Source organism: Aulonocara sp. 'chitande type north' Nkhata Bay, linkage group LG7 (genome assembly GCF_057382095.1).
Source record: "Aulonocara sp. 'chitande type north' Nkhata Bay isolate Kocher_YH1m ecotype deep benthic linkage group LG7, A_spYH_male_GT1.1, whole genome shotgun sequence".
Taxonomy (NCBI): domain Eukaryota; kingdom Metazoa; phylum Chordata; class Actinopteri; order Cichliformes; family Cichlidae; genus Aulonocara; species Aulonocara sp. 'chitande type north' Nkhata Bay.
In genome coordinates this window covers 65,988,330-66,100,720 of record NC_141350.1, presented here as the reverse complement: position 1 = coordinate 66,100,720, position 112,391 = coordinate 65,988,330, and the positions used below count along the sequence as shown (strand labels likewise).

The window sequence follows — 112,391 nt, the reverse complement described above, 5'->3', positions numbered from 1 at the left end:
TACAGTTTGATAGTAAACTGAAAGATTCAATTCAATTTATTTATACAGCACCAAATCACAACATAAGTCACCTCAAGGTGAGAAAACCCCAACAATCAAATGACCCCCTATGAGCAGCACTTTGGTGACAGTGGGAAGGAAAAACTCCCTTTTAACAGGAAGAAACCTCCAGCAGAACCAGGCTCAAGGAGGGGCGGGGCCATCTGCTGTAGGAGAAGGAAGACAGGATGAAGACATGCTGTGGAAGAGAGACAGAGGTTAATAACAAGTATGATTCAATGCAGAGAGAGGTCTGTTAACACATAGTGGGTGAAAAGAAATACTCAATGCATTATGGGAATCCCCCAGCAGCCTACGTCTATTGCAGCATAACGAAGGGAGGATTCAGGGACTAATAAATGTAACATCACCCATTTTTCAACATCAGCGTTTTGGCTGACATCATGTTTTGTGTTTTGGAAACCAGAAGTCACTATTTTAACCTCCAGATGATATCCACATAAAAAGATGTTCCAGAGGTTCCAGGGGCTCCAATTAGCTGAGGTGACGCCTTGCAGTTAGCAGCTGGGTCACCATCCACATGTCAATCAAAGAGGCCACACCCCTAATAATGCAAACTAAGCTGTTTTTTGTAGCCAGGTTAAAGATGGTTAATGGGAGTCGAGGGGAACAACCCACTGCTGGAGCTTCAAGTGGAAATTAGGGGAACTGCAGTTTTTGCTTCTTCCAATGTTCTTCTGAATTAATGTTTCAAGCCATAATCCATCTCAGAGTTCAATGTCTTTAAATTCCTAACAGGATGATATTTATCTAAGAAAAGAATAAATAGGAGATTTAACTCTAATGTGTTGATGAAATCAAAGCCTGCTTCTGTTTCAGCAGCCCTGCTGGCCCAACCCAGCAGTCGCCATCTAACTCATCTTTAATTACAAAATACATTAAATGGTTTCATTTTAATTAAAGCTGTCCTTTCCAATTAAGATATGATGATGAGGAGAGCAGGGCTGTCTCCTGGGCTGCTTTATTTATCTTGGAGTCAGCCTCATGTCAGCAGCTGGCTAACGGCCTCCCCACATGCATTTCAATGAGCAATTACCCATCAGACCACAAGAGGTGTGGGATAACACACAAGAAAGGCTAATTTTATGGACTAATTTGAAAAATCAAATGTGTTTGTCTGTAGAGAAGCTGCAGATTTTAAAAAAATCTGTTGGATTGATGCTCAGCTGGAGCAGTTTTATTCATTTTGTAGCTGTGATTCTTGGCCGGAATGGGATGAAGCCCCACTATAGGTTAGAGATGAGTTGCTGTCCCAAGTGGAGGAGTTCAAGTAGCTCAAGGTCGAAGGTTGGCGGAGTAAAAACTCATTCTACCTTCCTACACTCAGCTTTAGACAGAAACTCTGGGCAGTGAATGAAGGAACGAGACATTTTCAGAAACAAGCAGCGGAGCTCGCTCTGAAGGGTGGCCAGGCTCGGGGTGAGGAGCTCAGTCAATGAGGACCTCTGAGTGGAGGTGCTCCTACACTGAAAGGATTCAGTTCAGCTGCTTCTTCATCTGACTAGAATGTCTTCCAGGTGAGGTGTTTCAGGTATGAAAGTAAATCAGGGGCAGAACCAGGCAGATGATGTCTCTCAGCTGGCTTTGGAAAACCTCAGTGTTCTGCCAGAAGAGCCGGAGGAGGCAGCCAGGAAAGCCAGAGCTGGGCATTTCTTAGAAACTGCTGCTCCATTGGATAAGCAGCAGAAAATGGATGCATGAATAGATGTGTAAAATTTTCCATCCATCCATCCATCCATCCATCCTGGGCGCACCAGTCTCAATGGATGGATGGATGGATGGATGGGCAAGCCAAAAGACATAATCTTTCCAGCATTTCTGGAACTGCCTCATGGTCTTCCTTCCAGTAGGAAATACCTGGAACACTTCAATTTAAGTTTTTGTTTTCATTTCATTTAAAGTTTCATTTAATATTTTGCTGTCTAATAACGGCATTTATTGCAGTTAATAGCATGAACAGAACAACATCAACACAGGAGTTAAACCCTCAGCACTGCTGCAATGACAATTCAAGTAACTGCTCTATGATGAAGGTCTAATTAATTTTTTTTTTTTTTACTCGAGCCAGAGATGCAGTCCATTTTAATCCACCTGTCACTCTACCTGCTGCTAATCTCTCTGCTGAGTGGAGCCAAATAGAAAATATGCAAAATCACACCTGCAAAGCTTTTCTCTCTCTCTCTCTCTCTCACACACACACACACACACACACACACACACACACACACACACACACACACACACACAAGCTGTTAGCTTGCGGCCATATTATCTACCTCGGGAGTTCAGTCATGTGATCTGTGTGTGTGTTTACATCCCTCCGAGGGCCGACGCAACAGCTGCCTGTGAGAAAATACACACAGTCACAGCAAGACTTCAGACACAAAACCCCGAGGCTTTCATTATTATATCTGGAGACTTTAACCATGCCACACTGGATTCTACTCTGGCTGCTTTTCACCAGTTTGTGAATTGTCCCACAAGGAGCAACAGGACAATTGACCTACTGTATGCTAATGTGAGAGATGCATACAGAGCCACCCCCCTCCCCCCACTAGGGAAGTCAGACCACAACCTGGTTTACCTACAGCCACAATACACACCCCTCGTCCAAAGGCAGCCTGTCACAACGCGCTCCATCCGGAGATGGACCCCAGAAAAGGAGGATGCTCTGAGAGACTGCTATGACACCACAGACTGGGATGTGCTCCTGAGCCCACATGGTGAGGACATAGAGGGGGCGACACACTGTCTTACAGACTACCTCAACTTTTGTGTGGACACAGTCGCCCCTGCTAAGACGGTACGGTGTTATCCTAATAACAAACCGTGGGTAACACAGGAAGTCAAAGCTGTCCTCAACATGAAGAAGAAGGCTTTCAGGAGCAAAGTGAAGGAGGAGATGAAAGCAGCACAGCGGGAGGTGAAACGCTGCCTGAGGGAAGCAAAGGACACCTACAGGAGGAAGGTGGAGCAGAAGTTGGAGAGGAACAACATGAGGGAGGTCTGGAATGGTGTGAAAACCATCACAGGCCACAACACCAAGAAAAGCACAGTGGGGGGGACTGTGGAGAAGGCAAACGAACTCAACAACTTCTTCAACAGGTTTGACCAGCCCACAACCCCCCCACCCTCACCCTCACCTTCACTACAGAGTCCTCTCCCCACTCTCCTGCCTCCCTCGCTTCCCCCCCTTCCTGACACCATGACACCCCCCTCCTCCAATCCCTCTCTCAGCAGCAAGACATCTCCCCCCCTCCCCTCCTCCCAAACATCTCCCAGTGTCACAGTGGATCAGGTCAGGAGGCAACTGAGGAAGCTTCGCCCCAGAAAGGCAGCAGGCCCAGACAAGGTGTGTCCTAGGATGCTAAAGGCGTGTGCTGCTGAACTTGGGGAGCCGCTGCAACGAGTCTTCAACCTCAGTCTGCGACTGGGGAGAGTGCCCGCCCTATGGAAGACATCCTGCATCGTCCCGGTCCCCAAAAAGAACCGGCCCAATGAGCTGAATGACTTCCGACCGGTGGCACTGACGTCACATCTTATGAAGACTCTAGAGCGGCTCTTCCTCAACCTCCTCCGACCACAGGTACAACATGCCCAGGACCCACTACAGTTTGCATACAAGGTGGGTGTCGGAGTGGAGGATGCCATCCTGTACCTCCTACACAGAGCCCACTCACACCTGGATGGGGGAAAAGGCACGGTCAGGATACTGTTTCTTGACTTTTCCAGCGCCTTTAATACCATCCGGCCCTGTATGCTTCAAGAAAAACTGAACAGGATGGAGGTGGACCCCTGCCTGGTGGCTTGGATCTCCGACTACCTCACCGACAGACCACAGTACGTCAGGCTGAAGGACATCACGTCTGACACAGTGGTCAGCAGCACAGGAGCACCACAGGGAACTGTGCTGTCCCCTCTTCTCTTCACCCTGTACACCTCTGACTTCTGCTACAACTCTGAATTATGCCATATTCAGAAGTTTGCAGATGACACGGCCATCATGGGGTGTATCTGGGATGATCAGGAAGAGGAGTACAGAAGTCTGGTGAGGAACTTTGTCGCATGGAGTCACACAAACCACCTGCAACTCAACACCTCAAAGACTAAGGAACTGGTTGTGGACTTCGGGAGGTCCAGAGAAGGTCCACTGCCAGTTCAGATAGAGGGGGAGGAGGTGGAGGTGGTCAACAAGTACAAGTACCTCGGGCTGTGGATGGACAATAAACTGGACTGGTCATGCAACACAGAGCACCTGTATAAAAAAGCCCAAAGCCGACTGTACTTCCTCAGGAGGCTGAGGTCTTTTAACATCTGCAGGAAGCTCCTGAGGATGTTTTACCAGTCAGTGGTTGCTGGAGTACTTTTCTATGCTGTGGTGTGCTGGGGGAGCAGCACAGCAAAGAGGGACTCATCCAGGCTGGAGAAACTGATCAGGAGGGCTAGCTCTGTGGTCGGCATGAAGCTGGACACTGGTGACAGTGGCAGAGAAAAGGACATTAAAGAAACTGATGGACATTATGGACAATGCTGGGCATCCTCTGCACACGGCCATAAACAACCAGAAGAGTCTGTTCAGTGACAGGTTGCTTCTCCCCAAGACAAGAACTAACAGACTTAAAAACTCCTTTGTCCCACACGCCATCAGACTGTTTAACTCCTCTCTGGAGGGGAGAGGGAGGGGAAACAGGAGGACAAAGGAGGGGGGAACAACTAAGCTGTAGTGCCTCTTCACCTCACTGTGCAATACCTTGTGCAATACTTTTTGTAAATAGTCAACAGTGCAATAGACTCAATACTTGAAATGTGCAATTCACTTGTATTTTTATTTTTTATTCCTATTTATTCTATTTATCCCCTTTGTATATTTTATTTATATTTGTCTCTGTATTTATATATGTGTGTGTGTGTGTGTGTGTGTATATATATATATATAACAGTTCTGTAACTGTAACTTTGGTCGTTGCTGTGCTTTTTTTGGAAGTCGAATTTCCCAGAGGAACCCACCCGAGGGATTAATAAAGTTCTATCTTATCTTATCTTATCTTACACACACACACAGTCAGCATGCAGGAGGGAATCTGCAACAAAAGATAAAGTATCCAAACAAAACCCTAAATCCATAAATTATTTGATTCTACTTACAGAGTTTAGAAATGTTTTTAGAAATCTGAAATGTAACAGAAATAAACCAAAATGTACAGAGAGATCATAACATGTTTTCATCTGTGAAGGGTTACACTTCACAGGTATCAATGATGGGATAGTGTTAGTTTAATTAAAATTAACACAAACTATTGTAAGAAATTCCACCGTAAGTCCCCAGCCATTAACATCTCTCGAATCATTAGCAACCCATCTATTTAAGGTTTGTTTAGTTTAAGTTCAATCCTTTTTAAAGAAGTTTTGCTTGTTTGGAGCCCCAGTAATGGAAAAACTGTCATCTTAATTGAATCAATGAAAAGCCATTTGCGAGCTAATATTATCCAGTTTTTGAAAATGTACCTATTTAGGCTTGTGGCAAACAAAAGCCATTACCAACCTCTGGTAGATTGATGGGGACCTGGTAGATGTCCAACAAACTTACTCCACCATTCATGTAAAAATTAAAAAAGAAATGTTGGTGGGGCTGGTTTGTTTCTTTTCATGGCACAATGTTTTATGAGTTGGCATTTAACTACAAAAATGGCAAAAAGAAACTATGTGTTTGGATTCCTTGATTAGTGCATGTATTCTGGGCTGCATTCCCCACTGATTTATCTGAAGGCCACTGTGACAGTCATCGTGTGGGTCAACACTTCTGGAGTTTAATCACCACTTTGGCACTGTTGGGTGAACCGGATCTTATGTCTTGAAACTTAAATAAGGAGCCTAGAAGCTGAATTTTAATTTACAGTCCCAACTTTAGGGGGTAAAAACAGAACTGAGCAAGAGTTGGTTTTTAGGGTTTTTATCGTTAACTTGGTTGCCCTGGGTCTTTTACCGTGTTGTAGTTGTGTGTCTTACTTTGAAAGAAATATTTACGCGTTACTATAGTGACCAGAGAGCATTAAGGGGCAGAGAGGAGGATGTTACTCTCAATATTGTTGGCGCATTTCAGGTGGATGCTGCTAATAAAGTTGCACAATTACACAGTGAATTCATGTTTATTATTGTACTTACAAAATACCACAGTTTTTGTCTTGGTCGTATCATTTTATTTTGTTGCATTTATCCGCGACACCTTAAAGGCCGGTCCGTGGAAATATTGTCTGACATTAAACCGGTCCGTGGAGCGACAAAGTTGGGGACCGCTGGCCTAATGCCATCAATTTCTTTTGACCTTTTTGAGGAGGAACTTCCAAAATCCCAGTGCACTTCAGACCCAGCAACAACTCAGACAAAAACCCAAGGATGAAACATCCAAGCACAAGCTGAACAATGTAGTGCAGTAAGTAATACTAAAACATTTGCAAAGGAGAAACCAAACAACCACTCCACAAGCACGCGGCACAACACAGGAGAACCACCTCAGCAGGATAAGACCCAGCTCCACATCTGCACCTATCCTGACCCATGTGACCTCAACAGTGTTGGTCAAGTTACTTGAAAAAAGTAATCAGTAACTAATTACTGATTACTTCCCCCCAAAAGTAATCCTGTTACTTTACTGATTACTTATTTTCAAAAGTAATTAATTACTTAGTTGCTTAGTTACTTTTTAAAAACATGATTTACAACCTGAGTAGGTGATAAAGCGATAGATCTTTCAGCCCAATTCTACTTTTTCTACATAATCCATCATACAAAATGTAATCAAATGGAAAAGTCTCTTTTTTTTTTAACTTGTGTAGCGCCTCTACTCAGGACCAGTACACTCTCACTTCAAATAGAGACCCTAGACATCTTACTAGGTTCAGGAGGAGGTTTTGTTTTGGGGACTCACAAAAGGAGTTGGCTTGGAAGTGAATAACTGGGACCTTTATTGCCTCAGTACCATTTATATACATATACAACACAATAACCCAAATTGCACACTAATAGTGCATTTTAAAGGTGAATACATGTAAAACAAAACAAAATAAAGACATTTAAATGGAAGATTTATACTGAACAGTATCAGAGCTCTTGGGAATGAATGAAACAGATTAAAGTGTTCCTGTTGTGAAGTTTGAATTGTCCAGTCTGAATTGTCCTTTAAAGTCGTTGAAAACCCAAACAGGTGTACTGTAGGGGGAATTGTCAGTGTGCAAACCCTATTATCCGGGTAGGAAAAGTAGTGCATAGGGCTTATCTGTAATCCAGGGTTGCTTGAATCAGTTTCTCAGGCAAATCCCACAATCCGATCGCATGGCTGGCCACACCATTTCACGATCATCCAGGATCTCATTTGGGCTGTTCTCGCCGTCAGTGGTTCTCCAGAATTCTTCTAGTAGTTCAAAAAAAACCAATCTACACAAACAGTGCAGAACAATCAATTTCTTTTCCCACTTTGTGTTCTTAACATGAGCTCATTAACTTCTTTTCCAAATGTATTAATCACAAATGGCATTCCCTTTAGCTTTACCAAGTTACAAGAGTTACAGTAACTTGTTTGTACCAGTATCAACAATTTTATCAAAATTACATCACAACAAAGAACATCAGCAGCTTAAACTGTAATGTAAACAGTCATAGCAATGAAAGCGACATTCATCCTTAAGGCTTACAAGCAAATGTAACTTAATTCAGTGCAAATACTATTAAACTTGAAATATGCTCATATCTATTAAGACATAACCATTCTAATATAAACAGAGCTATTGCTTCTACTTGAATACCTCCCCGATCGGAATATGGCTTCAGCGGGGTGGGGTGGCTAACAGCTATTAGCAGCTAGCATCGCATCTAGCATCGGCATCGTTTAGCTCAAAGCATTCAACACTTATAACACACTGTAAAGAACAACAGGAGAAGTGAAACAACACGCCAGATTCTCATAGCTCCCGATTGGTTTTTGTTCAAAGGTTTCTGAGCTGAATCGGCTAGTGAAATACATTATCTAACTTAACAGGTAGCTAACGAAAGCACGTGACTCACCGGGATTTTCAGACACAAATAACGTGACAGACGTTATTCCCTTTGTGGTCAGAGTTCGGGGCCTAATAAAAGAGTACCTTATTAGCATTTATACGTAAAACAATCTGGTCTCATTAACCGGGTTGCAGTATTGCACACCAAGATACTTTTTCCATGCGCTCCGACACGTACTTGACCGCCATCAGAGGGAAGATCTCACAGGAAGAGAGAGGTAATACTTCCTGTGCACTAGACACAAGGTCGTCAGAACACAAGACTGCATCACAGCGCCCCCTTGTGACAATAACAGGCTATAGCCTTAGATTACAAAAAGGGATTTTGCAGCCCTGTATTTCACATGGGTTACACCCTCCCCCTTTGACCCAGCATGAGCCCCTTCATGCGTCACGCTGTGGTCTACAGATGAACTCTCATAGTCACCTATTGTATAAAGTGCTTGGTTAAAGCTCTCTATGAGGCTCTGCGCAAAGGAAATTAAGGGATTTCCCAACTCAGGATAATGGAAGCGCCTTGGTGGTCGACGTGTCCTTTCTGACTTACGAACATGGTCATTTTTTTCTCCACTGTCAACAGTTTCCTTATGCTCCAGAACTACCTCAGGGGTTTGTGGGTTCAGATCAATGGTTTCCATAGCTATAGGAGCCTCTACATCAATGGACGGTACATCAATGCTGTCTTCGGCCACAGCTGATTTTTGATTAGTCATAGTTGGTAAAGTTACATCGTCTTCAGTAGGGTGTTGCTCAGCCACAACATCTGGCTCCTCTCCTTCAGCTACTTCAGGAGGTACCCCTACAGGCTCTGCAGGCAGCAAAGGGGAGCTGCCTCTGCAAGGCCCATCCTGAGGCTGAGGGTTTACACAGTCTGCTGGCATAGCTGGTATACAACTACCCTCCGGTACTGTTTTTCCTGTTTGCTGTCGTCTCTTCGGGATTTCAAACACCTGAACCAACTTTCCAGGAATGACAGAAGACTGCCTAGGATAGACAGGTGAGTCGTCTTCAGATTCTGATTGCTCCTCCAGTAACAGAGGCTGACTGCGCCTCGTTCTTGGCCTGCAACTCTTTGGCTTGACCTGGTCAACTTCCTCAGCTTCAGATAAGTCACCACAAGGGAGTAAGAGATCCCTGTGAAGAGTTCGAATAGGACCATCTCCATTCATAGGCTGTACAACATACACAGGTAGGTCTACCATCTTTTCCACCACTCTGTACATGGTTGACTCCCACTTATCTGCAAGTTTGTGTTTATTCCGAAGTCGCAGGTTCCGCACTAGCACTTGATCACCTTTCTCCAAAGTTGACTCCCTGACAGTTTTGTCAAAACGGCGTTTATTCCGTTCAGCAACCTTCTGAGAGTTTTTGGCAGCGATCTGATAGCTCTCTTGAAGGCGAGCCTTCAGAGCTCTCACATACTGAGAGTGAGATGTAGGAGAGCCATCTTTAACTGGCAGGCAGAATGCAATATCCACGGGAAGCCTCGGCTGGCGACCAAACATTAACTCGTATGGGCTAAACCCAGTGGTCTCGTTCTTGGTGCAATTATAGGCGTGAGTTAGTGGTTTCACATAATCGCGCCAATGAGTTTTCTCTTTGTCTTGTAGAGTTCCTAACATGCCAAGAAGAGTTCGGTTGAACCGTTCAACTGGGTTTCCCCGTGGATGATAAGGACTGGTGCGCACCTTCGTGATACCAGCTAGGGCACAGAGCTCTTTAATGAGTTGTGACTCAAAATCCCTGCCCTGATCACTAAGCAGGCGCTCAGGAAAACCATAATGCACCAGAAACTGCTCCCAAAGACACTTCGCAACTGTTGTAGCCTTTTGGTCTTTTGTTGGCATAGCAACAGCATATTTGGTGAAATGATCAGTTATGACCAGAATGTCTTTGGTGTTGTGACTGTCAGGCTCCAAGGATAAATAGTCCATGCATACGAGTTCCATGGGACGGGTTGTTTGGATACTCACAAGAGGTGCTGCTCTTTCAGGAAGGGTCTTTCTTCTAACACAACGTCCGCAAGACTTAATCTTTCTCTCTACATCAGTTGCCATTTTAGGCCAATAAAATCTTGACCTAACCAAGTCGAGGGTTCTTTCCAAACCCATATGCCCCATGTCGTCATGAAGGCAAGTGAGAATGGTGGACCTTAAAGACTCAGGGACGACAAGCTGAAAGGTGACATTTTCACCTGATTTGCGGGTTCTGTAGAGGAGACCATTTTTCAGTTCCAAACGTTTCCACTCTTTGAGCATTAGTTTAAGCTCTAAGGATGCAGAGTTCGGATTGGAATTTGCTTCACCTCCATTTTCTAACATGTTGACCACATACCCAATAATTGGGTCAGACCTCTGATGCTGTTGGAGTTCTACCTCACTATAGGTAGGTATGACAGAACAACCTAATGTTCCATCATCTGCGTAGACGTCTGGCACCGCATCGGTATGTAGAGCAAGGGACTCTACCAAAGTGATAGAAGGTAGGCTATTGTCAGATTCACCTAAGAGATGACGGTGGCACAAGACACTGAATGTGTCAGCTGTCACATCTTGTCTGTTGGGAGATGAAGAGAGATGATGGGAAGCAAATTGTTTCATTCGCTCTTTTTCTTCAAGAGAAGCATAGTCATCATCCACAGTATCATGTGGCCGCCTAGAGAGGCCATCTGCATCTTGATTGCTCTTACCAGCACGATACTTAATATTAAAGTCGAAGGTGGAGAGAGCGGCCAACCAGCGGTAGCTGGCAGCATCGAGCTTGGCTGACTTCAAAACATAGGTCAATGGGTTGTTGTCCGTTAAAACCGTGAATGTGTTCCCGTAGAGATAATCTTGGAACTTCTCTACAATGGACCACTTTAATGCAAGAAATTCCAGTTTATGAGCTGGATACCGCTTTTCACTGGGTGAAAGTCCTCTACTTGCGTAGGCAATAACCCTCACTTCACCATCCTGTTCTTGATACAAGGCTGCCCCTAACCCAGAGGTGCTCGCATCAGTATGGAGGACGTATGGTAATTTTGGGTTAGCATATCCAAGCACTGGAGCTGATGTCAGTTTCTCTATGATTACCTCAAAAGCTTCCTGACAAGCAGGTGTCCAACGGCTGGAAAGAGGCTCTTTAGGGTTCAAGTATCCGCTAGGACCGGGTGTCACCTTTCTGCCCTTCCTGTATGGTGGGTAGCCTTTGGTAAGATCATTCAGGGGTTTGACAATTTTTGAATAGTCCTTCACAAACCGTCGATAGTACCCTGCAAAGCCTAGGAAAGACTTGAGGTCACTGAGCGTCTGGGGTCTTGGCCAGGTTTTGAGAGCTCTGACCTTCTCAGGATCGGTCTCTACACCTTTGGTAGACACGATGTGTCCTAGGTATCGCACAGAACTTTGGAAGAAGGAGCATTTTTTGGGAGAAAGTTTCAACCCATATTCTCTCAGTTGCTGAAGGACACGTAGAAGCCTGGTTTCATGTTCCTCCAAAGTGCTGGAGAACACGATGATGTCATCTATGAACACCAGAACTTCTTTCAGATTGAGGCTGCCCATACACCGTTCCATTAAGCGCTGGAAGGTGCTGGGAGCGTTGGTGATCCCCTGGGGCATACGGTTAAACTCGTAAAATCCCAAGGGGCACACAAAAGCTGTCTTGGGCTTATCACATTCCTCCATCTCAATCTGGTAATAACCAGACTTGAGATCCATTACTGAAAACCATTTGGATCCAGCAAGGGCTGAGAAAGCCTCTTCAAGGTTTGGAAGTGCGTACGCATCTCGTATTGTTAACGCATTGAGCTTACGATAATCAATACAAAGACGGACCTCTCCATTCTTCTTTTTAACCACCACAATCGGTGAAGCATAAGGGGACTCTGATTCACGGATTACTCCTGCATCAAGGAGTGCTTGCAAGTGCTTCCTCACAGCTTCATAATCATTTGGGTGGATTGGCCTGGACTTTTGCTTAAAGGGTGCTTCGTCCTTTAAGTTTATGTGATGTTTGACTTTAGATACATGTCCAAGATCCAAATCATGCTGGGCAAAAACATCAGCATAGGCACTTAGACGCTGGGTAACCCTCTCTTTCCACTCCTGCGGGAGGGGAGAATTGCCAAAGTCAAATGTCAAATCTGGGTGAGCAGGTTCATCAACTGGCTGTGCAGTAACATTACAACATTTCACAGTGTCATCATTTTTGGTTGAAATGGGTGATTCATCATATATCTTTGCAGGACTATGGAGCTCTGCAATGACACATCTAGAAGGCAGTGTTACGTCATGCTCAGTTTCATTTCTCACCCATATAGGTAACCTATGAGGATGCTTCTTGGGCAAAGTGACAAGACAGCACTCCACAAAAATTCCCCCTGGTAAGGTGGATGTCGTTGGCTGTTCAACAATGGCACATTCACCAGCACTGCTGGATCTGACACAGCCTTCAAGGAGGACCCTCCCTTGAGCTGGTACTACGTGTTGCACCTTGCCCTTAAGAGTTACAAAGCCATCGTTTCCGGCTAGGTTTATCTCTCTCCTGACCTTGAGTGTACGGAGGATCTGCCTGTAGCCATAGACCGACGACAAATCATTGGGATCTTTACCTTGACAATATTCGTCGTACAGAACATCAAGTGCATTTGTCCCAATCAGCACAGGCAAGTCACAGTTAGAGCGTAAGTCAGGTACTACTAAAGCAAGGCTAGAAACCTCAGGCTCAGTTTCAATAAAGCTTTTTGGAAACTTAAGGCTGATGGGTATGTATCCCAAGTAAGGAACATTTTGGCCACTAGCAGCCTCAACATCCAGGCCACTGATAGGCTGAATGGGATGTTCTGAAAGATTGGTGTTGTAAAATGAAGCGGACACTGTGGTCACTTGAGACCCAGTGTCAAGGAGACAACTGCAATTGACTCCCGACACGGTAACATTTGCTGTACATTTCTGTCCTACAAGTCCCTTGGGTAACCTAATCTGGGGTCGTGCTGCACGAGAGAGAGAAGATACTTTGCTCTGAGGTTCCGGTTTGGGACGTTCATGATTACTTTCAGTTCCTGGTAGTCCCTCCCCAGAAACTGATTTTAGTTTAAAGCTGACATATTCTGTTCCTCCCAGACTTGTAGTTTTTGGTTGAACTCCTTACGTTTCATTTCAACTAGTTCAGGGTTTGGTTCATTGCTGCAAGAGGGAGCAATATGACCATCCTCGCCGCACCTGAAGCAGTACCATGGGCGTGGCTTCTTAGTGGGCTTAGTCTCACTTGGGTCAGATTTCTCTTTAGGAAGAATCTTGAACTTAGGTTTGGTTTTCTTATTTGGCTTGTCAGAGTTCTGGCTTGAACTGTCAATAGCTGATGCTTTCAGTGAAGCCACTTGGGCTTGTAGCTTTGCAAGTTTCCTTTCTAACTTATGTGCATCAAAAGGCACTAGCCTATCATTAACAGCTGATACGTCTGTATCATCAGTGACATACTCTCCTACTTCAAGGGAGTTCAAATGTGCCTTAGGTTTAGAAATGCCTAAGTGCTGTTTCATTCGGCTGGACTTTGCTGCTTGCCGGTCCTCCTCAGTACGTAGCATGAGGAGCAACTCTGGAAATGAAGGTGGCTTGTCCTTCTTCTGCTCAAGCTGCAAGGTTGTGATCAAGCTGTTGTTCCAGCAACCTCTACAAAACTGTTTAAGCAGTTGGCGATCTGAATCATTTGTAGTGATGCCACCTCTTTTAATGACTTTACTCAGGGTTATCTGCAACCGCTGTAAATAGGCAGAAGGCTTTTCACCTGAGTTCTGGTTTGTGCTCAGGAATTTGGCAAAAAGCTCATCCCCATCATCAACAGTACCATACGCTGAGTCAAGAAGGCTGAGATAGTCATGGGGAGAAGCGTTAGGACCAAGGTGCTTTACAATGTTAGCAGCTGGTGGAAGAAGGCTCTCAACTATTTTCCTTACCATATGTTTGTCAGATATGGTACAATCTATGAGGTGGAATTCAACATTGTTGCGCCACGTATCATAATCAGCTTCGAAAGTAGAGCAAGGGGTTTTCCCCGAGAAGGGCCTGAGCTTTGCATGACCTTGAGAAGGCATTTCATTGTTCTTAATGACATGCTCAACTACTACTCTCTGTACTTCAGGTGTAGTGAGCTGTTCAGGTGGTAAGTAGATAGTGGTTTTTCTGTGCGAGGGAGTCACTTCTACACTTGGAGAGGATGAGTGAGAGTCATGCTCAGGCAAGTGGGTTAAATCACTGCCCAGTTTAAGAGGACTTTGATGCTCTATGATGGCTGGTTCATCTTGGTCTGTGTCACTAGTGAGCTGCAGATTCTGATTAGGCACTGTTACATTTGGCCCAACTGCGGGATCACTCTCAGTGGACTTCTTCATTCTGGCCAGCTCATCTAGTAAAACCTTCTCAAAATCTGCACCACTCAGTTTAGCAAGCCCTTTCAGTTCAGTTAGGTAAGAATGGGTTAAACATGAACCCCTGTCTGCAGCATACAGCGCAGACAGAAGCTGGATATGATGGACAACACTTGGGTTACGGCTTTGTCTTTTGCAAGGCAAGCTATCCTTAAGGAACTGGACTGGTTCACCTGATTGGAACTCCACAATGGCTGTGTTTTTAAACTGTGCCTCTGTGCTAGTTACTTTGATTACTCTTCCAATAGAACCAAACTGCCCTAAGTAATCAATAACCTCATTGTCAACCTCATCGCCTGTTAACCCTCCTACTAGGACAGAGTTAGGTACTTTGACACCTTCACTTTGGATTACATCCATGTTGTCTTATTGCTCCAACCCAGAATGTCATAGACAATTGTAATGATTTGACCCAAAAGGCATGAAAGCACCAGTTGCTCAACTTCCAAAATAAAAGGAATTAAACCTCCTGGCTGGCTCGCCACGTTTTGTGTAGCGCCTCTACTCAGGACCAGTACACTCTCACTTCAAATAGAGACCCTAGACATCTTACTAGGTTCAGGAGGAGGTTTTGTTTTGGGGACTCACAAAAGGAGTTGGCTTGGAAGTGAATAACTGGGACCTTTATTGCCTCAGTACCATTTATATACATATACAACACAATAACCCAAATTGCACACTAATAGTGCATTTTAAAGGTGAATACATGTAAAACAAAACAAAATAAAGACATTTAAATGGAAGATTTATACTGAACAGTATCAGAGCTCTTGGGAATGAATGAAACAGATTAAAGTGTTCCTGTTGTGAAGTTTGAATTGTCCAGTCTGAATTGTCCTTTAAAGTCGTTGAAAACCCAAACAGGTGTACTGTAGGGGGAATTGTCAGTGTGCAAACCCTATTATCCGGGTAGGAAAAGTAGTGCATAGGGCTTATCTGTAATCCAGGGTTGCTTGAATCAGTTTCTCAGGCAAATCCCACAATCCGATCGCATGGCTGGCCACACCATTTCACGATCATCCAGGATCTCATTTGGGCTGTTCTCGCCGTCAGTGGTTCTCCAGAATTCTTCTAGTAGTTCAAAAAAAACCAATCTACACAAACAGTGCAGAACAATCAATTTCTTTTCCCACTTTGTGTTCTTAACATGAGCTCATTAACTTCTTTTCCAAATGTATTAATCACAAATGGCATTCCCTTTAGCTTTACCAAGTTACAAGAGTTACAGTAACTTGTTTGTACCAGTATCAACAATTTTATCAAAATTACATCACAACAAAGAACATCAGCAGCTTAAACTGTAATGTAAACAGTCATAGCAATGAAAGCGACATTCATCCTTAAGGCTTACAAGCAAATGTAACTTAATTCAGTGCAAATACTATTAAACTTGAAATATGCTCATATCTATTAAGACATAACCATTCTAATATAAACAGAGCTATTGCTTCTACTTGAATACCTCCCCGATCGGAATATGGCTTCAGCGGGGTGGGGTGGCTAACAGCTATTAGCAGCTAGCATCGCATCTAGCATCGGCATCGTTTAGCTCAAAGCATTCAACACTTATAACACACTGTAAAGAACAACAGGAGAAGTGAAACAACACGCCAGATTCTCATAGCTCCCGATTGGTTTTTGTTCAAAGGTTTCTGAGCTGAATCGGCTAGTGAAATACATTATCTAACTTAACAGGTAGCTAACGAAAGCACGTGACTCACCGGGATTTTCAGACACAAATAACGTGACAGACGTTATTCCCTTTGTGGTCAGAGTTCGGGGCCTAATAAAAGAGTACCTTATTAGCATTTATACGTAAAACAATCTGGTCTCATTAACCGGGTTGCAGTATTGCACACCAAGATACTTTTTCCATGCGCTCCGACACGTACTTGACCGCCATCAGAGGGAAGATCTCACAGGAAGAGAGAGGTAATACTTCCTGTGCACTAGACACAAGGTCGTCAGAACACAAGACTGCATCACAGCGCCCCCTTGTGACAATAACAGGCTATAGCCTTAGATTACAAAAAGGGATTTTGCAGCCCTGTATTTCACATGGGTTACACCTGTTTTACCAGTTTTAATCTTTTAACTTTATGCATCAAGCAAAAATAAAATTATATGCAACATTCTCTGACTTGAAGAAATTTGTTTAACATTTAAACCTATTTTCTGCACATTCCAGCACATAAAATAAAATATTTTTTGTGTTTATCCACGAGTTTCTCTGTGAGTTTCCCATTACGTCGCAGCTACTCGGTGCTTGCTTGGAAGTTTAGGGGGGTTTTTTGCTGTAAAAAGAAGTTTTCTTCCCACGCACAACAGACCCTGATGTTTTTGTCACTTTTTATGGAATCAAACTCAAAGTAAGGTCAGTACTTCCACGCTTTAAACGCTGCACGCTCATACTCTCTCCCACAATCGATATGTGATCCATTGTTGATCTGCACACAGCTGTTGTCACGAACGTCGCACTCGCTTACGTCACTGTCATGAGACATTCTCGCAAAAAAATCACGGTTTTAGTAACGCAGTAACGCAGCGTTCCTACAGGAAAGTAACGGTAATCTAATTACCGTTTTTGCAATAGTAATCCCTTACTTTACTCGTTACTTGAAAAAAGTAATCAGATTACAGTAACGCGTTACAAGTAACGCGTTACTGTAACGCCCATCTCTGGACCTCAATAACTCACATGATGTCAGGGTAAAGAGATGTCTCGCAAATATTTAACGTCTTGGCTCATGATGTGACCCTTAATGACTCACATCATTACAGTGTGGATCAAGACCCTCAGGACCACCTCCAAAGGCACAGCCCAGCCTAGAAGTTTTTAAAATGGAACAAGATTCAGGTCTAGGTACCAGGTAGCTTCAAACACATAAAAACAATCTGTAGCCTCAAATCAAAAACAATTCTCAATTACATTCCCTCATTTGAAGTGTTTTTTTTATCTTACTCTTTTAGTCATCCACATTTGTAAACTCATTACGTGTGAATTTCTGTTCATATAATTCACCACTGTTTCCTGTCTTGGGCAGGACACACTTGGAAAGCAGATGTCATAACTCATATAATCCTGGTTAAACACAATTTATTTCCACTGAGTCCCTGCAAGCTGTATTAAAAAATTACAGGCCAGAAACTGACTGATTGCAAAATGTATCCAGAACCAATAAGGAAACAACAGCAAAAACCTCAAACAAACATCAGAAACACAGAAAACCATCCGTCAGTTTGCTTCTGCCTGAAAAGACAAACGTGAGTAAATCATCTTTGTTTTCAGAACTCTCAGTTCTCATGTGGTTTGGATCAAAGCATCAAACTATAATCAGCAACTTTGCCAAAGTAAATTATCATTTTCCAAAGTGCGGTGGTGCCACATGTTTGTGAAGAGACCTGAATTCTTTGGTTTTCTGAAAAGACTCAAGCTCCACCTGGTGGACACCAACCAACATCCATAATTTGTCAAGCCAGACTGTTTCTTCCTCTTGTTTTAGCTGTTCCAGTTAAGGATTACCACATTGGATCATCTGCCTCCATCTCACTCCATCTGTACCATCATCCTCTGTCACACCAACCCTCTGTATATCATCATCATCATCATCATCAACTTTATTTATAAAGCACTTTAAAACAACCACAGCTGACACAAAGTGCTGTACATTGGAACTGTAAAATAAAATTACATGAGATATAAATAAAAAACAAAAAAAGAAGAGTGAAATCATTAATTAAATAACTACTGCATTAAAAAAAGAAACTAAGTCTCACTGAGGTTAAAAGCCAAGGAATAAAAGTGGGTTTTAAGACGTGATTTAAAAGTGGACAGTGAAGGGGCCTCTCTAACATGCATGGGCAAATTATTCCATAATTTTGGAGCCACAATAGAGAAGGCCCTGTCCCCTCTGAGCTTCCTCCTGGATCTCGGTACCTCCAGGAGCAGCTGGTCAGCTGACCTGAGAGACCGACAGGGTATGTGGGGATGAAGAAGCTCAGAGAGGTAAGGCGGGGCAAGACTGTGTAGGCATTTAAAAACAAACATAAGAATTTTAAAATTAACTCTAAAAGACACAGGCAGCCAGTGCAGAGAGGCCAGCACAGGGGTTATATGCTCTCTTTTTCGAGTTCCTGTTAGGAGTCGTGCAGCCGCATTTTGAACCAGCTGCAGACGTGAGAGCAACGACTGACTGACCCCCACATAAAGTGAGTTACAGTAGTCCAGGCGGGAAGAAATAAAAGCATGGATCACTGTTTCAAGGTGCTGCCTCGAAAGAAAAGATTTTAGTCTTGCCAGTCGCCTTAAATGATAAAAACTGGACTTCACCACTGCTCTGATTTGGTTGTCCAATTTAAAATCACTGTCCAACTTAAAACCAAGGTCAGTAACAACAGATTTAAAATAGACTTCCAGGGATCCTAAAACAACAGAGGAGGACTCACAGGGACCACTGGGTCCAAACACCAACACTTCTGTTTTCTTTTTATTAAAATTTAAAAAGTTTCGAGCCAACCAAGCTTTAATGTCATCTAGACATGTCAAGAGAGGTTTTATGGAGATGGCATCCTTGCGTTTTAGTGTCAAATAAATTTGGCAGTCATCGGCATAACAGTGAAATGAGATCCCATGCCTTCTAAGGATAGAACCCAGAGGCAGTAGATACAGAGAAAAGAGCAGTGGCCCTAAAATTGAGCCCTGTGGGACACCACATGACAGAGGAGCAGAAGACGGTTCGTAACCGAGAAGGCTGACAGAGAAAGTTCTATCTGACAAATAAGACCTAAACCAATTGAGTGCAGTGCCACCAATACCCACTACATCATGTAATCGAGAAATTAAAATATTGTGGTCTACTGTGTCAAAGGCAGCAGTTAGGTCAAGCAAGACAAGAACAACATGGTTACCAGAATCACATGCCAGAAGGATGTCATTAAAAACCCTTAGTAATGCAGATTCTGTGCTGTGAAGGGTTTTAAAACCTGACTGAAAAACCTCAAAGATTCCATTTTCATCTAGAAAATCTTTCAGTTGACTAAAAACAATTTTCTCTAAAACCTTGGAGACTAAAGGCAGCTTGGAAATAGGCCTATAGTTCGCTAAAACTGTGTGATCAAGGCCAGGTTTCTTAAGCAGTGGCTGTACTACTGCATGTTTGAAATTTGCAGGAACCACACCAGAAGACAGACTGCTGTTAATAATGTCAAGGACATACTGTTGTATACTAGGAAAAATTTCTTTAAAGAATTGTGGAGGGACAGGATCCCGTGGGGAACCTGTGGGCTTAATATGGCGAACCACATCCTCTAAAGAGGAGAGCGTCACAAGCTCAAACTGAGTGAAAACAGCAGCGCAAGGGACAGAGACAGAGGGGTCAGAGTCAGGAGCTGTGATAAGAGCCCTGATGGTGACAACCTTTTCAATAAAAAAGTTCAGAAAATCATTGCAAATCTCAGGAGAAACTTCCAAACAGACATTCAAAGGAGTGTTGCAGGAATTGCTGTCTTGTGTGTGACTGGGTGCAGTAAGGAGTGTATGTAATGTGTGTGTGAGCATGCGCGTGAAGGAAACGCGGGGAGCGAAAGAGGAAAAAGAGAGTGAGAGAGTGTGTCATGGGTAGAGGGCGACCGGGAGCAGCGTTCTAACGGGCTACAGGCTATGCAGTGTGTTTCCAAAGTGTGCAGTACTGTTATTAAAGCCTCATCTCTTCAGTACTCTCCGGTGCCTCGGCTGATTTCTGTCTGCCTCACTACTCCACAAAAGTGAAGGGAGTTAACCCCGAAGGAGGACAAACTTCGGCCCTGGAGGAAGCATCTCCCCTCGTGTCTCCCGACCACGGTCAAGGGACTGACGGCGAGGAATGGTTAACACTGGCGACCACGAAGGGACCCTCTCACGTTGTTAAAGAAGTGGTGAGCACAGAGAAAAACCGACAGGCTAAAGCGGCTAACGATAAAGCCGAGTGACTGTAATTACAAGTGTATTAGCCCGCAGCTAAGCTAACTCGCGATGGCCGCTGCTCGCCATTCTCGTGAAAAGTACGGACTTGAGACCAATTACTCCAACCCGTTCATATCGCTGACCAGTGTCTCCGAGGGTGCCGCGAGCATTAGGGAAGCTAACAGAGACAGAGCTGTGACTAAATGTGAACATATGAACCCATTCCTGTGTGCCAAAAGTTGTGCTAACACACACGCTAATGGAGAGTGTGTATTCGCGCCGCCCGATGGTCCTGCCCGGCCGCAGTTTTCCCGCACGAATCCCTTCGTTGATGCTGAATGCCGCAGCTACGGCCGTGAGAGAAACACAGGCAGCAGCATGAACTATTATCCAGCTCCTACTCCCCAAATGAAAATCCACTATCCAGACTCAAACCCATTTTCCTCCGCTCACATGGACAGTTTTGTACACAGCACACCGGCTCAGTTTAACGCAATGTTAAATACACCCATGCAATGTATGCCTTCCAGTAGGGCTGGGCCATATTATACCGTTCACGGTAATACCGGTATAATGTTAGGCAACGATAGGAAAATGAAATATCGCGATAGAATGGGAGTAAAACGCGCATGCGCAGTGCCTTTGTTTTCATACGCACATGGCCGATTGTTGAGTGAAACAGATGAACCAGAATTGGTTTGTAAAAATGGTGCAACTTCCGTGATGTGGAACTGGTTTGGTGTTTGTCCGTCAGATACACAACAAAGCACATTTTTTTGCAGAACATGCAAGCGGCCGTTGTTATTGTCATATTTGTCGGACTAAGATGCTCTTAAATCTGGGAGTAATCTGGGTCCTAAACTCCGTATACTTCAGGTCAAACAACACTGCAGCATCACTTAGAGTTAAAAACTGTCTAAATTCTTTCATCTTTAATAAAACGATCAGCATTGCTGCTTTACCAGGTGTAACTATAAAGTTTAACTTCCAGGCATCCATGAAAACAAAAGTTATTACATTTAACGGAGTTAGAAGTTAGCAGGAAGCTAGCGGAAGTTAGCTCGCTAGTTTCGCTAGTTACCTAAGCATGATATTGCATGTTCTGACTGAGAGATTTCTGAAAAAAATCAAACGTACAGCTCTGCTATCACTTCCAACATAAATGAAGACAGGAAACTAAACAGCAGTGACGTTTGTAGGGTTACTGAAGTTGGGCTAGCTGGTATATAATGATGTGCTACGTGATCGCTAGCGACACAGCTATGTTAGCATAACATAAACAGTGAAGCTGGAGGACGAACACTAACACTTTTCCACTTATAAAAGTTAACGTGAAGGTTCTTCATGGTTAGAAACAAATGCAATCGCATGGCAGGATGCTGTAAACGGACCAAACTTCAGTCAGGAGAACAACTGAGATAATCCATCCACAATACGAGGTTAGTCATTAATATACTGCAACAACATGGGAATAGAGCAGCTGCAGAGAATTCAACATTAATGAATCAAGGGTACAGAAGTGGAGGAAGCAAGAAGAATGAGTTTAATAAAGTTTGATTTATCTGACTGCTTTGTTTCGCTTAATGTGCCTTATAATCCCGTGCACCTTATGGTCCGAAAAATGCGTACTGCACACTGCAGTTTAATGTTGCAAAGCACCTCTTTTTAACCATATAACCATATTATACGTGGTTATGCTCAGGATATGTCAGCCCATTTCTACTGGAAATGCCTTTTGGTTAAACTTTCAGCAAGGAATTTGCATTTGCACTGTTACATTTTTATAAAGCTTTAATGTACATAAAAACCAGCTTCTTGTTTAAGTGAAAATAAATGGAAGGTTGTCTTTTTGCGCTAGTAATGTTGTGGAGTTGTATTTTGTCTCGCATCAATTATATCGTCGGTTATATCGTTATCGCAAATTTTCAAATATATATCGTGATAAATATTTTTGGCCATATCACCCTGCTCTACCTTCCAGTAGCCTTAATGAAGCCATTAGCTATGGGGAAATCACTGCACAGCATAAACCCCGCTCGAAACCAGGCAAGACCCGCTGTGTGCCCCGTCAGCCCCTATCTGACAGTGAAGAGGACGGTGACACTAGAGAGAGAGTCCCCACCCTACGTCCGGGCCAATATGACGGCACCACACCGTGGAAGGAATTTCTGCACAGGTTTGAGAGCTGCGCTGAAGCCAACTATTGGTCAGAAAAAACAATGACAACTCAGCTTAAATTCTGCCTAGTTGGAGCAGCAGGGGCCATTATCCACAGAAATCCCCGCTCATCCAAATGGGATTACCGCCGCCTGGTGGACGAACTGGAAACTGCATATGGCCCTTCTTCTGACCATGCAGCTGCTGTTGCTGTAGAACTGAGGCAGCGAGTGCGTAAACCTGGTGAGGCCCTGCATGTTTTCAGAGATGACATTTATGGGAAAGTGGCTGTTGCATATGGTAATAGAGCAGAGATTGAACAAGACTCTATAGCTGTTGAAGTTTTCACCAATGGGCTGGGTGATGCAGAAATAGTACAGAAGTTGCTAGAGAGGCACCCAGCCACACTTGCCTGCGCATACGAAATAGCCCACCGACACGAAACCACTAAAAGGGCTGCATCTTATGTAACCAGTGCCATGCAGCAAGGAGCCCGTAACGCAGCTGAACGCCGGCCCCGAGCTGCCGTCGTCAGAGAAAAAGACAGAGATGAGACTGTTGCTGAGCATGCACCTGCAGCTAGCCCCTCACCGAATCGTTTTGTCCCACACACACCCTCGACAACACCGAACAATCACAGAAATTTTAAAAGGAGTGGGGTTCGCTGCCATAACTGTCAAGGTTGGGGCCATGTCCAAAAGCAGTGCCCTTCCCCTCACAAAACCACCAAGGCCTTAACATTGAACAGTAGCCCTTGGGACAGCCCAAAACCCACTGTGCTCCACCTTAAGTGCCAAAGCCAAGAAATGAGTATCCCCATGCGCCTCTACGAAGTGGAGGTATGTGCTGTTTTGGACAGTGGAGCCCGGAGGAGCGTGCTGCCGCTGCCCTACTACAACTCCATCCACCCAGACGTGAGACCACCACTACAGCCCTCAGTTGTTGAGACCTTGCTTGGTGTGGGACCTGGAGACGTGCCGGTGCTAGGTGAAGCCCAGATACCTGTCAATATCAACAATCGACAGGTGGATGTTGATTTCTTGGTGGCAGATATAGCAGGAAATGAGGTGCTGCTTGGGCATCCCTTCCTCACTCAAGCTGAAGCACGTCTTGATTTTGGCAAACGCCGCATCATCCTTTTCGGTGAAGAGGTGCTCTACTACCAAACCGAAGCCAGTACAAAGTCACACGCAGTGAGAATAGCTAGAACTGTGGTGGTGGAACCGGGGCAAGAGTATATGGTGAAAGGCAACGTGCATCCTGGTGCAGCAGCTCGAGGTGACATGATGCTTAGTCCCACCAAAGGTTTTGTTGAGAAGCACAAAGTACTTATCGCCAGAGTCCTAGTCAACGCACAGCCTTCTAAAGCTGTCCCACTTCGCCTTTTTAACCTTGGCAATAAAGCAGTAACAATTAAGGCGGGATCCATTGCCGGGCTCCTCCAGCCAGCTGAGGCCGTGGAACCCTCCATGGTCTCCCCAGCTGCAGACTCTCTGACCAGCCCTCCTGTGGTTCCTCTGCACCTGCAGGAGCTCTATGCCCAGAGCTCCACAGACCTCAATGACTATGAACAGCTCCAACTGAAATGCTTGCTTTGCACTTATGGACATGTGTTTTCTACAGGGCCTGCTGACCTGGGCCGAACCAGCCTTGTGCAGCATGACATCATAACCCGTCCTGGTGCCCCAGTCAAACAAAATCCACGAAGAATGGCAGGGGAAAAGCAGCAAAATGCTGATCAGCAGATCTACGACAGTCTACAGAGCGGTCTCGCCCAACGCAGCTGCAGCAGCTGGGCCTCGCCCATCGTTATGGTGCGTAAGAAAGATGGGACATACCGTCTCTGCATTGACTACAGGGCTCTCAACGACCGCACCATAACAGACGCCTACCCGCTGCCCCGCATCCAGGACACGCTGGACACACTCTCAACTGCCAGATGGTTCAGCACATTAGACCTCGCATCTGGCTACTGGCAGGTTGAGCTGACGCCTAGAGCACGCAGGGCCGCCGCTTTCTGCACTAGGACAGGCCTCTTTGAGTGGAACGTCATGCCATTTGGACTATGCAATGCCCCGGCAACGTTCCAGCGGCTGATGGACCGCGTCCTGGCTGGCATGCAGTGGGAGACCTGCCTGGTCTACTTGGACGACATCATCGTGCTGGCTAAGGACGTGTCGGGGATGCTGCAACGGCTTGGCCAGGTATTCTATAGACTTCAACAAGCTAACTTGAAACTGAAACCTGCCAAATGCTGCCTCTTTCGCCGCGAAGTTGCTTATCTTGGCCATGTGGTATCCGAGCATGGTGTGGCTACCGACCCCAGCAAAGTTCAAAAGGTTCAGATGTGGCCCACACCTACGTCCATCCAGGAGGTCAGACGCTTCATCGGCCTGGCCTCATATTACCGCCGGTTTGTGAAAGATTTTGCCTCTATAGCCTAACCCCTGCACAACCTGACCAAGAAGAATGCACATTTTCAGTGGCATGCTGAGCACCAAGCAGCTTTCGACAAGCTGAAGTGTCGACTCACCTCTGCCCCTGTTCTTGGCTATCCACTTGACCATGGAGAAATGACACTAGACACTGATGCCAGCGACACTGGCATCGGCGCGGTGCTGTCACAGATGCAACAGGGCGTGGAACGTGTGCTGGCATATGGCAGTCGTAAGCTATCAAGAACTGAACAAAACTACTGCACCACATGACGTGAACTACTAGCCGTCGTGGATTTCACGTCCCACTTTCGCCAGTATCTCCTTGGACGGCCTTTCAAAGTGCGCACAGACCACAGCAGTCTACGGTGGCTAACAAAAATGAAAGAGCCAGAGGGACAATTAGCTCGATGGCTCGAGAAGCTTGCCGAGTACAACTTTGAGATCATCCACCGTCCAGGTCGAGTGCACACCAATGCTGATAGCCTCTCCAGAAGACCCTGTCGCCAGTCTTGTCCATGCAGAGTGCAGGACCCCCCCAAGCATCTCGGGGGGACCAGTCATCAGGCAGTTCAATGCGAGTTGGACTCTGACACCAGCTCCCTGTTGCTGAGTCCGGTGAGGGTGGAGGGACAACCGGCTACTACAGCGGTGTGTCTAGTGGGGGTAAGTCATAACACCACCACACCAGAAACAAAGACTTTAGACCAAACTGCTCTTACAAAGTCAGACATTTTATGTCAAAACACTTCTATCAACACAGACATCTCAGAACAGACAATTCACACTAGAACAGACATATCACACCAGAACATGTCCACTAATACACACACTGTAAAGCTGACTGAGAAAGTATATGTGGCTAAAACCCTTGATACTGCTTCTCTGTTTCATGGTTGGACCATGGGGGAGCTGAGCCAAGCCCAGGACGCTGATGCAGACATTGCACCCATACGCGCCTGGATGGAGGCCAGCAGTGAGCGCCCCCCATGGACTATTGTTTCACCATGCAGCCCAGCAACTAAGACATACTGGGCTCAATGGAAACGGCTCTACTTCAGAGATGGAGTTCTGGTCCGTCGCTTCTACTGCCTTGACGAGACCCAGTTCTATCCCCAAATCGTACTGCCACGTAAGCTACAACCAGAAGTGATGGGCCAGATGCACGAAGGGCCAGTGGGTGGACATTTTGGTGTCGAGAGGACTGTGGCCAGACTACGAACCCGATTCTATTGGTATCACATGAGGGAAGACGTCGCTCTTTGGTGCCGTACTTGTACCAGCTGTGCATCCAGGGCCCGACCCCAGAAGACACCGCAAGCTCCGATGGGAACTGTCCGGGTAGGAGCCCCAATGGAGCGCGTTGCGCTGGACATTATGGGACCACTGAATGAGACAGAGCGCAGAAACCGATATGTGCTTGTGATACAAGACTACTTTACAAAGTGGACTGAAGCCTTTCCTATCCCAGATGAACGGGCTGCAACCGTTGCCGAGGTCGTTGCGTCTGAGTGGGTGTGCCGCTACGGGATACCTCAAGCACTACACAGTGATCAGGGACGCAATTTTGAATCTGATGTGTTCCAAGGGGTGTGCAGTTTGTTTGGCATAGATAAGACTCATACAACGCCATTCCGACCCCAGTCAGATGGCCAGGTTGAACGTTTCAATGCCACTCTCCAGAAGATCCTGGCCTCCACAGCAGAGCGTTGTCATTGGGACTGGGACCTGATGATCCCGTACGCTGTTATGGCCTACAGGGCGACCAAACACAGTGCTACAGGTTTCACCCCGAACTTCATGATGTTTGGCCGAGAACTGAGTGAGCCAGTGGACCTTGTCGCAGGTCTACCTCCTGATCCAGGCAACCAACCCTCAGTTCCAGAGTATGTGCAGCAAATGCGTGAGCGGCTGGAGCTGGCCCACCTCATCGCCAGGGAAGCCCTGGGTGAGTCAGTCAAGCGCGCAAAAAGGCAATATGACAAGAACTGTTGCCACACACAGTATAAGACTGGAGATCCTGTGTGGTATCTCATCAAAGGAACACGTCACGTCAAGAACAAGGTCAGAAAGTTCCTCCCATCGTATGAAGGACCATTCTTTGTCCTGGGACAATTGGATGACCTAGTTTATCGGATCCAGAAGAACCCAAGGTCCACCATGACCAGCTAAAGCATTATCGCTGCCGCGAGCCACTGGACAATACCTGGGTCCTTGATCAGGCTCATCAGTGGTCCCCTACAGAGGTCCCACCACCAGCTTTAGAAGATGACCCAGCAGACCGTGATCTGGGTCTGCACAGTCTGTTCTCTACTGCAACTGGCAATGGCCCCAGCTCCTCTCAGCCTTCTGTCTCAGTTGCAGCTGATCCCGCTCTGGTTGTGGTTGTCCCATCGTCCCCTTCCCATGTAGACCATGAGAATGGTGGGGGTGTGGTGGGTGAGCCAGACCACCTGGGCCAGCAGTTTCAGCGACCAACTCGTCGGCGCAGAGCTCCAGACCGGTATGGAGTGTGGATCACTTAACTTGGTTTACCTACCATGGACAGTTCCAAGTAGGACTGAAGATTCGGTTCAAGTTTAAATCGTTTCAGCCTCCTATACTGTTAACTCTTTTAAACCATTGTAGCTATTTTTTTTTTCATTGTTCCAGTGTTTACATTTTTTTTTAAAAAGTATCTGAAGGACCTACGGGGTTATCTACATGCACTTATCCATTTGTATTTGTGCCTTCCTAGATGCTAGGATAAGTTGGTTATTCCCGGTCGCCATGTAATAGTTACAATTGTGTAATTTCTTTTCTACTTAACAGCACTTGAAATGCTTTATTTTGCACATGTATGTACACCTTACTTGAGCCAACCTCTTTGTCACTGAAGTGCACTCGTTGATACTATACCTCACCTTATATGCGGTAAAGGCTAACACTTTTATCTCCTGTGGGCTCCAAGTGGTAAAGGGGATTGTGTACCAGTTTTATGCATTACAATGCTGGAGTGGAATTATTGTTTAATTGCCATCCAGAGTGGATGCAGGAATTGCTGTCTTGTGTGTGACTGGGTGCAGTAAGGAGTGTATGTAATGTGTGTGTGAGCATGCGCGTGAAGGAAACGCGGGGAGCGAAAGAGGAAAAAGAGAGTGAGAGAGTGTGTCATGGGTAGAGGGCGACCGGGAGCAGCGTTCTAACGGGCTACAGGCTATGCAGTGTGTTTCCAAAGTGTGCAGTACTGTTATTAAAGCCTCATCTCTTCAGTACTCTCCGGTGCCTCGGCTGATTTCTGTCTGCCTCACTACTCCACAAAAGTGAAGGGAGTTAACCCCGAAGGAGGACAAACTTCGGCCCTGGAGGAAGCATCTCCCCTCGTGTCTCCCGACCACGGTCAGGGGACTGACGGCGAGGAATGGTTAACAGGAGTATTAAGAACAGTGTCAATGGTCCTAAATAACACACGTGGGTTATGACAGTTGGAAGAAATAATATTTGCAAAATATTCCCTTTTTGCCTCTTTAACAGTGTTCTGGTAGCGATGCCAGCAGTCTTTGAGAATTTGAAATGATACATGCAGTTTATCCTTTTTCCACCTCCGTTCTGCTCGACGACATTCCCTCTTAACAGCACGACTGCTCTCATTAAACCAAGGCTCAGGTTTAGCCTTAAGCTGCCTGGTTTTTAAAGGAGCCACAGGGTCCATGATTTTTTGACAGCAAGAATTAAACCAGGAATGTAGGTCTTCTGTGTCAGAGGAAACAAAGTCAGAAGGCCCGCCGAGCTGATTAAAAGCAGCAGAAAACTGCGCAGCAGTGGCGGGGTTAATAACCCGACAGCACCGAGTAGCAGCGCCAGGTTTAACTGCGGTATATGTCAAACCAACGTTGAATAACACAGGCATATGATCTGAGAGTGCACAGTCACAAATCTCCAAGTCAGTGACAGGCAGACCATATGACAGAACAAGGTCCAGTGTGTGTCCGTGCTCATGTGTAGGGCCACGTACGGACTGTACCAGGCTAAAAGAGTCAATAAGGCTTAAAAAGTCCTTTACCAGTGGCTTATCAGGACAGCATACATGTATATTAAAATCTCCAACAATAAGAACACTATCATAGTTGGGCATAATCCCAGCTAAAAAATCAGAAAAGTCGTTTATGAAGTTCTTATTGTATTTCGGGGGGCGATAGATGACAGCGCAGAAAATCGGGTTTGTACGACTCACCTCAAATGAGGTAAGTTCAAAGCTGGAGAACGAAGGCTGTAGAAAACACTGCTTACATTTAAAATCCTTTTTGTAAACAGTCACTGTGCCTCCACCTCTGCCTGACGTCCGTGGCGAGTTAAAATAGCAACAATCCACAGGTAAAAGTTCAGATAGAACACTGGACTCACCAACACTCAGCCACGTCTCAGTCACACACAGAAAATCCAGATCACGGGAACTGAAGAAGTCCCGAAGAATAAAAGTTTTGTTTAAAAGTGATCTGGCGTTCACCAGGCCAATCCTAGCGGGAGCTGGAGTTGGCGCTTGGGGTTCAGGAGGTCCAGAAACCCGCCGCAGCGATCTCAGATTCCGATAATGTTGACAGCGGAGGTTTAGCCTGGGAGGGCATGGGCAGCGAGGCCGAGGAGCATCATCATCAAAGCCGACCACAGGCACCAAACAGGCATCAACAGGATCCAGAAAACGCCGAGACGCAAACAGCCTTGGCAAGAATCCATGTACTGGTCGGAAAACAGCAGAATAATTCTTTAGGTAAACCTTTAGCTTCACCAGGCGACCGCTTCATTTACCCCGGCGACGAGGACGCTTTCGCCGGGAAGGTAGCGTGGGAACCCGGTACAGGTAACCCGGGGTTTCCGATGCAAATGGGGGCAGGGGTTGCTGCCCACCAGCTCCAAAGGACACAATATTTTGGACCACAGGTTTGAGGTCCAATAGTGTCTGGCGATCATACCTCAGCAGAGACTTTGTTTCATGGATGACACAAATTAAAAATAACATAAACAGGAACAAACTTGGCAGTGACAGACGAGCAGCCACACACACCGGCGCCATCTTGCCACGTGTGAACACAAAGTTCAAATGTACAAATGCATCAAAACATGCATCAATCTTCTCTGTGGTCTTCTTCTCTTCCTTCTGCACGGCAGATTGTCCTCCACCTGCCACTCCCGACTTCCTGATGCAGCACCACATCTTTCTTAGCACCTAATAATACGTATGCAAACATGCCATCTGTAGCGCTCTTCTCAGCATGAAGCCATACTACTGCTCACTGATCATCACTTTCACTTTACTTTCACTTTCACTTTATTTCTAAAGCACTTTAAAAACAACATAACAGCTGACCGCAGTGCTGTCCTTTCTTATTTGTCTGAAGCAGATCAAACAAATAAGAAAGGGCAAGACCATTAAGACACTTAAAAACAAATAAAAGGATTTTAAAATGGATCACATCTCTTCTTAACCTAACCTCAACAACTCTTTTCCTTCCACATGCCATGGCTCATCAGCTTTATCCCTCTGTAGTTACTACAGCTCTGCACATCACGCTTGTCTCTGAAAATCAGTACGAGTACACTTCTACATTCCTCAGACATCCTCTCGTACTCCAAGGTTGTTTTAAACAATCAGGTCAAAAAGATGATTCCCCTCTCTCCTAGATTTCTCCACCACTCCACAGGTATGTCATATGGATAATTTTCCACTCTTTATCCTTTCCATAGCCGCCCTCATTTCCTTGTTACCAACCCTCTGCAGTTCCTGATTCTCTAACTGTCTTCCACCCATCTACTTCTCTCTACCTTTCTTCTCTTCTCTCGTTAGCACATTTCTGTCTCTATCATTAACCACCCTAACCTGCTGCCCATGCTTTCTTCAATCTTTCCTCACTGTACACATCACCTCCCAGTACTCCTGTCTACTTTCTTTGAATCCCTGACTATCCTGCTCTTTCTCTGCTAACTTCTTCCTAAGTGATCCTGTATGTCCTCAGTCCAAAACCAAGTCTCCTTGTCCCCTTTCCTCTGTCCAAAGGTCACATCAAACACCTTCTTTGCAGTTTCCGTCATCACTACAGCCATTCTTATCCAGCCATCTAGCAATTCTCCCCACCACCCAGAGCCTGTATCAGCTACTACACAACATCTCCTTATCACCTGTTCCCTTCAGCTACATGTCCAATGAAGTATGCTCCAATATAATATCAGCCAGCTCTCTCCCTTTACTGCTCATAGACGATACATCCAGTCCCTACTCTCACTACACTTTCCTGCTCTCTCACTGCTTTCTAACATGCCTTCCCCCTCTCCTCTTCCTTTGTCGTTTGCCAACAGTAGTAAAAGTTTTCATTGGCACAAGCACGACATTCAGGATAACTTACTTTTTTTTTCATCACTTTTCTTCTCTTTACTTTCTGTCATAAAGTGTAACCAAGGCGAATCCTGATATTAAACAATTAGAGGAATGATATCTTATTAACAGAGAAAGGTGCTAAAACAAATGTTTTTTCAGCTAATGTGAAAAACCTGAGGGACTGCTTTAAAGCCCAAAAAAAGATGAAGGATTATTTTCATAATCATAAGAATCAAGCTGTTCTAGAAAAGTCCCAGAATAAAAGCATGTATTTCCTGTGGTGTCAGAAATATAACACTTTGATGTTGTTGCATGATGATCATCATCATTTGTTCTAGTCGAAAATGCCAACATATGTTTAGTTTTTAAAAGTTTAAGATTATAACGCTTAAGAACTGAAGTCAGCTATAGCTACATCAGGATCACCACAAAACACCTAAAAGACAGACAAAATTACAAAACAACAGAGGTGTGGACTCGAGTCACATGACTTGGACTCGAGTCAGACTCGAGTCATTAATTTTATGACTTTAGACTTGACTTGAAAAAATGTTCTAAGACTTGTGACTTGACTTGGACTTTTACACCAATGACTTGGGACTTGAATTGGACTTGAACCGGTTTACTTGAAAAGACTTGATATTTGACCCCAAATATAAAATTTAACATGCATATTATATAGAGATTGAAAATGTGACGTCATTCACGGGTAGAACCGCAAAGGATTCTGGGAACTCGTGGCAAGCGGTACTAGCGCAGGCAGGCTTTCAATTAAAATCAGTCACACAGCGATAAAAAGAAACACAAAAATGTCAAGAAGCTGTTGTATTATTAACTGCAATAGCCGGTCGCATGACAGCCACGGGAAGCCGACGGGTAAAGAGATCGGTTGTTATCGGATTATGTCGTTGAAGAGAAATTGTTCAAGCCATGTTTCCGAAGTAACAAAGACGCGACGGATGGCCTGGATCGCAGCCATTCAAAGATCAAATATAACGTCCCAGAACCCTCCAGCTCACAGGTTAGTCTGCTCCAAGCATTTACACGAAGGTCAGTGTTTTTTAGTAGTTAATACGTCATTTTTCTTAACATAATTGGTGATATAGGTTACAAGCAAGTCTGGCGCTGAACAGAAATTGTCGCGCTATGCTCCTTTATTTATTGTGCATAAATAGTGAATTGTCCTGACACAATATTGTGTTTCGCTTCTGTTATTATGGTACATTGACAAAAACATATACTTTTATTCACAGGATAAAACAGGTTTTTTGTATCACTAATTGCCCAGTACGATTACAGCATACAATATTATTGTCACTGCTACATTTCTGTGATGCTACCAGAAATTATTTCCACTACTAATTAATTACCGTTGAGCTCAAAGGTCCTATTAATAAACGGTTAAGGAATGTGTATTTATGATGACGATTTGTGAGACTGGTAAACTTATGATACGTACGATGGTCTTTACTTTCTACACGGTGCATTTCAAGGTCCTGTACCCATCCGTCGGTAAACTGTACCTGGGCTTGTTGCAGTGACCTGAAGTTACTAAACTTCATGAGTGTATGCACTCACTCCAAGAACCGTATAATTATAAATATGCATATAAATATGCTACGATGAGATAGCTGACTTCATCTAACTAGCAAATGTTGTCCAGGCTACGTTGGTGATACAGTTTTTTTTTAATGTGTATGATATTTTTGTCATGCGATTTTAAAGCCGGTCCTACAAGCGCATCCAAGAATAACATGCAGCTTATCTCAGAACTGTTGGTGAAAATTATTCTTGGAGCTAGGTTTAATTGAGCTGCATTTTATAGAGGTGCAATTTCACAATTTGTGTATATTTTCTAAGTTCACTATTTTGTCATGTGTTGAGAAAAACACAGATTAAAAAATTACATGGTCTAATATTTACATTTAGCATAACTGCAACATGCTTTTTTTCGTTTTGTTTTTTTTAAAGACTCGAAAGGACTTGAAATTCAAAGTTTCAGACTTGTGACTTGACTCGGACTTTTACACCAGTGACTTGAGACTCGACTCTGACTTGCCTGACATTACTTGAGACTTGACTTGAGACTTGAGGATAAAGACTTGAGACTTACTTGAGACTTGCAAAACAATGACTTGGTCCCACCTCTGCAAAACAACACCTCTCCACTCAGATGCTCCGTTTTGTAAGAGCAATACAGAAAACCAATGAAATTAATATTTTAACAAATTTCTTGCTGTAATAAAAAAAAATCTGTTAAAAGTTTTAAAACCTGGAAAAAAGATGACAATATGAGCCTTTCACTTCATTCCGGTGAGTGCTTCACAGCTCCACCTGTTTTCCAGGAGGTCTCAGGCTGTCTTTGGTGATACTGGCTGATGAGCAAAGCACAATCTGATAGCTCCATGTGGGTGTTGTTCCCGCATAATCAGACTTAATCTTGGTCCACATTCCACATTGCAAGTGACCACTCACATTTCTGTGATGTCATACTTTTGTGATGTGGACACACCGTTACACCACACACTAAACCCTAACCAGAAGAGCTTAACCCTAACTATAGCGCTACAACCCTAAGCACGATCACATCCCAACCCCCAGCCCCAATCCTAACAGCCTTTTATTTACAATGTTTTCCTGAGTGCTCATTGGCCGTTTTTGTTTTTTTACACGTCACAAAACTATGACATCATAACAATATGCTCACTTGCAATGCTGAACTTGGACCAACATTAATTATGATAATTCAAGAATAACTCTAATAAGAGAATAAAACTAAAGCATCTCTATTTCATACCAGCTGGTATCTGGTATGAATACCCAACCCCCTTTTTGGGGTTTGTATTCTGTTAGTTTACTTATGATGACATATCTGTTATTTAAGCACATATCTTGTGTGGACTCAGTGTTCTAATTTTAGGCATGTTAAAAATCAAAATGTGCTTCTTTTTGTTTTTCCAATAATCTTCCATAAAGACAGTTTTTAGCTGTGCAAATGGTTCTTTTGTGTTTTTAACAAATGCGTGAAAGAGTGTGTGTCCCTCTGCGCTCACTGCACATGAAATTCCAGGCTCTTCAAGGAAATTCAAGGCCTTGTTTGGAGTTCAATCATCTTTTTTATTTACTTCCAATTAAACGTTATAATTCCAAATTCAGCAGATGTGTTTTTCCTTTTGGGGATTTTCATGTGTTTAGGGTGCTGTATAGGAGATTATAGTGTGCATGCATACTCTGCCATTATCATACCTTATATATGACTCTGAGTTTAAGTTGAAGTTTGGACTTGTAGCAGCTGCAGGGTCTTTTCTAACATCTCTTCCAGGATCTCTACACCTCTTTTTTTTCTCTTTCTGAGTGGGGGATAACCGAGGCGGGGGCTTCTGCCTCAGATATCGCTGCCTTGTCATTTAGGAGCAACATGACATTATGCTGCAACAAGGCGAGTTTGGGGTTTCAAAAAAAGTGGGGCTTTATAGTGACTGTAATTGGAGCAAGAGCCACATTCCTGAGCTGGAGAGCAAATCTGAAATACTCCCCAACAACGGGGGATGATTAAAAGACACCACTGCCAGCTGACTTCTCCTTATAATTTAAGTCTATTTCTGGATTTGCTGATGGTTTATAAAAAAAAAAGAAAGAAGGGACAGCATGTTCCAGATGTGGGCCCTCCTTCTTCTCCTCCTCCTCCTCCTCTGGCTTCAGCTTCCACCTCCAACATGCCTGACAGGGAGGTGGGTGGAGGTGAAGGTGGAGGTGGAGGGAGGGTTGTGAGGGAGCGCAGGAGAAATTTGGCAAGTGCCCTTGAAAAGAAAGAGCAGGAGAAGAGATGGTTCAGTTCTGAGGACGCAGCAGAGGAGCTGAAGACGGATCATCATGAGGATGGAGTTTTTTTCCAGGATGAAGGCTGCTGGGGTCATTACGCTGACGATGATGATGATCAGCCTTCATCAGATTTATTCTTCTTCTGCTCAGGTTGGTACCGGTGTCTGACCTGGTCATGCTTTTTAAAAAAATAAGAAAAACGTGAAATCATCTATATTTGGACCGAAGGTCTCATAAGACTAATTCAATATAATGTATGTATTCAATCGAATTCAATGTAATTAAAAAAATTACGACTGTTTTTCTTAAATAAAATACATAAGAATAGTTCTTATCATGTTTGCATTTTACTTTTATAGCTTTTAGGCTATAACACTTTAATGTTCCCAGTCTTGGAGATGATATTCCTGAAAAAAAAAGTCATCCCCTAAAGCTAAAATAATGCATGTTTAACATGTCAGCTGACCCCTCTCTAATTAGTAGGACACTGAAGGAACAATTTTGAGTAAAATGAAAATGAAATATATGAAATCAAAAGTTCATATAAAGTTCAAATAAAAAAATCAAGCAAAATGAAGTAAGTTTAATTTTTTTTTTTACATTGTACTCATGTAACAAAATTTCATGGTAGATTTACATGTAATCTAATTACTTAAGTCAGCATTTTGGGTCTAAATGTTTTTTGAGTAAAAGTTGACATCAAAATGATTTTATATCCAGGTTTTATTTCTTAGAGAGTCAAAAAAGTTGGAACATGATCTGATCAAGAGAAAGATCGTGATCTTTTTTATATTAAAAATATATTTGAGATTATTTATTGAAGCATAGTGCAGTACCACACACTATGATTATAGATATAACAAAGAAAAATCCATTTAGCTCTGTAAATTTGGCCATATGATGTTCATAATCATCTTCTCTTGCAAGTCCTGAGAGCTTCAAGCATGGCTGATATTTTTAGATTCTTCTATGCTAAACATAAACATCAACTCGTTTTTCAAACTCAATTAAACATTTATGCAGACAATCATCGCTGATGATGAGAGCTCGGTCTCCAACTAAGACTGAGCAGTTTTCAAGAATCCAGTTTTCCAACCTGAAGGCAAAGAGCAGCAGGGACACATGTTTCTCAGCATCTGTAATATCCAGATGTTTCTGAGTCAGAACATTCAGCAGAAATGACCTGACCTGGAATTTCAGGCATCACAAACACATATCTTCAAACTGGAGCTTTGTGTGCTTCAAAAAATTAAGATCAAATTGAAGATTCATCTTTCTGACATGTTGGAGAAGGTCCAACTAGAAGCAGAAAGTATAAGACGACACATTAGGAGTTCTGCTCAGAGCAAAGGTGCACAGGAGCATGACCTTGAATTTGATTCAGGTAAATTTAAATCAAGTGGAGCTCTTTGAACTTTTTAATCTTGTGTACCGTTAAATAATGTCCAAAAAACTAAAATTAAAAAAAAGAAATTCAACGACTATGACACACCCTTAGCCCTGGTCAAATCAATCAAAGTGCACGAACAAATTCTTGTTTTTATTGTCATTAGAGTTTGATTACTCACACCAACACCAAAGTCTGTTTAAATACATAGTAGCTGCAGCTCAGCACGCAGAGCTCAGGTTCACCCTCCTTAGTCTTCACTGCCTGTAAGAAACCAAAGGAACGCCTCCAAACACCGAAAACACAAACCACAGGTTCGCTGTGTGGCAGCAGCGCCGAGTTAAGCTGTGTTTCAACAGTGATTGTGAGGCGAGCGGCCGCTTCTGGTTCAGTTTTCACCCAGGCTTAAATGCAGCTCTGAAAAACCTCACCTCTGTGTGCAGACCTCACACCTGCAAACAGAATGTGATGGTCATCTTCTGCCTCTAGCCAAACAAATTATTACAACCTTGGAAAAACTTTGTGTTTTCATATTTGGGCCTAAAGATAGAATTAATAGCAATTAATGAATATTTATTGTGATAGGAGGCATTTAGAAGTATACACCCACATCCACCGTGCACATTTGAGCTTGAGTCAGCTCATGGTTTTGGTGTTCTGGCCCCAGAATTTACTCAGCTTATTATAAAAGTGCCAAAAAAGACAAAGATTAGATGGAGGAAGGCCTTCTCTAACCCCTCCTCGTCCCGCCCCCACAGGAGTGTCCATCCACTCACGATCTGCTGAACTCGCTGCGGCAGGTGGAGAAGATGCTGGCGGTCCATGAGACGTCCTACCAGCAGAGCCTGCGCTCCCTAAAGAAGAAGATTAGCACCCTGCACAACAGCACCATGGCCGTCTTTAAAATAGGTAAAAAAATAAATGGTAAAAGTGGGAGGAGTTTTTGGTGTAGTGTCCCTGTGGCGGGGCATGGTTTGTGGCGGAGCTGCAGGGGAGGCTGACACACTGGAGCACCGTCAGTTCCTGGTGTCTGTTCCAGATGACCACAGGGTTTGAGCTGGTGTATAACTTTTCTGAGGTCCAGCAGGTGGATTAAGATTATCTCAGACAGAAATGTTTTGCCTTGCAGCATCCTGCCCCAAACCGGATCCCCCCGCTCACGGCCGCAGACTGGGCAGGGTATTTGGCATCGGACACGAGGTCCACTTCCTGTGCAAGTCCGGCTATGAGCTGATTGGTCCTCGGACCCGAGTGTGTCTGGAGTCTCTGAAGTGGAGCGGTCAGCAGCCCATGTGCAGACGTGAGTCTCCGGAGGTCAATCACAGTTCTGCTTCAAAGTTTTGTGCTTCTGTTTTTTTAAACCTGGTTTTTCTTTTCAGACCTCAACAGCACCGCCAACTCCCTCCCCTCCTTCTCTCCCGCTTCTCCCTCCTCCTCCGCCTCCTCTTCGTCATCATTTCCTGCTTCTGCTGCTCTGTCAGCATCCTCTTCAGCAACTTCACTTTCTCACCAGTCACCCACGTCATCCTCTCCCTCCTCTTCAGTACGACCCTCTCACTGCACACACTTCCTGGGCTCCACCCGCTGCACCTGTGACGTGGGCTTCACCATATCAGGCCGTGACAACAACATCTGCACAGGTGATCAGTCCATACCAATAACCACCACATTAACAAAACGCTGATCATTCTCAGCAGTTAAAAAAATCGATTTTCAATGTCTTCGCTTGAGAACCAAAATTGTTGGATGTAAATTTTCTTTCAATCAACCGACCGATTAATCAACTAGAATTTTGCTTGTGTCTGTTTCAGATATCGACGAGTGCCATCTGTTTCCCCTCGGTCAGCCTGGCCTGCTCTGCGTCCATCAGTGCGTGAACACACCCGGCAGCTTCCACTGCATCTGTCCGTCCGGGTACGACCTGACCAGAGACGGCCGCAGCTGCACAGGTCAGAGTTCAGAGGTCATCCTGTTCTATTTGGGGAATGTTTAAGATGGCTGCGCCCTTGTAGTTGTACCTCTCACCTTTGACCTTTCGCATTCAGACATTGACGAGTGTGAAAACCGGATGCACAACTGCACAGCAGACCAGCTGTGTGTGAACACCTACGGAGGTTTCCAGTGCGTGACGGTGGAGTGTCCTCGCTTGAAAAACGCCACGTACATCAAAACATCGTCCATGTAAGAGTACTTACCGACCTTTTTCTCCTCAACCTTCCTCTGAGCTGTTCTCTTCTATCTTACCTTCTGTGTCCCGTTTGTGTCTCCATATCTCCACATAAACCTTTAGTTTGTACAATCTGAAAGTTTGCGAATCTCACTATTTACTTTAAAGGCAAACAGTCTGAGTTTCCAGTTTGCAGCTCACTTTTCACAGTTTCAGCACTACTTGGCAAGTAGTTTTTGATGGTGGACAGACAAACTGGCATCTTCCATGCAAAGTACTGGTGACCATGGCAACCTGTGGTGCCTTAACAATAATAAAAAGGTTTTTGGTACAGCACCAAATACCTGTTTGCAACCAGTTTCACACTAGAAGCAACCACTCAGCAGTGGGTCGAGTGCTAGACACTTTTTCCTATCAACCGATGGTTGCCAAATGATTGCCAACCAGTCTCTAAGTCTGTGTGAGTGGGACTCACTAATATTAACTCGAATAAAGAAAGGTTAGAGTGTGATTTGATCCCCAAAACCAAAACAATCTGTCTGTGATTCAAATGAGCTCAGTGGTGTGATATTTGTCCCATTGGTCAAAAATCAGTCCACATGCTGTTTGAGGCAATCCAGAGAGTTGCAAAACATCTGGAAACTCTCCAAGTTCTATGGACTTCGTCTATTTGTCCAACAACTGTGGATGAAAACAAAACTGACAGTCTGAATTTGAAACTAGCGAACAAGCAGTCAAAAGAATGACTGCCCTGAACTACACTCAATTTAAATCACACATCGAGAGTGCAATTAAACAGCACCCAGAAACACAAAGACACAATCAAAACCATAAACCTGTCACCTCAGAAGAAAAAGAATCAGACATAAAGTCAATGACAGGGACAGCGATAAAGAAATATTTGACAAACAATGACCTCGACCTCACAGTTAACCACTTCCCTCCTCCACCCATCTCTTAGCTCTGGCAGAATCTGGGCTGAGAGTCAGGCTGTGGTTTGGCCTCAGATGAACTGCTAAGTTTTCAGGCTCCAGTTAGCTGATCGGTCAAGAACCTTGAAACGTGTTTACAGCACTGGACGTGTTTACCACAGCAGATTGTTCAAGTACTTTTTCCACACCTGGAATCACGGAGATGCCAAATTGCAAAAATTCCCCCAGTCAAACCCAAGAAACTGCAAGACAAATACAGTCAATACAGTAATTGCATGAAAAGCAAATAATATGAGGATTGACCTGATCACTTCTTTGTGGGGAAAACCACCAAAAGAAAAAATAAACTATTGGGAGAACTTACTGTAAAAGTTGCCCATCATTCATCTTCGATTTGAAAGAGGATGTCAAAGGCATGTAATCTGAGCGAGCCTTTTGTTGGACTCACTAGCTAAAGAGGGACTTGGATAAAGATGATTTAGCAAGCCACAAATTCAACACAAACGTTTGCAGAAAACAGCTGTTGTATCATCTGTTTCCTGTATTTTGGTCACAAAAAACATGAAAATTGCAGGCACACAGGCTCTCCAGGGTGTTTGGCTTAGTTCAAGGGTTCTGCAAAATATTTTCTGAGAAGATTTGCAGTGGAAACGTTACTCTGAAGTATTTTAACTATAAAATTTTAACACATCAATTAAAAACTAAGAATCATTTTGCATAAGACTAGAACAAAAGGCAGCAGAGGAAGGATAAAAGACTGTATGTAGTGAAATTCCTCACATTAGTGCCATCACAAAAGAATTTCTAACTTTGATACAAAACCTTTAACAAATATCAACCCTTGATACCATTTTACAAATGCGTCAAATATTAACATTAACAAAAGCCTCTCGAGGTCAAATCTTATCTAAAATATTTTTTTAAGATTTGCATGATTCACAGTTCAAAATAAATCTTTCATTCATTCACGCTCTGTCTGAAATGAGCTGTTTTAACTCACCCCAACCCCCAACCGGCTGCAGAAGATGGCCCCGCCCCTTCCTGAGCCTATTCCTGTCGGAGGTTTCTTCCTGTTAAAAGGGAGTTTTTCCTTCCCACTGTCACCAAAGCGCTTGCTCATAGGGTCATATGATTGTTGGTGTTTTCTCTGTATGTATTATTGTAGGGTCTTTACCTTTACAATATAAAGCGCATTAAGGCAATTGTTTTTGTGATTTGGCGCTCTATCAAAATATAATTGAAAATTGAACTCCTAGGATAACTCTCTCTGACCACTTAGAGAAAAAATATACATATAAACTGTGAGTTTAGTGGCAGTCCATGTTTCAGACCATCTGAGCTTTTGGCTCACAGAGGTTACTTGTATATATGCTGAGTTATTATCACTCAACTTTTGTTATGTTTAATATGAACGTTCACTACTGGGACAGAACATATATGACAGAAAACACTAACTCTGTCAAACATTTCAGCCATGTATGTCTAAAAAACACCGTCCCAAACCTAACTCTGAATCTGGGAGGGTGCAGAGTACGCCTGCACTCTCTCCAGCATATAACAAACAAAATCATGTGTTCACTTTCAGTGTTTGTGTCAATTTCTGAGAAAAGCAGGTCCTTACCCATGAGTACAAGAGCAGGGTATCATTTCAGGAGACTAGGATCATTTCAGGATTTTAACAGATTACTCTGGGGATGACTAAACAATCATGGCGTCTCTGGAGAACCATAAACAATCAGACTGGATTCTACTATAGAGGAGACAGGAAGTCGATGAAGATGAAGAATACAAGAATGCGTTCCAACCCGCAACCACACTTTGTTGGAGATGTAGAAGATGTTTTTGACCCAAGACTGACCTCAGATGTTTTTTTGCTAACTATGACTCACAAGCTAACCATGAAGTGTAGCTTTACGTGGTAGGAGGCATTAGCATGCTGAAGCTAATCAGATTAAACTGGATTAAAAAGATATACGTCACAGAGTGATGAATATAAAAGCATTTTACAGGAAGTGAAAAGAGTTATTCAAAACCAATGGGTGCCCTCAAAAGAGTCATCACAAAGACAGAACGATAGCTTGAAAAGCTTAATTAATTTTCTCTAACTAATAATCTGCACTTCTCTCAAATTACAGCTAAATCACCTTTTTCAGATCATGTCAAGCATCCAAACAGGTTTCTTCTCTCTCGCTCTCTCGTTCTAATCATCATGTTTTGTCTGGTTTGCTGTATCAGCTAACTTTTTTTTCAAACTTTATTTGAAATGATAAAGCGAACAGTCAGTCATTCCAGTTCAGTTTGTACAGTAGACATACAGGGCAAATAACAGTAACAATATACAGTACAATGAAATAAGGATTATTTCTGAATGAATTTCAATCAATGATAAACCTTTTTTATTGGAAGTCAATTTAAGAGAGTTTAAGTAATATTCAATTTCAATCAAAAACAAATTAAATGATGAGTTTTGAAATTTGTATCAGCTAACTTATCATATAAGTAGCACTAACACATGACACTTTTTTATTAGAGTTTAGCATCAAGTCCTTCTGTGAGCTCGATCTAGTCAGTTAAGAAACGCTGGTTGTGTCAGTTGCTTTAACGACAGGTGCAGTAGAGGGGCAACCATGAGAAAACTCGAAAACAGGAATGGTTTAGCTTGAGGCGATACGTGGACCTCACAGAGGTTTCACAGGTAATCCGACTCCTTCAGGAAGGCACATCAGGACATTCCTGGGTTTTCGTGCATTTTAAAGACCCATTTTTACTCCTTGGCTTTTAATTCTGTAGGAGTCTGTCATTATTTTATTCTTATTATTTTCCTTTCCTTTTAAATGTTACCTGATTATTCTATTGTACAGTACTTTTAAAAACAACAACTGTGGACCAAAGTGCTACATAAATAAAACTGATTTGATTTGGATCTTTGATTTTTTAAGCAGTGCATGTGAATGTATGAGGCCACATTCAGGCTTGGGAACGGTGGACTCTTTATGATTGCAATAACCCTCAAGTGTGAGGTGACATCACAGGGTCCATGTAGTGCTTTAAAAGTAGACGCTACTCTGAAAGCTGTCTGGACATGTCCAGAAAGATGGTCTTAAGGAGAAGTGAGCCAGTTTTAGAAAATCTTTTTGATCACATGTTAGTTAGTTGTCCTTCTGTAATTGAGTATGTTGAAATCTTGTTCTTCCATTTATCCAATTCAGTGCTGCTGAGGGCAGCTGAAGCCCTGAGGCCTCGGTCTGCTGTTTTTTGTACTTGTTCATCTTAGATTAGGACAGAGAGCAGGCCGGTTGTTCCATAAGAATGACTAAAACCTGTGAATAACTGAAAACCAATAATGTTTACCCTCTTTGTGTTCTTTCAGGCGGTGTGAGAGGAACCCGTGCATGCTGGGAGACAAGCCATGCACTCAAGCACCAAACTCCATCTCCTTCCACTTCCTCTCTGTAGTGTCCAACATGTCCGCCCCGCGCATCCTCTTCCGGGTGTCTGCCGCTCGCGTGCTGGGCGACACGCTGCGATTCGGCCTCGCCGGCGGTCGCGGCCGGGGCCACTTTAGTGTGCAGCGCTCGGGCAGACAGACGGGCACCCTCCTCCTGGTGACGCCCATCAAGGGGCCGGCCACGCTAGAAGCCGAGGTGGAGATGAGCGAGCTGGAGCACAACACCCTGCTGGGCCGCTACCTCACCAAGGTCACCCTGTTCGTGTCTCCGTACGAGTTTTAGAAAGGAAGCGATGACGGTTACCCGGGGTTTGTAGAAGGAGATAAGCTGAACTCTGACTGTACTGATGAAGACGTTTCAGGGCAGGATGAAGAGTGGACGTGGAACCACTGAGTGTTTTTGACCTCTTTGTAGGTGACTAACTGTAATTTTCTAGTTCTTTTCAAAAATATGAATTTTGTATATAGAGCATAACATAGCCAGATCCAAGAAGACCTAATAGTTAGTATTTAGGATTTTGAAGTGGGCCTGCTCTGCCTTACATCATTTTCTTGACATATGTGTAATATGTTGTTTTTGAACACAACCAGATAAGTTTCAGATAATGAGGTGAGCACATGTAGAAGTAAACCTTGTGAGACAAAAGCTCAGGCTTCACAAAGTTGTTTTTTTTCTACTGTTGGAATGATGTTACCAAGTAGTAGATATTCCTAATATGGTCATCTTAAGTCCCTCCCATACACTTTTGTTTTTGGGAAGGACAGCCAATCAGAGATAGTTGCCTTAATAAGAAACATGAACTGACAGGAATAAATTAAAGTTGTTGTTTGTTTGTTTTTATAAAGACCTTGACTCTGTTGGGTCCCACCTAGCATCACATTCTTCAATATTTTAAATTATTTTGTATTGAAAAACAATCTTTAAAAAAAACAAAAAACATTCTAACTAATCTAATGTTTGTTACATGTTCGTTTTTAAGAGTCTGTTCTCTACCAAAGTCACTTCTGTAGAAAGCTAACACTAACTTGGACTAGACTGCTAGGATGCTACGCTACACTGGCACTACTTAGTGCACCATTCTAAGTATGGATGTTAGAGTACAACCTGTACATTCTCCTTATTGGTTTAGTTCATATTAAAAGGTTTAATACTGCTTTTTACACACATGTTTATACAAAACCTTCCTTCAGTCATATAGAGCTACTCTACGGATGCCATCATTAAAATATGGAGCTGGAAATGAGGAAATTCAGTGACCCTGGACGCAAAACAAAAGTCAGCGAACTGGAGCACAAATTCAGCCAAACCAGTTAATTAAAGGTTGCGCAAATTATATGTTTGAGAAAGTCCTTCCATCACCTCTGAAAAACTACAGGTCAAAGTTCATGTCACTTTCAATTTTAAAACACATGCAGGGATGTGTCGCCCACATTTGTTTTTTTATGTTTACAACTGTGGTTATTGTTTTCCAGTCCATTCACTGGAACAATAAAAACCATAAACAACACATCCATTCAACCATCCATCATCTTACTTCCACTGATTCAGGTCAGGAGCTAGTTCCAGCTAGTTGAGCTAAATGAACATGAAAGGAAGCACAAAGGTTTCTGTAACATGTTCAAACAACTGAAGCTGATATCATCACTTATTCAAAAGTTCTGTTTTCTCAAACTCTGTAAGAAAAATGAGGCATTTTGTGTTTTAATATTTTCTTGTGCTGAGGATGTTGTGGATCTCATGAAAACAGTGACTCTGTTTCCTAACTTTAACCACATGATAGCAACCTTGACTTCAGCGATGACAAACTAAACCTCAAGCTTCACTCGTGTGCAGGAATCAAACTACTTCTGGGAACCAGCTGTGTGCAGGAGATAAGAAACTTTTATCCGCCATTTGAACAAGTTAAATGAATTCCAGGAACAAGTTCATTATCTTGTTCTCAAATCAAATCAAATCACTTTTATTGTCACATCACATGTGCAGGCACACTGGCACAGCACATGCGAGTGAAATTCTTGTGTGCGAGCCCCACAAGCAACAGAGATGTGCAAACACAACAACACAAACGAGCAAAATACAAGAATGGCCAACCTGAAACTAATAAATATATGTACAATATATAATAGTGTATGCATTTCTGGATGTGTATACTAAATATTTTCCTACGTGTGTGTGTGTGTGTGTATACACATTTTTACAAATTAAATAGTAAAAAATAATAATAATAATAATAAAAAAAAAATAATAATAATAAAATATATAAAATATACAGAGTTGAATATGTGCAAAACAAGTGGCATTTATATACAGTGTGGAGTGCATAATGTTGAATGTTCTCAGGAGGTATTGGTGTGATTTTGTTTTTAAGGGTAATTGTATTGTGAAAAGAAGTTATCCTCTTGTGGGAAATGAGAACACCTGGAACGAGATATTGTCTTCTGGGAACGAGTTAGTTAAATGTTCCCTTCATAAAACATTTTTGAAGCTCTGTAAGACCATAAAAATGTATCCAGCATAATGAAAAGACATCATTTAACCCCGAACACAGCTTAGCACATCTAACCGTCTGTAAATTGTCTAAGCAATCGTTTTATTGGATTTTCCAATGATTCAAATACTGAGAAGCATTTAACCCTGTAACGTATTTGACATGAGTTTTTGAGACCTCTACATCATCAGTGTGACGATTTTTGTTCCTAAATAAATTGCCCCAAAACGCTGAATGGAATAAAGTAAAATAATTTATATGGCAATTATTTCATGATTCATCAGGCTTTGCAAGGTGAAGGATTCTGGAAAAACCTGCAGTGATTTACCTGATGATAACGTCATCAGAGGTGCTGATACACCGTGGCTGTGCAGGCTCAGCATTTTTACTCTGTATTAAAACTTCAAGGTCTTTGCTGATACTGTTCGCAAACTTTGTATTATGATTTTCCCCAAACTACAGAATAAACACATTTACCTCGACATCGCGTCAGCCTTTAACATGTGCCGAGTTAAAAGCTGTAAATAATGGAAGGTATGTTTTTTGTCTTGAAATGTTAAAAACATAAACTGTAGTTTGTCTTTTGTGCAGTCTATGACTTCCATGCGTTTTGGTCTGCAGGGCTGAAGAATTTAACACGGCTCTGCGAGACGGCCCGAAGCCTCCACGGGTCAGACAGAACACATAAAAACAGGCAGCACAAACGCAGACATGTATGTTTACCCTGCATGCCTGCAGAGAGTCTCACAGAGTACAGAGAGCACAGCGCAGAACACAGATGTTTGAGGAGAAGCATCCACACTGCCAGATCAGCCCCACCATGAGACAAGGGGAATATCATGATGGAATACAACGTTCCCTGCATTTGATTATTTTCCCCCCTTTAGTTTAATTGGAATCACTTCATACGTTCACATCTTTAAGTACCTTGTTGTGGTCTCAGCTTAGTAACGTATCAAAAACTCTCCAGAAATATGCAGGCGGTTTTAAAGGTCTCATTAATTCAAAGCAGTTGGTTATTGTAGTTTTAGCAAGTTTAATGCAAAGATGAGGAAATGCTCGGTAAATTGAGAAAATACGTAAATCACATTTATCGTCCTCGTGGAAATTCTGTTAGTCTTTGCAGCAATGGCCAGATGAATGCTGCTTAGCAACAACAAGGAAGTCACCACGAATCAAAACACCGCCAAGCTCGAGAGTCACGCACCTCACATCAGCCAGGTTTGTTCAGGAGATTTAGAAAAGATATCAGTGTTTCAGGAAAAGTGGTCCACCACTGACGACTCACAAGCCTGTGTCAGGGAGGGAAACTAGGCAGAGCAAGTTTAAGGCTATCACGCTTATTCACATCCCACTCTGACCTTTATGCTCTTTGCTTCCAGGTTCATCTGCAGGATAGAGTTAGGCACTCAAAATACTTTGTTTTCATGGTTCAGGTACATCCATGTCCGCCTAAAATGTTGCCCTACCTAATAAAGCTTAGTGTGAAAGTCAGAAGAAAACTGTTCTTAGGGGAAGTAAAGATCTACTCTCAGTTGTGAGAGTGTATCAAAGCACCTGGATGTGTTCGTTCAGGCCTTCACTGATGCACACACAGGTGATGTCACCCAGTATTTCAGTTTAGACAGTGTTCGGCCCCACCCAGTTTGAAGGGAAAGCGGGTGGATTCATGGCTGCATCACTGTTGGGCGCTCCGGCTTTTGTGCACCATTTCATTCTGTGAGTGAAGGTCTATTGTTCTGGATAATGGAGCGAGTGCTGTTCACAAATAGAAGCAGGAAAGACCAGAGTGAAAAACACTGGAGCCGCAGGCTGCAGAGGGGAAGCCAGATTACAGCAAAACGCCTAAAACAATGGTGGGCTGTAACGTAAAAGGTACTGTGTGTGATTTAGTTTGCACAACCGCAAAACATGTCCTTTAATTCAGAGGAAGTTTCACTGCATTCATTCACGTTTTGGGGCTTAACTTTGTACTGCATTGTGCAGCGAGCAACCGAGAGAGTCTATAGTTGGAGATGAGAGTGAAGCCACAGCACTGCAACTGTCTGGATGTTGATGTTTGAGGCCACTGACGGGATTTTGCTTGAGAGCTGCAGTCTGACAACGAAGGACGCCACCACATGGTTTTGATTTTTTGTGATCGCCCACTGCAAACTCAAACTTTCAACCACGGAGGACAGTTTTAGTCTCACGAGGCTTTGATTTGTCTCCGAGGCAGTGTGGTATATAAAGTGTTTTTAATGATGTGCCTGGTTACACAAACACTAGTTTAAATAGTTGGGCCACCTTGTGGTACAAATTGGAACTACATGCAAGTACAGCCCGATCCACACTTTGCTCGAGCTGGTCTCTTCCAACACTACACGCAGATTTTTGGACACAGCGGTTTCTTAAGATGAGAACTTTTAACCTTTCAAAATTAAATTGGGATTTTTTTTTAAGCTTCAAAAAAACTGAGCTGAAGCCCCACAAACTGATGTGAAAACAAAGAAAAGTTTTACCATAATTACCTAAAAGAATAGGAAACTTATTTCCTAAATGTAAGGGTCTGTTCTGAAGGCATCTTAAACTTACTCATTGATGCCACATAAATATCACTTCAGCAACCGAAGTGCATTTTTAGCAAATCTCAATTTTTCCATATTATAAAAGCAGACACATATACATATGCCATATACATGGACACCCGCTCTGGCTCCTATTCATTTACATCCAGATGTCACACAAATACCTCACTGTAGAAACAAACATCTGTCCCACTTGGAATCAAACATTTCCTCAAAGTTTATATAGATGCACAAAAAAAAGCACTACATTTAGTGCAGGGCTCAAGTATTACCACATGTACAGATATTACATTTCACAGCGTAAATTCTGGTTGAGCCGGATTTGAAATAAAGAAACAGTGGAGTAGAAACCTTGCAGACTTTATTATTATCATTAACAAACTGTCCAATTTTTCATCTGTACAACAACAACAAAAGAAAAAAAGTGGACAAAAAAAACCCCAAACCAAACCAATCAGGAGCTCAATGGATTCAAACAAACAAACAAGAGAGTTTTACAAAAAGATCGGTCAAATACGCCACACGTCACCCTCTGTTGGGTGCAACAGGTCGTCTGGGATGTCCTGTACAGCGGGATGGCGGTTAGGCACACTTCGATTTAAAAACAAACAAAATCTGATGGAAAAAAGGCATTTCAATGAAGCAGAACGTCTCATTTACAAGCAGAGAGGGCAGCGCTCACCACGCCAAGCTTCAACAGTTAGAAGGGGAACGGTACATGTAGTTTACAGTAAGTTATCGTCACTCAGTATCATACACATGTACATGTGATCAGCTCACGCAGGGAGAGGAGAGGCCCTCGATTTAGTGTTTGCTCACACGTGTTTATATGAGACTGAACGCCTCCTCGGGCATCGACCTGCAGGCTGAGCGTCGCAAACACGCCCTCCGAGCAATCCGTCCTCCTCTACAGAACCACAGACTATATATGTCTGTGTATATGCTTTTACAGAGCCAGAGTGACCGTATCTGGACGAGAGGGGAGAGTTGTAAACTGTGTGAGTGTGCATAACCTGCCAGTTAGTGTTAAAGGTAACATTTGTAACACTTTCACCACCAGGGGGCAGAATTCTTCCAGGGGGTGTACTGAAATATTTCTGCCTTCCCTTAAGAGACTAAGAACATGCTCTTAATCTCTTGCCTTGTTGCCCCATCTCGTGGTAAAAACTGGTATGCACCTGGCAATATCTCATGCTTTGTTAAATGCTGTTGAGACAACTTTACAGTAACAGAGTCATTAGTGGCAAGTAACAAGCGAAAAAAATAAAGACAATGCCACGATTACTAAAGCAGAGACCTGTTGGATGGTTTGTTAGAAGAATTACCTGCACGTCAAAGTCATATTCATTATCATCATCATCATCATCATCAAAGGAGAAGACACCCGAAACACGTTCCAGAGCTCAGTGATTCCAATTAGTTGCCAGTGTCGGCACACCCTCAAAGCACCCTCACCCAACTTTAAGTCTTCACAAAGTTGGACCAGGTGAGCTACGAATGAATTTACCCAGAGTGCAGCTATGAAGGAGAAACCATCTACAGAGATCAAAATGATTTTTGTGACAAGCTTTAAACATTTTTATTTCTGCGGTAACCTTGAACACTGACTCATGCTGGAGTCGGCATCAAGTTGACAATGGCGGAACTGCATTCTGCTGCTCGACACTGCCTCAGGCGAACCTACACAACTTCTGTTGAACTGATGGATGTTCATGTTAAAATTAAAAAAAAAAAAAAAATTACAATGTTTCTAATAACGAGGCCAGTGTATGTACAGTAACTGGAAAGCTCAGGCTTCAGGCTGCTCTACATCCTGGATCTGTATGATGAGAGAGAGAAAAAGAGAAGATATCCTTAATCCGGTCATCTCAGGCACACAAGCCTTACCCCCATCTGCTGCTCAGACCTCTTTCTTAGGAGGAACAGTCAACCAGTAGGAAGCAAATAAAGATTATTTGGAACCAGGAATCATGCAAAGTGACTCTGGTCAAGCCCAAGAATAAAAACACGGAGCTGGAGGCATGCAGCATTTCAAAATCCGCACTGTCCCACGTGAAAATCCACTAGTTCCTCAAGGAGTTCGACGCCCTGCCTCTCCTCTCCCTCCTCCCACCCCCCCTGCAGGAAGAAGGGAGTCTCGCTGGAGAAAAGGCAACCAGAGAACATTCAAATAATAGATGAAAAAAAAAAAAAAAAGTAAACAAATAAATAAGGCTATGACAAAACAATATATATATATTTATAGATATTTAAAAAAAAAAAAAAAAAAAAGAACGAAAGATGTGCAATGATTCCAGTATCATTTTTACACAAAAATGTTCACATCTCTATAGTAATCTAGAATTGTTTCTTTTTTGTCTTTATTTTTTTCCTGCATTGCTTCTCAGCTTTTTCGTGCCAACCAGCACAAAACCGACAGCCACTCTGCGCGGCGATGGGCGGCAATCAAAACGTCTGGTTTCCATCCCAGTCTGAGCAGAGTGATGTTTAAAAAAAAAAAAAAAAAAAAAAAAAAATCCCACCCGAGATGGCAATGATGGGAGCAGCAGGTGGACACACACGGTGCATTTATGACACAGGCTGTGCTGTGGGAAAATAAGACACCGGATTGATGAGGTTTCTCCATCTGGAGAAAACAAACAAAAAAACCCAAGTAAAATAACCACAAGCGATTCCGGTTGTAGCGAGTTGGCCAAAGTGTGTGAGGTGCAACTCTGTGGCCCCACCCTCGCCTCTTTATCTGTGGCTCGGTCGAGGGCTGGCTGGCACCGCCCACTTGGCAGTCCCTTGGCGATAAAATCTAATATGAATCAGCACAAAAAAAAGAAGGGGGGAAAAAAGTGTAATAAACTCCAAAAACCTGTTCAAGCAGAAGGAGAAAACAATCTGGCGGCATAAAGACAGTTTGGATCTCACACACCCTCACAGCAACACACACTCGCGCTCACACACACATACCTTCACAGCAACACACACTCTTATCAATAAAATACTGGAGTCATTAAACTGCTCTATTACACATGAGCATTTGCCCACCCTGCATTCTACACATTTACACCTACGCATTTCATTTTTTCACCTTGACTTATAACCGTTGACCTCCGACCCCACATTCTTACCAATTCCCCTCCCTATCCTTGCCCCTTAAACCAACAGCAAAAAGAGAAAGAGTTAAAAAACAAACAAAAAAAACCCTCCAGATATATCAGATAAGAATGTGTGAAAATCTCTGACAGCTAGGATTGTGGGTAATGTCATTCCCATGTAGATGGCCCCAGCTGTGAGAGAGGGTGAAAAAGCTTGCAGGAGGAAAGTAAAGACGATGCGGCGGACTTTCAGGAGCATCAGGGGTGAAATGGCGAGGAGGTCTTTTTCAGTTGCGGTCGTTAAATATGTCCTGACCCCAGAGGGGGGGGCGGAGTCTACCTGTCCTTGAGCTCCTGAGTGACTCGCTTGGTGAACCTGCCGCAGAACAGCCCCATCATGAAGAGCAGCGCCACACCGGCACAGATCACAGTCAGGATGTAGTTCTTGGACGGCGATGTCATCACCTGCATGGCCAAGTCCCCAAGTCCCTCAGCAGGCGCCACCTGGTGGACGGCAGAGAGAAAGAATTAAAAGCCTGCGTCATTTCAGAGGAAAAATAAAAGCACCTTTAAACTTTTGTGCAAATTACTTATTCAAAAATATTTCAATAAAAAATAAAAATGTGTTCAATCGCCCAATTATGAGGTAAAAGCATGTTGAATTAAAGTAATCAATTTCAAAATAAAAGTCTCTTAAAACTGACTCAAAAAGGTCAAAGGCGACAACTTCAGGTTTAATCTTGTGTTTTCAGGTTTAAAGCAGGTTTAAAGCTGGTTTTAATGACCACTAACATAGCAACCTATGCTGCAGGCCTAACTTACTCTGGAGCAGGTAATGTGACGACAAGAGAGCAAGACATACAAAATCACCACCAGTCAGAGCTCTGGAAAATAGCACTCCCACTCTTGGAAGATCCTGCGATAGATTAAGTGAAGCCAAATCATGTAACTCGGTCCTTGTTATGCTGAACTTGATTGATAGCACCTGCAGACCTCCACCCTCCTCAAATGTGCGCACGTGTGTCACAGGTGTTTCCCTGCTCGGTGCGTGTACCTTGGCAGCGTAGCTCCACATATCGATGCGATCCTGAAGTCTCTTCTTGCACTCGGGCTGCAGACGGATACGTTTGTCCTGCAGCGCTTCCATCAGGCACGACATTTCTGATGGGACACAAAACTTCCATTAGATATAAATAAACTGAAAAACAAACAGAATTTGGATGGATGGATTGTAGTTTCTGTGTATTATGCAGAAGAAGCAGTTTGTTTCTGCTACCTTTTCTCTACCTGATTAAAAATAAATAACATTGCATTGCAGGAGTCAGCAAAATTAAAGTTTGCCCTTCTTTTGTTCTGACGGCCGCTGAATAGCAGCCAGTCGTTGAAATAAAAAGTGGGATGTTTGTTTTTCGTGTCTGAGTCACATGACTTCTGAGTGAGTTTGACTCACGGCGTCCTTTGCCGGGTGGGATGGCAGCACAGTGGTGTTTGATGTCCAGAGCGCAGGCCGTGTGAAGGACGGGGTCGACATAGATGTCCGCCTTACTCTCCTTCAGCATGTTCAACACCTCCTGCGGGGTCAGCGTGGGAGAGGAGGGAGCGGGAGAGGAGGAGCATAAATGTGTTGTTAGAAAAGCTTCTAGAAAGAAAGGATCATGAGTTGATTCTGTAGTGCGATTCCTCCTTTTCTTTATAAAAGATTCATTTAAACATTGATGCCAGAAAATAGCCACAGTTACATCACTGTAACTCAAAGAGGTACGCTTGATTTCTATCATAAGAATAAGAGTTTGTAAATGAAAATGAAATAATAAAAGAAACGGTTACTTTGCGTCTACAGCTGAAACTGAAATCCAAATGATGGTCTGTTTGTCTGAGTGGTCAGTGAAGGCAGCGGTGAGCTCGTTTTACCTTCTTACATCCTTCCTTCTTGAGCTTCAGCAGGTTGATTTTCAGACATTCCTCCACCTGTCCTGTCTGCTCCTGAGCTGCTGCCTCCTCTGTACACAGACTGGAGATCTGCAAACACACAATAATCAATAAAAAGCCATTAATGCTGTCAGAGCCCCTCTGAGCTCCTGCCTGCTCACTGTGAGTCACATTCTGGCTTCTCAGCAGCGCTTCAATAATCCATATTTTTAAACTCTGATGATATTTCTCTCTTAAATCTGTTGCCTCGGTCACGATCCAGTCATCTTTTGTTCGACATCTTCTGACAGAACGAAGCGTAGGAGCAACACGTGTGCATGAAAGACATTCATATTTTTACTCTTTGTTTAATTTTAGCACTTGTGTTGTTTTCATGAACATATTTAGCTGCTTTTTGCATGCATGCCTTCAAATGTAAAGGTGCACAGGAAGGTCATATCCATGTTTGCCCCCTCTAAATGATCCAAAAGAACCCAGAAGCAAGTAGAACGTAAAAGTACAGCTGATATCTGTGCAGTAATTTATTACCAAGCAGCTGGCACCTCCTGCTGGAGACATGACTACATCACAGTGAATGTCAGCCGTTTTTATTCCTAAATATTTACCCAATAAGAATAATTATGACGCATGTGCTCGGGCACAAAATGAACACCTGAGTTAGGATGGAGTGATGGGAAGAATAAACTGTGTGTCACAGTGAAAGTGGAGAGCAGCAAACCTCTTCTGCACACTGGATCTGCAGCTGAGGGTCCAGTCTGTAGTCCAACGCCGACTCCTGCAGGATGACCCGGATCTGATCCTCGCAGTCAGGAGACAAACGCTGCCACACACACAAAAATAAACTTTTATTCCACAAATAACTCCTTCACCATCTACAGGCGGACTCACCAACGCTTCTCATCTTATTGTGATTGATTAAAAGTTGTGTGGATAGAGAGCAACACTCTCTTGCAGATCCGGGGTTGCTCAAATTAAACATTTCTGAAGTTTCAAATAATTATTCAGCAGCCAAAAGCTCAGATCCTGATGATCCCAGACAATGAGGACATATCAGAAATAATGTCACAGGTATAGAGGTTGTTCAAACCTTCTGTTTACAATGGGCAACCAATAAGAAGAAAGCTGATTTAAGGGGGAGGGACTTAAACAGCTAGTCTCAGTCAGAGGATGAACTGAGGAGCTGCACTAAAGCTACTTCACTGGAGACAAAGAATAAAAGTACAGATCTGGAAATGAGCAGAATAACCCCCGACCCAACTATTCTTAGCTGTAAGTGTATGATCAACACCTAACAGATGAAACAAATAAATTACAGGTCCATATTTGTTGAAATAAAATCAGTTTGAATGTTTTTGCTCAGTGAAGCAGCGTCCCTAGAGCCAGTAAAACCTGGATGTGAGGTGTGAAACTAATCTAACACTGTGGTTTGGTAAAGTCAGCCGTGGCTCTCACCTGGTCAGCGTATTTAAGTTTGAGGCAGGAGATGACCTGACCCTCCAGCTCGGTTTCATCCTTGGCCTTTTTTAGGATGGAGTCACAGAACTTCGGGATGTCGGCTTTGCAGGCCTTCCTCAGCACCGGGTTCAGCCTGTAGTCTGGAAACAAACGCATAACAGATGAAAATCTGATCTCATGCTAACAAGCAACACTTCATCTGTTCTCTCACCTCGGCTTATTTAGACTTGAGCTGCTTTATTCTAATTAATCTTTCCATTTCATTTCCATTTCGTGTGTGTGTGTACCTGTGTTCTGGGTGATCTGCCGCTTGGTTATCATCTGCTTGCATTTGGGATCCATCATCTCGCTGTTCTTGTTCTGCTTCAAACACTGAAGAACGTTCTTCCCCTCTGACTCTGTACAGAAGCGCTGAACACATCAAACAGCCCGTTACATTCGGCTCAATCACAATAACAAACATCAAACCCTCGTGGACCCACAATTAAAGAAACGCCCACACCCCCAGGCCCATATTTAACCAAAAGAAACCCTCTGAGGGGCCACCGACACCAGAGGATAAGATAACGAGTCTGTGATGTTTCTGGTCATTTGATGAAAAACTGTTTTATTCTTCGTTAAATTACAAAACAGCACAGAGAAGATGGAGGATACGCGTTCCCGATGGGCAGAGACAAACACCATCATAACCCAGAAACAAGATTGTGATGATGAAAAGACTTCAGCCAAGAGAAGGTCTGAGATGATCCATCCACAACAAAAGGTTAGCCATTAACACGCTGCTACATGGTCTGAATTACTCGCTAAGAAATAATCCTGATCCTAAGATTCATGTCCACAATTCAGAGTGAAGGAAACTGATCTTGTTTTTCTTCTCTTGCTTACTCTGATCATGTTCTTGCAGACTCTCATCAGCTGATAGTCAAGTTCAGAATCAACCATCTCCACCTCCTGCAGCTTGAAGACCTTCTGGTGGCATTGCGAACTCAGCTTACGCTTGTTCTCCTTCAGACACTCGATAACCTGCAGAGATGAAGCCAATAAAGACATAAATGAATAAATAAATTCTTTTTTGTACAGTTCAGACTGTTTAAAAATTTTCTTCAACTCCTTACATTCGTATTTTGTATTTTACCGATTTCCCAACAAAGTTACAGGTAAAATCTACTGGCAGTAAAATTATTTTAGGTTTTAAAGCTGCCGACTCTTTCTTCATTCGTTCAGTGTTAAGGAAACACTTTTGTCTGCACTGTGGCGGTGGCGGCTAAAGTTTGGTTCTAACATGGTCCACAGAGTGTTTACAGGTTGTTTTTAATTATATCAGAAGAGATGCGAACGGCAAAAATAACGTTCTGGGTTCAACTCAGGAGGATCCTTCATACTCATTAACTAGTGTGTGTGTGTGTGTGTGTGTGTGTGTGTGTGTGTGTGTGTGTGTGTGTGTGTGTGTGTGTGTGTGTGTGTTGACCTGTGCATTCCCAAAGGCCACGTTCTGACACAGCCTGTTGATGTCGGTCTTGCAGGAGTCGTACAGCTCCGGTTCCAGACGGATGTCCTCTGACTGCAGACGTTTGAGGCAGATTTGGAGAATTTAAAGGAAACAGACACAAAATAAAAACTTTAAAGACACGAAGGATCTCTGCTCGCTTCAACAAAGCACACCAGAAAAGATAAAAAACACCAGATGCTCCCAGGAGGAACCTTAGACGATGCCGTTTGCTGCTACTTTTTACTCCAGGTTTGGAAAAGTGAAAGGAACATAAACTAGATTCGCTCATCTCAGTTTACTCTATTTACATTTCAATACGCACCTACTGACATCAGGGTATCCAAGTGTTATTCCATCTTAATATTTTGACTTCTTAAGTCTTTGTGCTGCATGTTTTCTATCATTATATATTAGCGTTTTCTTTTCGTAACACTTTTTCCAAGCATTACTTTATATTTGATTTCTTTTTAACTGCTTCTAATCCATTTTTGTTCATTTTCTTGTGTCTTATTGGGTTTGTCAGTCATGTGTGATGTGCTGTGAACTGCACAAAAAGGTGTTATAAAACTGCAGCTGCTGTTGCTGTGAACTAGAACCATCTGCACATGCGTCCTGATAAAGAAATATATTTTAACTGTTTTTACAAACACGGGTTAAATCTCTTTTATAAACTCACAGAAAACCAAACGTACTTAGCCTAAAAATAAAGGTTCTAAAATCATTTTCTTTTAACAGCATGTTGGGCTGTTTCATACGTTTCTGGGCGGTTTCTCGCTAACCAACAGCAAACCTGAGGACGTTACACTGCCCGACTGTGACAGAGAGTCAGAGAACATACCATCTCCACCTCCTCCACCCGCAGCTGTTTACGACACTTGACAGACACTCGCTGCTCCTTGGCGTCCTGCAGGGTGTCGTTTCTCACCGTGGTGCTGAGGCAGATCACGACATCCACCCTGACAACGACAGGAAGTCACAGAGGTTCACCCGACCAGTCAGATTCAGTATGATCAGCAGATGAGAAAAAAGTAAAGCAGGAAAAGCAGAAAGTGTCCAATTCAAAGTTTTAATTAAAGAAAAAAATGAAGTAGAAAGATCTGTCTTAGGATAAACTGCTGAGTAACAGTGAAGCTCGATTAAGCAAATTACACCAAATACATTTTTGGGGAAAACCACAGCTGGAGATGGACAGAGTGGAGTTTAGTGGCCAGCATGGGTGTGAATTCATCTGACCCAAAGCTTACACACCAAGCTACAGCTACATGTTGTAGCTATGCACTGTCACCAGGGGGCAGTGTCAACATATTTAGAACAACCAAAGTGGGCTTCAGCAGCTTCAAAGTGAAACAGAGGTTTAAATAATTAGTTTTCCACTGCAGCTGCTGCCTGTACTTCTCTTAGTGCTTCTTTCATCTTTAAAAGGTGCAGTCAGTCATTTTCTGAGTTTATTTAAAAAAAAAAAAAGCAAAATAAAAAACATTCATGTCTAATTACAAGTGTCCACATCCAACAATGTTAGATCCACTCCACAACTTCACTAACACCGGCTGAGCTTACCCACAGAGGAGTAAGCTCAACAGTTCACCTCAGTGTCGCTGTTATCGGTCAGAAGAGAGCTTCTCTTACTCATCGACCGATCTTACACACACTCGTTCTACAGCCTCCTCCAGAGTGAATAGACACCAGTTGATGTAAACAGCAAACTGGCAGCCGACACTCACTACAGATGGATGGCAGCCAAAGCTATTTGTCCTACAGCAGCCACCGTAGCTAGACTACATACTTCAGTCAGGAGGAGTAAGATGACAGAATTCAGTTCGCTGCAATCTAGTGCTGTAATTTTCCCCCTCGGTGAACTTCCTGTTGAAGCCCACTTTTCAACCTGTATTGTATGTAGAAAGAAAAACTATGCAACAGACCCTGAAGTGGTCTGCAAATCCAGCACTAGGTTCAGATTAGCCTGTCTAAAACCCATCTTTCAATATTAACTGCAGACCCCTGCTGGCCTGCAGCATGCCTGCCAGGTGACAGAGGTGAGAAGGCCCAGTAAGCAGCGGACTGCTTGAGAGACCCTCAGTGATCTGCAGACTTAAACTACAGGAAACCAGTAAAGATCCATCCACAGGTTCATGCTTGCAAACCTGAAAAGCTCTTTTTCCATCATCATAACTTGGGAGTTATGATTTTCACAGACATCCAATGGACACGAGTATCACCATAGCTAATTATGCAATGCAGATAAATTTCTCCAATGCATAGAATAAAGATCTGTGTGAATGTAGCATGCAGTTCAAGGAGCTTTGAGTGGTCAACATCAATGCATAAATATACATTTCCACCAACTGCAGTGTTACAATCTTAGGTTTCTACAACATTTACATTCTCAAACCCAGAAACAACAACTTAGAAGTGATCACAGAGCAGTGCGGAGTTCTAAGGCTTGTGAGTCCAGATAATTTCCTTTAAAAAATATCCTACATGTGAAACTGTCCTCAGTGTTTGGACTGCTGGATGGAAAAAGGCTGCTGGCAGCTCACAGTATAATTCAGCCATCGGTCACACTCTGAAACACAGAGAGCTGGAAACCTCAGCAGGTCTAACAGGACTGTATCTGACTGGACACCACTAACACGAACACCTAAAAACTGAGGGTATGTTTAGAAAAACAACCCAATCAGACAGTAGATTCAGATTGTATGGTCACATATCCAATCAACTGTTGGACATACTGGTGCTTTTTGTATTTGTGATATCTTCTATGGCTGATTTTGCTCAAGTCTGTATTTGTCTTACTTCTTCTTGATGTTGGGACACAGTTTGAGGACGTCTTCCTTGCAGGCTGTCTTGAACTTGTAGGAAAAACGGAAATCTTTAACCTGAATCTGTGGACAGGCGGAAGGGCAGTCAGAGCAGTTGGTTATTAATGATTTCAAGAAGCTGCAGGAATATTACAGCCTTTCTAAACTGATAAGATTTTGCATAACAAAACATTAGGAGCTCATTCTTCTTCTACTCCTGCACCAACACATTTCCATCAGTCTGCTCACCAGCTGGAAGTGTGTCACTCCCACGGCACACTTCTCATTCATCTCCTTCTGGTGTTTGTTCTGAACCAAACAATCCATCAGATCACCAGAGTCGATCTGGTTATCAGCCACCTCCTGCCAGGCGCACAGAGAAAAGGAGAAGGAAGACTGAACTCATCGACAACCTTCTCTGAAATATGTTGAAACTGACAAAAGTAATCAACATGCTGTATTTAGCAGAAGATGCTTTGAAAGAGCTGTGAAAAATGTGCTTCTCCTCTAAAGTGCCTTAATAATTTCCTGCACACTGCATAGATGCAAGATGGTTCAAGTGAGTTAAAAAATAAAAATCAACGTCTTATTCATCTGATCAAAAATAACCTCTCAGTGTGACGAGAACTTGTTCATGAGCATTTTAGCAAAGTACAGCGAGCTCTTCGTGTGGCGCCAGCTTTGACCAAACACAGAAACTTTGAAATTTTGTTTTGTGGTCAAGAACTTAGACCACACATGGGAAAACCCAGGTCAGGGACCATTTCAGTCCAGCCCCCAACATCCTAAAAACAAACAAATAACCCCTCAGAAGTTGTAACTTCAGGGGGGCACAAAAGGAGAAGCACATATATATTAATAAACCAGACAACACTGTGGCAATAAATAAGAGGGCAGCTTTGGAAATGACTGTCTCACAACTGTGAAAAGATGAACCTACTGGAAGGAAAACATGAGCTGTGAAAGGACTGCTGGTTTGCAGAGAATTTTCAAAATAAGAGCATGGGGACTGTCCACAAGAGAAAATTTGATTTTGCTGTTACAGATGAATTTTTTTTAATTTAACTAGACTGCAAAATATCCTCCTTGGCAGGCCTTCAGCTTTTTGTGCATCATGCTTCAATTCCATTGTTGAGTATATGGCGTCTCTGACCTGCTAAGGAAAAACGTTACGCGTCGCAGCTTCAGTCACAGGAACATCAGTTTGCTTGGAGGCTGTTGTAGAGTCTCAACCAAACTTAGTATATTCAACCAAAACACAGAAAATGTCCAAAGAATTGAAGTTTGAAGGAAGATGTGCTCATCAGTTCATACTTACATGGCAGTGGGCCTGAATGATGGGATCACAAGCTCTCATCAGCAGCGCCTCAATCTGAATATCCTGCAGACGGAAATCACAAACTCAAAATGACTTCAGCCAGTTCAGGTTTACCTGCTTTTATCAGAGTGGGACGGCTCAAACTCACTATTTCAGTCCAAATGTCTGCGTACTGTACTGAGAAGTTAATTATCAGGTTGATGCCCCACCTGCTGCCTGCCAGTAATTCAGTGCAAATAATACAACTTTTCAGACAACTGGAAACTGGTTTGTAAACACCTATAAAAAAGGGCCAAGTCTTTTTTTTAATCATCCTTAATCATCTTTAACTACATACAGAAAATTTATGCAAAACTCATTTCAAGCCCTTACTTCCTTTGATTTTAATACCTTTAATGCCTCAAAGGAACCTTGGAAACATCAGTTGTCTCATGTTTGTGCCTAATGTTTTGCACGTTGCACGCTTTAAAGAAACTGCAGTGTGCGGAGACAAGCTAACCTCTGACTCCAGCTCGGTCAGGTTTCCCACCACCTCCTTGCAGTCAGCAACCAGGTCGTCCAGGTGGTCCTGCAGGCACTCCAGCTCCTGCCCGGCGTCCGTTTTCTCGCTGCACCACTTTCCCAGGTCAGTCATGCAGCGCCTCTGCAGCTCAGGGTCCAGCTTCACATCCAGCGCCCTCTGGTGGAGAATCCTCTGCACCTCCACCTTGCAGTCCCGGGAGAGCTGCAGGGGGACGACGATGACGACATCGTCATCAAATTACCCACCAAAGTATCGGCTGCTGTTAATCACGGACACTGTAAAATGATACTCCACCCAAGATTTTCAGTGTGTCTGTCCTTCACATTTAATCCTCAAAAGCCTTTAGATTTGTACGTTTAATTCAGTATTAACAGATAAAATGTGAGTGTGATATTGACATTAAACGTTAATACTTTTGTGGCACTTGTTTTTCGCCATTTATTTCTCATTAACAAAGACGACAATGGCGGAGAGCAGCATTGCCTTTCTACTAATCAAGTCTTCATTATCAGCGTTGCACTGTATACAGGTCTTTGCGATTTTTGAGCTCTTTAAAAAGCTATTAATGATTTTGTCACACTGTATTTCTCCAGTCTGTACTTGTAATGCAGCTGCACATTCCCAGGTTACTAAAATGCATTGATATTAATGACCGCTGGAGCACAGACACCTGCTCAAGGTGTGTGAAACTTCCCATATAGGCCAAAACATTTTTTGCAGCAGGCTGTAAACATGTTTACAACATGTTTAGTCTATGGGGACCGACTCTACACTCAAGCCTCAAGTGGACATTCCAGGTACTGCAGCGTTTTACAACTTCCTGGTTTTCATGGATGTTTCTTCCTGTCAAAAGGGAATTCTTCCTCCCCACCACTGCCAGATGCTACACAGAGGATAATTAGATTAGCAAGGTTCTCTCTGTAACATCATAGGGTGTTTAACTAATTTCACACAACTTGTTACAAGCCTCAGCAGGACTGGAAAAAACACATTTTGGGTGGAGTATCACCTTAAACACAGCCAGCGTTTCCTACACTGCTTGTTTAAATCAAAGGCTTAATTTTGCTGCAGCTGAATCATCAGCATCACCAAGTTTTCCGTAAGTGGATTGTCATATTGATTCTTCACTTCAGGGTTCAGCAGCTCACTTCAGCAATTAAAAGCCAGCTCCCACATGCACTGAGAGTGGGTGGGAATTATCCAACACAATCACTTCTCCTCTACAAACCACCAGTAATCATCCAAGATGCGATTCTGTGAGCAGCATCATGAGATCAGCAGCAGTAAGAGGTACTCACCATCGAACCATGGTTTTCCGCTTCAGACTCCCCACTGGGGAACTACGAGAGCATTCTGTGGTCAGAGACTTCCTGTATATATTTGGCACCTTACATTTACCTCTTCACACATGCAAGTTGTTGTCAGTTCAGGCTTAAAGCAACTTTGTGTGTTTATATTAAATAAAGATTAAAGTCACTTCATCTGAATTCGTCACAGCTGTCTTCACCTCCTTCAAACTGCAAACATTTCCAGTATTTTTCACACTTGGCAGAAATTCATCAGACTAAACAAGGGTTTAACTTCTGTATCTGCACTTTTAGGCTGAGCCTACAGATAAGTCACAACCTTGAGAACAAAAACAGAAACAACTGTGCAGACACAGAAAACTTAAAGCAAGGAACATTTAAATGACCTTTTATTTAAAAAGCCTAAACTGTAGAAAAATGCACTTTTTTAACTAATTTGAATTCAGAGGCCTTTCAAGCCACTGAGAGTATACAAAACGTTCCCCCTGTAAATCGCTTATTTGGCATAAAAATGTCCAAATTAGTCCAAAAAACTGCAGTGGTCATTTGAAAACAAAATGTACACTGTACTAATTGCAATACTGTAAGCAGTCACACAATTAAGGCAACACTTCACTGAGCCACAGTGCACAGTCTCTTTATAAAATTAGTCTACTTTCCTAATGTAAATAGAGCTCCTATGGCTGCATGAATGCCCTATAAGCCAGGTTTTTGTGCTTTACAGTTACCTCTCCTGAAACAAACTGTTCTATTAACAAATCTAAAACAGCACTTGGAGATCTCCAAGTGCTGTAACCTTCACATTTAATCATTAGATTAAATCAACGGCAGAGACTCACCCTTCGTCCCTGCTCCAGAGAGCGGTAGGCGTGGCGGTACAGGCATGAGAAAATGGCACCAGGTGGCATCAACTCGCTGGTCTCATTCCAGCCGTGAGTGTGGCAGAGTCGGGATGCATCGGACTGACATTTCTTGTACAGGATCGGATCCAACCTAAGCAGCGACACAGGATGTAACAGGCAGATTAATACCTGCAGCTGTCTCTTTGGGACTAAAGCACAGACAGAATAAAAGATAGACGAAGATCCTGGCTCTGAAACGTAAAACCAATGCAGAACTGTCTTAAACCTACTTTAAAAAAAAAAAACAAAACACCAGGGGGGCGGTGCTTGTGGTTGTAAAAATCCTTCCAGTCCCACAGACATCTATGAGAAAAACCACCCCGTCTAAATGCCTCCCTAAGTTCAGGTTCACTTCAGATCCTCACTTGTCAACTTTCACTTCAAAGCAGATGGCAACAGCAAAACTCTCAAGGCTTCCAATCAGCACTTTACTAACAAGTGTTTTTATACCATCTATGGTCGCAGTATTAAATGGAGGCAATCAACTAACCAAGAATACTTTTACAGCAGCCTTGTTAAAAAGCAATACAACTAAAATGATCAATTACCAAAAACCAATAAACTGATATACTAAATTGAAGATGATCATCTGAACCTCATTAATGTCGAAAACAGACTTTCTTCAGCCTGTCGGCAGGACTTACTTCCAGTCTCTGGCGATGAAGTACTGCAGCTCCAGCAGTCTGTGCTCGCAGTCCTCCACCATCTTCTCAGTGTACAGATGTTCCATGAGACACGACAGGATCCTGCAGGATCAGGAAACACAAACGCATTCACATCTCAGCCACACGGCGCAGCAGCCATAAGACCTTGAACGGTCGGTTCTTCTTCAGGTTTTTATCCACATGATCATACAGCAGGTGGGATCATTGCACTTTCTACTGTGTCAAATTTTAGGATTTCTATTTGCTGGATCCCTCTCCCTCCACAAGGACTCACATGGGGTCGCCGCTGCGGATGTGTTTGCATGCGGTCTGGATGACGGACTCACAGGCCTCGTTAAGCGCCCGATCAATGCGGTAGTCGGCCCCGGGGTCGGCTTCCTGGATCAACGTTTGCAGCTGTGGACGGAAAAAATATCATAATAAAATCAAAAAGTGAGCGCAAGACATTACACGACATTCTGGGACATGTAGGAATATGGCTGTGGGACGGTCAAACAGTTGTGTTCATGCAGGTAAATCTGTACAGTGATATCTATGTAAATGTTTCTGTAACCATACAGTGAATATTATAAATGCCATCTCACCGCCTTCTGACAGCTGGGATCGATGGCGCCCATGTCTCCTCGGCCGACCCTCATTAGGCAGTGCAGCGTTCGTCCTTTGCGGTGCAGACCGGAGCAGTGACTCTCAATCTCACTGCGACAGTGCAGCACGATCTCAGGACTCAGAGAGAAATCCTCCATCAGCATCCGCCTGTAATCCATCATCTCACCCTGACACTCGCCGCTGACCACACGACCTGAAAAACACACACACACTGTAGCTGTGGTATCTCGTTTAAGCACAAAATATTCAAACACATTTCACAAAAACAACTCGAGGAACCAACCTGGAAACTGACTTCTGAGGTTAAATGAAACTAACCTTCTACCCTCACACAAACTCGACAGTTTTACTTTGTCTGCCTCAGACTAGTCTTCAGCAAAATAAACAGGAGCGGGTTCGTGGTGGAGAAACAGAGCAATGACTGACATGTAATTGAGCTCTCAGTGGCCTCTGAGTGCCACACAAACAAAAAGGGACATTAATTAGTTGCTGGAGCCAAGAGCGACAGATAAAGGTCTGCTCACCTCGATGGACGGCTGACTCCAGACACAGCAGAAGGTAGGACAGGCGAGCTTCCCTCGCTCGGGGCATGCTGGTGTCCACGTTGCAGTGGTACTTCCTCAGGTCCGACTTGCAGGCTTTGGCCAGCGAGTAGCTGACCTTGTAGTCCTGAGCAATCAGTTTCTGTCTGGTGGTCAGCGCCTCGCGGCACTGATGACACACAACATACACAGACACTTATTACACAACTGAATGCTCAACGAGTCTGATTTTTAATCTGCAGGAAGGCCGTATCCATCACAATTTGTACACTTCATTGTTCTGTAACCATCATCACTATAAGACTTTTTCCCCATCACCAGGAGATGGAAAAGGTTCATTTTAAGTATTTTGTAGAGGAAAAAAAATCTCTATAAATAAAATGTGGACACAGTAAATGGCACTCACCCTCTCAGACATGGAATCCTCAAACTTGTGATTGAAGAGGCATTTGTAAACTCTTCCTTCCCCAGCTAGAGTCTGGAAAAAAAAAAAAAAGGAAAAAGTTCATCAACTTTCAAATTCAGTCATTTTAAGGTGCTTTACTAATGTTAGGTAACAACTACAACTTCTCTTTATCCCATGTGACACAGAAGGCAGCAACTAACCAACCAACTATAGGCTTTACCAAAAAACAGAAAGACTGAAGGTTAATCTTAAAAAGTAGAGCAGCTGAATCCAAACTGGGAGCTGGGTTCGGAGCACACGGGCCTGAAAGCTGAAGGCTCTACCTCACATTCTAATTTTAAATCTCCCAGGAACCACAAACGAGCCTGCAGTCAGAGATAACTATGACGTCTTTAACGTGAACTTTCAATTCAGTTCAGGAGTCAGTGAAAAGAAACCAACGTGGGAAAACCGCAATCTTTCTTTATAGTTTATCACTTTGGATCCACTGAAGAACTTTTTTTTTGAGCGAGTAACAAATGAATAATGTCTTCCATTATAATATTTAATAATGTAGTTGGGTAGTTGATACTGTCAGGTACTGTTAGTTCATTTTAATTTGAATGTTCACAAAGTAATTTCTCCCTCACGGTTTAAAGGTTTGTCTTCTAACTTTCAAAGTAAATAAAAACATCTGGATTTTTCTGATCGTTAACTTCTTGTGCTAACGTCATATAGTCTCGGCTAATCTGCACATTCAGAGAAACACATTTTAGCTCATCTTGAAACAAAGGGACGTTAATTTGAGAAGACCCTAGTTGGATGGTACTTCAGCTTACAAATAATACAAATTTAGCAGTTTTTTTTTTTTAAAATAGGATATAGAATATTTTAAAAAAGGTAGATCGGGAGAAGAGAACGTTAGAAAGTGTTTCCAGAATGTGACATTTAAGAGTATTACTGATCAATTTAAAATAATTGAATAAAAGAATCCTCTGAGCTCTAGAATAAAGGATTCTTACGTTTTCACAGAAGCGTTCTCTGTCGTCTCTGCAGGAGAAGTAGAGGTAGCGGTCCAGGTGGAAGTCGTCGGAGGAGAGCTCGGCGACTCTCATGATGGCCTTTTTACATTCCTCCCTGATGACGTGCGCCCCCGCCTGGTCCTCGACTTCACGAACCAAACCTTTTTCCAAACAGGCGATCACCTCGCCCTGAGAGTGGACGTCCTGTGAGGAGGGCAAAGGTACCACAGTTACTACTGCCGGTGTGGCTCAGCTCCGGTACGACAAGGATTCGTTTCCAGACAGCAGCTATTTTAACATTATCACTTCATTAGTCCAGCAGATATCTACACTTTTTCCAGCTTTGTGCCCCAATATCATGAATTATTACAAGTGCAGCAGTTTCCTGCCTGTGAGGAACAGAAACTCACAATGCAACTTAAAGAAATGCATTGTGGGTAAAGGCTCATATCAGTCAGTGGGAAAGGTGGGTGGTCAAAACAAGTTGGTGCATTTGAAACGTCTCCTTTATACTTATTCAAAGTTGATTGGAGTTGGTGTAAACTGAATTGAACAGCACCAGTTTATTTTTATTTATTCCATCTATTATGTAATGTGTCAAAGAGAACATGCACATTGGGTCATGCAGTTCTCAATGACACACACCAACCTCATCTCCTTTGTCAGTTCTACAGATAAGCCAAGAAATGATATCAACAAGCTATCTACAAGAAGCCGGGCCGCTTCGTATAGTGAGATATCACCAAATACAGAGGTCAGCTGCAGAAAATAAATAAATTAAACACAGTTTCAGCGACCTTTTGTGCTTCTGCTCTTGGAAAACGTTTGTTCTTTGTCAGCTAAATGCTCAGGAGGCTCAGGGTTTGCTTTCCCGTCCAAATCCACATAAACACCTCATCTATAAAACAATGGCTTTACTCGCTACTGCGCGCGCTCCTTTTCCTCAGTTTGTTTCCTCCTTTGTCTTTTAAGCCTGTGAGATCAAGGACTAGATAAGAGTCCAGATGGGCTTTATCTTTTTATATTCAGGAATCTAGGAGAATGCAAACAGTCGTTTCATCTCAACCATCTAGTTTTAACAACAGGTGGAAGACAAATTTCTGATTAATTTCACAAAGTAGAGAGCTGAAGCTTGATTTTAAAGTTTAACATCAAGTTAAAGCTGAGTTAATAACACATTTTCTCATTTTGAGAATCAGTTCATAAACAATCCTGCCTCGTGTCGTTTCAGTGTGCGAGAAGTTAAAGCGCCAACATGGTCTGTCCGATTTCCACTCAGAGCCACTGTGACAAATTTCTGATAATGAAACTAAAAGCACTCCCGCCCACAGATAAATCATCCTCTCTGAGCTCTAATCGTGCCAACGTGATAATAAGTGTGTGTCTGAGGAGCTTATGGAGCTCTGCGGCAGGGAAACACGTTCAGTGGAAGATCGATTCGCTCTGCTCGCTGACAAGCTGCTACAAACTCCTCTTCTCTCATTTGAGCTCAGTCCACTTTGAGTTTTATCTGCTCTCCGACCAAAATCCAGCAGGTCAGTAAGAATATGAGCAGCACTATAAACAATCTTCGATGTACAGCTACGGCATAGTTAGATCTCATGTCATCTTCTCTGACACATCGACACACCTCCAGAGAGGCCGCCATTTTTAAACCTCTGCTGTAAACCTGCAACAACTGTGAGATTTCCATTTGAAACATTCATCAAGTCGTGCACCACAAATTCACCCTCCAGCATCAGAAACACATCCTGAGGCATCTGGGAGCGCTCATTCAGCACAAACTACTTCAACTGTGGTGTGTGCAGCAGTCCATTTGGTGCTGCAGTTTCTTTGGACACATCAACATAAGATTCCTGACAACCAGCTATAGTTTCTCCTGCAAGATCTTGTCTAATTCAACCAAATTTATAACAGTTAGGGCTTCGATTTATATGAACCTGCGACTAGAGCTCGCGTCAATATTTTAACTTTTTTGTATTGTATTGAATGTTTTCAATAATTGTCACGATATAGGTTCACATTAGTATCCTAAGCAAGCACCTGTTGGGTACAAACTGAAAAAACAAGTTGAAATAAACATTAAAAACTAATAACATTCATTTTTAACAGCTCATACAAATGAAATGCATGATTTCCCCCCGCCCCCCCCAAAAAAACAACAACAAACATGGCAGATTATTGGTTCGTAGGTATTGACTCAAGTTAATGGGCAATATAACAATGTGCAGAACATTACTGACTACAATCTCATCTCCATCTCCTAAAAAAAATAGAAGAAAAATAAAGTAGAGAATTATCTAATCAAGCAAATGTTCTGAATACAAACCCATTATTTATACATCTAACAACATGAGTGTAAATAAGAGCCAAAAACAACGAGTCAGCGACACAGATGTTACTCCACCAATAACCAAGCAGCACTAGTCAAACACAACAAGCTTCTTTCTCTGAAGTCCGACATCCCTTCTCCTCACCTTCTCTCCGGTGCTGATGCTGCCACATTTCAGCGTGTTGATGTCATCGCGACACTTGCCCATGAAGCCGCAGATCAGCCGGTAGTCACTGAAAACAATGGTGGTCATCTTGGTGATGTACTGGTTGCACTGGTAGTCGGTGATGTTGCCACGGTGATCTACAAGGCAGGAAACCAGGTAACCTTTCCCCAGCTCCTCCGCGGCACATTCTTTAATCTGAATGGAGAAAAGCGAAGGCGACACTTCGGTGAGAGCTGAAACATAAACCTGCCTTTAAAAGCACCTCGTGTCACGTGTCCAGAACAACGAGGTCTGAACACTTCTGATTAACTCAGCTTTATTTTTACACTTGAATGTACCAATGTCCTTTTTCCTACAAAAATCTAGAAATTGTGATTTTCATTGAAAAAAATAAATACATTTTTAAAAGTTCTCCATTTGTATCTGTGCGCTTTTCTTCGTGCTACCTGGTACTGCACTCCAATCGTTTCTAGATTTGGACCTTTTACTGTAATTCATGCTAAAAGTTTACATTGGTGAGGGTCGTGAACAGATTTTGCCCTTCCATAGGAAAACCACCGGGACTGAAAAGAAATATCTGTAAGCAGTTTTTCCTCAGTGCTGTGTGACAACTTTTCAATGGCAGAAAATGTGTTTGTCCCTCTGCAGCAGTTAATTAAAACTAAATAAATAAAATCCAATTAACCACTCATATTTTCCAACATGCCCATCACTTCCAGATCAGGAACCAGCTGAAATTTTATGATCTATGATTTTGTCCCAAAGCACAGAGACCAACAAACACAAAACTACTGCGATGGCAATGAAAGCATTGAACACGAGCAGACGATGAAAGGAGGAAGAAAAAAAAAAAAATGGATTCACACATTTGCTTTCGTTTGAGTCCACCGATTGGCTGAACTCATCGAGTGACGCCTCGTTCACGAAAATCAAAACTGCCATTTTTGAAACCCGGCAACACACCGTGCTCCCCGAGTCTGACGGAAAGCCACAGACCGAGCAGCAGGGATATCGTCAACGTCCACCTATGTTGTAGCGTTCGTGTCACATACTAATTACGTCATAGGACGCTCGGCAGCGTTGCCATGACGACCACTCACATTACGTGTTACTCAATTGTAAGTGAAAACCTGCCGATCCGAGTAGGTACTAATCTGGAAAAGCGGCTTTAACCCTTTAAGACCTACCATAGAACCAAGTCTGCCAGAACTTATCTTTATATTTTTACATGCTGTGGAGCCATTTGTGGGAGCATTTCAAGTTGCAATACATCAATACAACCGTTATAGCCCAAATTTTAAGAATATGTATGCATTAAGTCCATAGAAACTACATAAAGTGCAAAAAAAGGGCAATAAAGTACAAAAAATTGAAAATCGTTTTTGGTTTTTTACCATATATTTCTAGTTAGAGAAATTTAAGAGGTTTATCCCTCAAAACTGTAAATACAAAAAAGTTGCACAAAATAGTTTCCAACAACAGGAAATTTACTTTGATGGTCTTCATAGTTTTATTTTTGAGATACACCAATTTTTATATACTGCAGGAAAAACGAAAATAAATATTATAATGCAAATTTGCAAAAAAAAAAAAAAAACAGCATATGCATCAAAATAAACTATTTCCAGCAGTGCAATATGAGTCCTAAACATCCCAGAAACTATTCAGAAAAGCATAAAGTCAAACATACCTTTTAAAAACACCAGTATAGGCTTATAATGCCCCGAAGGTTAAAAAAAAAAAAAACCCTACATTTTCCGCGAAAATGACATCACTTCCGGTTTCTGGCAAGTAATGGCGGAAATGCAATAGATCGCGCTGACGTCTATTCCAACGTAGGAAGTGTTATGAACAGCTGATCGGATCGGCAAAGCGTGTTTCTGGAATATTATATTTTTGTTGCTGCAAGTGCTTTTTATGCAGTTTTTGCAAAGCCATATGTGGAAGGAAACCGTGACCGAGGACAAGCTGATGCCATAAGATGTAAGTACAACTCCTCCGGTTTCATATGCAAAAAAATTATTGCGCTAGCTTACGTGGTTCCAGTTCTACAAGGATTTAAAAATAGTAACGCAAAACAGAGCGTGCCCGCTCCGACCGGTTTTAAAGGGTTAATGACTTAACTGGTCAATAAAGGTTACACTGACTAACTCCACCACCTTGTAGTATTACACATAAGTACCAACCAGCCCCGGCCCCGATTCCTCTGACATCTCTTCGACATTTTGGACATAAAAACTGGCTGCAGTTTCTTAACATTGTGCTGACAGCTCTAGTTCCTGATTTTAAAGTCTACTCCAAAATCACAGCTGTCTTAAAACTTCTAAATTTGCCAGTTTATCTGATGTTCTTTTAACCGTTTGGAGGCTTGAATGAAGACCATCAAGTTGAGCTGCAGAGATTTGTTTTTAGCGACTGACCTCAGAGATGGTCGTCTTGCAGACCTCCACCGCTACAGACTCAAACTTTGGGTCTGTGGTCAGGTTCAGCTTATAGTTCCACAGCAGCTGGGGGAGAGAAGATACGAGGTATGACAATTACACCAATAAGGACAGAGTGGAGAAAAAACCCAAGAAAGAAAAACAGGACAAATAAAAAATAAAAACAACATTTTAACATGTCAATCATTTTATATTATAAAGTCTTTCTGTTATTTAATGTGACAGACATTCATTAATGAGACAAACTTCTGGATAGCGGGGGGGAAAAAAAAAAGCAGTAGTACCGATGTTGGCTATCGGTTGTTTATATGAATCATTACAAAACTTGTGCATACTTTTAGTGGAAAATCATTGCGTCATAAAATTATAAGACATCATAGTGCATGCTAGGAGGTGGAGTGTGAGGGTAGAGAGAGAAGAAAAAAAACCCCACACACTTACATGGTTGCAATCTGTAGCGATTTCAGAGTCCTGAAAGAGGAAGAGAAAAAAAAAAGTTTAGCTTCTTCAGAAAGTTTAATTATTGGGTCTGAATATTTGAGACTAAACAGAGAGGACACCTAATTACTGAAATTTTGCAATCTATAACATCCCATAATCCACTGCAGTCTTGTGTGTTGTGGGATGGTGCGTTCAGGCATTCAGCTTCTTGCTTCAGTGCGGTCACCGAGGCATTTTCCTGCAGCTCTGCTTTGACCCGAGGTGACCCCTCCCCCGACTTCCTGCCCCCACCCTCGACCAGAGGAAAACTCACTGTGTGGGTCTGTGAAATAACAGCTCTGCAGATGACCAAAGACTTTCTGACCATTTACCACATGGTAGCCACAGTCAGCTAGGAATAAACTGCCAGTGTGTTTGTGTGCTCTTTTTACAACGTATTTTACACACTGGTGTGACAATGCTCTTCACAAAAACAGTGCAGTGTGAAGAGGGGGAGGGGGAGACGGTACACGATAGTACCGTTGAGTTTTAAAGAGCACTGGGAGGACTCCGTTTGTAAATGGGAACCAGACTGACGCAGAACAGCAGGACGAGAAAAACAAGCAGCATCTACAAACTGACACCAATTAAAAAAAGCTAAGTGAGAGCGATGTCCCCCCCTCTCTCTCACATCGCAGAGTTCAGTCCCCAGAGAGGGGAAAGATGGATGAGGCTACGGTGACATCACCCGCTGCTTTCTGGAGGCTCATTTCGGACGGCTGAGATGAGCATTATCGCCAGCGCAGGGTTAATGCTCGTCTCGTGAGGAGGAAAATGACTGTGAAACCGCGCTGGTTACTGCCTTGTCAGCCATGCTGTTAGCCATTTATCACAGTGTTTGCCCTTAAAATACATGTTTTAAAGAAGCCCACACATGCCACTTTTCTACTTTGTATTTTTTTGGTAAATCAGATTGGGGATACAGGGAATGATATGTGGCGATCCTAAATACCACATTACTTTGGACGTCTGACCTCTTCTTCAAGGTCAAATAAGGTCAAACTTTCGCAAAATGTCTTATCTTTAAAACTATGCTTAACCCTTTTTTTTTTTTTTTTTTTTTGAACCCGTCAGCGGGCTCATTTCACAAACCCTTTTTAAACGACTGTACCTCTGTTACCCTCTCTGGTAGAGACAAAATTAAATTGGTTTTCAGAAGGAAGTGAAAATGAGCTTTTCGGGGATACTCGGCGTATCACAGTAACGCAAACCATTCACAACGTACTGCAGTCTGAACACAGGCCGAAAAATCCCCTCTGCCGAGATGTGCGGTTCACATAAAGGGTTCGAGTTAAACTGCCGTTGTATTGTCAGCATTTAGGAAATGACTGTGATATATGACAAAACCAAATATCACATTACAGTTTGCATCCAAATATGTCACATCTGATCTCTGATCTCACTTTTACATTTCATATCTGCCTTTGTTTCATGTTAAACCCAAAACCTGCTCCATCTTTAAATAAAGTATTACCAAGATCAAAGTCTCAAAATGCTACTGTTCTCATTTTTACAGCACTAAAGTTTTTAAAGGAAAAAAGAAAACAAAATGAATATATACAAAATTAAAGTAAATATTGCCCAGAGAGTACATGATTTTCTTTAAATCTATATCCATTTTTGTTTTGGACACAACAGAACGATGTAAGAGCTTACAGTTCTTGTTGTCAGATCATAATAGTGAAAGCACACGCAAGAAATTAGCTTTACAAGCAGCTGAGTTTAATTTATCTATATGTTATGAATGCTGCCAAACTAGAAAGAAAAGAAAATAGTTTAGTTTAATATTTCTCGTCTTTGGAGCTGCTCAGTCATCCAGGTCGTGGCAGTCTTGTGAAGTCACCCTGAAGCAGTCCAGCTGCCTTCTTTTTTGTGCCCTTAAGACTTCAATATTTCTCCCACTTCCTGACCATCAGTGCTTTGTTGGAAAGTTGAGTGTGTCAACATACAGCAGTACAAAGCTGGGTGGAGAAACCTGGAGGGAGTTGGACAGCCTGACGCCACATCAAACACTGCTGGACTTTTGTTTTTCCACTTTTCCCCCTCCATTTCTAGCCTACAGGAAAAAAAACCCTCATTTGCACACGCTCAGTCCAAAGGTGGAGTGAACAGCTAAGTATCCCATCACACTGTTGCAGAACAAAATGTGAGTCATGTGGACATCTGCGCAGCTTTATCTCAGGATCTGATCGCTTCAAAAAGCCAAACTGTTCACATGCAGCTGACCTGAATCCCGATTGTTCCACGAATCCATCTCTGAGTTTGCAGACTCGCTGAACACGCATTACAACTGTGATCTAACACCAGAGTAAATAAACCCTCTCACTCCTCAGACACACCCATTCACATATTTGAGATGTTCAGCCTTTTTGTTTGCCAGCTTTAAGGCTCCGCTCGCCAAATGTGAACAATCTGCTAAAGCTGCCTTCCCATTTAACAGCTGCAGCTAAATTAAACTTAATCAGCTCTCCTCCTTTGTCTTGGGGAAGCTGGTGTGAGGCTGAGCTATAATTGGAAACGGGTGAGAGGAAAAGATAGGAGAAAAATGACATCATGTGAGAGAAAAGGAGAATCCGGAGGGGGGACATGGCCATTTCTGACACCTTCTCAGTTATTTAGCTTAAAATATAGACAACAGGGGAGGGGAGGAAAGTAGTCTGTTTACTGGAAACAAGAAAAAATTAATGTTTAACTAAAACTCAACACATTTGCATACACTCCTGAGAGAAAACAAGAATCAGCAAAAGCAGGCTGTGCGTGAAGAAAGCGCAGCAGGAGGAAGTGTTACAAACGAAACCCTTCAGTGGACATGAGCCAACCAAGAAGAAAAGCAAACAGATCGAAACAGTCAGCCTGAGCAAACAAGGAACTGCATCCTGTAAGCTGTGTGTGGTGGATTTTTATTGGCCAGTTAAAGATTAACCAGTGCAAACAACCACTTTAAAGCTTTAGCTTCTTCTCTCACATTTTTAAAATGGCTATCTGCAGAGGATGTGCACTCTTGTTTTTGTCTAGACCAAACAGGCAGTCGGAGAGTATTTGGGCCAGGAGTGTGACTGATGTGTGCGTTACCACTACCTCCAATTTCACACACTGACACCTCATCACACAGTGAGGAGCTTTAAAAAACAGGAAATTGCACCTATTAAAATTTCCTTTGTCATGCTTCAGCCATAACTGTTGAACAATTAGTTTTCTAAATTATATTCCAAAAGCCAGAATAACACCACAGTATTTACACAAAACTTGGTTCTTTTGCATTTATTTCGAGGACACATCTAAAACCTGCAGGACACCGACCCTTGAGGCCTGGAGTTGGCCACCCCCGGTTTACAGCCATCTATAAAACACGATGCAGACTCTAAGCAATACCATCAGGAACGCTTGCGATTGGTCACAGCTACATTTTTAAACATCACAATGATCCCAAACACACTGTCAATGGAGTATACCTGGATAAAATTGCAAAGTGGAACAGTCATGGATTGGCCTTCCCAGAGCCTGGACCTCAACAATATTAAAGCACTGTGTGGGATCATTTTGACAGAGAACAGAACAAAAGCCAGCATCCAAAAAAAAAAAAAAAAAAAAAAAAGCTTTGGATGTCCTTTAAGAAGCCTGGAGAAGTATTCATAAACACTGCTTAAAGAACAGGAAACTTTAGCCTCATGTGACTTCAAACTTTTTATCCAAATAGTCATTCTAGTGTTGACAGGAGGTGACTGCCATTATTTCATGCTAAGCACTGTTGTTGGATAAGAAACACACAAAGTGAGAATGGCTTTATTGTGAATCTGGTTGCATTAAAATGTCATTCATGTGACCACAGAAAGTAGAAGAGAAGCCAACAGATGTTATTGTTGGCCACATTAGCTGCTTACACTAAACACATATCGTTCTCTCTTCCTGTCATGTTGTCTTGAGCTGAAATAAACCCACCGTAGCTGATGGGAGGGGGGCGGGGCTAAGCAAAACCATACAGCTGTAAAGGAAATCCAAAAGTAAACGACGAAACAAGAGCACAAAGTCATCCTTTTCTTTAAATTTTGATTTTAAATAAACTGCGCAGCCTCGTCGCTCAATTATATTTGTCATAAAGCATGTGGCAGAGGCGTGCTCCCTCATAAACACCAACATTCATCACGTCTACTTAAATATGACATCCTAATGCAGACAACAGTAGGAAACCGCAAAGCTTCTGATAACAAGCAGAGTGCTCGCTGCCTACACATGCACGCGTGCGTTCATAAAGATATTATCACTGTTGGTGTGAACACAACAGTAGGAAATATCATTTTTAGACAAATGTCAATGCTGAACCTGAAAGTAGCGTCGCAGAAACACCGGATGATGTTTCTTAGCAACCTTTTTCCTCCTTCTTGGCTGAGGAACAAAATATCCACACAAAGTAAAACCTGCCCGCTTTGTTTGGGATAATCAAAGATCACATTAAAGTCGCTGCACAGAGGCGGTAATTCAGTTTCAGAGATGCTGAGGTATCGCTGCTTTATTTATCCGACAGGTCCAATTACAGACCAGCTCCAAGAACATCGGTGAACTTTATTCCATTAGTCTGCTTTTTATTTGTGCTGCATTATAAAACCCTGGAAGTAAATGGATATCTAAATCAGATAAAGCTAGTGGTACTGTTAGGCCAATTATTGGGGCCAATATTCAGCATTTTTCTACTTATTGATATTAAATCGACATTTTCATCTTCGGCTGCATATCCAGGTCCATGCAGACACACCCACAGCTACCTCAGCTATTTATCTCCAGCTATTCTAGGTGGAGGACAAGGTGTTCCCAAACCAGGCAAGAGATGTAATCTAACCAGCATGCCCTGGATCCACCCTGGAGCCTCCTCTCAGTAGAATATGCCAGAAATACACCTGGGAGATACCCGAGTCAGACCCCAGCTTTAATATGGAGGAGCACTGGCTCTAACTTTGATGTCAAGCTGACGACGTTGTTTTATCTGCCAGTTGAGTACCTTCTCAGTATTTATAACGTAGTGTTCACACAAAGTAAATACCTGCACGCTTTGTTTAGGATAATCAAAGATCAGATTAAAGTAGCTGCACAGAGGCGGTAATTCAGTTTCAGAGATGCTGAGGTATCACTGCTTTATTTGCTTGTGTTGTGCCACCACAGCCGGGTTAAAGACACAAGTGTTTTACCGTTGTTTAAATGATATGTCAGTATGGAAGATGAATGGTTCACAGATTATTAAAGGGGGAAATATTGTTACAGTTCTATAAATTAGATTTTATGGAAAGAAACAAAAACTGCTCTCTGATGTGAGGATAGGAAAGTGGACAGCTCTGTAGTACAGTGTTTGCATCACTGCTAATAACATCTAATCCTGACAATAATTTTAGTTTTTTAATTAATAAATTCAAAAATGGACTGATTGGATTCTGTGGAGCTTCTGATCTTTGCCAACTCATCAAACACAGCACTCCAGTTGTAAACACAGCTCCTGCAGCCTTAATGTGCCAATTAGTAATTATGGAGCTGGGCGGAGGAACAAGACGAGGCTCAGCGGACAGGCCGGAGCAGAGCCTTCGCTCTCTGGGGCCTCCGCCCTCTGGACTCCCTCTGCACCACGTACACAAAACCACAACCACCAGCAGCAGCCCTGACAGTGGGCAGGACGGAGACACAAAAATGCACCGAGTCTAAAAGCAGCTCTCAATCTCACTCTCACACCTGCAGAGTGCCAGCTGGGCCTTATACACATGATGTGGGCAGGCTACAGGGCATGCAGAGTGGGCGTAGAGAGGCAAGATATCAGAACCCCTCTCCACCGCTGTCACCGCCCCCAAAAAAGCTCGTTCTGACTGCGTTCATCTCATAGCGTGAAAACAGCAGAACTGAGACTCACTGAGGGTTCGGGAGGCCGACTTCCCCTCCTGTCATTTGCTTTGTCCGCTCAGCGGAGTGAGAACGGGACAAAAATATCCCTGCAAGAAATGACTGGGAAACCCAAAGTCTATCACAATATCCCAGCTGACCAAAGAGGGTCATATTTACAGCACAAACTGTGCTGAACCAAAACTGATTTGTTTGCGGATTTTAAAGAGATTAAATTTGTTTTTCAGCCCTGAAAATCTCATGTAGATACCTCCTGTCCTTATGAAGCTATGAGTGTTCAAACATGATAGAAACAAATAAACAGCACCAAATACTGTGAAGGTAAAATTTTGCATTTTGCTTCTGATTCCAAGGGGGACGGGTAGCACTCACTGATTTTTCATGATAGTACTGTGTTAATGCCCCAAAGCCTGCAGTATTTTATGTCTTAATGCTTACTTTTTTAATCTCTGAATCTTAGGTCAATCACTTAATGATTTTCTCCCTTTTCCCTGTTAAACTGCAAAAATACTGCAGTAGTAAACATGTAAGGCCCAACAAGCTTCATATTTTACAGTGAATCAAACATCCTGTACAGCAACAGTGGGGAAATTTAGGCCTAAAAATAACATTTTCTACACAAGTAAACCTCCATAAACTGTCTTAGCCCACAGATTGAGTTCTGAGCATTAATTTGACAAAAACAACCCCCACCCACTCCAAAACAGAAGAAGTGAAGAACCAATCAGCTGGTCCAGATGCACAAAGAAATTATTCCAAGCAAAGATGGGTATTAACATTCACAGGAAGTCAGAGCAAACAAAACAAAAGACTTCAGCTGAGATCAAACAAGCGTCTAATCCTCTGACTGTGCGAGTTTGTCTTTTTCCACCCACTACAAACACAAACTGTTTCATCTATCACATTAATTTAAGTCATGACCTTAAACACTGTTCTCAGTGACATTAAAAAGGAATGGAAAGGTCTTGATGCAAATTAAATAAAATCCTCCGGAAATCGCTGCAGATGGCGCCGAGACAGAAAATATCATCAACCTGCCGCCATTTAGAACAGCGAGGGCTCGTTTTCATTCCTTCCTCACTTCTCGTGTCGTTCTCATCTCTTCTCTTTTTACTTATTTTTTTTAAACATGTTTTAAAATTTCTGGTATTTCTTAACATACTTTTAAATTTCTGTCTGAAAACGTTAAGAAAGTGCTATCCATAACTTTTATTATTTCGAAACGAGGAGCAATCTGACATTTTGTTCTGTCAGAAAAGAGTCAAAAGCCAAAAGATAAACAGGAGTAAAAGGTTCAACTCTGAATTTTTCACATTTTTTTCTTGAAAAATGACCACAAACAATTACTAACCTGGTGATGTGGTAATTCATGCCCAGGGTCTAAAACCCCAAAAGAGATTATTTGCAGTGAAAAGCAGCCCTTTAGAGAAGCTAGAACTGGAACATTTTTACATGTAAATGGCCTTAACAGTAGATGAACATGAGTAACAAGAAGACAACAATACCACAGCCTTCTGGGTGAATGCAGGCCATCTGTACTGACACTCAATATTAAAACGCCTTCATAAATTCATTTTTTACCACCTCCCAAATCCTGTCCACTTAAAAATCTACCTATAAGCAGCTCACTGCCCTACATTTTTCATAAGCAGGCTACAAACAAAGGATTTCAGGATGACTTTTACCAGCCGAGAGGGCGCAGTCTTGTGATTGTGAGTAAGCAGATAATGGGCACAGCGAGAGGACCCGTCTTAGCTGCTCTAAGCTGCTGTTGTGGCGTACAGAGAGAGGCCTCTGTCTGCTGCAGATCTGCTGAAGACAAACAGCTAATGAGCTTAACTGAGAGAGCGAGCAGCCAGAAGCTGCCACACCAACAGGTCTCTCATAAGGAGCTGTCGAATGAGCTTAAACAAAGCAGCTGAAGTACACATTCCTTAAAACAACTCTCTCTGGAACACATCTGGATGAAGATGAATAAAAGCGACCATGAGCGTGACTCAGTGCTAACAGTCTCCCAAATCAATCTGAAGCCACCACAAGTTCAACTACATCAACCTGATTACGTTTAAACCATCTGCTGCACCACTGGCAGCAAAGCTAATTTATTAAAGATATTTTTAATGTGCATATAATTTTTATGATAACCAGTAAGATTTCTAAAAATAATGAACATTTAAGAGGCAATTTTAGAGGTTTTATGAGTTTTATAAATGATTCAGACTCATTAGAGACTGTAAAATAGAGCTGGGCGATATATCGAGTTTTTAAAACATATCGATATATTTTTATACGAGATATAAGATGTGACAATATCCTTTATATCGATATAGTCTATGTTACGTTATAATTATAGTTGTGGAGCCGCAAGTTTGCCTCTCTTTCGTCCACTTTTGTCTCTACGCAACGTTACTCCGCCTCGCCTTCACTGAAGACAACTCCCCCTCCTACCCCATCGCTTCACGTGCAGGCAGCGACAAGACGGACACGGCAAATCTCCGTTAACGAGTTACTGCGCATCGCCCCATGCGTGGGGCTGGACGGCGTCAACGTGCTAACCGCGCTAACGAGCTAACCGCGCTAACGAGCTAACCGCGCTAACCCTAAAATCCTTTCATTCTCTCAAAAGTTGATAGCGCGCCTTATGTATGAATTCTGGTTGTGCTTGGTGGCCACGAACCGATTTTATGTGGAACACGGCGCTCAGCAATCTGTCAAAAATGTTTGAGTACGACTTTGGTAAGCTACGGAGCTGCACCGCTTGATAGATTGTCGGCGCATTACGGCTACCGAGGAGCTTCGCGGAGTGATACGTACTGTGCATCAACGTAATATTACCGTATTGTGTGTGTATAAGGACCATAAATGGCACCTGTAAGAGACGTGGTTATGAAGCGGATTTCAAACTCCAGGCTATCAGTCACACAGTAAAAATTGGGAAAAGAGCAGCTGTAAAATCTGTCTGTCTTTGTTATTACGCTCAGCGTCTTTTAGTTTACATTTTGACTGCACAATTGTGAGCTCTTTGTTTAGCACAAAAACAACCTTGTTTTCTTTTATTTATGGAGCATTATTATTTAATGAATGCTCATAATTTAATTTTGAGTAATTTTTCATGTACATCTGTGCTGTATGTTAATAAAAGTGCCTGTGTGACATCTGGGACACAGCTTTGACTAAGAACTCTTTTTGTTCTTACTTTATGGCTTAAAAAAAATATCGAGATATATATCTTATATCGCCATCCAGCTAAAAAATATCGAGATATGAATTTTGGGTCATATCGCCCAGCCCTACTGTAAAACGTTCAATATAATATATAATCACAATATAATCACATTTTGATTGCTTGCTTTACGAAAAATGTGTCAAATGTGCCCAAAATTACAGACCCAACTGTAAATAACTTCATTATTACAGAAGTTGAGTATTAGGGAAAGTTTAATTAGGATGTTGCTTCAGCTGCACTAAAATAAAGAAGGACGAACAGACTGAACAGGGCAGCACCTACATTTTCAAACTGACCACACAGCTCCAACACATTTCATGTTCGTCGAGCCGTCCGACCTCTGCCTCCAATTGCATCAGACCTACGGCCACTCTCCTTCATCCACAGTTCAGCCTTCTCCACCTCTTACCTCCTCCGGCCTGAAATCTCCCCCTGACTGAATATTTAACCGATCCAACATTTATTTATATCTGACATCAATCTGATCCCAGCTCAAAAGAATCGACTGAGCATCACGACAACAGACCAGTCGATTCAAATCAATTCTATGTTGTTGTTATTTTTATACTTTTTTATTATCTAATTATTTGGGGGAGGGATTTGTGACAGCAATGATAAAAAAGTGATATTTGTGAGGTAAATGTTTCTGCATTAATGTCCTTCAGAAATCAAAATGTGGGTGGTAACATAAAGAAATAGTGATGCTTGGACTGTGGTCTTTGCTTGGCATTATCCAAAAGACAAACACACACAAACACGCTTTTCAGTATTAGATGCTGAATGTGCTCATGCACTGATCGATGCATGAGGATACAAGGAAAGGAAACGAGGACAGTGAGAGGCTCTCACACTGAGCTGAAAAGAGACCTGAGAGCTGTGCTATTTACCATTTACTAGAGCTGGGCGATATGAGATTTTTTCATATCACGATATGTTTTTTTCATTTCAGGCGATAACGATATCTATCACGATATAAGCCAAATAACTATATTTGTAAGATTTAAATGTGCCGTTGCTCACAAGTAAAATGTGAAATAATCAGCAGCTTGTTTTTATTTAAATATTTATTTCCCATAATAAGTTCAACAGGGTAGATGTACTTAAGGAACATGAGACTTTTTCAGATAAATAAAGGCAAATATTGCAAACTACACAAAAGGCAGCCGCTAAAGCGTTTAAGTTTCAAAATAGAACAAACGAAACAGACTAAATTGTCAATTCCACTTAGAAACAAAATATTAATTCTAAAAATAAATCTTAGTTTGTTTTACAGAAGAACAGACAAAACTGACTAACTTTTGTCAATATCAAATAAACTGAGAACTAAAAGGAAATTCTCAGTCTCTCCTTGTTGTATAGCTTAGCTTTTCAAACAGTTTTAACAGTTACTTTAGTCTGACAAAAGCCGAATGACGAATTAGCGCTTCCAGTCAGAGACTGAGGCTACGTCCACACGTACACGGGTATTTTTGAAAACGGAGATTTTCCGTTTTCGTTTTAAAAAATAATCCCGTCCACACATAAAGGGAGAAATGAAGGAAAACGCTCCTATGAACATGCCAAAGCAGCAGGTGGCGCTAGATTCCTAACCGTGCAGAAATGTTGGCCAATCAGAAGTCTAGAAGCCTCGGTGGGAAAAAGTAAACAAAGCTGGGGCATAGAAGCAGAACCGAGTCGTATGTGTGGAGGGACAGTAACTGTGTGTATATGTAAGCATTTAAACACTGCAGAGAGTAGAATTAACAGTATTGTAGAAATTCATTTCACCGAAACAATAACGTGGCGCACAGTGTGACGCATGCACCAGTTTATTGTATTTCCAGACTTGCTTTCGGCACAATTTACAGTGCACGCTACTCTGTTTTTTGTCAGACTTGAAATAGCCGAAATACCTTCACACTACGGAACTTCTTTGGCTCTTCCGTTCGACAATCTCTCCGGCATTGGAACCATCATCTGTTTTCTCTTCGGTCACGCTCGGTTGATTTTTCTAGTCGGCACACTCATTTCCTCCATTACGCGCTGGCTCCATTACCCGCTGGCTGCTTCCCAAACAAACACACATGCGGCTTGGCACTTGTGCTGTACGTAACAAGTTACGCGACGTGACGCTGCGGCTGTGATTGGTTCGGCTCTGCGCTACTTGATTTGGATTGGCTGACCTTTTTTTTTTAAGAGGACAAGAGCGGCGAGGTCTATCGCGATAGCTTAATTTCTCTATCGAGTAAAAGTTATATCGTGATACATATCGTTATCGTTCTATCGCCCAGCTCTACCATTTACTAATAAAAATAAATGTGTATTCTCAGATGCTTCATTTTTTACAGTGGTGTACACAGTCAGGCTCCATGCAGAGGAACAAATATCTTTGTGAAGGCAAAGCTCTGGATTTACTGATTATCTTCCTACTCTTTACAGCCACGAGCTGTGGGTAAAGACTAAAAGGATGAGACAGAGGACACAAGCAGCTGAAATGAGTTTCCTCTGAAGGGTGTCTGGTACTCAGTATGACAAGGTACACAAAGGCAAGATATCCATATTTTTAACTGGACTTGAAAAGAATGTGGGGCAGCACGGTGGCACGGTGGTTAGCACTGTTGCGTCACAGCAAGAAGGTCCTGAGTTCAATTCCACCATCAGGCCGGGGTCTTTCTGTGTGGAGTTTGCATGTTCTCCCCGTGTTTGCGTGGGTTCTCTCCGGGTACTCCGACTTCCTCCCACCGTCCAAAGACATGCAGCTTGTGGGGATAGGTTAATTGGATAATTCAAATTGCCACTAGGTGTGAATGTGAGTGTGAATGGTTGTCTGTCCCTATGTGTTAGCCCTGCGACAGACTGGCGACCTGTCCAGGGTGTACCCCGCCTTTCGCCCTATGACAGCTGAGATGGGCTCCAGCGCCCCCGCGACCCTGAAAAGGATAAGCGGAAGCGAATGGATGGATGGATGAAAAGAATGTATTGGTAGATCTCCAGTTAAGTTAATTTCATAGGTGAATAGGTTCGCAAATTAGGGCCTCGTAATGTCCACTGTAATGAATAGTTCTTATGCCCCTTTTGTAAAATGCTTTAAATTATGTACAACCAGAGCCAACAACTGCCTGGAAAGTGAAAATGCATTATAAAGTTAAAAAGCTCATTACTTTTTTTCTACATATTGTTTTATAAAGGCATACAGCTTCCTGAGAATGAAAGAGGGATTTATTTGCAGGACATAAACAGCTGTGGTAAGATGCCCACATTTTCTCAAAGACCAAAGATGAGGAGATTTATTATTTATCCTAATTTTACTAAAACTATCATCCTACCGTCTATCCATAATGTCAATGTGTTGCTCTGATTAGACATCAGTGCAGCTAGTCAAACCAGGTACCTTCCCTGTTTAACCAGGCCAGTCATTAAAGTCATCAGATGTACATAATTCCAGCCACTGTGATAATCTAAAAGAAAACCTTTCTTACAGAGTTTTATTAACCGTTTTGTTATCTTCATATTGATACACATATATAAAAATACATATACTTTTATTTCTATTAGAACTAAAGATAACATCACAATTTAATATCTCACTGTACTGTAAAGCATTTTTGGGTTCCTTTTCAGCACAAGCTTCCTCTGCTACTGCAAGAGTACAAGGTTAGATTTAAATGACTTACTGTAAAAAAAACAACAACAAAAAAACAAAAAAAGTTTATTCTTAGATTGGTGCACATCTAAGAACATCCCAACATAAAACGCTGCCTCTTGTGGTCAAAGCTGAAATCACATTTCCAGGGGGTAATTACAAAAGGTACCTTTAACAGCGCCAAGTCAACACTCACAACCCCCAAAACCACAGAGAATAACGGGGCTGCACAGAGAGGCCACCAACAGCCTTCCCCAGGGGGGAAACCATCAGACAAAATAAGTCCTAACACTTCAGTCTGTCTCACATCAATCTTTAACACATAACAACCGCACACTAGGTGGACAACACCCCTATCAATCACCATCGGGGTCTGAAATTAAAAGTAAAAAAAGCTTAAAATCACCCAGCAGCAGGTTTGGTAACGTTATCTGGGTTAGCATTTCGCCAAGGCTACCAGAGCTAGCGACAACTGCTGCCGAACAGTTAACAGCTTTAATGTAAAGTCACTCGGTTTAAAAAGTTACTCGGTTACCCATCTGTCCACGCCAGAGTGCCGCTGGGTTTCTGCGGACTGTTATACCAGCAAAGGAGCATTTTTCTTTGATAATTTGACATTTAACCGCTAGCTAATCCGAAACATACGTGGTGTTTTAACTACTCCGTAGAGCACCAACAATCCACCAGTTTTAGCCCAATATTAAATCCCTATAGGTACTCTGATCCAAGTTTATAGTTAATCTGAGTCGGTAATATATTCAGATAAATTCGGCCTGTTAATAGTCCAACTTTTATTTAAATGGTAACCAGTTTCTTTTTTTCTTATCCACGTCTCACTTTTCCAATTTGAAGCATTCAGTTGAGACACAGTTCCTTGCATTCCTGGCACTGTAGCACGCCGAATTGAAAACTAAACTTCAACGACTATGAAAATGTTTTGAGTCCTCTCATGCACTGGGTGTTACATTAAAAACGATACAAAAAATCATAAATTGCTGTAATTTTGCCTGGCGTTTGGCGTGACGTTGTCTGGTTGCTAGCAGCTAGCTTTAGCTCGTTCTGCAGGCACACCCTGCCTCTTTCTCCGGGATTAAAGCTACCATTCCCGCGAATATACCTCTTTCCTGTCCTGGAGACACTCCAACACCGCCAGGTTATTGTTCCAGGAGTGTTTGGGGCAAAGCCGGGTCAGGTCGTCTCTGCACACCGCCTCCTCAGCCAACTTCCAGCCGGTAGAGCGCCTCCGAGACAGCGAGGCCCCGGCGCCTTGGTTCCTCTCATCGACTCCAGGGTTCCCCGCCGCGAGCCCCGGACCTCCAACTGGGTTCTGCATTTTATCGACACCGGCAATAAGTTTGGAAATAGCTTTGTTTTGAGCTTGAATCGGATGTACAAACAAAAAGATGCACATCAAGAGCAGGAGCAGAGGAACACGTATGCAGTCCGCCATCTTCACAGAGCCAGTCAGCCTGCTGCTGCTTTCAGGAGCTGTCGGAAATATGGGCACTGAGGATAAAGTTCCAGACAGATTGTTTTCTTCTAGTGAATAGTTCATAAATATTTAATAAGTCCTCGTGTGTTCATGCTGTGAGTCATCCAGCCATGGAAATGTCTCTTCCTGGCATTCTTTATGATATTAGTTTAGTGTAAAGTTTAATCTTTTATAAAGTTAATTAGTTAAATTAAAACCTGTGAACACTGCGTGTAAACTTGATGTCTAAACATCATACAGTGTGGTTCAGAGCAGTTCAGTTACTACTGTTCCAGTTTAATTGGTGAGATCTGTTTACACCTCCCAGTCCGGATTAAAGCTGCACATTTGGTCATGTTTCCTCTGCCTGGAAGTATGTTATGATTAAAGACCTTTCAGTCACAAGACTGCTGCATTTGTTAAGCTCACAATAACTTATTTGATTTCAAATTCATATCAGCCTGAGAACGGAGATGGATCCAGGCTGTTTTCAGGGGATGCTTTTTATTTCAGGAAAGAACACAGCACGACGTTCTCAGTCACTCTGATGTGTGAACCTGAAACACACATGTAATGGTAAGTTTGGACTTTCAACTGATTCATGTCTTAAAATGAAAGTGTTATATTGGATGTTATGGAAATAAATAATTGTAATTGGTATTTTCATGCAGACTTTTCGAAGTGTGCATTGAAACGGAAACAAAACCTCAGTGTTTCTCAAATATCATTAAATATCATCAGCTGGGCATTTTCAGCCCTCAGGAGTGGTATGGTGGATCTCTTTATTAACAGAACTCTTCTTTTGGCTGCTCCGTTTAAGGGTCACCATATACGATCATCTGCCTCCATTTTACCCTATCCCTGTGCTAAGGATAGCGCGACACAGCGACTCTGCGGTTTCCTTTAAGGTAAACACATAAAAACATTAACTAATTAGAAATGATAAGCTTAAGCCGGTAATTCAAAAATAATTAAAGAATAATTAAATAATTAGAGTAGGAATTTCAACTAAAATGCTAGTGGCAGAGGTTTTTTTTTTAATGTTGTTTTCTTATTACATGCACCTTTAAGAACAGCTGAAAACATGTAAAAATTATAAGCTGTGTCCAAAGCTGTGGTACTGCACACAAGAAACCACTTAAACTTAAGTGATGTGGCACCCAGGATCAATCAAGCTCTGAGTTCAGACTGGATATTTTTTAATAAGAAAGTTAAGATTTTAGGAATAACACAAGGACAAACAGTAGTCAAACGTGCATTGAAATGATGTTGCATGCATGCCGTTCTTACTGTCTGTGCAATATAAATCAATAAGTCACAGATAAATGAGCGTGGGTTTAGGATGACTGAAAGCAGAATGATGTGGTCTCGTCTTGTGGTTGATAAATGTCTGAAGCAGAATGTAGGTGTAGTTCAGTGTACTTTCTTCAAAACAAAGGAACTGTTATATGCAGTGTTGGGTAAGTTACTTTAAATGAGTAACTTAGTTACATTACTAGTTACTTCTATCAAAAGTAACTCAGTTACTTCAAGTTACTTGTTACTTTCAAAGTAACTAGTTACTAGGGAAAGTAACTTTGGTTTTACTCAGAATTCTCTTGTTAATGTGTTGCTTCCATAACTTTGCCAGTCTTCTAGCTTGCTTACTTGCCACAAGTGCACTGTGCCACCTACCAATAGAAAAAAAAAATAATGTGCATATTTCCACGAGAGAAACCCCACGCCTGGACCGTCGTTGACCACCGCCATGATTCTAGCCTACGTCACAGAGTCATGTGCTCTTTTTTACATCTAACGCAAAAACTGCAGTCGTGGTGCTTTCGATTGTACTCAGAACTCGGAAATTCTGCCTTCTGAATAGGAAGATGTAGGTAACACCAGACTGCAGATGAGCTGCATACAGGGCTGGACTGGGACAGAAAATCGGCCCGGACATTTTGACTAGAGACCGGCCCGCCATTATAGGAAAAATCATAAAGCCTTTGAATGAAAATAAACACTGACTGTTGTGACAGTGATGTTCACTGTTTTGATGGTATATATGCATCAATCTATCAATCGTTTGTAAGATTCAGATAATTATTTTTTAAAAGTGAGACATTTTAAATGAGAATAACAAAGAAAAGTATGTCTTTGTGCCCACCTCTCCCTGTTAATGCCCTACCTGGCCCCCTGGCAACACTTTGCTAGACCCGCCCCTGCACAGTTACCAGCTGTCAGCTGCTTAGAAAAGGATCCTGGTGTTATTTGTCTCAGAAACAGTTGATAACTTTCCTTCAACTCATTCATGTCACCTAAAAGGTAAACCTGTTTCTCCATCACCTGCTCAGCTCTGATGATCCAGTAAGGACATCTCCTGGTTTCATCTTCATGTTTCCCTCTCATCACATATACAAACCGATATCATGACCAGCAGGTTTACAGCTGTGGCTCCAGCAAACATCAGCTGATACTAGAAATTAATATTAAATATATTCTAACAGCAGCTTATTAAACTTAAACGTGCTGCTGTTGTTTAGCGCGACATCCGCTGGTTTCCTCTTTCTGGCGCAAAGTGGGTGATAAACAAACAAGAGAGAAAAGCCAATCAGCTGATCATTGATCAGTTTTCATGATTGAAGTAGCAACAGGAGAGAGAGGGGAGAGAATGAGAGAAGAAGAGGCAGCTGTGCAGCAAAGACACAGAATAACACCAGCTTTGTGTCTTTTTCATTGTAGCTGAATTACGGGACAAACTGTTCCTTTTCAGCTCAATAGGAATGCATAATATTTTCTCTGAATACCAGACGATTCTGTTTTTTACAGGACGGTTGGAAACTCTAATAATTAACCTTATGAACAAAATAAAGTTTAACATCAGTAACATCATAGCACCCACCCAGCTGTATAGAAACTCTGTCATGCTAGCTAGTATGCAGTACGGAAAAAGTCAGCATAATGAAAATAAACTCCACCTAAACTTGGTTTATATCTGACCCAGAGAGACTGCAGGTCATAACTTCTTACCTGAAGTTCAGTTCACACTTGGACCGGCGACTCTCCTCTTGCCTCCCCTTTCCCTCCTCCACTACTTGTGGCTAATCTGTGGAAGCTCCACGATAGTCGTGTGGTGACTATCGCGGTAATCCCAGTAACGACTAACGCGTTCCTAATTTTGGCATAACAACTAGTTACCGTGCTCGTTACCACAATAATAACGTAGTTACTGTAACACATTACTTAATAATGGTTAGTCCCAACACTGGTTATATGTAGCCAGTTTTTTACAGTTTGCAAGACTTTTGGTTCAAAACTGACAAATTATGTATATTGTCATAGTTTTGAAGTGGCCAGTTTTTTTTAAAACAATAAAAAAAAACAGAAAGAAAAATCCCTTAAGAGAGGAGCGTTTGTCGGAGTTTTTTTTTTTTTTTTTTCCCCCAACAAAAAGCTTTTAAGAAGATAAGATGTACGAGCAGTCCATGAAGGCAGCATCTAGCTGATTTGCTCAGCTGGCAGAAAAACTGAAAGTTTCTAGACTGAACCATCCCACAGTGACAGGCCACAGAGTTCTAGTCAGCACATTAATCTCATGTAGGAGGCTCTAACAACTGATCTGGTGGTCAGTCTCCATCGTAAGCGCCATAGTCACGCTGAGAGACCAAATGTCAAAGAGCAGGGAAACAGTAGAAACTACCAACACCTATTCACAGGTCAATTTTACACTCAAAGTCTCACAATCTGAAACTAAATCTAGTTTCTGTTCAGCATCCATCTTTGATCCTCAGCATAAATCAGTCTAGATCATAATTTTAGCTGATCTGTTCTCTGATAATCCAATGGAGAAGAAATTTTTCTACAGCTGATAATCCCTTGAGATTATTTGGGGGGAAAAAAATAAAAATACTACATATGAACACACGTTAAAAAAATAAATGAATTACACAGCAGTTTAAATCCAACATTTTGACTTTATTTAAAAATAACACATTTTTATTATTAACTTTTGAAGGCGTACACAAACAACTGGTGGCAAATATACATATATACAACTTCCTTTAAAAAGACAAAGAAAGTAAACTTTTAAACGACAGCAGATTACTTTGGCACTTTGTGATCCGTGTCAGAGGGCTAAATAAAATCTGACTCCGATAACGAGCCACAGAGATGGACAGAGTTTGACAGAAATGAAAACCTGAAATTTTTAAAAGGCGGACAAAAAAAGAAAAGAAAAGGGGGGCTTATGTTGAATTTTTGGGGAAACTCTGAAAATCTGATAAATTTAGCATCAAGTGTTGGAAAGTCCTGCTTGAACTAACCGAACTCACTTTCATGACAAAGATAGACGAGTTTGGCCTACATTCATGTTTTCTTTCACACACAGACATTATTAATCTGATCTTTGGCTCCTGAAATCACACTCATATGGTGAACAGAAATGATCCGCCTGCGTAATTTGAATCACTTCAAAAAGAAGAAGCGATGAGTGTGAAACGCTTCCTCAGTCCGATCACTCGCGGTAACCTGTTCAGCGGTGTAAACGCACAGGTAAAAGTTTAGCAGCATTACATTTCCCACAGTTCCTCACAGATGGCGTCCTTTCCTCGTGGGACTGAGGTTTGTCTCTTGGTTTTCTGCTCTTGTCGCATTCACCCACTCCTCCCACTTCACTCCCACTTGTAGAGCTTCAGCATTTTCTCCGTAAGCGATGCCAAAAAGTGCTCGCCGTTCACAGAAAACGGGCTGATGTCCAGCACCGGGAGGTCGGCCGGAAGCTTCTGGCGCAGACCGCCGCTGCTGGCGTCCCACACCTGAGGAGGAAAAGGAGAACGAGATGACAAATCAGACAGAAGGAAACATTTAAGCTTCAAGCTTAATATTCAAGAAAAAAATAAGAATATTAATACAATTTTAAAATCTAAAGACAACATCAGAACACCTTTGGCAAAGTCAAAACTGGAAACTGACTCATCAGAAATGATCATATATAAAGTTTAAAAAGAAACATTCAAGAAAAAAAATTATCTAAACTATCAAATAAGCAAGTCTCAGTAAGTGTGACTGTGAGTCATTAAGTAAATAATTAATTGTGTAAGTAGGTCAGTAACTAAATATGCAAGCACATAAGTAAGGTGTTAAGTGAGTGAGTGATTAGCTAAGGCCTCAGTGTCAGTCAGAGACGCTGTGGCAACCTCTGGCCTGTGGAGGTGAAATGGGATCTAAAGAAGGCGTTGCACCAAAAACCACCTTTGTGATTTCTTTAGTTCTTAGCAGGTTGTTGTGAACACCCACAGTTTGCACACCTTTACCAAGCAATTAAAATAACTGTGCTCAAAATACGAGCACAATTAAAAAGAATTTGGGCTAATATTTCATAAAAATAAAAATTAAATTTAAAAATTATTCAATCAAAAAAAAAATCTGGGTTAAAAGAGAATCACTGATTTTCCTTAATTTTTAAGGAATATTTAACCCTTTAAGACCTACCATAGAACCAAGTCCGCCAGAGCTTATATTATATTTTTACATGCTGTGGAGCCATTTTTGGGAGCATTTCAAGTTGCTATACAATCATTGCAGCCTAAATTTTAATAATATGTATGCATTAAGTGTATTACATAAATTGCAATAAAGTGCAATAAACTACAAAAAATTGAAAATCGTTTTTGCTTTTTTAACATATATTTCTAGTTAGAGAAATTTAAGAGGCTTAACCCTCAAAACTGTAAATACAAAAAAGTTGCACAAAATAGTTTCCCACCACAGGAAATTTATTTTAAGTGTCTTCATAGTTTTATTTTTGAAATACACCAATTTTTATATACACTGCAGGAAAAACAAATATAAATATTATAATGCATATTTGCAAAAAAAAACAGCATATGCATCAAAATAAACTATTTCCAGCAGTGCAATTTGAGTCCTAAGCATCCCAGAAACGACACAGAAAGTCATAAACTCAAACATAACTTTTAAAAACACCAGTGTAGGCTCACAAGGCCCTGATGGTAAAAAACAAAAAAAACAAAAACAAAACTACATTTCCGCGAAAATGACGTCACTTCCGGTTTCGGGCAGGTCATGGCGGACATGCAATAGTTCACGCTGACGTCTATTCTAACGTAGGAATACGTTCTTATGAACAGCTGATCCGATCAGCAAAGCATCTGGAATATTATGTTTTTGTTGCTGCAAGTGCTTTTTATGCAGTTTTTGCAAAGCTTTATGTGGAAGGAAATCGTGACCTAGGACAAGCTGATGGCATAAGATGTAAGTACAACTCCTCCGGTTTCATATGCAAAAAAAAAATGATTGCGCTAGCTTACGCGGTTGCAGAGCTACCAGGATTTAAAAATAGTTACGCAAAACGGAGCGTGCTGCTCCGACCGGCTTTAAAGGGTTAAAGAACATAAACTCTCGGACACTTGATGTTACTAAATATTACAAAATGTTATTGGGAATTGAATAATTATTACATTTAATAAATAAAACCATTTAATATATTTCTTTAATTTAATACATTTATTTATTTTAATACATCATTTAATACATGTAATTATTAAATTATATTTAAAATAATTGAAATTACACAAAAAAACCAACAAAAATGATATGGTATTTATATTTATACATTTCAATTAATTTAGAATGCAAAAATAATTTAACGAAGCAAACCACAAATATTTTATATAAAACAAATATGAATAAAAAATACTAAATTCATTAAAATAAAAGCTGATCATTTATCAAAATATAAAATAATAATTTGCTCTTTCAAATAACAGACAAATGTAAAAGGACTGACCATAGTGGAGTTGGAGGCCTCGTCCCCGGCGCAGACCAGCGTCCCGCCTCCGTCCGGACTCCTGAAGACGGCGTTCTTGGTGAGCAGTTTGCAGGACGAGCCGGCATTGAACGTCTGCACCGGCTCGCAGGAACAGCTGGGCAGCTCACTCGACTCCTGCTGAGGGGTTCGAGTCAGCGCCATGAGGACACAGCGCAGAGACGGATTGGAGCGTCCTGCAGGACAGACGATGGTTACTCAAAAGGTGCCATGAGAGGGTGTAAAGTTTAGATCACGTGACACCGCCTCCATCTTTTACCTACATACGTGGTGTTCTATCAGGAACTGAGGGGTCAGGGTCTTACCGGGCCTATAGGTGACGAGACAGTGTCGACTCTCCGTCTCCACCTGGATGTCGGTGCAGCCAGAGGTCTCCAGGGGCAGGACGTGGGGCCTGTAGGTGGCCTCGTTCACCTGCTCCCAGAAACACCCGCCCTCCAGAGAGCCAGCAAGGAGCCCCCCACATGGGAACGAGCTGGACGCTGCCCTCGGGACGTAACACAGAGATGCCACCGGACATCTGGAAACATCACACACCCACAATTCAAAGTTTTTAAGTTGAGTGAATTTGTGAAACTGTGGTTTAATAAAACTTTTGGTCTTGCTCGCTCTGCCTTCGTATGTTTTTTGCGTACCTGGAGCGCAGCGGCACGAGCTCCTGCACGTGCGTGCTGGTGTCTCTCGTGTCGTAGATGAGCACAGAGCCGTTGCTCAGGCCGGCGTAGATGTAGTTACTGTTGTCCAAACACCAGCAGCAGCTCCACACTGGTTTACCCGCATTATAGGTCTGAACCACCGTGTTGGTCAGCAGGCTGGAACAAAACAACAACACATTAACTCACAGGCGCGCACGACTCAACCCTCTGTGAGGCTGGAGATGCTGACGTGCTCGTACCTGGTCAGTTTGATAGTGTTGTCCAATGCAGCAGACAGCAGCAGGCTGTCGTTCTGCCTGTTGAAGGACAGACCTCGGATCTGTTTGCTGTGGATGGGAACGTACTGACTCGCCCTCATGTTCACCACACTGACCTTCTTTACCCCGCACCCTGAATGGAGGAAAAGAGGAAAAAGGGGAAGTTGAGTGATTCAAAACACACACACACACACACACACACACACACACACACACACACACACACACACACACACACACACACACACACACACACACACACACACACACACTAACTCGGGTGATCTATTAGTGGAACTTCTCTCATTATGTGTGCATGTCTAACGCGACTACATTTACACAACTAATGCGGGGTGAAACTGTTCTTCGTGTCTGGTGTGATCGATAAAGAATCACACTTGTCAAGTGGAAAGAAGGATGTCTCACCGGGCACCAGCGTGGTGTGAGGCGACGGCTGAGAGGCCAGCAGGCAGCTCAAAGGTTCACAGTACGATAAAACCCTGCAGCCTCCGGCCTGAGACACCAGCACCGCTTTGGAGAAGCTGTACTGAGCTGACCTGGAGCCGTCCGCCCTCTGAGACAGGCTCAGGACATGGGAGGAGGACGAGGACGTGGAAGAAAAGAGGTTCCTGCTCGTCTCGGTTATGAGGGCTCTCAGCTCCTGTACGAGGGAGAGAAGGCAGATTATTAGCATCACATTCTTCACTAAACTAAAGCAGAGGGAGACTTGCGCACTTTGATTGTGTTTAAACAAAAACACATGAAATACCTGCAGCTCCTGCTGTGCTTGTCCGTATTTGTTGGTGACGACCTGCAGTTTGATTTTGTACTGAGCCGACTCCAGTTCAGCCTTCCTCCTCAGCGACTGCTCCTGCTCCAGAGACCTACAAACACGTTGTTGGGAATCAGTCATGGGACTAACAACCCACAGACTAAATCCACCTAACATGTCACTATATTGTTACTGATCCTGATCTACTGAAATCTAACAAGAACAGCACAAACAAGGACAGCTGAAGCTGGCTTTAGACAATTATTCATAATTTTTGCCATTTTGACAGCAGGCCTGTGAATGCAGACTGGGAAAAAGTGTGCAAGAAAAAACTGAAAGATTCATTCTTTTGCTTTGTCATCGTGACCTAAGTTTCATTTTCAGGCTTGTCAAACAGGCAACTGTGAGCTGGCTGCAGGTTCTGTGATCCGTCACTGTAATTAGGTTTTTTTTAACATGATGGTAAAGCAACTTTTCTGCTGATGCCATTAAGAATCCAGTACACCCTCTGCACTGTTCGCTTTGCATGCCACCGCAACATCATATTACAGTCGCTTGTTTATGCTAGCTGCTAACCTGCAGGTAGGCACTGCAGTGTTCTCCTGAACAACAGGTGTGGCCACTACAGCGCTGATACAGGAAGAGAAGAAGTCAAAATCCGAGTGTTTTCCACAAATTCTCATGTTTTTCAAACTGTTGCAACATCTCTCAATGAACAATCTGTGACTTAATCGAGAGGTGGTCTTACAGCCGAAGTGAAACCATAACAGTGACAGACGTGACATTGTGTTCAGCATCCCAGTTTTGTGGGGGTCGGGTGGAGGAATGACCCAATAAGATAATAACAATAATAATGTATACTTTATTGATCCCGTGGGGAAATTACTTTCTCTGCATTTGACCCAGTCACTCAGTGAAGCAGTGGGCAGCCACTAAGCAGGCGCCCGGGGAGCAGTGTGTAGGGATGGTACCGTGCTCAGGGGTACCTCAGAGTAGCTCAGTGGATTTGAACCCCCGACCTTCCGATCATGGGGCGACCACTCTACCTAGAGATCTTTTAGAGTCCCTGTTTGTAGATTACAGATTCTTTCATTTGATCTATCAGTGTCCAATGTAAGACATTATCCTTTTAAATATTAATACATATAGAATTTACTTGCACCTGCAGGTATGGAGTGAGACAGCTGTTGTCAATTTCAAGTGATGATTCTTTAATGGTTTATCTTTCATTTCTTAAGCAAATATTTAACAGTTTATAAACAGAGTTCACTCAGGATTCGTCCCGCTGGAGGAGAGCAGCGTTCCTCGTTAGCACAGCTAAACGGATATGGTGCAGAGAGCAGAGAAGGCGATCACTCACTTCTTTAAGCTCTCTTGCTCCGTGTTGTCAAGCGCTCTCAGTTTTGGAGCATACAGGAGCACGATGTCGGAACGCTTTGCTTTCTTGTTGCACTAAAATCACAAAAAAAAAAAAAGAAAAACAACCCCCAAATATATTTTAACCTTCAATCTTCCACCGGTGGTCGATGGGATTTTTCTTCCTTCTCACCTGCGGACATTTAGCAGAAGGGCTCTGAGCTTTCAGCCAGCGCTGGATACAGGTGTAACCGAAGAGGTGACCACACCGCAGAGCGGCGAGTCTGTGCTCGCCGGCCGTCGTCCACGCTTCGAAGCAGATGGTGCAGGTGTCACCTTCATTCTCGTCACTGGGAGACAGAACTGCTGAGGACACCTGGAAGCAGGGAGGATCAACAGTTAATGATCGTTTTTGTAAATATCCTAAAAAAAACAAAAACAAACAAACAAACTGGGGACAGCGTTTTATCAGTGAATGCGAGTTCTTTTTAGCCTGTCGATGTGTTTCAAAGGCTCAAAGTAAGGTTACACTGACTTGTTGCACCACCTTGTTGTGGAAAGTGGCATTACAGAAACGCATCAGCACCCACGTGAGGCTTGAGTTGATATATTTTCCACATAATGCATAAATAGTTTTGACATAAATTCTTGACATTATGTCTTCCTTTAATTAATTAATTATTAATATTTAAGCAGAAGTTGGATTTGTAAGACTTTACTGTTGTGGAAGGAAATTTAACACCAACTGCACACTTATCAAAGAACGCATCAGTGACTTGGTGTTGTACGGAGCTGGTCTTCTCCGAGGACAATTTCCAGTCAAGGAATACTGTACAAGACTACACTTGTTACAAAATGATGATGGTAAACATATTTTTCTTGTTTTGTTTTTGATGCAATAAAGAAACCCTGGTTTTTGTGGGTGCTAGAATGAAGACAGTGAGACCACTTTGGAAAACAGCTAAAAGACACAATTTAGCGCAATCCATCCGTGTCATGGTGGTTATAGGTCACTGCAGATGATAACTACAAGTTCACAGAGCTTGTGAACCCAATTAAGAGAGGATGAAGCGAGGGCTGGTACCCCATGGTCGGTGACCAGACCAGGCCCCTCCACCAACTGAGGACCAACTCACTCTGTGTGTGGTAAAGCCAAGCACACTTTAAGAAGACACCAAACATCACAGCAAACATAAGGAAAGCGACTTTTCTTCAGCAGTAACTGCATACTAATGCTGAGATTTTTCTTTTTTTACAACCAAAGAATTTTTTAATAAAGTTATCCTAAAAACAATTTTAAAATATATAAAAAAATAGTTTTACATGTGTAAAAAGCACAAGAAAGCACAAAAGAAAAATGTCTGAAAGCTACCTGAACACCCTGGACTTGAGCTTCTGCCCTCTCGGCTTCTGCCGTGCCACTGGAGTCTGAACGGACATAAAAATCATCGTGGACACTCATTGGTTACCTTCATGTATCATAAGCCCAGCTGCAGCTTTATGATAAAGCTTTAATCAGGGTGATTTCTTGAAATGGATTCAGCTGAGACTCACTGGTCGTAGCGGCTTCCTGTGGTTGAGCAGGTTGGACAGTGACGCTGAGGTCAGACCCAGCAGGTGGCACAGGGTCGATGGGCTCTGCAGCAGCAGCCGTGCTCTCTTCTTCACCCTCTGCCTCATCCTCAGACTCACTTATCTCAGTGGCGCTGCCCGACTCTGGCTCTGCTGTGCTGGCAGCCGGCGCTCGCAGCAGGAAGTCTGGAAAGCCTCTAGAAGGCGCTGCAGTCTGGCTCGGATAGTGCACTCTGAGGCCCTGCCTGCACCACAAACACAGGTTTATCACCTTGATGAAGCACACAAAGCACATGTGATGTTTCTTCTGTGCTGTCCAGCTTACCTGACTCTCCTTCGTATTGGCGGCGTAGATGTAGCCCCGCCCACCGCCCTTTGACTAAACGCCCAAGTGGCAGGAAGCCTTGGAGGAGTATAAGCTGCTGCCTGTCCCTCGGCGCTGCCATCATCATCATCGTCATCTACTTCAGTGCTGCTGCCAGAGTCGGACATGACGAGAGCAGCGTTGGCGTTCTCAGCATCGCCTGCAGGAGCTGCAACGCCACCCTCTGGCTGCCCAATCCCCTGCAGCTCCACAGGAGAGTCTACCTCCATGGCCTCCATCTGCAGGGTAGCATTATGTGTATCAAAAAGCCAAAAAAAACAAGACAGGAAACTACATTATTTTCTGTTCAGCAACTACATGCAGACTAATCGTGGCTGATGTGTAAACTCGTCCAAACGGCTAAGTGTAGGGTAAACGGTATACAGTAGAAACTATATGAATTTGGCCAATGGTAGAGATTTTTACTGTATCGCTGTACCGCGATAGCTCATGTTGATGCGCCTGTTTTGGTTGAAAGCATCGCAGTGGCTGCAAGCTATCATGGAGCTTACAGGTGGGGTGGAGGAGGTGGTGCGCATAAAGAAGACCGGTGCAACGTTGGTCACATGGACCTGGTTTGGGTTTAAGCAGTCAGAGGTTGAGCAGAAAAATATCATTTGCAAATTATGCCGGGCGACAGTAATAGCGAAGAAAGGGAATACAAGTCATTTGTTTTATCACCTCAAAACTAAGCACGTTTTGGAATATGAGGAAAGCCAAAAACTGCGCCTTCCACAAACTTTCAGTTTTTCGATGTTCATGCCTTTTTAATTTCTCATTTATTAAAATTATAAATATATATTTTAACTCAAAAGTACAGTTTTTAAATTTAATGTTGCTGAAACAACAAAATAATTAAAAATAAATAAATCTATCTGATCGAGATAGATTTATCTCATCTTTGGAAAAGAGTTTATTACAGAGAAATGGCCCTTTCCAAAATAAAAGCTACACTATACGCTTCTTCTGGGCTATATTCTCAGCAGCATATTAAACATATCAGGTCCCCATAAGGAGAATCCTGTGCTAACGGCTGTCTAAATGACTCGGGTAAAGTTTGTAGCATGTGTGCTTGTTGTTTTTGTCTGCTTGTCTTTGCACTAGGATGATGTCGGAGTAAATGTGCAGTCATATTCGTTGTGCTGTCAACGTTAATCTCGTTAAAATGACATTAACGCCATAACGCCGCAAAACTCCGTTAACGAGTTACCGCGGATCGCCCCATGCATGGGGCTGGACGGCGTCAACACGTTAACAAGCAAACTGCGCTAATGTACTAGTTCCCACCAATTGAGCATTGCATGGCACATCCGGCATACTGTTTTACTTTTGTCCATGACGTGCTTACCTTCAGGGTCATGCTTCACATAAAGACCAAGATAGTTCCAAACGCCAGATCTGAATGAGGGTGGGGGAGGTTCAATTTCGGGTAGCATTGAGGCAGTTGCCATGTTGCAACGAGCTTAGCTTCTGTCTTGCTAGCTTGCGCTGCGCTCAGTGGATCTGCACTCGACAGTGCAGCCTAGGTGGAGTAGTCAAACGCAGATCCACTGAGCACTCAACAGAGACAGCATCATCAGAAGAAAAGTTGATAAAATAAATAAAAACTTTTGTATTGTTCGATACATATGCGTACCGAACCGAAAGCACTGTATCGAACGGTTCAATATCGATACGAGTATCGTTGCACCCCTAATATATATCAGCCCTAGTTTGCGCTGTGTGGCTCATTAAACCCACCGGCTTTAAACAATAATCCTTATTTCCCTTCTGCTATAGAAGTTTCCACTGGGTGATCCCTGCAAACTTTATTCTTTATAAAACCCTAAAAAGCCAAATTCCACAACAAAACCTTTCACATGTTTAATCTGACTCATCCCTGCACACTGGACAGTAAACAAGCAAATCTCTAGTGCCTCTCGTGCACCTGACCAGGTTGTCCATTGGAAACAGATCACAGCTCGGTTCTCCTCACCCTCAGGTACGTCCAGCTAGTCAAGAGGTACGGTGGCCCCTAGAGACAAAGCACGTACAAACTCCAAAACAAAGCGGAAGTGCTCCAGGACGCTAGGGGCAGTGTTGAGCTTCTCTCTGAGCAAAGCACACTGACTGTTAGCTAACGTCAGATTTGACTCCACCATAAACCAAGTGTTCATAGTAATTAAAAACATATCAAACAAACAACAGTTTGCACATTACCTTTCTTATAAAGCGTGGTTGTTCTATTCTTGCAGGTGTTTTCTGCCGGTATCCAACTCCAAGCGTTTGCAACAAACTTGCACTTTATTTTACAAATCGAGCTCAACACTGTCCCTAGCGTTCTGGAGCACTTCCGTTGTGTTTTGGAGTTTGCACGTGCTTTTTGGAGTTTGTATGTGCTTTGTCTATGGGGGCCACCTTAAAGAGGCACAGAAAAAGAAGGAAAGAATTAATAATAAAAAAAAAAAATAAAAAAAAAAAAACACAGAGGCTGCCTGCGATAACTTGGAATGAGGAGATCTCAACTACAGAGACTGTCAAGTTTTATCCAAACAAGGAAGGGGGGGGTAACAAATGTCCTGCTTAAAACAAAGAATATAGCCTTCAGCAGGGAGAACGTATGAACAAGTCAAAGGGAAGTGAAAACAAATGCATGCCAACAGAAACTACAGAAAGAATATGGAGTGGAAGCAGCACATCATGAGTGAAGTCTGGAGTGGAGAGGCTACCCAGTAGTAGTGGTGTGAGCCAAACCAAATCTGTGAACCAATTCTGCTCTTTAACAGCTTAAAACCTGTGGCTGCAGCTCCCTCCTTCCCCACACTGAGCCTTCCTCCCATACACCTTCAACCCTCCCCCATTTTTGCCCCTCCTCACAGGCTCACTGTGTTTTCCGAATTTTACAACTCCTCCCCCCCATCTGTCACCACACTGCTGACCAGATGCAGAGTCAGATGGGGCCAGTAGTCCTCAGAGCTTGCGCTACCCAGTTATGTGGTTCCATTGCATCTTTAGGACAAGCCCGAATATGGAAAAGGTCCCCATGCAGTGGAAGAGGTCACAGAGGTCACATACCTTGTGGCTTTGCCCAAGACAGACCTGTGGCACTATCAGCACAAATCAGCTCAGGTCCATGATCAGCCCGTTTATGACCCCCTTCAGCCAGTCTCTACCTGCTCAACTATCTCTACACCCACCTGGACAAGCTAACAAGCACAGTTCAAGAAAAAAAAAAAGTTTGTTTTTTTAAATAATATTTTTTAACTTCTCCAGTGACTTTAACACCATCTGTCCAACTCTATTCAATTCAATTCAATTCAATTTTATTTATATAGCGCCAAATCACAACAAAAGTCGCCTCAAGGCGCTTCATAGATACAGAGAAAAACCCAACAATCATATGACCCCCTATGAGCAAGCACTTTGGCGACAGTGGGAAGGAAAAACTCCCTTTTAACAGGAAGAAACCTCCGGCAGAACCAGGCTCAGGGAGGGGCGGCCATCTGCTGCGACCGGTTGGGGTGAGAGAAGGAAGACAGGATAAAGACATGCTGTGGAAGAGAGACAGAGGTTAATAACAGATATGATTCAATGCAGAGAGGTCTATTAACACATAGTGAGTGAGAAAGGTGACTGGAAAGGAAAAACTCAATGCATCATGGGAATCCCCCGGCAGCCTACATCTATTGCAGCATAACAAAGGGAGGATTCAGGGTCACCTGGTCCAGCCCTAACTATATGCTTTAGAAAAAAGGAAAGTTTTAAGCCTAATCTTAAAAGTAGAGATAGTGTCTGTCTCCCGAATCCAAACTGGAAGCTGGTTCCACAGAAGAGGGGCCTGAAAACTGAAGGCTCTCCCTCCCATTCTACTTTTAAATACTCTAGGAACAACAAGTAGGCCTGCAGAGCGAGAGCGGAGCGCTCTAATAGGGTGATATGGTACTACAAGGTCATTAAGATAAGATGGGGCCTGATTATTTAAGACCTTGTATGTGAGGAGCAGGATTTTGAATTCAATTCTGGATTTAACAGGAAGCTACTAGGCGATAAGCTTAGATGAGGGAGGTGGACACATACAGTATGTGAGAGACAGTGTGGTCAGCAATAGAGCAGGGTGATATGGCCAAAAATATTTATCACGATATATATTTGAAAATTTGCGATAACGATATAACCGACGATATAATTGATGCGAGACAAAATACAACTCCACAACATTACTAGCGCAAAAAGACAACCTTCCATTTATTTTCACTTAAACAAGAAGCTGGTTTTTATGTACATTAAAGCTTTATAAAAATGTAACAGTGCAAATGCAAATTCCTTGCTGAAAGTTTAACCAAAAGGCATTTCCAGTAGAAATGGGCTGACATATCCTGAGCATAACCACGTATAATATGGTTATATGGTTAAAAAGAGGTGCTTTGCAACATTAAACTGCAGTGTGCAGTACGCATTTTTCGGACCATAAGGTGCACGGGATTATAAGGCACATTAAGCGAAACAAAGCAGTCAGATAAATCAAACTTTATTAAACTCATTCTTCTTGCTTCCTCCACTTCTGTACCCTTGATTCATTAATGTTGAATTCTCTGCAGCTGCTCTATTCCCATGTTGTTGCAGTATATTAATGACTAACCTCGTATTGTGGATGGATTATCTCAGTTGTTCTCCTGACTGAAGTTTGGTCCGTTTACAGCATCCTGCCATGCGATTGCATTTGTTTCTAACCATGAAGAACCTTCACGTTAACTTTTATAAGTGGAAAAGTGTTAGTGTTCGTCCTCCAGCTTCACTGTTTATGTTATGCTAACATAGCTGTGTCGCTAGCGATCACGTAGCACATCATTATATACCAGCTAGCCCAACTTCAGTAACCCTACAAACGTCACTGCTGTTTAGTTTCCTGTCTTCATTTATGTTGGAAGTGATAGCAGAGCTGTACGTTTGATTTTTTTCAGAAATCTCTCAGTCAGAACATGCAATATCATGCTTAGGTAACTAGCGAAACTAGCGAGCTAACTTCCGCTAGCTTCCTGCTAACTTCTAACTCCGTTAAATGTAATAACTTTTGTTTTCATGGATGCCTGGAAGTTAAACTTTATAGTTACACCTGGTAAAGCAGCAATGCTGATCGTTTTATTAAAGATGAAAGAATTTAGACAGTTTTTAACTCTCAGTGATGCTGCAGTGTTGTTTGACCTGAAGAATACGGAGTTTAGGACCCAGATTACTCCCAGATTTAAGAGCATCTTAGTCCGACAAATATGACAATAACAACGGCCGCTTGCATGTTCTGCAAAAAAAGGTGCTTTGTCATGTATCTGACGGACAAACACCAAACCAGTTCCACATCACGGAAGTTGCACCATTTTTACAAACCAATTCTGGTTCATCTGTTTCACTCAACAATCGGCCATGTGCGTATGAAAACAAAGGCACTGCGCATGCGCGTTTTACTCCCATTCTATCGCGATATTTCATTTTCCTATCGTTGCCTAACATTATACCGGTATTACCGTGAACGGTATAATATGGCCCAGCCCTAGTCAGCAACCCTGGTCCCTGCAGGGACCAGCGCCTCTCCACCACAGACTTCAGCTACTGCACAGAGACCTGCCACCTTCAGAAATTGTCTGATTATTCTGCAGCAGTGGGATGTAACAGAAAGAGTGATGACGAAGACTACAAGACTGTGGTGGGAAACTTAGGTAACGCAAAAAGATCTATCTGCATCCTAACCTGGCAAAAACTTAAAGTCGGTTGTGGACATGAGGAGGATTGGAACAACGCGTTAGGTCTGATTTTAAAAGCATCACTAAGCTAAAATATGGATAACCTACAGTTAAAGCAGTCATTATCAACAAACAGCTGAAAAACCATTCCTGAAAAGTCTCTACCATGTCGTTCCAGCGGATACTCTTCGCTGCGCTCCCCGGGAGACGCAGGCGCCTTCTTCGGTTGAGCCCCGAACTAAAGCCCGAGGTCATAGAGGCCTCGGAGCAAGAAAACCGCCAACAGTCACTGCTATTCAAACTCCACTCAACTTCACCTTGACTGTTACTTATCGGCACAAGAGCAACGTTTTACAATCTGGAGAGAACACCTGTTGTTTTCTGTGATTTCCGTTTTACCTCCAGATAACCACGGAGCTAAAGTTAGCTAGCATTGGAGTGGAGCGATTCAGTAAAAACGCTTTAATGTAAATTTACTCTTATGCTTAGTGCTTAAACATATTGGCGTATTACCAAAGGTAATGGTAACCATTGTACGTACACAAAAAAGAAAAGTAAACGTTAGTAGGCTCGTTATTAGCGCTGTTAGCCAGCTTGGCTGTGCTGTGCTCGGGTAGTCGTCGCGGCGCGGTTAGGATCGAACCCTACCTACCTGTGAGGGTTTAACAGCTGCCGATCCCGGTCTCAACTTCCACAGTAGTTAGCAACATGGCAGAAGCAAGTCGAAGAAGCAAATCTAGAGGGTCCAGCTGCTGTGTTGACGAGTTACTACTTCTTCTCACAGCGGTTAATGCAGTCAGGCAGACCCGCCTTCAGAGCTCGAATCTCCCGGCGCCAGTCCGCTCCGCCCGCTCCAGCCTGCCGCGACGTCACTGCCGAAGATCGTTTGTAAATAAGACGATTATCTTCCGGTCAACAGAGGATCGTCGATGTGTGATTTCAGAGTATCAAATTTTATCCTTCTGACCTGAAATTGTTTTCCAAATTTAAATGAAAATAGAAAATAAAAAAGCAAAAGATAACGAAACGCTGTATTATATTATTATGTGGAAAAACTTTGCATTTAAAAGTAGTAATAGGAAAGTTTCGGCTTCTTCACCTGCACACGTGCGTCAGCGTGTGGAATCAGCGATTCAGTGGTTATACTAATGTAGTAAGAAAAGCAAAATGAAAATATAAAACGAAGATCGTTTCTAACTTATTTATAAAAAATAATAAAGTATGGATTTGAACATTCCATGTTCAATGTTCAGAATGCTCAAAGTGGATGACTAAAGGCATTTCTCTCAGTCAGTCTCCTGCTGGTGTTCAGGAAAAAAAGCACCTAATACATAGTTTCACCTCTCATCCCAGAAGCTTCTTCAGTTCTAAGGTCAAATGGTGGAGAGAGACATGGACCCCCTGATGGTCTGTTTACCTAATCACATGAGCCAAGGTGTGAAAATGGGTGTAGGTCACAATCAGCCAAGGTTTTGGGGGAAACCTGCTGTGTGACCTAGATCCACCCGATCATGTGATTTCCTGAGATCAAAAGGCTCAGAATGTGAGTGGCACCTGGGAAGGCATCTCAAAACTGGATTGTAGATGGCAGACAGTTGGTGTGGTAAACCACCATCTCTGTCCAAAGATTGTGTTCACAGTGGACATAGATGGCTTCTTTCACTCCTCTTTCATACCATCTGTCTTATTTGTCCAAATAGGAGTCCCCAATCCCAGTCTACAAGGGCCAGTGTCCCTGCAGGTTTTAGATGTGTCCCACCACAGCTGATTTAAATGGATAAATTACCTTCTCAACATGTCTTGCAGTTCTCCAGAGGCCTGGTAATGAGCTAATCATGTGATTCAGGTGTATTGACCCAGGGTGAGAGCTAAAACCTGCAGGGACATCGGCCCTCGTGGACTGGGATTGGGGACCCCTGCTCTACAACGTGGTCTCTGCAGATAACCACACATCTTAAAACATCTTTATCTTATCTTATGTGTGTAATGAAACTGCATTAAAGGACTCCATTCAAAAGCTCTGCTCATCAAGGTCCTTAGTATTCATTGTTTTTGTCTGTTACATCGGTAAGACAAAGAATGTTTTCAACCCCCGTTATGTGAATCAAGCTGAACCTGTTGTTTACTACAAGCCACACCTCAGTGTGGGGGAAACCCTGGTCCCATTTTTCAGCAAGCAGCCCAGGTCTTTTATAAATATATTTATAAAAACATACTATAACTATAAACTTTAACAATACTCTTGAAAGGGTAGGGCAAAATGCAACTCCATAAAATCAGAACATAATGTCTTTGAAACACAGATGACAATAAGATAAACAATCATCTCGCTGTATTACTACAGTATCGGCAGCAGGGGAGTGTGTGAAGGAATATTTTCAAATATCTCGGTGACTCAAAAGCCCCGAGGCAACACAGGGTTTTAATTCTCATTTGTTTTTACATCAACAAGAAAAAGAATGTGAAGTTTTCACCCCTATTCTGTGAATTAGAGGAACCTCCCTGGATCCTTACAGTTTAAACAGATCTTTCAGGATGTAAGTCATGACTCAGAAGTCAAAAAACAAGGAGTGTGTATTTTTCATGTATCTTCCTTAATTTTCATGTCTTTCCGTAAAGGAAATCATGTCACACACCGAAAAACTTTTGGTCTTTGCAAACAATAGCCCATGTTAGAGAGTGTTCAAAGAGCCAGGAAAGTCATTTTTAAGTTGATGGTATGTGAAACAGAGTCAAATTGTCAAAAAACGGATTAAAAGCATACCACTACTCAGATTTTGAATAAATCCGTGACTTGTTTTGTTTTTGTCTTTTTGGTAGTTATGTTTGGTGCCCGGTACAGCTTTAATAAAAGTATCCATAAGAACATTTTATTCTGCATATGCATACAAATCATTTTTACCAGCCATGAGTAAAATTCATATTTATGTACAGTTCAAAGAATCCATTATTAAATGAAACTACATATTCCTCATACACTCAAGTGATATAAAACCTGATGATGACTAGATAGATCTACATTTCTGAAAAGAAAAGAAAAACATCAGGTTGAGTGCAAGATTCTCTGGAGGAAAAAAAAAAGAAGTAATGTCTTCTGTACCAATGTCTGAGAGCCAGCGGATCTCGACTGGGTTGCCAAAACTCTGGACAAATAGCACTTAAAAAAGTCTGCGGTCCCTTGAATCTCCAGCCCCAGGAACCAACTTTTCAGCACCACGACGAGACAGACAGCCTGTTGCACACAGCAATTTTGGAGCTTATCAAACTCACCTCCGTTCTAAATGCAATTATCCAATGCACCACCAAGATATTTGCGTAAGGTGTAAAATGAAACATTCATGCCGTTCTCCACTTGAAAAATATTACTTTTTCATAGCTGACAAAAAGACTGGAATGGGTGTTTTTATACCTGCAGCACAGAAGATTCTGCATTTGGAGGGCTTCACCCCAGAGGAGTGGCAGAAGTCTACCTGTTTGAGTTAAAAGACACTGTCAATGTTGAACAAAGTCTTAGAAATTTGCAAGATAGTGTGACCACTGTGAAAGCGCATAAAGTACATAAAGTTGTAGATGACACATACAGACTGTGGTAGGAAAAGTAGAGTTCTCTAATGCAAGTTCATGCACTAACGGGTACGAGAACGCCTGAGGGGTGACTGGGGTGATACGCTTAAGTATCCTTCTTATTTCAAAGATTGAAACTGGTATCGAGCTAAAAATCTAAAAAGATCTTTATTAAATGCAAAACACTCAGGAGTGAACTAAATAAAAGTTTTAAACACGGCTTAAAATATCATTGCTGCTAAATATTTAGAAAGAGTGAGCATTAATAGACATGCTTACTGTTTGAAGGGACTGCAGGTGTCTTGGGTCAGAAAAACACATTACAAATCTTGTGTGCCTGAAGGCCCGGCTTTGACAAACTGCAGGACTGAGCAGCTCCGAGTACATCAACATCCGCGTGACATGAAAAAAAAACAAATAACTATTGCTTTTTGTCACTAAAAGTAATACTAAGTTACTTTTTTTTAGTAATTCGTCTGCGAGTCCCGTTATATAACTTATCAAAGGTCAAAATATTTTCTGTATTTAAAAAGGTGCATTTTTTTAAAACTGTCTGTAAATGATGATGAGAACTTTCACCACTAGGTGGGAGCATTTTACCAAAACTTTTAGTGTAGAAGTGCAGCTGAATCAGAATCAGAAAGGCTTTATTTCCAGATGTTTAACAGACTTACAACATTACGAAATTGCTGCGGTACCTTGTGTGAAACATACTATAAGACAAACACTTAAATAAAAAAAAATGCTAAGCAGATTGATACGTACATGAATGCAGGTGGTGATCAGTGCAAAAATGGAACAGATGCAGAGAACACAGTATAGGGTCATGTGTTTGTGGTGGGAACAGTCTTATGGTTATTGTTCATCAGTCCAACAGCAGAGGGGAAGAAATTGTTCTTATGACGAGAGGTTCTGGTCCGAATGGACTGGACCCTCCTGCCTGAGGGGAGCAGGTCAGACTGTGTCTACGGTGAGAAGGGTCAGCTGTGAAGCTGCACGCCCCAGTGTCCTAGAGGTATACAGGTCCTGCACAGATGGGAGTCTGGAGCCAATCACCTTCTCAGCAGAGCGCACAACATGCTGCAGTCTCTCCATTGTCGTCTGGGCGTTCAACACCAAGTTGTTGTGGCTGCACCAGGACAACAGACGTTATGTCAAATGACGGCATCTACTGCACTCAGCCCGACTGCCATGGTCCTTAAATCTGGGGATTGGGCGATGCGGTCGAGCAGGCTCACCATCCGCTTCATCTCAGCGTTGTACTCCGAGGTGAAAATGTCTGCGGGGGTCCATGTTCTGGTCGCGATCTTCTGTCAACCAAGGCTGGACTGGGACAAAAAATCGGCCCGGGCATTTTGACTAGAGACCGGCCCACCAGGATAAAGATTGAAAATGTGACGTCATTCAGGGATAAAACCGCAAAGGATTCTGGGAACTTGTGGCAAGAGGTACTAGCGCACGCAGGCTTTCAATTGAACTCAGTTACACAGCGATAAAAAGAAACCCAAAAAATGGCAAGAAGTTGTTGTATTATTAACTGCAATAGCCGGTCGCATGACAGCCACAGGAAGCCGACGGGTAAAGAGATCGGTTTTTTTTTATCGGATTACGTCGTTGAAGTGAAATTTTTTAAGCCATGTTTCCGAAGTAAGAGCCGATGGATGGTCTGGATATACCAAATATAACGTCCCAGAACACTCCAGCTCACATGTTAGTCTGCTCCAAGCATTCCCACAAAGGTCAGAGTTTTGTAGTAGTTAATACGTCATTTTTCTTAACATAATTGGTGATATAGGTTACAAGCAAGTCTGGCGCTGAACAGAAATTGTCGCGCTATGCTCCTTTGTTTATTGTGCATAAATAGTGAATTGTCCTGACACAATATTGCGTTTCACTCCTGTTATTACCATGGTACACTGACAAAAACATATACTTTTATTCACAGGATAAAACAGTTGTTTTGTATCACTTATTGTCCATTGCGATTACAATATACAATATTATTGTCACTGCTACATTTCTGTAATGCTACTGTAACCGGTTTCTGCTTCATCCCGCTGCAACAGTTCGGCCCAAACAGACTCCTCGACTCTGCGTTGTGTAGTGTTTTTAAAAAGACAAGGAGTCTCTGATTGATCGTTGCCACTTTATTTCCTAAATGGAAACAACTGTGTATTATCAGTGCACAGGCTCGCCATACACCACTCCGCACAGCACACTCTCGTATGGCTACGGCAGACTGGCAGCGATTACTGCAGCAATATTACAATTTCTAATATACAATAAAATAACAGCAACAACAAATGATGTACCTGAATGGAAACAACGGTGTATTATCAGTGCACAGGCTCGCCACACACCACTCCGCACAGCACACTATGGCAGAACATCTCATTAGCATTCCGCTTTAGCATACAGTTTCACACATTAATAAACAAATGAAAAGTACATAAAACTGGTGTTGGACATGTGTCCACTAAGCACTTATTACACTCGGTGCTCGTCAGCTAATCAAACATGTTTTATGTGTCTGTACTACTTAGCTATATTGTGTGCGGAACAATACAACTCACCTCTCGTATGGCTACGGCAGACTGGCAGCGATTACTGCAGCCAGCCACACCGAGAGGGGGGGCGCTGTTTCCCCATTACACTGATATTTGTGGCAAGTGGAATAATACCACATAAACACTGTTACACTACCAGAAATTATTTCCACTACTAATTAATTACCGTTGAGCTCAAAGGTCCTATTAATAAACGGTTAACGAATGTGTATTTATGAAGACGATTTGTGAGACTGGTAACGTTCACAAGAACCAGACGGTTGGGGTCTCAGTTTGTCCGTTTATTCGGCACATAAGCCAGCGGGTTGTTAACTCAAGGGGAGCGCTCTCGAACTACCCCTCTCTTCAGCCTGGCACACACACAGAACTACCAGGTCCCCCCACCCCTTCCTGTACACCACCCTCACTACTTCCTGCAGCCCAACCAAACATGAATCTTAAAGGAACAACAACAGTGTGCAGAGAAAACCAACATGTCACTGTCCAGTAACACTTAACCATCGTTACACTGCCCCCCCAGCAATAAGTTCCTCGTCCCCGAGGGAACGACACAGTCTCTGAGGCGGGGCGGTAGCCTACGTTCCCTCCTTGACCTCCTGAGCCCCTGAGGAGGACGCGGAGCTTCGGGGCTTTGGGGTGAAGAGTCCGAGGGGGGGGAACGCAGCCCCGGTCGGGGGCCCCTCTGAGCAGGGTCATGGACGCTCTGTACACGTCCCTCTGGAAAGGAGGGGAGGGACTGTCCTCTGTAGGGGGCCATCCGGTCTCTGTGCAGCGCTACTATCCTCCCCCTAGGAGGCAACTGCACCCTGTAAACAACCTCCCCCACTCGCTCTAGGACGCTGCAAGGCCCCACCCAGCTGCTATCCAGTTTAGGACACCGTCCCTTCTTCCTCTTTGGGCTGTAGACCCACACCAGCTCCCCAGCACGGAAGTGCCTCCCTTTAGTGGTGATGTCGTAATTCCTCTTTTGGCGCAGGCCTGCCTTCGCCAGCTGCTCTCGGGCGTAGGAATGTGCAGAATCCAGCCGGTCCTGCAGCTTCCTTGCGTAGTCCCGGCCCGGTGGTGCCTCTGGCGCGTCCGGGGGTTTCCCAAAAGCCAACTCTGCAGGAGTTCTCAGCTCTCTCCCTAACATGAGCAGGGCAGGCGTACATTGGGTGGAGTCCTGCACTGCCGACCTGTAGGCCATGAGGGTAAGGGGAAGATGGTAATCCCAGTCCCGTTGGTGTTCTGAGGTAAGGATGGCTAGCTGCTGGGCCAGCGTCCTGTTAAACCTTTCCACCAGCCCATCGCTTTGGGGGTGAAGTGGGGTGGTGCGGGTCTTCTTAATCCCAAGGCGTTCACACATGGCAGCAAATACCTTGGACTCAAAGTTACGCCCCTGGTCACTGTGGAGGGTTTCTGCTGTCCCAAAGCGGCTGAACATCCCCTCCACTAATACATCAGCGACAGTCTCAGCCTCCTGATCTGGGATGGCGTATGCTTCCGGCCACTTGGTAAAATAGTCCATGGCCACAAGAACATAGCGGTTTCCTCTGTCTGTGCGAGGAAATGGGCCCATGACGTCCACAGCTACTCGCTCCATTGGAGCTCCTGCTGGTTGCTGCTGAAGCTGAGCCCGGGACTGGTCTTGTGGCCCTTTGTGTGAGGAACATGCATCACAGCTGCGGCAAAAGTCCTCCACATCCCTCCGCTGTTGACCCCAGTAATAGCCCTGGCGGAGGCGGCGAAGAGTCTTGGAGACCCCAAAGTGGCCAGAGCCAGTGCTCCCATGGCAGGCTCCCAGCACAGCTGACCTCAGCGACCTTGGCACCACAACCTGCCACCTCTCCTCCCCCGTGGCAGGATCCTTCCAGGCACGCTCCAACACCCCCTCCTTCAGCCTGAGAGCTGCAAACTTGGCCCACAGCCCCCTGGTACAGATGGAAAACCCAGTGACCTCATCCCAAAGGGGTTGCTCCCCCTTCTCCAGCCACTGCAGGACCGGCAGCAGGTCTGTGTCTTGTTCCTGCCGTGCCCTCCACTCCGCTGCATCCACCACCAGAAGAACCCTGCAGGCGAGCTGTGCTGCTCCGTCTATTGTCGTGAGTTCCCGCTCTATTTCCTCTCGCTTCTCACAGTAACGGCAGCCAGCTGCAGCACATGGGCGGCGAGAGAGGGCGTCTGCGTTAGAATGGTGCGTCCCTGCTCTGTGCTCCACAGTGAAATTGAAGGCTTGGAGCTCCTCCAGCCAGCGAGCCACCTGTCCCTCTGGCTCCCTGAAAGACATCAGCCACTGAAGGGCAGCATGATCAGTTCTGACAACAAATGCTGTGCCGCACAGGTAGTATTTAAAGTGTCTCACCCCCGCCACCACAGCCAACAGCTCTCGTCGTGTGACACAGTAGCGCCGCTCGCTCCTGTTCAGGACCCGGCTGAAGTACGCCACCACCTTCTCCCCTTCCGGTCCAACCTGCGACAACACCGCTCCCAGCCCCACATTACTTGCGTCAGTGTCCAGGACAAAAGGCAGGGCGGGGTCAGGGGGGGCAAGGACTGGGGACTCTGTCAGCGATCTGCGGAGGGTGTCGAACGCCTGCTGACAGTCCTGGGTCCAGATGAAGTCACGGTCCTTCTGCAGCAGGTGGAAGAGTGGTGCGGCTATGGAGGAAAAGCCCTTCACAAACCTCCTGTAATAAGACGCCAGTCCTAGGAAGCTTTTGAGCTGTTTCTGGTCTGCTGGTGTGGGCCACTCGGTAATGGTGTGAATTTTTTCCTCCAAAGTGCTGATGCCCTCACGACCCAGCTTGTGGCCCAGAAACTCCACCTCCCTCCTCATGAAGTGGCACTTGTCGGGATGCAGCTTCAGGCCTGCAGCCGCCACCCTCTCCAACACTTGTCTCAGGGCATCCAG

General features: G+C 42.9%; 4 protein-coding genes across 9 annotated transcripts; 2 read left to right on the top strand and 2 right to left on the bottom strand.

Moving 5' to 3' along the window:
* Nucleotides 1-20,011: 20,011 nt before the first annotated feature.
* On the top strand, nt 20,012-25,114 carry LOC147326705 (uncharacterized). The gene is made up of 2 exons (XM_086302035.1): nt 20,012-20,984; nt 22,436-25,114. The coding sequence occupies exons 1-2, from the start codon at nt 20,531-20,533 to the stop codon at nt 25,060-25,062; spliced, it is 3,081 nt and encodes a 1,026-aa protein (XP_086158161.1). The 5' UTR covers nt 20,012-20,530; the 3' UTR covers nt 25,063-25,114.
* A 10,089-nt stretch (nt 25,115-35,203) lies between these two features.
* LOC147326704 (fibulin-7-like) lies at nt 35,204-46,129 on the top strand. Its single transcript, XM_086302034.1, has 7 exons — nt 35,204-35,374; nt 37,370-37,520; nt 37,741-37,911; nt 37,991-38,251; nt 38,423-38,560; nt 38,657-38,792; nt 43,081-46,129. Exons 1-7 carry the CDS (start codon nt 35,276-35,278, stop codon nt 43,439-43,441), a joined length of 1,317 nt encoding a protein of 438 aa, XP_086158160.1. The 5' UTR covers nt 35,204-35,275; the 3' UTR covers nt 43,442-46,129.
* A 2,428-nt stretch (nt 46,130-48,557) lies between these two features.
* On the bottom strand, nt 48,558-85,866 carry LOC147326703 (Golgi apparatus protein 1-like). 5 transcript variants are annotated; one of them, XM_086302030.1, is made up of 28 exons: nt 85,503-85,866; nt 71,622-71,651; nt 71,160-71,246; nt 68,719-68,934; nt 66,242-66,445; nt 65,241-65,312; nt 64,817-65,003; nt 64,271-64,485; nt 63,961-64,082; nt 63,666-63,767; nt 62,959-63,112; nt 62,111-62,152; nt 60,789-61,013; nt 60,290-60,352; nt 59,221-59,334; nt 58,967-59,055; nt 57,012-57,129; nt 56,153-56,245; nt 55,570-55,707; nt 54,972-55,095; nt 54,682-54,824; nt 53,948-54,049; nt 53,212-53,319; nt 52,751-52,871; nt 52,355-52,461; nt 51,641-51,804; nt 50,941-51,014; nt 48,558-50,840 (listed from the first exon to the last, which is right to left on the bottom strand). In XM_086302030.1, exons 1-27 carry the CDS (start codon nt 85,833-85,835, stop codon nt 50,951-50,953), a joined length of 3,537 nt encoding a protein of 1,178 aa, XP_086158156.1. In that variant the 5' UTR covers nt 85,836-85,866; the 3' UTR covers nt 48,558-50,840; nt 50,941-50,950. The 5 variants fall into 5 exon arrangements, with proteins under 5 accessions (XP_086158156.1, XP_086158155.1, XP_086158158.1 ...); XM_086302029.1 differs by having other exon boundaries at nt 48,558-51,014; XM_086302032.1 differs by lacking the exon at nt 50,941-51,014 and having other exon boundaries at nt 48,558-50,033.
* Nucleotides 85,867-89,786: 3,920 nt separating this feature from the next.
* rfwd3 (ring finger and WD repeat domain 3) lies at nt 89,787-104,273 on the bottom strand. 2 transcript variants are annotated; one of them, XM_086302028.1, is made up of 14 exons: nt 104,023-104,273; nt 99,856-100,053; nt 97,618-97,895; nt 97,275-97,537; nt 97,093-97,148; nt 95,914-96,096; nt 95,725-95,816; nt 94,362-94,476; nt 94,019-94,253; nt 93,575-93,725; nt 93,315-93,491; nt 92,985-93,199; nt 92,641-92,855; nt 89,787-90,646 (listed from the first exon to the last, which is right to left on the bottom strand). In XM_086302028.1, the coding sequence occupies exons 3-14, from the start codon at nt 97,893-97,895 to the stop codon at nt 90,503-90,505; spliced, it is 2,124 nt and encodes a 707-aa protein (XP_086158154.1). In that variant the 5' UTR covers nt 99,856-100,053; nt 104,023-104,273; the 3' UTR covers nt 89,787-90,502. The 2 variants fall into 2 exon arrangements, with proteins under 2 accessions (XP_086158154.1, XP_086158152.1); XM_086302026.1 differs by lacking the exon at nt 99,856-100,053 and having other exon boundaries at nt 104,023-104,272.
* Nucleotides 104,274-112,391: the final 8,118 nt, after the last annotated feature.

Bases quoted from the DNA above. Each gene is read 5' to 3' on its own strand.
- LOC147326703 (XM_086302029.1), bottom strand. From the start codon at position 85,835: ATGGCGGACTGCATACGTGTTCCTCTGCTCCTGCTCTTGATGTGCATC. The intron at 68,935-71,159 runs GTCAGTCGCTAA...TTCTCCATTCAG, and splicing joins GCAAGACGACCATCTCTGAG to ATTAAAGAATGTGCCGCGGA. The intron at 51,805-52,354 runs GTACACGCACCG...GCCGTCCACCAG, and splicing joins TGTGGAGCTACGCTGCCAAG to GTGGCGCCTGCTGAGGGACT.
- LOC147326705 (XM_086302035.1), top strand. From the start codon at position 20,531: ATGGCCGCTGCTCGCCATTCTCGTGAAAAGTACGGACTTGAGACCAAT. The intron at 20,985-22,435 runs CTTCCAGTAGGG...ACCCTGCTCTAC, and splicing joins TACACCCATGCAATGTATGC to CTTCCAGTAGCCTTAATGAA.
- LOC147326704 (XM_086302034.1), top strand. From the start codon at position 35,276: ATGAGGATGGAGTTTTTTTCCAGGATGAAGGCTGCTGGGGTCATTACG. The intron at 37,912-37,990 runs GTGAGTCTCCGG...TTTTCTTTTCAG, and splicing joins TCAGCAGCCCATGTGCAGAC to ACCTCAACAGCACCGCCAAC. The intron at 38,252-38,422 runs GTGATCAGTCCA...TGTCTGTTTCAG, and splicing joins TGACAACAACATCTGCACAG to ATATCGACGAGTGCCATCTG.
- rfwd3 (XM_086302028.1), bottom strand. From the start codon at position 97,895: ATGGAGGCCATGGAGGTAGACTCTCCTGTGGAGCTGCAGGGGATTGGG. The intron at 97,538-97,617 runs GTAAGCTGGACA...TTTGTGGTGCAG, and splicing joins CCAATACGAAGGAGAGTCAG to GCAGGGCCTCAGAGTGCACT. The intron at 94,254-94,361 runs GTATTTCATGTG...TCCCTCGTACAG, and splicing joins AAGCACAGCAGGAGCTGCAG to GAGCTGAGAGCCCTCATAAC.